The sequence below is a fragment of the Botrytis byssoidea genome (assembly GCF_014898295.1).
Source record: "Botrytis byssoidea strain MUCL 94 chromosome Unknown BBYS_016, whole genome shotgun sequence".
Classification (NCBI taxonomy): Eukaryota; Fungi; Ascomycota; class Leotiomycetes; order Helotiales; family Sclerotiniaceae; genus Botrytis; species Botrytis byssoidea.
In genome coordinates this window covers 554005-688446 of record NW_024065857.1, presented here as the reverse complement: position 1 = coordinate 688446, position 134442 = coordinate 554005, and the positions used below count along the sequence as shown (strand labels likewise).

Here is a 134442-nt window from a genome sequence, read left to right as displayed (position 1 = left end):
TAGAATAAAATAAATAGGGGTTGTATATAAATTATATTATATTTAGTTTATCCCTATAATAATTATAGTAGATTCCAAATCAATAATTTCCTGCCTTAGGAATATTATATAAGGATTTAATAATGTATAGAATATATTTATTTTCGAATCTAATTTCTTTTAATATTTTTATATAAATTGATCTATTTAATATTATAATTAATTAAATATATGTTTATATAATATTTTGTAAATAGATTTGAATATACTTATTTGATATTTGCAAAATAATAGTAAGTATAAGAATAATATACTAGTTGATATATTGAATAATTAATGATTATATCAAAATAATGATTTTACCCTTATCTTAATATATTTGAACCACTAATTGTGATTTAGTATATACTTTATTAATATCTTTATTCTTTATTTTATTAATAAATTATAATTTAAATAATCTCATTTTAAATGGAATATTGATTTTTAAAATAATTCTAAAAACTCCACTTTTTATTAATTTGTTAACTTCCTTACATTATAATTTTATATATCTTGTAAATATATCTTCTTATAAGAATATAATTAATTGTGATAAATTGATATCACTATTAATTATATTAATTATATTAATCAAATTACTTTTTATATAACAATATAATTATATATCTAATTATATTATTAATAATAGCATTTAAGATTATAATATCTCCATTCGTAATATATCGATTATTATAATATTATTATCATTATTATCCATATTTTCATTATTTTATTTAATTTCTTCCAATTTTATATAAAAGAATTATATAAATATAGAATGGAATTTAATTAATTTATTAGAAAGCTCTATCTTATATATTTTTTTATCTATCCCAATTAAAGAATATAATTCAATTCATTTATTCAATATATTACCTCCTTTGCCCTCTCTTCACATTAAAACTGTTGGTTCGAGAAGGATACGGAAGATATAGCACCTACGTATTCGTAGATCCTGTATATCTAATTGTATTCTATCTAAAGAGCTAGTTATATAGGAAAGTAATAGGTCTTATATAAGCATTATTAAAAGAACTAGTCTTTTTCGTATTCGCTTATTTCTCTTTGATATAATAGTTATTATATTGAAATTATTCTTTTAGAATGAATACTTTTGTTCATATATTTGGAACTCTTTTTTATAACTTTGAATATAATAATTTAAAAGAAATTCATTAAATTATTAAAATCCTTTATCTATTGATTTAAAGTCCCTAATCTTTTGCTAATAGAATCAATTTTCTTTTAATTTTTTTCCATCTATTTCATTATTTTAATATCAATCTTGTTTATATAAATTAGATTAATAAAAGCTTGGCATAGCTTTCCCTTTATTATTATATCAACCAGATTAATTAATTTATTGATTCAAATCATCTTAATAATCTCTTTCTACTTATAGGATTAATATAATATCATAATATTGATTATTAGTTTCTTTTTATTAATCATTCCCAATTTTATAAATAGATTGTATAATAATTTAGAATTAATATATAAAATTAATAAAATCTTCTTATCGAGAATAATATTAATTATAGAAATGATTATTATATCAATATCAAATCCTTAAACTAATTTATATAACTTTGAAATTAAAATATTATATATAACTTTTTTATATTTGATAAATAATTAATAAACAATATTAGTATTATTATATTTATTCATTATAATAATCATATAGCCTATTTGAAAGAAATAGTTTTTATTATTTATAAAAAAGATATTAGTAAAGATAATAATCTTAAGTGAATCTAAATTAAATAATATATAATTAAATTCTTTAACAAAGTTTTCTTTTTACTATTTGATATATTTATTTAATATTATAATATTATTCTTATTAGATTAGATTATTTATATTATTATAAATAAATCAAAAAATGTTTTGGGTTAATATATAATTGTAATATATACTTTATAGATTTATTATATAATATATTACTTATATATAAAAGTATATTTTCGAATCTTATTATATATATTATATATATTCATAGATCCTATTAAAATAAGCTATAGATTATTACATTACTTTTATTGATCAAGATAAATGTTATCTCCTTTAAATATAAGAATAATACTATTAAACTTCAATAAATAATCAGGAATTAGTTCTTTTCAATTCTTAGTTATAAAGCCAATTTATTTGAATTGCTTATCCTTAATCTATATAAATGTATTATCCCTAATGATAAGTATATCGTTTATTTAAAACTTTATAATATTAAGTCTAGTTTTTTTATTTTTAATATATAAAAGATAAGGGTTATATATAAATTATTATATTCTAAGCTTTTTATAATAATAAGTATAATATATTTTGAATTAATAATTTTCAGTTTCCAGAATATCATATAATAATTTAACAATAAGTAGTATTATATTAACTAATAGATTTATTTTTTCTAGAATATATATATAAAAAAATATAATATAGATTTGAGATAGATTAAATATATACTTAAGTAATATCTTAAATATATACACCTATATTATTCTTCCAAATATTTATAATTAATAAAATCAAAATATATTAATATAATTATTAAATTATTAGTGATTATATTAAAACAATTATTTTATTGATATTATTATATATTTGAATAACTAATCTTAACTTATAGAATTCAGTATTTATACCTTCATTCTTAACCTTATTAACAAATCATAATTTAAAAATACATATTTCTAAAGGTGTATTTAATAATAAAACAATCTTGAATATATTCTTAATTATTAATTTATTAATCTTCTTTTTTTTGAATTCTTTATATATAATTGAATCCTTAAGATTAATAATAAAGCAATCAAAATATTAATCTTATATATAAACTTAAATCTAAAATATAACTATTTATAAAAAAGATATTGATATAAATATTTAACTATTTTTAAATAAATTCAAAAGGGATTCCTCAGAATTTATAGTATATATAATAGATGTATTAAAAACAAATAATCTAACTCTATTAGATTTTAGTAAAATTATCTCATATCCATCAGGATATCCTAGAATTTGATTAATTTAATTAATTTGGTTAATTTAATAATAAAGTTTTATTAATATAAATCTGAATTTTATAGATCTATGAGGTAAGTCGAATGTATATATCTTATTATTTATATCAAATAATAAAAATAATTCTTTTCATTTGTCAAAAACTATTTTATTACCCTCTCTCCAAATCAAAACAATATTATTCAATAGTAAATCATAAAGTGTAATTGTAGAAAGGCTATTGTATATATTTAGAGCTTTTTATACTTATATAGAACTATAGAGTTTATGAATTTTTATTATAATTTTAAAGATTATAGTAATTTATTGTTAAATAATAGATATTAGAAAACTATCCTTAATAATATAAGGGAATATACTAAAAATAAGTAAAATGAGTATTAAACTATTAGGTCCAATAATATTATTAATAGTTTTTATAATTATTTGGAATATAACTATTTTACTAATATTTAATTTATAAATCTTATTATAAATAATTTTATAAGATTTATATAATAGTATATAAAATCTCTCAATAATATTTATAGAATAATATACTTTTATAGGAACTATTTTTATTTGAATTAATATTGATATAATATACTATTAGAATTCTTTTTTAACAAAGTTAATATTAATATTATAAATGATACATTTTAATGGATTAATATATATATCAATTCAGTACTCCCAAAATTTGTTTTATATATACTTTATAAATATATTACTTAGTCATCGAATAGCTTAAAAGTGTATAACTTTGTTAATAAATATACAAAATAGAATCATTATTGATATAAAATATATTAATAAATATCATATAATTAAATTCAAAATCCTTATTAAATGAAGAGAATTTAAATTTGTTAGATAATTTGTTGTATATTTGATAATAATAATAAAACTTAATAAACTATTTGATTATTTCAAAATTCTTATTGTATTCAAAGCATTTGAGTATTTTATAAAATTTATAAATAGATGGATAATCAAAATAGTGGTGAATTCATTATAATTCAATTTTAATAAAATAGCATTCCCCATTATTAATAAAATGATTAATTAAATTCTAAATATTAACATTTTATAATAAAAATATATAGCTAAATTATTAATATACTAAATAAATATTTTTAAGAGTGATAATAACATTATTAAAATTATTATACTTGAATTTGAACCTATCCATATTTATTAAATAAAATAAAAATAAAATATCAGCTTTTATTATATTTTATTTTATATTTTTGAATAAAAGCTTTATATAAAACAAACCAATTGAGATAATTATTTCAATACCAAACTAGATTATTACTTAGTTAGTAATAGTTTTGTTATATTCAATATCCTCAATTTTCTTTTATGCTAGATATTGATTATATTTAATGATTGATTTTTGAGCTGTATTTATATTGATTATAATACCAAAGAATTTATTATTATTATATTACTTGTTGCTTGCAATATATGTTTCAGCTATCAACATATAAATACTTACAATATTATTGAGATTAATTATTATTAATAATTCATTACAAGTATTTATTAATATAAAAAATATCCTAGAAATTTTTTTAGAATTGTTTGTATTGATAAAGTATTGATTAATAAAATGATTATTATTATTACTATCATCTTCTTAATTATCTTCTTATCTGATATCAATTAGAAACTAATTATATTGTTTTATAAAGCTTTTGTTATCAAGATTATTATACTTAATATAATAATTCATTTTAAATAAATCTTTTTTTTTTAGATATACTTATAGTATTTATAACTCTTTTTCTTATAATTAGGAAAATAATAGTTATTCTTACCCTTATTGAATAATATAAAAAAAGATTATCTATCAGCATCTTTATTATAAAATTTCCGAAAAGATGAATTCAAAGATCTATTATTATAGAAATATTGATCTATAAGAAATATTTTAATAAATATATTTTATTTTGAAAATACTTTTCAATAAAATTAATAATTTGCTTAATCTAGTTAATAAAATCTGAAACAATTGTATAAGAATTGTATATTACAAAATAGCATTCCGAAATACCATTACATACAAACAAAATCTTAATATAATATAATTAAGAATTATATATAGTTGGAGGAATAATATATTAAAGAAAGCATAAATCCTTAATCATTATATTAAATATTTCTTAAAGATTTATATCAGGATTATTTTTGATATAGGTTTTGAAAGAGATATTGTTTTATTTGAGGAGCATATTCCATTGATATTTAGATCCTTCGAAATTATTGATTATCATCTTACATAATCCTTAATATATATTAAAGAAATTACTCAGATTAGCTTAATAGTAATCTCTAATTACATTTGAGAATATTATTAGAAAGACTATTATAATCATTTTGAATAATATAAATATCTGATGGTAATATTCCTTAAATATAGAGATTTTTAAGTCAAAAGAATTATCAATATCTGTATATTTATTATTATCTCTATAAATTTTTAAAAAATCAATAAGATAGCAACTCTGATTATATTAATTATTATATTAATCAGAATGATTATAATTCCTATCATTTTTACTACCTTTATTACTATCTCGATTACTTTTATAATTATCATTAGAATTATTTGAGTTATTATTATTATTATTAAATAATCCTATAGGAATATTTATTAAAAAAAATAAATAGTAATTATATATCCCCAAAATTATATAATAAGAGTAGTTCTTTATGTATATCAAAAGGAGTAATTAATTTACTTGTAATTTTGCTGGATTTTAGCAAAATTAAGTGATTAGCTAATTCATTATTCAAGGATTTGATAGGAAAATCGGCAAATAATTTGATTTATGGATTTCTATTAAATTCGATAAAAAGATTGATTTATTTAATAAATATAAATAATTCCATTTTATTAGTCTAATATTTTATAAATTATTCTATAATCCAATTATAATATTTCTTATATAAGAATATATTTATAAAAATATTCTTAATATTTTTATTAATATTAATATATACTTTATAATATTATAAAATTCTATAAAAATCATAAAATATTAATTTATTGGTATTTCTTATAAAAAAATATCGAATATCCTTGAAATTATATATAATTACATTCTAAAGGAATGTATTAATAACTTTGGTCTTTGAATATACAATACTTTTGAATTGAAAGTAATTATTAATATAATATTCAATTATATATTGGAATGTGAATTCTTTATAGAATTATTTAGCTATAAAAAAGTCTTTTAGGAAAGAATAATTCTAAGATTCCTTTTTATATTTTATATCAAATGAACTCTTTTTTATATCTCTTTAATTCTTCTTTTCCTTATTCTGAAAAGTTTTTGTAAATATATTCTTATTAAGAAGAAGGTGATAGGGAATATTAATTATATTTTTATAAAGGATGTAAACATTGCTATACAATAAATCAATACTCTTAGTATTATTATAGGCTTCTATGATTTTAAATATAGATTTATCAGATTACTTGCTAACTTAATTAAAGCTAATGCTAAATATAGTGGAAATAATAAGGGTAAAAAGGGGTTTCAAATAATTAAGTAATTTGTAATATTATTAATTAATATTAATTTGAGAAGAATATGGAAGATATAATATCTATATATTTATAAGTTCTATATATCTAATTATATTCTATCTAAAAAGCTAGCTATATAGAAAAATAGTAGATCTTATATAGACACTATTGAAAAAGCTAATCTCTTTCGCATTTGCTTATTTCCCTTTGATATAATAGCCATTGTATTGAAGTTATTCCCTTGGAGTGAATACCCTTGTTCACATAAAAACCTCTAAATTCAAAAGTAAAATAAAAACTAATATTATAAATAATCTATTCCTTAATCTTAATATTTCTGTAATTTATTTCTTAATACAAATATAATATATTTCTGCTATAACTTTCTTTGTAGCTTTTGTATATTAAATAATTATTATAGTTAATAGATTAATATCACTCAATCTAGGATATATTCCATAAACTAAAAATATAGGGATAAGTCTATTTAATTTTATTATATTGTTTATAGCCTTTACTATTATTTATAAAACTATTATTTTAATCAGATTATCATTCTTAAGTTCCTTAATCAAAATCTTATATATATAGTATAAAAAATAATAATATCTCTCTATAATATTTATAGAATTATATACCTCAATTAATATATTCTTAATAATAATTAATATAGACTTAATATTTTAAATAAATTCTTTATTTATAAAATTCTTTTTTGTATTGTGAATAATATAATTTAATAATTTAATATATATATTAATTCAGCATTCCCTAAATATATTAAATATATACTTAATAGATATATTATTAAAAAACCAAATTGCTTGATAGTATGTTATTTTATCAATAATATATAGAATTGATTCACCTGCAATATATATAATATCAATATATATAGTATAATTAAATTCAATATCCTTTGATAAAATAAATCTGAAATATCCGGGTGATTTGCTATATATTTAATAGTATTTGCAGTACTTAATGAAATATTTAATAGCGTTATTATTCTTATTATATCTACTCGTTATAATATTAATAAAAATATTATATTAATAAATGGCCAATTATTAATAAAATATTATAATTCAATAATAATTAAATAATTATTCTAGTAGATTAATTTTTAAATGAATTAATTCATATTCATTTTTATATTAAAAATGTATACCCATATCTTCTAATAATAAAATATTAATCATTTGAAAATAAATTAATTAGTAATATTATTATAAAACGTTTTAAGATAATTCATATCCTTAAGGCTCAATAAGAATAGAATATTAGTATTTATAATATGAAAATCGATATCTTCAAATAATATAATAATAAAATAATTCTATTGATATTACAATTCCCTTTTTAAAGTATATATTTATAATATTTATTATTTATAAATCATATATAATTAGGCAAATTTGCTTTTATATATAATATTATCTAATCCCAATTATAGACTTTTCTATATATATTATATCAATATATATACTAAAGAATTTTTTGTTTATATAGTTTATATAAAAGATATTTATTATATTCTCTACTAATAGAATAATCTTAATAAAATCTCTAATCATTATATATAATAATATATTAATTAATAATTAGTTAAATATTTTTTGATTATTAATAGATTTAAAGTTTATAAAAAATATTTTGTTTATATCATTTTCGATATTAAGATCTACAAAAAATAGACTCATTTTAATTTCTAAATTAAATTCTATATTAATAACTTTTCCCTTATATTCAATTATCTATTAGTTATAATATTTATTAAATATATTATTATTATTACTCTTAATCTTCTCCCTATATTCACATCTCTATTTGTTTTGTTTCTTTTTAGAATACTTTATAAATTGGTATTTTTCTTTCTTGCATATTCAGTATTGATTATATTGATTTAAGGAATTGAAATATTATAATTTATTATAAGAATTGTTTCTGAAATTGTTATTTCTAAAATTATTATTTCTGGAATTCCTAGAATTATTCTGATTATTGCTATTATTACTATAAAATCTTTTATTAATAAATAATATTATATCTTTCTTATTTTTATATAATCTCTTTTATATATTAATAGATTATCATAATTGATTAATTAAATTAAATATTTCTTTCTTGGGGTTAAAATAAGCTAGGTTATATGTCTCTATATTTTTATATATAAGTATAAGCTTATTATATAGATAGGATATCTGTCATATAATAGGATCAAATCGATATTGTAGTATATATAGTTACTTAATTATAATAATAAAACACTCACTGAATAATTTGTTTTTGTTTTTTTTCTTAGTTAATTTGAAAATAATATTATTCTATTTAAATAATATATTATATTAATATTTATTTCCCTCAAAATTATTTTGTATATATATCACGGAGGGATAGCTATGTCGATTGGTCATTCTGATCATATAATAGGTATGTATAGTGATAATAAACTAGATTGACTTGGGGTATGATCATAAGGATCATGCCTACCTTATATACCCTGATCGAGCGACGAAGTCGCCTAATTAGATATTAGGGTTCACATATGAAATGAATAGAAGACTATGTGGTGATCATAGGAATAAGCACTTCGTAGGAGTGCCATGCTCAATCACGTGTTGTTGCACAAGACGGTGAATTCCGTGACAATATAAATATATAATTCTTTAAAAATAAATGATAGCGATTTATAATTAATATAAAAAAATTCAAATATATTGTTTTTAAATATAATAAGAAACGCCTTGTATTATATATCCATTAATATTTCTATATATTATATGATTCAATAGAATATTAAGAGTTTGAAATCGAAATTGTTATTATCTCCACTATATTTTTTTTTATTAATATAGAATTTTGATAAACTAATAAAAGATTATATATTAAAATATTTTAATAATCTTTTATTCTATAATAATCTATTATCTTTATAATTAATATTATTATTATTATCTCCATTATTATTAGAATCCCCTTTTTTATTATATAGATTACTATCTTTATTATCTTCTTTTTTATAATTAAAGTTGTTTTTAATGAAATTACAAATAATTCCGAATTTAAATTTGGGTTTTTTAATATTAATGTTTTTTAGTACTTCTTGAACTTATTTTTTTATTTATATATCAATAATAAATTTATAGAATTATTTATATAATATTATAAATATCTTAATATATATCTTTGGAATATATACTCCTTATATATATAATATCTAATACAACTTTTATATATCAATCTAATAGATTTTCGAAAAATATATAATATTGAATATCTTGAAATCATTATAAAAGATCTCTATTAGATTATTATTATTAATATTCTTATAATCATACTATTTATACTTAAATCTAATATATTTAATAAATATTTTAATATTAAGTACAATAGATTTATTAATATTTTACTATTCTTTAACTAAATTTAATTATTCTTTATATTCTTCTTTTTCTTTCTCTATATATATATTCTTATTAATAATATTCTTGATAATAATTATAATATTGTTATTGTTTGATATAATAGAATATATATATAGGGGGATCTCGAAATTATTATAGATATAATTATATATAAAAGAATATTTTATAAATATATAATAATAAAGGTTATTATTTTATTTAATATAACATGCAATATAAAGATGAATATATAATAAATATAAAATCGATTTATTGTACTTAATAAAAACAATCTTTTTGAATATGTTTTTCTGATATAATTATCCGAAGCATACTTTTTAACATTATAATAATAAATAATACACTATATTAGATATAATAATATCTTCTTTATAATCTCTTCAAAATTTCTACCAATCCTAAATATTATATAAAATATCTAATACTTTATAGTAAAATTTAAGATTCTAATTTGTAATATTATTAATTAATATTAATATCAATTTGGTTGATATAAATGTAAAGTATTTTAGTCTATTATGATTGTATTTGTTTTTGATCATTATTATCTATGGGAAGCTAGTATTTAATATAGGGTAGCACTAGCGTGACGCTAGCTAATACAGTGCCCTCTTTGATCACATGATCGATATCCCGACAGGTTGTTAGAGAATTCGAGAGCCCAGCTCTATTCCTAAAGATTCGCCAGCCAACAGAGAGGATGGTACTTCTAGGTAAATAGACTATGGGTAGTGAGAGGTCAGCGGGATAGATTGCATTCTTTATGTCGTGCGTTATAAATGTAAACAATCACTGCCCTGTATTACCATTCTTTCCATTCCCACGCAGAACACAATATCCCGAGTCAACATCTTAACTCATATATGATGAATACTACTTTACTTAATCATGGCGTGATCATACAAGTGAATATGTCTGTCATGAGTCCAAAATGTTATGACAGGAGTCAATGCAGACATTTTCAGTCATAGAGGATACTCATAACACTGAATATTGACGTTTCGAATCACATATCATTTTAAACATAGTAATTATCGTAGTTCCCATATTCGTGGGCGTGATTATTCATAGTCACCATATGCATTTCGAGTCGAAATCTAGTCATGAATCAACACGTTCATTTCCAGTCATCCATCTGCCAAATCCCACTCATGGAGGTCATTTTCCCCAATCATCATGCTTATCCGCAGTCGAAAAAGTCGAACAATATACGTCATGTCATTCATTTCAGCCACTCATGAGCCTATTCACACCCACGAAGGATATTTTTCACAGTCACTCTGTTGATATTGGGTGGGGAAATCGCCGTTGGGAGTCAAGATATCTATTTCTCGTCATCAAATAAGGAGACTTCCAGTTATGATGAAATATTTCTCAAGCTATTATGCGTATTTGGAGTCAAACGTTCAAACCCCCGCGTCATATTATCTAGTTCCAGTCACTTGTGGCCTCTTACCATCAACGAATCTCATTTTCCGTAGTCAAAACATCTCTTTGGAAGTTAAATTGACCATTTCTAATCACAAGATGAGGGTATTTCAATTATAATCTCTTTCTCAAACCTAACTAAAGTGAGGACAAATGGGTTCAAATAGATTCAAAGCGACCTCCCTTTTATCCATTTTCAAAACCAGCTCGAACATCAACATTTAGAACAAAATAACCGAATACAAAAAATTTCGCTCTCCACATTACTTCCATATCGTAACTTCATATTATCTGTCCATATCAAACCATTTACCAGATCCGGCCATCACCACTCCGTCTCGGCCATATAGCTCGGAATCAGGCACCGGCTCAAAGCTCAAGCCATAAATTACTACGTCAAGGCCCAACATACATCACTAACGACCCCGGAATAGCTGAATCGTCTACTTGGCCTTTTCTCGGCTTCGATTTCAGAACCCACGGATCAAAACCATGCCGACCCCGGAAGAACTGAGAAAGCGGAGCGATAAGAGAAACAAATACCAACAGAAATACAGAGCAGCAAGGAAAATAGGTCCCGATGAAGCCAAAAGGAGAAGAGATAATGACCTTGCATCTCGGCGGAAAAAACGTGCTGCAAAGAAGGCCAAAGAAACCCCCGAAGAAACGAGAGTGAGGAAAGAGGGGACAAGCAGAAAAGCACGGGAACGAAGAGCAGCAAAGGATGTACTTGATCCCGATAAAGCCAAAAAAAGAAGAGATAGAGAGTATACATCTCAGCGGGATAAACGTGAAAAAATGGCCGAAGAAACACCCGAAGAAATGGAAGCGAAGAGGAAGGAGACATACAGAAAAGCAAAGGAATTAATTGCATCAGAGCGTATAAATAACCCCTAGAAAGCAAAAATGAAGAGAGACAGAAGCAACGAACTTGCGCGGGATAGAAATAAAAAGAATGCCGAAGGAAACCCTGAAGGAACGAGAGCGAGGAAGGACAAGATAAATAGAAAAGCACAGAAAAGAGCATGGAGAAAAAAGGCAGCATTGCAGAGAAGTGACGCCAAGGGAGCGAAAGAACAAGCAGCAGTATCCGAAAGAAACAACAGCTTCACGTCCCCTACAAGCGACAATCGTTCTGTGGGCCCTGAAAGCCCAAAAGACCCTGAATATTACAGCACCTCAAGTCCAGATCATAATGCTGCGTTTACTATGACTGGTATGAGAACCTCATTACCTCACAGTAATCCTGGACAAACAGCACACAGCAGATTTGACTTTATGCCTACAAGCGATTCTTATCATCCATCGTCTATGAACAATATTGGATACTCAGCACCTCCCAATACTCATACTCATATACAAACAGCAAACAGCAGACCTGACCCGCCCCCTACAATCTATTATGATTCTGGACCACATACGAACAGCAACAATTCCTTATCACTTGCAGGAGGCTATGGTCCTGCAAGACCTGAAATACCTGTCGGGTATGAATCTGCAGGATTCGCAACATCGTTCGCACAGCCCACAAGCGGTGATTACCATCCGTCGTCTAGGACCAGTTATGAATCCCCAATACCTTCCAGTATTACTGCACCAACAGCGGACAGCATGTATCATTATTAGGAGGAGGAGGAGGAGGTTAATCGATGGTGGAATGCGACGATGTCACAAGATAATGAAGGGGGAAACTTCTATTAATAAAGAGCACCAATATGAAGATCAAGACAATCCAAAGCCTCTCTATCTGGCTGACCACGTTGCACTACATTGGTGGAGAAAAATCAAGCTCTGGAGTTGTGTAAAGCCTCACAGATTCTTCATTTTTCTTTGTCATCGGGATGTCAAGATAATGATGCAAAAGCTATCTTCACATCTAGGGCTCTCCTCACAATTTCGTGCACCCGCTAATTTATTAGTGATATTGCCTATTTTCAGTCACTTATGGCCTTTAAGACTCATAATGATCGCTATCTACAATCATAATGTTGATATCGAGTCAGAACCGTCATTTCAGCATCCAAATTGACAAAATCTAGTCACAAAATGAGAATATTCTCAGTCATAATCTCTCCCTCAAATCTCGCCCAAGTGAGGTCAAATGTGCTTAAATAGGTTCGAAGTATCCCCTCTCTATCCATTTCCAAAATCAACTCGAAGTCAAATATCCAAAGCAAACAACCAAACACAAAACATATCAAGCCATCTACCACCACCATTTAGTATCTCAAACTTCTTTCAATACTACACTCGTCCAAAGCTACTTCACTTTACTCCTGTCCAACCCCTTACGATATCAATATCTACCATAACATCGAATTCAGCTAAGTGCGCTGTTGCATTGCCTATTGCCTCCAATTCAACACCACCAACATTGAACACGATTGCAACTCCGCACCGTCACTCAGTCCTTCATCAGCCGAGCATCTAAACGTAGTGATGACTTCAGCCGGTTTCAACGGAAAATCTGATTGGGAAAAGCTAGCGCGTGGAAAAGTATATTTGTGGACCAAGGATGAGGACAATTTTTTGTGGAATGAATGTAAGCAGTTTGCAGTAGATGGCATACCCGGGCAGGTGAAGGAAGAAGAATTTGAAGGAGTGGTTGCTGCTTTCAGGCTAGAACAGAGAAAACATCGAGAGAATGACAGCTGGCCACCTAGATCGTTAGCGACTGTATCGATGTTGCAAAGAAGATACTATAAATTAAGCGCAGTGGCAAGAGCACATGGAGGGGACCCTTTCTGGGAAGGCAATAACGGTTACAAGCCAACGCGCATACCTATCATACCGGGCACAGAAAGAGGAGCATCGAGGGATATTAATGAAGGGGATAACCAATATGACAACAGCTTCGAGGAGAGTATGGACTCAAGCAATTACCCTATGTCCCCCCCTGTGGATGCACCATTCGCCAATACTTATTCCGAAGAACAATATCGACAAGGTGATAGGTAGAGGAACAGCCTGCACATACCGGGTCCACAGAAACTGCTCCTGCGCGACGAACATTACTGCAACAATCGAGGGGACCGTAGGACATTCAGTAACCATGTGTAACAACATTTTCTTTCTGTCGTTTCTTTTTCTCTGTCCAGGTTACCAGCGTCTGGTGTTAGAATTCAATTAGGAGTTCTAGAGGAGCTTGAATACCCTTCTTGTTGGATTTCTCGTTACTTTTCATTAGATTTCACCAATGGAGTTTTCGCTTGCCGAAGAATGCCTTGTGTGTTTGTTCCCCTTTTGGATCCCCAAAACTGGGAGTATCAGAGTTTCTTTAAAAGAACCATCTGGCCCAAAAGCTCAGGGTGGTTATTGTTTCTCCCAGATATGCTCTCACTCATTCGAGATATCTGGCATTGTCATGGACTTAAGGAAAAAAAAGGTCTACTCAGCACTTGTTGTTAAATAGACTAGAATTGCAGACAAATTGCAGCCACTTGGCAGAAGAGTTATATTGCACATGAATGTGATGTCTTTGTGCTTATGATGTTCAACAGGAAGCAAATCGACTTTTTACTTAGGGAACTTTCATTGCATGCTCGACTGACATCAATGGGTTTGCAATTCGGTGATTATAAACAGTTTTCAGACTTCTCACTTCACTCGTTCATACATTATCAGCCTGTCACGACCAGAAGTTCATGAGCTATAACCCAATACTGTAAAAACGAACTTCGTAGAATTATATCATGTATAGCATCGTATTATATATCCAACGACCCTTATTTGTCAATCGATATCAGGAAGTGGGGAAAAAAATTGGTCGATATTAACCTCTGAAGTGGAACGGGTTCTTGCTCGATTCGGTGCCGACCGAGGGGTGGGATAGGTCGTGGCCGAACTAGCAATGCAAGGCCAATCGCCAGATTCTTACCAGGCTCATGCCATGATCGTCGCTGAGTAACGTAAATGCTCCGGCAGTCTCCACGAAGTCTCCACGAAGTCCCCATTATTCTTTGCAAAACGACACGGGGTTTAAAGTATAGGATGTGAACGAACCAATCCAGCGGCATTTCAGGGCTAGTGGTAGAAACTGGTATATAATCAATCACATATCTTGAGAAGCTGTAATGGGAACAACTCGATTCTCAGTTGCACTGCTTGAAATTACGACTTGATATGAAAATCTTGATCTTCTCGGTGTGATTTTGGACCGTTCGATAGGGCTGGAGCACTGTAGTACGAAAATCCATTGTAAATACTTCCACTAGTAGATTATTACTATTTGCCTTGCAAATCTATTAGGTGATGATCATACAATGTGGATAGGTAGATCAATTCTTTAAAGTAAATCCAGACCCAAAAGCTGGATCTTATGGGCTGAGAAATGATGAACAGAAGAACATGAGGATGTGTAGGTCCAATTCTATATAATTAAAAAAAAAGTTGCGCTGCAAGTCTGACATTCTGACATCACACCAAGGAACTTGCCATGGGAGAAGGACACATGGCACAATTAAAGGATTCGTGGTGGAGTTAAAAGTATTCTAGTGCTTTGCCCGTGGAGCCGCCACAATCACCATGTTGATGTGAGGATTCAGTCCAGCACCGTAAAGGTGGTACTTACGAGTCCAATTAGAAGTGGATTTTGACCGATTTTGATGTATTCGTATCGTACTCGTATTTAAACTTCAAAGACCTTAGAACTGAGCTTTTTTGCATACCGTAAAAGCAGAATGATGATATGTTATATTGTGTGAGTATGAGGATGCGAGGATAAGATGGGGAGCACGAAAACGCTGTTGATAAAGAACCATTTCACCTAAAGTTGTGTGACACCGCTTTCAGTCCTCAACTACCTAATCAGGTCATTTTGCCATGGATGCATTTAGCCTAAATGAATAGTAAGAGACCAGATAAATTCGAGAATTCCCTTCACATCGCTCCCACAGTCTCATCCACCTATCAAATACCGCAATTATGCCTAATTATCGGTTTTTGGATTTGTGTACATGTAAGATGGCTGGGGAACACTTCAACGATTGTCATTTTGTATCACCATCGCCCACCTGTGTGTGGTTCGTTACTTGAGTAGTACGGGGGTTATCAAACATAGCCATACTCCGTACGCAAAATGATCTACAAATTCTTTCACGGAGCAATATACAAGTCTTCCGGAGCCCTGTTCGTCGCCTTCCTCTTTCATACAATGCAGATCAACCTCGGCGTTGCGTGAAGCTAGAGCAGCAACAGTATACCAGCATACTTCATACTACATGGTCGAGCAGGTGGAAAGTAGACATTTTCAAAGCATTAACATCAATAGCAAGCATATACGTCCGCATTTGAATACAGCATTACGAGACGAGGTGCTTGATGATCTCAGATCAAGGTTTGATAATCAAAACTAATGCCGCTTTCTATTTCCCATACATTAAGTCATTGATCTAAATTCCAGCTCGGTATGCACATACGAAGGAATGAAGTCCCATCACCTTGGTTCGGGCATGATCGATTGTCGGCCCGTCCTTACCTGGTCGACTTCCTGCCACCAATTTACTGCTTTGGGAACACTCCGGCATTAGACAGCTTTTCCCAATTCCGAGACCAATAGAATCTTATCATGGCGATTGTTCTCCGACGATGGAATTACATACTAGCTGAAATGTACAGGCACCATTGGCAGGTTGCAAAATCCCTATCGATGTTGGTCAACACGCTTGAGAAATGCACCGTGAGGTAAAACGCGACCTTTTATGTGGCTAAAAAACGTTGATGATGAGCTAAATGCATCGAATTACTGTCACCACTACCGGCACGGCACAGGCTTGTCCCGATCGTTGCTGTCTGTTGCACAACTGCTAATCACATCGTCCGACTCCAAGCTGGACGCTATAAATTAAGTTCAATATTGATACCACCCTATTTGGAACATTACCCCGGCTCTCATTGAAGGTCTTTATGCACTCACTGAGCTGAGCCTGATGTCCCGGCCCTTCATCATGTCTTTACCAAGTCCTAGGTTTTCTATATTCCGATCGATGTGTTAAGATTTTGAACTGGGATTCTGGGATTCTTGGATTCTGGAATATTGGAATTCTGGGATTCGGGAATTCTATATTAGATCTTGATCCTTCGTGACTGTTGACCTAATGATATCTGTTTCCGGACAAGTAGAAGCCATGACCTACCAATCTTCGCCATGGTAACTGCTGCTAGGACGCCTGATAGTGCTGTGTGGAGCTTGAGTACTACGAGGGGGCCCTTCCATTGATTTGGCTCTGGATACTACTATGCATGCTTGGTTCATGCATCTAGGATTCTAGGTGGTGGAATGGAAGCTGCTCTCCATTCTCTTAGTGCACGTCATGAAAACCTTAAAAACACTCAACTCGGTGATTTCAAAGCTGCACGATTGAGGCATTCAAAAAAACAAACATCTGGTATTTTGGACCCAAATATCTGTTGTTCTTCTTGACTGGCCTGACCCCCTGGACCTTCCAAGGCTGTCACTAGAACTTGCACAGACAGAAATTGTGGCGCTCCTTAAAATCATCTCCACATTGTACTGCAGCTCACCCACAATCCAAAACTCTCCTGTTCCTTATATTCAAATCCACAAAAGAATTACTACAGTACTTTCCTATGCACAGAAATTCTCATTTTGACCAACCCCGCCCTAGATTGCAGCTCCCAGAATTTGGGTCTACGACGTATTATATATTCCCTCGAGATTAATGAGGCAGATGGGTCACCTGGTCCTAGTCATTACAACAGTAATCAAATCTCGAGATTACAACTCTCTCTGGACTCTGATAACCTATTTCCTCCTGTCAGGACTTACACGTATGCGACCTCCGGCAGATGGAATCCCCCTTTCTCTCATCATATTAACATTGGATATACTCCAGATCCTGACATCAGATCATATTATTCGTTGGACAACTAAAACCCCCCTCGCCTTGCTGCATCTCAATTCCAATGCAGCTAGCTAGGTTTGCATTTTCCAGAAACCCTTCGATAGCTCTATGGATTAAGTTTTGTGTCATTTCATCTTATTTAAACTTTAATATCCACACCACATGACAAAAGAGCTGTACACCGCAACCAGTTCCAAATCTATATCGCCAGACATCACCACGGGAGGGCACTGTGCATAAGCTGGGTACTTCCAGAACGGTCGAAACTTCAGCTATCCGTGTGCTCCATAAATGTATATGCTGATCCATTCATACATCATCAACTACTGTACTTGAAGATTATACCCTTTACAGTCCCCACCAAGGTTGGAGTATCTCCGACAACTGCTCCAAATTCCACAACAGAGAAAATAGTTTGATGTAGAAGGTGCTTGGGAAACTACAACTTAACTTAAATTCCGATCTATTTGAATTTTGTACGAAAGGTGCTGCTCGTAGCTCACCACGTCTCGTTATCATCATGGCTGGTACAGGTCGCCTAGACCTGTCTAAGCAATCAATACCGGGCCAGCATCTTCTTACACTCGAACGCGACCCTCAGGCACAGCATTCTCAACAGTTTCTAAGTTCGGCCCGGTCCTATGCGGATCTGAACTATCTTTTTGGGGCCCAGGACATAGCGATGATTGGGCCCATCCCGAAAACAAATCGACGAAAATCAAGCCAGGGAATTGAGCATGTGAAGCATCGTCGGACAAGATCTGGTTGTTATACTTGTCGTAGTAGACGAGTGAAGGTACTCACTTGGCAATTGCATTTTTTCAAAAAACGTGGGCTAACTTTCTAGTGTGACGAACACCGCCCAAAATGTGATAGTGAGATTATGAGCTTATATTCTGTAACATGCTGCTAACCTCAACATATAGGATGCACAAAAGGCAATCGAGAATGTGTATACCCAGATGTGCAGAAACCGGCAAAGGGTGCGGGACACACCTCATCTAAAGTTGGGCAGTCAAAGCCATCAGAAAGCCCTGGTTCATCAGAAGATGAATACGAGGACCGAGACGTTGAGCGTCTGGAGGTCATCCGAGATGAAGATGAGTTCGAAAGCCAATCCAAGTATTTGAAAAATAGTTCGAACCTCAATGTCAGCGCACAAAGTTCGAATTCTTCCACTCGCATTAAAAGTGGCACAAGGCAAAGCTCAGAGACTCCTTCCTTGATACAAGAAACAGGCTCTTCTCCGACACCCTCAACTGAAGGCTCTATTGGTTATTCTTCATTTGAGCAATTTGGCGGTAGTCCTCAATTCTACGACCAGACATTCGCAAATGACTTGGGATCCGACAACTCGAGGAGCAGCTGGTCCCATTTACCGCCCGATCTACAGTTTTACCTAACATATTATTGCCAAAATATCACCTTCATGCACTATAGCTTGAGGTCCAACAATGAGGGCTTCATTCACAAATTGTTATTGGATGTCGCCATCCGCCATGAACCACTTCTTTACGCAGTGGTAGGGTTTTCAGCTTTCCAATATGCAGTAGAGAAACAAGAAGGCAAAATCCAAGACTTTCTACAATACTACAACAAAGCAGTATCGTTACTTTTAGTCTCACTAAAAAATGGTTCTCGGCATACTACAGGCACAATTTTAGCTATCTTACAATTGGCAACGATTGAAGTATGTACCGCGAATAAAAACTCCAGGATGACGTGCTGATTACTTACAGGAGTATCTTGGGGATTGGGCAAATCTTTTAGGCCATCAAAAGGCCGCATACGAAATATTGGTAGATCTATATTCCCCACAAACAATCTTCGAGACAGGTATAGGCCGCGCCATTTTCGGCTGGTATACACGTTTCGATGTCATGGCTGGGATTATGGGTGGTTTTGATGCCTCCATTTCAAGAGAATGGTTTTCATATGCACAGGAATATTACAAGAATCGAATCGCGCAAGAACCAGATAACCTAGTATGGAAATTGGAGCATCAGTCTTCAGTAATGCGTCTTGTAGGCAAAGACATGTCAACGTTATTTGCGAAGCAAGGAAAAGGAGAAATTACTCATGAACAATTTATCTTTGAAAATGCAAAGATGACACAGCGTATGAGGGATTGGAAAGACAATATGGACCCAGCGCTGCTGGATAGTCGATATTTAGTCAAGGATTTCCCCCCAGCACAACCCGGGAGTCTATTTGATCCATGCATGCCAGGTGTACTTTATCGTGGGCCACTTTGGGCGATCAACATAGATTCGATGGATCGGTATGCTGTAGCCTTGATGCATGGACTGCATACAGCTCAGGCGATGCAGATGCCACCAGATTTTGAAGTTATGAACAGGTTATCCGAAGATCTATGTCAGATGTATGAGGCAATTTTGCATCATCCAGAGACACCAAAAGGAGCAGCCGTTGGTCTCCAAGGAGGTCTTGGTATTGCTGTGTTTTTTCTATCTAAGGATGAAGCATATAATATGTGGATGCGCCGAAAGTTGGCAATGATAGAGTCTCAGGGGTAATATGCACTACTGTTCACAGATGTTCTACTGCTAATACAATCACCAGTTTCATTCAAACTTTCGCGTTCAGGAGCAAAATGGCAGAACTATTTCGAGACAATTCTTGCATGCATTGGTGGTTACCAAACGACGAACTATATCATCCAATAATTCGATCAATACGAAAATTTGTCGAGGATCGAACCTCCTTGCCAAAGAACGCCGAGAGCAAAGATGTGCAGGACATGAAGGCGGTTTTCTCTGCTATGGATATTAGTGACCAGAGTGATAGCTCACCTCAAATGAGCAATAAGGGAAAGTCAGTGTCCACAGACGTTGACGTGGCTAGCAGCTCGGGGTGGTCTCCTGCTCAGACAAGTAATGATTACAGTCAAAATGAATATGGAGGCGACTCTAGGAGCGAGCAGTCTCCCTGGAACAATCAAACTGGGGGCTATTGATGAATAAGACGATTTTTCGAAAATCAAACGTACCGTAGGGACTACCATAGATTGGAATAGCTGCGTGGTGTTCGTTCAAACGCCCGTCGTGATGCCACTTCAAAGTCAATTCAATAATCCGACTCGAGGACATCGTCTTGAAACCGTTCCCTGAGGAAATTCAAGAGAAGAAGGAATAGAACAATTAATTTACTAAGCTTTAGTACAGAGTAGCGATGTCGTAGTGATCGCGTGGTTATAGTCCTCAAAGAGAGGGTACAGGAGCGGGGTTCCATCTTCCCTAGGGTGAAGCAATGGTCATCAGATGCTGCAGAGAAAGCATTGCCGTCACGGAGTATGCGATCGTATATCAATGCGTGGTATAATCTGACAACCCAATAATGTCAAATCGAACACCAAAGTTCTAATGAATCAATGAGCAGCCATAGATCTTGACGTTATGCGAAGTGAACAATAAAATAAACATCTGAATAAATATCTCAATATTTAGGTACCTTTTATATAAGTGTGAGCACAAGGTTGTCTAGATTCCAGTTTCAAGAAGCACTACCTAGGCAATTATTGGATGGTAGCGTAAATACTAATGGAATCTTGAGTTGAACTTGTATGAAAAGTTCTATATTTTTTTTATACATATTGTTAATCTTCCAATACTCCACGTCCGATGCATTGATGATCTCTAGACGATGTGATGTATTCTTGTAGTTGGTTCCTTGTAAGTAGTAACCGACCTTATCCAGAAGTAGACTACGGGGAGGCATGTGCCCATGCGCGCAATAAGGTTCCCCAAGCTTCATGAAATTCAATGGTTAATTGAACCAACGACTCTACTATCACAGCACATTCAGAAGCGCACAAGTTATCGTCCTAAGTCGGAAAATAATACGAAATAATTGATATAGGGAATCACAACATCGACCATGAATCGACCAGGTATGAGGCTCTCCAACTCCCTTTTCCACCCCACAACTGCCCCGCTGCACGGCTGCCAGAGAGAAGGGGGACAGCTTGCATTGGATGGTATTTCAAATGCAAGAGAATACCGGATGTCATAAGGATACGAGATACAGCGGACCGCCAGCAGTGTATAGGCGCCCTATGGCGTGGAATATGGATGGACCGCCGGGATATTACACAAGCTCTGCATGAAGTTGGATTTTATAACCTAGATGGGATCGGATGAGAGAGCTTCCACGGAGGGGTAGTTGCTGGGTCTGCTGGCGTAGTTTGAAGGGGTGAAATCGAGATCTGAGATTCGAGGTGGAGGGAGTGTGTGTGTAGCTAGAAAGTGTTTGGGCGCATTAACCTGCAGCTACCATGGGGTTTTCATTGAACTTTCTGTACCGGAGGGACTAGTGACGGAAACATGCTGACTTTGTTTTCTCAGGTGTAGGACCGCAGGCCATGCGTGGCATACCCAATGGATTCCCAAATCAACAGCAGATGCAGAACAGGAACGTATCAAATAGGATACCACCCAGTGGGAAAATGGGTACGATTCACACCCCTCATATTTGAAACAATAGGAGGAGACTTCATGTATACTGATGTTTGTCTATGACTTCTAGCAAACAATGGAGCGACATGGGCATTTGGAGGTGTACCGATGGGAGGAGCAGGTCTAGGAAATCCACGCCCAAACAACGGACCTATGGCAAGCTTTGCACAAACAATAGGAGGATCTTCACAACCAGCAACACCACTAGATTTGTCGTAAGTTGTTACCTACTTTTGATTTTTGTACTTCCCAGGTTTTTTCAAGAGTATTTCTTCTTGTCGCAACCTTCCCCTCCTTCCCACAACAACTACTCAAATATGGGAAAAGCACGTTCAACAAGACATAGTATCCCCCCACGTCCATATTCTTCTGGAAGGTATAAAAATTCAAACAACTTTCAAGTGTGCGCAGTCAGGTTCTATACGTTAGAGATACGATCCATAGCTCTGTCACATTCACTACAGATTATACTGTCTGCTTAAGCCTGTCTGAGCTTTGTTATTTTCTTTCTCAGCACTACAAATCTTGACAGTTGACTTTGCTCACATTATTTAGTGAGTTCCCCTCACTATCAGGAAACCAACCTCAGCACAATCAGTCAACATGGGGAGCGGCAGGAGCACGTAATATTGGCCCAGCAAATATACGGTTACAGCAATCAGCTGGATTATCCGCACAACATGCTGCGCAACAACAGCAGCAAGACGAGCTCTTCAACTCATCAACTCAATTATCGAACAATTCGGGTGGTTTCAGATTTGGGGCTCAAAATGCAGTTGGTCAGTCTTCACAACCGAGAAGCGCAGATGAATTTCCACCTCTGGGAAATTCGAATGGAGAGATCGGCCAAGATCGAAGCTCTGGCCTATTACAAAACGTGGGGTTTGGAGCCGGTGGGGGATTGGGATTTGGTTCTAATAACCCACCACAGCAACAGCAAGCCAGGAGTAATGGCCTTTTAAGTGCATTATCTACTGGTGGTCGAGTGGCACCAGGTAATAGAATTGATTCACCAGCAAGTTTATCAGGTGAGTAAATTGGCAATGTTGATTGGGTGATATATTTTTGTCCTGTTCGGCTAATCTTATTCTTTATTCAGGCCCATCCACGAATAGATCCCCAATAGACTCCAGCCGGCAAGGTTTACCACGCCTTGGAGAGAATGAAGTCGGGGTATGATAAAGTATCTTCCTAATGTATTGAGCTTCTGCTGATCAATTTGTCTAGGGCTTTCAAGACACTAATTTTGGCTCGTCAAATCCAATACCACCCAGAGAAGACGACAATCAACAATTCAACATGCCTACAGCAACCAGCTCTCGACCAGATGGCCCATCGACCCTGACCCAAGCACAAGAGCTCGACCCTAGTTCTTTATCAAGAAGTGCTGATAACGCGGACTCTAAAGCACAAGATCCATTAGCTCACATGAGTGACGCCGACAGATTTGGACTCAAGGGATTTTCCTATATGATGAACAATTTTCCCGACTATGCTGCTCTTGTCACTGGAACCGATATCAGCCATTTGGGTCTCGATCTAAATTCTGAGCAGTGAGTATTGGCTGGATAGCTCTCTGCTGTTCAATCTCATTATTTTAGCCATGCTAACAATTCACAAGACCTATCTCAAGCCAAATCTACTCTTTATGGGACAACGAGCCCCCACGACCAGATGTTGCTCGTTTCAACCTACCCGAATGCTATCGCGTTCTTAATGTTGCTCCCCTCGAAAGCAAGATGCCCAATTTCAACGAAGAGGCCTTATTATTTATGTTCTACAGTAATCCGGGTGACAAGCAGCAGCTTATGGCAGCAAGGGAGCTGTAAGTAAAGTACCCGTTCCATCGCATATCACTTACTAATGCACTCGTTACTTGATAGTGGCAATAGGAATTGGCGTTATCATAAAAAGATGCAAGTTTGGCTTACCAAGGATGATTTGATGGTTCCTCGTCAACTTACCCAACAGATGGAGCAAGGCTACTACATCTTTTTCGATGTAAAGACTTGGTCAAGACAACGAGTGAGTATCGAGATATTCTATCCCCAGTCGGTTTCACTAACTTTATTGTAGCGGGAATTCACATTATCTTACGATGATTTGGAAAGAGTCGAAGATCGGTTTTAATTTACCCAACACAACCCATGGTCGAATTCGGTCTCTTTTTCTCGACTGGCGGAGTCATGCATTTTCATGAATACCGCACCTATCGATCAAAATAACATGAATAATTTCACACGGCTGAATACATAGTATCCTCGTTTCTCTAATTAATGGCACAAGACTTGTATTTGCTACGGGGCATATATTGGGCTTGGCTTTCTTTTTTAGCGGAGTACATAGGAAGGAATAACTTGCTCTGGCTGCTGGACTCTTTTATGACTGGCTGGCGTTTCGATTGTGGAGCTGTGCAAAAACTCGCTGGATGGGGGACGGTTGCGGGTATGATGGGCAGAGAGAGGGATCTGACGTAGCAATTAAATGGATTGTGCGTTGCCTCATCTTATACTACTTTGTGATGTAATGCTGAGTGAAGTGAATGCTTCTTGATGTCGATGCGCGGTGACTATGGTGCGGCGAAAATAACCAGATTCTTAGTATCTACTTTAAACATTCTCGTCAGAATTGATGACGATTGAATCAGTTCTGCAGGTTTTTTGCTCGAAACCTGGTACGTCCCCAAAGAACTCACAATCAAACCATATGCAATATACTAGAAAATCTCAAAGTCTCTTCATTGTGATCATTACATACAAAGTCCAATAATCAAGCTACATACAATACAATAAAATACAGTTCGAAGAAGAAGAAGAAGAAGAAGAAGAAGAAGACATTATATACACGAAAACATCAGCCAAAGACCTCCGAGACTACTTTTGACCTTCAAGACTTTAAAACCTCAAGTCGAGCCTCCAGGGCCTATCCATTATCCATTAACACGTCAAATCATATCCTCCCCCCAATACATTCCTCCTCCACCTCTACCGTCCTCACCACATCAATATGTATATCCCAACCCCCTTCCTTTTCCTTCCGCCCCGACTCCTCCGAGAGAGACATATAGAGATCATCATTTTCTCTCTCCTGATTCCTCTCCTGATTCCTCGACCTCGATCGATTTCGCGAGCGATCGCCGCCGCGCGATAATTTGTCCCGTCGCACGGAGCCCAGGATATTGCGTCCGAGGCTCGCGATATTATGGGTGCTGCTGGATACGGGATTGCTGTTTAGTGGGGATATCACGGATGCGGTTCCGATGTGCATTTCCTCGTCTGAGATGATTGGGGACTTGCTGCTTGCTTTGCTCGATTTACTAGAGCGGTTTGTGTAGGTGCCGAGTTCGAAAATGCTCGTTCCGACGGTTTGGTCGAGGTCGGTGTCATTATCGTATTGAGTATCTTCTTCTCGTCCGTTCAGAGGAACTTGGGAGCTTTGACTGCTGAGGACCTTTGAATTGGAGTTTGAACGTGATTTTGATTTGGGGAGAGAGTTTGTGGATTTGGAGGTCGATGTGATACCGAAGCCGGAAGGTGGGACTGGGATAGTCTTGAAAATATTTGGGGCACTGAAAGAAGATTGGGAGGGGCGAGAGGGGTGGGAGTTAAAGATTTTGGGAATGTAGGTTGCGAAGAATACTTTTGTGGCGGGGATGGAGGTGCATATCTAGTTGGAAAGTGTTAGGGTCCGACGTTTTAGGAAGTAGGGGAAGGGGGAGCATCAAGTGACTTACAATTCCAACATATAATTCTACAGCTGCTGAAACCCATACGGGGAAAGAAGCCCATACTTGATCATATGTTTGTGTTACTTGGTACATGTAGTATGTACGAATGACACCTGCAAAACATGATAGGAAACCGAGAGTGAAGAGGAAAGAGACGATGAGGGTTTGACGACGTGGGAGATTTGTCGAGTACTATTTTGTTACAGTTAGAATTTGATTTGTGGATGAGAGGGATAAGATGACTAACCACTGTGCGGATGGGAAGGATGACCACGAGGAAGTCTGTAAGAGTATTGACGATTCCGGCAAGAAGGAGTGTTGAAGATTGATCTATGCAATTCGGTTGGGGCTCGTCTGTTATTTTCCAGTAATCCTGCGGGGGTCTATGACGTGTTAGTATGTAAATCATTGCACATCACAACACTTGCCCCCCCTGTTGGCATATCAAACATAAGGAAAAAGCAATAATTTTAACTAACCTACATTGAAACACCAACACGATACAAAATAAAGCTCCTTGTAGCCCAACTATGCAAATAGCAGCCAGAGTCACCCGTCTCCAGAATATCGTGGCACTGGTTAACATGCGACGAACAAGCATTAACATGGATAATTTGGTAAAGGTGCATGCTGATGCAAACATGATCTCTATCAAGAGGACCATCTTCAGTCCGAATTCTACATGTGAGCTTGGGATGTCGTACTAGATTGTTGTCAGTGATGATTACAGAGAAAGGTTTGTGTGGCGAGAGGAATACATACTTGATGTCTGGTCCACATGAATTTCAGATCTGCCAGCAGACTCAGAACAAAGAACCCGGTTGTGGGAATCTACATCATCATGAAATTAGCATCTCTAATCGTAAAACATCGCATCCGTCGTCTTTGCATGCGAGGACTCTGGTTTGGATAGTAGGTAAAACCAACCATAGCAAACAAGATCATCATATCATCCGCCCCAAACGAAGCCCTCAGTCTTGTCCTCGTCCATATCCTCAGTGAAATAAAGCAACATAGGACTACGTATAATACGATATTCAGAATAACATTCCCCCATCCGTGTGTTTCTGGATCGACGTAATTGGGCTCAGGCCAAGCGGCTATTACCCAGGCGGGAGGTTTTTGCATGTTGCAAGTGGTCTCTGCGACTTCAGACGTAAAAAAAACTCGTTGGAGATCGAAAGGAAAGGAAGATATAATGTAGATCCAAAAAAAGATTGCGAAAGATTGTGGAGTGAATGAGACACTACTAGCTTCCTAGCATTCAATAAATAACGGGAAGGGTTCAAAAGAAAGTAAGATGCATCTCATATCAATACGTCAAGCAAAGACAAAGATGTATGTGCAAATAGGACCAGTATTAACCAGTAAGAGAAATTAGAGACAGCAATCAGCCAAAGTAAGAACGAGAAGAGAACGAGAGAGAAAGTAAACTTTTCAAAGAGGGTACTACAGCGATTAAAACCGAACGGTATGCGGTTAAGCATTCTCGCTGTGACCAGCCTCAAATCCATGAAAAGTGCATCTCATTCTTTTCCACTTAGACCAGTCCTGCAATTCCTCTTCTTACTAAGTTACCACATCTACGGACTACGACCTTGCCGTGCCGCTGATATGGAACTATCATTGGCCACTTGGAGGCCATGAGGAAGAACATGCGGAGAATCCTTACAATCTTATCTTTCGTCCAATCCAGATGCAGAAAGAGAACTCTCAAACGATGGATCATGGGAGTAGATATCTTGGATATCTCCGATGGATGGGATAATTTATAATAAAGACTCCGTGCAGAATCCGGGTGGATGTCGCGCAGGCACATGCGCATGCATCAGTGGCGATGCAAATAGCAATTACACAGACACAGATATATAACAGACCCTGCTTCCCCCGCTGGCTTTGTATGCCTCTGACTCTAGACTCTAGAGCATCAAGGCCTCGGTGTTGATACCACATGGGATGGGAGAATGGTTCGATTTTGATCATAAGCTTCACACTATTGAGAATATTTTTCGGTCAGAGGCTTAGAAAGTATTTGAGACTTAAGATGAAAGGTAGATTGTGATAGGCAGTGATTTAAGCGACGCCTAGTCCATCTCGGAAAAAAAGGTTGAAAGAGAACATTAAAATGTTTAAGTGTTATGTCTGTGTGTCTGCGCTATTGAAGGCTCTCGGACTAAAACTCTCAATAATGACTCGAGAGAAAAACGTGGTGTCGTACATGTGGATTTGATTCAAATCGTGGCTTTACAATGCGGCGCTGATTACCCTAGTGTTTTACATCTTCACTTGTAGCCTTGGGCTACATTTCAATATTCAGGTACGAGGAAGGTATTTTGGTTCAAAAGTATCTCGCGTGATTGATTTTTTCATACTTGCGGTCAGAACAGTTCTGATAGTGAAGAAAAGTTCATAACATCCATAAGCCATGACCAATAAAGGCGAGGAAACAATGATATCCCATTACACATAACCACCCTTTCATAAATGCCGATATATCTATGAAGCTTTCTTTGCGAACTCGACTCGTAAAATCAAATGCTTGAAACCATAACCATCCATTTTTTCGCAAGCCTTTGCAGCGTCTGATCTTTCCTGGAAACTAATAAATGCAAAGCCCTTTGCCAAACCAGTTTCTCGGTCCTTCGCCAAAAAGACTCTTGTGACTCTGCCGAAACGTTCGAACATATCCCGAAGTTCTTGTTCCTCGGCCATTTCTGAGACCTATTCTGTGGATTAGCAAAGCAGATTAGATTGATGGAACATAGAAAACTTACGTTAGTGACACGTAGAGTAGCCAAATCATCTCTCTCGAACTTGCCACCGCCCATTCTCTCACCACCAGCGGTACCGCCGTTTCTGAGATGAGGTGGTACGTATGAAGATTTGCCAGCACCAAGACCACCTGGACCCTCTGGAGTATCTGCGTGACCAGCTGCAACATCGACTGCTCCTTCCTCGCCCAAAGGTGCCATCGTGCCTTTGAAAGGACACTTGGCTGTGAAATGCTCTCCGCTACAAATACGACATTTCACTTGCTTGTCCTTCAACTTGTTCTTCATAGCTCCGGCGTCCGAAACCTCCTCCTTGGCGTCCTTTCTCCAGTTTGTGCTTGGTCTGAATATAATGTTCTCTCCTACACTGGTTGTATCCGAAGCAGGCTGGAATTATGAATAAATCAGTCAACATTTTCCCCTTATATTGAAACCCGTTTAGACTCACCCCTGCAGCATCCTTCTGGGATAATCCGAATTTGCTCCAGGACTTTCTCTCAGCAACTCTTGGGTTCACGATTTCTTTGACTTTTGTGAATCTGATGCGGCGAGTTGTCTTGACCTTCTTTCCATCATCGTTGAACCTCCAGGTTACAATTGTTTGTGTGCCATCTTTATTGGTGGTTGTTGTCGACTGTGGGAGCTCGTTAGAATCCTCGAGATCCTCATCATCGGCCCAATCGCGATTACTATAGTATTTGTTAGAGTTTGCTGAGGGTTGATTAAAAATGCCGAATTTTCTCACTTTGCGACTCTAGACATTTTTTTGATAGGTGTGCTTTTTGCCTTTGCAGGGTGATATAATGCGCTTATTACGGCCCTAAGATACGAGCCTTTTGCTTTATCAAGCTCCCTTAATTATCTCTGCTAAAATTCGATGGCAGAGTGGTTGATCGTGACTTCGATTGTGGGGTGGTTCGATGTTCAACGTGAAGTTCTTATTTAAAATATCGCTTTGAGTGGGTGGGCAAATTTGCTAGGGCGAGCTTTCGTTATCCAATAATCGATCTAACCGCTTCAGGCACTAGCGGGTAACATACAGCCTTGTCTTGCTCTCGTCACACCCTTTCAAGGCTTCAATGCTTTCAAAGCATTCGACCAGCTGTTTATTGACTCATCTGAAAAGACTCGATTTAACCTGATGAACAACGGTCTTGTGAAATTCGTACGATCATTGAGGTAGTATTGTAGCGAGTTTCATTGATACCCTTCACTTCAGTTTGAAGGAACTCAACTTCATTGGGTAGGCAATTTAAATAGTTCAGTGAGTCAGTCAGTCGCGAGGAGGGATCGTATGCTACCTATTGCCAAGTTGTGAATCATCTCAGGGTTGTCAAAAGAAGTGCGAATCTATTCTCAAGTTTAGAAGCTTGAGTAATTCATAATAGCATTCATGTACTACATTGTTTCATATTTCTGACATACTCGAGAGGGATCTGGGCATGAACTTTTGGCAAAGTCAAATATCAGTTTGAAGTACATTACAAAAAAGCCATTAAATGTCACATGTGATTAGACGTTGGAATTGTTGAGTTGAGTCATGAGAGGGGATGTCATATTATTCGTCGTCTTATCCTAATTTTTATACACAGCTAGAGTAATGCCATTTTCCGTAATTTTGCCTCATAACACATTCCCTGAACGCTTAAATCTAGCGAACAGTATTGGTTGCTCCAACGCCTTTTGTCCCAAAGCTATGAAGAGTAAAAAAAAAAGAGTATTTATGACAAGGGAAATTGTTGCCTATATGCAACATATGAGTACAAAAATACAATGAACAGTAGTTCTATGTGTGCCCCTGGATATCGCTAAAAAGAGTTGAGATGAAATATGCCTATATTAATGTTTTCAAGGCTTCTTCTCGCCATCCTTAGCCTCGCCTTCTGATGCGCCGCCCTCGGCACCTTCTGGCTTGGCCTCACCGGACTCAGCGCGGGCCTTGTGCATCTTATCGAAGAGGTTCAAGCTAGCCATTTGGAGCTCGTCGGTCTTCTCCTTCAACTCAGCGGCAGTGGCAGTACCTTCTCCGGACTGGCTCTTGCTGACGAACTCACGGAGTGCGGTAATCTTCTCACGAATACCATCAGCCTCGGTCTTGTCAAGTCTGTCGGCGAATTCGTTCAAAGCCTTCTCGGTATCGTTGAGAACACTGTCAGATCGGTTGGCAGCCTCGATAGCAGCCTTGCGTTCCTTATCAGACTCAGCGTATCTCTCAGAGTCATCAACCATGTTTTGAATCTCAGCATCGGAAAGACCAGAGCCGGAGGCAATGGTGATGGAGTGATCCTTGTTGGTTGACTTGTCCTTGGCGTGGACGTGGACGATAGCGTCGGCATCAATGTCAAAAGTGACCTCAATTTGAGGAACACCTCTGTGAGCAGGTGGGATACCAACAAGTTGGAAGTTTCCGAGCATCTTGTTGTCGCGGACAAGCTCACGCTCACCTTGGTAAACCTTGATTTCGACAGCAGTTTGGAAATCGGCGGCGGTAGAGAAGATTTGAGACTTCTTGGTAGGGATAGTAGTGTTTCGGTTAATCAATCTGGTGAATACACCTCCGAGGGTCTCAATACCAAGAGACAATGGGGTAACATCCAAGAGAAGGACGTCGGTGACGTTACCAGCGAGAACACCACCTTGAATAGCGGCACCCATGGCAACAGCCTCATCTGGGTTAACAGACTTGGCGGGGTCACGACCAAAGATAGACTTGACTGACTCGCTGACCTTTGGCATACGGGTCATTCCACCAACTAGGATAACTTCTTGGATATCCTTTGCGGCGAGGTTGGCATCCTTCAAAGCCTTTCTTACTGGCTCGATGGTGCGGGTGATCAATGGATCGACGAGCTTCTCGAGTTGAGATCTGGAAAGCTTTTGGTTGATGTGCTTTGGTCCAGAAGAGTCGGCAGTGATGAAAGGAAGGTTGATATCAGTTTGCATGGAGGAAGACAACTCGATCTTAGCCTTCTCAGCAGCTTCACGGATACGTTGAATGGCCATACGATCACCGGAGAGATCGATACCAGAATCCTTCTTGAATTGCTGAACCAAGTGGCGAACCAAGTGGATATCGAAATCTTCACCTCCCAAGTGAGTATCACCGTTGGTAGACTTGACTTCGAAAACACCCTTTTGAATCTCGAGGACGGAGATATCGAAAGTACCCCCACCCAAATCGTAGACAGCGATGATCTTGTCCTCATCCTTCTCTAATCCGTAGGCAAGAGCGGCAGCAGTTGGCTCGTTGACAACTCTGAGAACGTTCAAACCAGCAATTTGACCAGCATCCTTGGTGGCTTGACGTTGGGAATCGTTAAAGTAGGCTGGAACGGTAACAACGGCATTTTGAACAGGCTTAGTAAGGTAGGCCTCAGCGGTTTCCTTCATCTTTTGCAAGACGAATCCACCAATTTGCGATGGAGAGTATTTCTCGCCACGAGCAGAAACCCAGGCATCACCGTTTGTGTGTTGAACAATCTTGTATGGAACCTCCTTGATATCACGTTGAACCTCAGCGTCAGTGAACTTTCGTCCGATCAAACGCTTTGTTGCGAACAAAGTGTTCTCTGGGTTAACAACAGCTTGACGCTTTGCAGATACACCGACCAATCTCTCACCATCTTGTGCGAAAGCTACTACGGATGGAGTTGTGCGGGCACCTAGGAATCGAGTTAGTGCGGGGTCAACAACAGTGCAATTGGAAGTTAGTAAGTAATTACCTTCTGAGTTCTCGATAATTTTAGCAGTTTGTCCTTCCATCACAGCAACAGCTGAGTTAGTGGTACCTGTTGAGAGATTAGTATGTGATTCGAAAAAGCTTGCTTGCCACTGCGTGGAATAAACATACCCAAATCGATACCAATGACTGGTCCCTTGACCTTCTTATCCGCATCATCTGAATTCCATCGTCTGGTAAACGATGATCCTAATGGTGTGCGGAGAGGTGCTGTGCGTGTGACGGATGAAGTTGCTCTTGGAAGCTATTGAGCAAGAAAAGTTAGCTATTGTGTTGATAATGACATAGTAGTTAGTCTACTTGAATTGGAAAACCTACAGCTCTAGAAATTCTGGAAGCAAACATCTTTATTTGTATTGCTTCTATAATAAAGGAAACTCAATTGTAGAAGTAATATGAATTAAGTATGAGAAGAAGGAATGGGTAGAAAAAAGGTATAAGTAAATGATTTACAAGATTGAGGCGATGGAGGGAGAAAATATAAATCAACGGCGGGCCACAAGGAAAAAAATGTCATTTTTAGTTTTAGCGTCTTTTTCTTGGTCAATTGGTAGAACATCATCGAAACCACGAGCACGTGATCGAAGACACGGACGCTCGGGCATATACGATGTGGCAAGGATTATGAGGTTATCAGGCTATCGAATGTGTGCTTATGTCATTATCCACTCAGAATGCGGGATACGATTAGTTGCCGAAACTAGTGAAGTTGACGTCGTGAAATGAATGTTGAAACTTCGAGCTTGACATTTATCATTCACAACATCTGTTTCTGTATCTCCTCAACACACTTTACAGTTTGGAAAGCTTCAAATTATTCCTTTCATCAAAAGAATAGGAGTCTTTTGAAAGACCACATATGGGTGCATAAATAATATTCAATATCTTCACAATTTAATCGCAGCCTGATACTTACTTTGTTCATCTCCTGTTGTGCATGGTTGCAATATCTTGAATGCATGACAGTATGGCTGTCAAAGAAGAAAGCTCGTGAGTCTGTACAACGTAATGCTTGATATAACTATTCAGTTATGATTTACATTCTGATCACTTGTACCTTGATAGATATCATCCTACCGACGACTTAATTCGATCGTCGCCACGGAAATACTATCGAGCCTCCATTAGCCCAAGGTGCGGAAAATACCCTATTGTGCGCATTCATGTTCGAAACAGATCCAAAGATGTAGAACTGTATTCGTTGCTGCACAATTCTTGATGGCTTCTATCGACTGCTGTTTCTTGTGAAAAATCAGTCGCAATTACGCTGCCTTCCATAGCAGTTACTGGTGTCTGCCGAATAGAATGACGCGGTTTCTAACTTCTAATAGTCATTGGCAATTGCACGATTTGCTGAGCTCTCCGAAACAGTATGTTATTTACTATCCAAGTTCGCACGACATAATTTGTCTTAATACGAAATCTCGCGAGCGCGAGCTTCTCGCAACTTTAAAATACGAGCCGCGATGTTTGACGGCTGCAAAGGATTGGGTATGCGCTGGAGGAGATAGAGGACAATTCACAAGCTTCTATGTGGGAGAAGGAGAGAGACCTGGCAAGACTGATTCGCTCTTGGATTTGAGTGCTGATGCCGATGCTCGATTGCCTCTCATCCTACAACCGTCAGCAAGATCAACTCAAAGAGAAGCTATCGATAATTCCCGAAGATCTAGTCCTAATGCTACTACTCTGCGTGTGTCCAAGAAGATAGGATCTGACGTAGTGAACTGTATAACACTTTGGTTCCCTTCAGAATCATCGTTGCCCATGGGATACAAGGAACCTGTTGCTGTTACAGCGCTCAACGACAGCTCTGTTACTATACTCAACTTACATGACTCCGAGATGGCGGATACTCTCAATTATCCTGATTATGTGAACCGCGCTGTGATATCACCGAAAGGAAACATCCTCATTGCAATGTATGCTCCTCGAGTTCACTCGACGTTGACACTTTATTAATATGAAATAGTTGCGATGACCCTTTCCTCTACATTCACGAAAGGCAGCTTAAACAGGTCTCAAAAAGTAATTTTACGCCGCATCTGAAAGAGGAGTATGAGTGGGTATTTTCTGGCAGGATTCAGCTAGAAGGACAACGACCATCGGACAAAAGTGCCATGAGAGGTTCATTTGCAGCATGCTTTTCTAACTCGGGCAAATATCTTGCTGTTGCCACTCAGTATGGGGTCATATCGATATTCTTGACCGAAGAACTAACCAAAGACGATGCCGATCCATTGGAAGTTAGTTTTACTACGTCACGACCCAATGTTGAATCTGGGGCTGTTAGAGCCATGGAATTCTCACCAAATAATTTCGATCTACTTGCTTGGACTGAAGCTAGTGGACGTGTTGGAGTGGCAGATGTACGGGATCTGTTCACTTCCAGGCAAGTAATTGATATAAATGCTCGAGGGGAAGGTGTTGAACGAGTCTGGGTTATCGAGCGCTCAAATAATCCTACGTCAATAGAGGCTAGGTTAGATGCAAGGCTTCGTGCTTCGCATACAGAGTCCCCTTCCGAGGCTTCTGCCAGCGCAATACCAGACTATCTAGGCTTGGATTTTGACCAACAACAGCTAAGTAGCCTTGCTCGCAATTTGACTGACAGACACCAAATTCCGCCAACTTCTGATGAGATGGAAATATTACAGGCGCATCGAACAGCTCGTCGACAAAGAGATGCAATCCGTGAGGCACGAGAAATGGGAACCACCTCTAGATGGGGTATTTTGGAAGGAGGTAGAATGGCAGACATGTTTGCTGAAACAGAACGCCGCGTATCTACAGCTGGTCTCCCAAGTGCTTTACGAGAATTTGTTAATTCAGACCGCACACCGGCTTCCTTTCGAGCCTTCATCGATAGACAGAATCAGGACCGTGAAAGACGTGTAGTAGAGAACGAAATAAGGAATGTGATCAGGCGACAACAAGCATCTTCAATATTAGACAATAGCACCGTAGATGTCGAGTCTGACAGAACTGTACGGACAAGTGCAGATACCTTTTCTGGGTTAGAGCGTTTGTCACTCGCTCATCATCTTCCAACCGTTGGCTATGAAGCAGCCCCTACTGCTTGGGCTGAACTTGAAGAAGTGTATCGAACACGGTACTCTCGAGATCAACCTGACGAGGAAGAGGAAGAAAATCAGGCATCTACCCAAAGATCAAGACAGCCATGGCGTCCCTTGGATGCGCTCACTAGACTTAGTCTTGACGTGATGAATGATAATAATGTATTGAGACGAGAGCGAGAGGGAAGGAGTGAGCCAGTGGACACCATGGGGCTCGCTTGGAGCGAAGATAGTAGGCTACTGTATGTGCTTTTGCATATTTTTATTTTTATTCGCGATACTGACCGTTCACAGATATGTTGGTGCTGGAGATGGAATTCATGAATATCAGGTGAATGTGACGGGACGAAAGATATTTCCTCATCGTGTATTACAATAGTTGTTTGTATATTGAAAGGTCGTTTTGGGAAGTGGGAGGGGATCGGAGTCTGGAAATTTATTGGCATGGCGCATACCAGAATGTCCATGAAATGATTTGCTTATGAAGCACAAAATCTGATTGTTAAAAGTGTTCTATCGAATTAATAATAATGTATTTACCAAATCTCAGTTTATTTGTTAATCATCTCAATCAGTTATGGAAGTGGAAGCACAACCCACCAAAGAAGACAAGCATCCCGAACATGCTTGATTCAAAGGTCATGTGACGGCACTGCCTAAACTAAACTGATTTGAGCTTGACATGCCTAGCTCCAGCTACCCTTGACGCCTTGAATTGTGTTCCAAATTTAGAAAATGCATACCTGTTGCCTATGATATTAACAAATTGACTGATGCATGTCTTCTTTCTAGGTATAGGTATACTAGGTAGGTATATGTACAAGTATAAAAGCTTCATCTCAACCCAATTCTATATCGCTGAATTGCCAAATTTATCTTCACTTCCAACTTTTGCCCCTACATAAATTATTAAACGAGAACGACACCGTCAATCATGAAAATGAATACCCTTCAAGTTAAACAACCAGAATTACTGCTCGGGAGTCAGGAGGTCACTGTATATTCTGCGATCCAAAGCTATTTACATACGCTCGAAGTACTAAGCCAGCCAAGCTTCTGGAAAATAGAAAATGAGGCTAATCATAAAGCGTAGAATCGATTCCAAGATGAACCACAAATTTATGAACGATTCATAGAAACTATTCAGAATTTTCATGAAGACGAGGAAGTGTTACGCGAGGATCTTGAAGCGACAGTTGGAGAGATATTGCAAGGACATGATGATCTGATTCAAGAGTATCAGCGAATCCGAATGCTTTTCGATGAACGAGAAGATTTTGAGCTGGCTAGGACACATGTTGAGGAGGCGAAGAAAGAAGCGCTGCGGAAAATCGCAAGTGCGGAAAGACAAGCTGCGCATATACGAGCGTGCGAGGCGCAGAGTAAATCGACGTTGCTGTGTCTCCCGAGGGAAATCAGAGATGCGATTTGGAATGATGTCGTGCAGGGGAATATAGTGCATATTTCCCGGATTGACGTTGAAGATGCTTCTTCGTCTTCGTCGACACCTTTCAAGTATCATTCGTGCGTGGCGACCACTGGACTCAAAAGCTCGGCCTGTCCGGCGAGAGAAGGAGATCATGCGCTGTGTGCGAGAACTGGTCGCTCGGATTTTCCTTCCTATCGTTTGGTGTGCAAACAGATGAATTTGGAACTCCCGGAAGCGAGAGCAGCTTTCTTTGCGAATAATGCGCTGCATTTTGATAACGCGGAGGATGCGGAGGAGTTTATTTTCGGGTTGAAGGAGAGGGATCGAGCGGCTATCACGCATCTCAGATTTCCGGTTCCGTATTCATTGGCGATGGTAGATTACAACGAGGGAATGAATTTCAGAGCATGGGAAGCAATTATGAATTACTTTAGTTGTCCTTGGGCTCGAGCAACGGTTTGTCGTTTTCTCCTTTTCTTCGATTGTTGGGGGTTGTGTGTATTGTTGGAGTTGTGAATACTGATTTACTTCCTCCTATTAGCTTCATCTAGATGAAGACGATTCGGAATTCTTGAAAAGTCCGTGGTACTTTTACTATTCCTCCTGTTACTATCACCAAAACAGGGACCGCATGTACAAGAAATGGCAAGTCGGCTTCGGTGACACGAGTTGGGATATTGATATTGCATCTCTCCGCTACAAAGCCGAACCAAGAATAGATATCGGGATGAGCTATCCGGAATCCGGTGAGTCAATTTCTTCATCTCGTCTTCTTCATCTACATCTTTCTCTACTTTTCCATTACTTAATCATCCCAAACCCCGCATCCCCTTTAACAACTAACCATCTAACACTCCCCTCCCCTCCAGTAAAAACCACCCTCTTCCGTCTCTGTGCCCGCAACCACGCCCCTTTCTCAACAGAATTCGATAATCCCCCACCATGGCTCCGCTCCCTCCTTCAATTCCGCCAATACTCCGGCTTGAATTTTCATTTCTGGGCCCCCAGTCCTACTTCTGAAGAGTATGGAATTTTGCGCGTTCCTCGGCACGAAGCGTTCGTAGAAGCCTTGCATGAAGAAGTATCGCGCTCGGAAATTGGACCTTGGAAAGTCGTAGAGTTTAGACGGAAGCCGTTTGGAAATCCGGATAGTGCTTCGTTGAGGAACTTGTAAGAGTTGGGGATGGAGCATGTAGGGAGAGTAGCTATGATGTGATATCACTTGCATTTATAGTTAGAGAATTGAACGGCTATGGATTGCGTGGAAAGCTGTGCATGGCTGTTTTTCTGTCGAAAAAAAAAACATTCAACATTCAAATGGGTATTAATTTCCTCAGCAACCTCCATTCCATTTCTCGCTTGATTTCTCATCCTCACTTCACCGTGGGATTTTGATATTTCCTCCGAATTTCCTCCGCATTTCCATCATTATCCATTAATTCCCCCCCCCCCCCCCCCAAAAATTTGAACATTCACTCTCCCATTCTCTATAAATTCATAACCCCAACTCCACCTCCAACCATCAATACACCCCAGATCACCCACGCTCCCCCGATTCTCATTCTCTCAGCACCACCCTCACTAATCGTACTCGGTGTACTCGTTCCTATCGCTGTTCCCGTCACCGTCTTCGAACTACTCGTCCTCGACACCGTCGACGCTGTAGTACTACCCCCACCACCACCACCACCACCACCACTACTACTAACACCGTTCACCCCCATAAACGACGACAAACTCCCCGTCGCACTTCCACTCCCTATCGTCCCATTACCCGCACTTCCTGACCCAGAAGAAGCCGTAGACGTAGTCCACACAGTCGTCGTTCCCGTCGGGGTTGGCGTTACCGTTTTCGTCGTGCTGGTTATCAATTCATCCGTGTTCGTATTCGTATTTGTTCCCGTTTGCGATGTCATCTGAGGTATTGGAGTAGGTTTCACTGTCGATTTCGAGGGCAAAGCGGAAGCGGAAAAAGAAACAGTATCTGGGCTTAGAGTTCCGCAATTCTGTTCTTCGGTGACTCTACATGCTTTCTGAGCAGTGGGATCGTCTTCTCCGGCTGCGATACAATCTGAGTATGTTTGTTCGCAGACAAAGAATGGGATTGTGGAGGTGTATAGCTGGAGAGCGGGAGATGAGGAGTTGGAAGTGCAGGTGCATGAGTAGCAGAGGGATGTCTATAGGATGTGTTAGGGATGGGAGAGAGATGTGTGTTGAGGGAGAGTGATTTGGGATGCGAGAGATGAGAGAAAATTGGATACGTACTATATCACATGTATTTTCATCTGTGACACCACCACAGAGGGTTCCGCATGTGTTGATTTGAACTGTACACCATTGAGCTGGGTTTACGATTAGTTACTCAGATTCTCGTAGAACATTCTAACGAAATACAATATGACGAGAAGTAAAAGTGAATGACTTACAGCGAGTAGCAGCATCGATATTTCTTGGATCCACCTGCGTTTGACAAATCGAAGCCGTCCCTCCCACCACCGTCGCAAGTTGTGCGACTAGACTTAAAATTTGCACAACTCTCATGATGAAGAAGATCTGTGGACTTCCACTTGGATAAATCAGAAGAATGGTGAAGAAAAAACAATGAGCAATTAAATCATGAATCTCCCCAAAAAACAATGAGAACGAGCGCGATAACTTGCGAAATGCGAGAAAGTAATACGGAGCCGCCCGTTATATGTAAAAAAGAATCCCCCGTAAAACGAATGTCAAACAAAAACTGCAGCGAGTAATTATATCTCTGTACGTAGGTATGTATATATCTGTAGGTAAAAAAAATATCAAAGCGAGCGCAGTTTGATGGATTCCCACGTCAGTTTTATATGCATCCCTCGCACCTCTCACAGTAAAAGAAAGTTCAAATCGAATCGAATCCGACCGAACCAATTTTTTTTTTAACAAAAGGAACCCGGTGGGAAGATCTGACATTCATATATTTCTCATTTAAGAGTGGACTTGATGGGACTGCCTTGCACATCCATACACACACGATACGAGATACACAGGAATTTATGTAATGGAACCGTTAGATACACCGGTGTACCTTTCGTACCTCTGAAGATTTGTGTGCGTGGCTTGCTTATGTTTTTGATCACTTCTTTACTGACTTCCTTATTTGTGATGCTTCCTTCGTAGGGACTGGGGGCCCTCCATCTGCAATGCTGACATGCCTGACACTTGTTTGAGCACGCGAACCAAAAAATTCGGTACCGACCTAGATACACCTGCATCGGTGAAAAAACTCCAAAAAAATTTCCTCTCAAAAGAAAACTGTTCATGGGGTTGAACTTTCTTTGAATTCAAAGTGACAGTGTGGATGACAAAACAAAGAAGAGCATGATCTGAATACGAAGCGTACCCCTCCCCCTCTGTCCCAAACATCCACACAAAAATCTCCACATCTCTAGGATCCACGAATCACGAGAAGAAGTGCGCACCATGGACGGACACATATCCATTTCAGGAGACATTCCCGATGCACATGGGATTTCTGGGTTCGAGGTGTGCCTGCAGATCCGACGTGCGCAGTCGGTCGGGTCGGGTCGATTGGGGATGTTGTCCGAAGGGTACCGGGTCGGAATGGGATGGGTGCGCTGTTGTGTTGTATTGGGTTGCGTTGTGAGAGTCAGTACAGAACAGATAGTATGCTAGTGTGGAGATGCAGGCGCAGGTACGAGATTGGTTGGGTTTGGGGGGAGGGTTTCGATGTTGTGGGAATGAACGAAGGAAGGAGGTGGTTAGGACTGTGTAACCATCCATACCCACCTACCTTTGTACTATTCACTACTATTTCATAGATAGCTCGAGTTGAACTAATGCATCGAAATATGTATATTTAATCAATGCCCACAGGGACTACCTATCAAAGACTTTAATCTTGATCCATTACACTTCTCATCATCATGGATTGCGGCTCATCTCGTGACATAAATTTAATTTTACAATTATACGAAATATAAATTTTATTTTATTTTTAATTATTTAGTATTATAACATTTTTGTTTTATTTATTAGATCTTAGATGTATGAGAAATTAATTTATCTTAGATTTCTTTTTATAAAGACTTGAGAATAAATCTATAAACAACTAGATATTAGTGATTTACACCCTGTTTTCAGCGGTTTACTCCTACTGTTCAATACAACTATTCTACTCGCTTAACCACTCATTTCGAGTGCAGATTTCAAAGTCTTGGGGTTTCAGTGATGAAATTTTCAGAATCTTAAAAATCTTGCTTGCCTAAGTATTTACGAAAGGTGTCCAAAAAGATGATGTCCAAAGTTGCAGACCTCGCACATTTATTCATAGCGAGGTACTACTTTCCAGCTGGCTGGCCTTTGTCTCCATCGAATAGAAACACTTCTTGGATGTGCCATTTGCAGAAGTAACTCCACGTTACTATCTTTGACGGTGTCCAAAGTCCGCTTCCTAGCTGCGTCGAGGGATTCGCCTTTGTTGGGTACGGGCTCGGCAGCATGGCTTCTGAAGAGTGCGGTCAAGGTAGCCACAAATTCCACTTGCGCAAACCTCTTGCCGGGGCAGTTCCTAATGCCTTCGGACCATGGAAAGTAAGTGCCCTTGGGTGGATGAAATAGACTTTCTTTCTCAAGATGGCCAGAGTTTTCAATCCATCTTTCTGGGCGCCATGTCAGGGAGTCATCACCCCAATGACGGGGGTGTGTATGTAAAGCTTGCAAATGAGGAACCACCAAGTAGTTGGCGGGAATGTGATAGATCTGGTCATCGACTACTAGGTCGGTAGACTTGGAGCCGGTATATTTCGGTATACCGGGAAGAGGATTATAGAGACGTAGTGTTTCAAGCTAAGGCAAGGAATTAGCTGGCCATCTAGGTATTTTTCCCGAGAAATTGTTCTTACCAAAATCGCAAGAGATCGCTTGAGCTTCGGAAACAGCTCACTATATGCTAGTGTTTTCGGATCTCGATCCCCAACATAATACTTGATTTCTTCGTGAACCCAATCCTGAGTCTGTGGATTCGCCACTAAAAGTAGCATGGCGTAGGAAAGCGATATAGCAGTGGTATCATGTCCAGCAAAATTGAACACGAAGATGTTACCCAGGATCTCGGCGTTTGTTAAAGGCTTGAGTTTATTGTCTGCGCCGGGATCGAGGCTAGTAGAATGGCTTTCGTTCGAGGCTCGGACCAAGTTACCGACCAGGTTCCCAGTACCAGACTCGCCATTCTGTATTAATCTCCTCTCCGCTGCTACTTGGGAAGCCATATAGTTGCGGAAGAAATTGATTGCCCACCCAACTTGCCGAGAGCTGCGTGGCAAGAATGGCAGATTGAATAGCTTCTCGGGAAGAACCATTATGAGCAGGGCATTCTCCAGGATGATCGAGATAGAATCCCGATAAGTCAGAGAGTCTTGGTCCTGAATTTTATGGTGAGAAATGCTACCGAATGGGTATGACTTTTGAAAAGCAACATATGCAAGCACGTGTAACGCTAAAGTTCTAGTATCGTCCGGCGTTGCATTTGTCCCATCCCTACTTTGAGTACACCATGACCGCAACATATCCTCAGCTTGGCGAAAAGATTCGTCCCACACCTGAGGGCTTTTTTGTTCATTGAATGGAGTGGCAGTCAGTTTTCTTTGTCTCTGCCAATCGTGTCCTTCTGCCTAAAATTTGTGAGCTCGTGGCAGTGATGTTGAGTTGAAGATATCTTACAGTCGAGATATTTGGTCCAAAGACATTGAGGGCTTCTACTTCATATAAGCACGTTCTCAGCAACAAAATTATGGGAGAATTTACCCAGCATCCATATGGGGCGTACAAAGTCCCGACCACGAGAAAAGATATCAGTAACCGTGGCAGCGTTTGCTACAAAAATCCAGTTTCTTGCGGGCGTTACCAGAACCCAAGCGTCTCCAAGACGTACGTGAGTATGGAACCTATCGTGGAATTCCCATCCCAGACGGGTGTGTCTCGTGAATGAAACTGCACCGAAGGGGAATTGCCGTACAACAGTCTTGAATATCGTTTGGAGCGCAATCCATAAAGGGTTATCAGGAGTGATAGGGCTGATTACGCGGGGCAAGCCCAATGCCGATGCATCTTTGTAATTCACATACAGCGAGTACACGTTGTAGAGAAGAAACGATATAAGAAAGAGTGCTGGGTAAAAGAAAACCATTTTGTAGAATAGAAGGTTTATTTCCTTGTTCTGAGGGTTCTATTGTGGTGACCAAGCAATTCAAGAGAGATGCTCGCAAGACTCTATGTGGAAAATTCCAATTTAATAAAGACTTAACGGCGCGGAAAGCCTAGACGAACGGCACAGCACGAGAAGGCTGGTTTCCATGCAAATTTAAGCGGCACCTCATATCATTCTCTCAACCACAAAGCAAAAGTTCGATTTGATATTGAACATACGTCATATCATCATATTAAATTTCATATTCATGATATCTTAATCCCAGTAGCTTAAGGTTAGCTTAGTTCAGGTATTCCTAGTACTTCCCAATAGATAGTTTTTCACCCCCTCATACGCTATATCCAAATTGCCAGCCCTCAAACTCCATTTCCAGATCCCACCGCTATCAATAATTTTGACAAAAACGTAAACACGCACATATTCCAACCGATTATCTAAGCTCTCTCCCATCAATTATTTTCCTTCCCTCCCTAACCCCACCTCCCCCGCCTTCCCCATCTCAAAACTTCCACTCCCACTCCCGTGTTCCCCCAGCGTTCCCATCTCTCTCCCCTCCAACGCCCTCTCCTCCGCCTCTCTTTCCCCCAAGTCCCCCGCTAAACTCTCCACCTCCTCATCTTCATCCTCCTCCGGCAACCCCAGATTCAACGCCACGGCCACAAACGCCGTCACCGCGAATCCCGTCTCCATCACCAAAACAATCGCATCAAAGAATCCCGCTTTCGCCCTATTATCCCCAGTATATGTAAAAACATACGAAAACCACGTTGGCACGAGCGTCGCTCCATAACCCAGCGCCAAACTAGCCGTCAAGATGAATCTCGTTCTCCTCGTAAACGGCACCGTGGAGATAATTCTCAGACCCGAGACCGCCACACTCGCGAAGAGGAAAGTGGTCATGCCGCCTAGGACCGCATCTGGAATCGATGTAATAGCCGCGGCGAATTTAGCAAAGACACCCATGACGACGAGGAAAAAGCATGCGGCGAAACCGGCTTTGCGGTTGGCGCAACGTGTTAAGGCAATGACACCGTTGTTTTGAGCAAAGGTTGACATGGGTGTGATGGTGCAGAGTCCGGCTAACATGCCATTAAGACCATCTGCGAGGACACCTCCTTGAATACGCGAATCGAAGAGGATACCGTCGACTTGGAGACGAGATACATCGCAGGTGGCGGTTATGTCACCAATAGCTTCCATCATTAGGATAAGGTAGATCGCTAGAAGAGGTAGTATGAAAGGACCGTAGACACTCAGTGGGAAAGTTTTGACCCAGATGAAAGATGCGACCGGAGCTGCGGTGATCCCACTGCTGTCGAAATAGCCACATGCAGCCGCGATGATACAACCAACTAAAAGACCGAGAACAACAGCGAGAGATTTCATAATTGGCGATCCGAAACGTTCGCAAATGATAATAGTGATGAATACCGAGAAGCCAAGACCGATAAACTCAGCGGATCCCCATGGAAGTGGATGCGGTGCGGCGTTAGAAGGGCAAAACATATAATCCCCCGTAGTAGGTCTGGACATACAAGTTCCACTTCCTCCGGCCCAGCCTTCCAATCCCGTCAGGATAAGCGAAACCCCAATCAGCATAACCGTCGGGCCTGTAACAATCGGTGGGAAAAGTTTCTTCAAAAGTTTAGGCGTCATAAACGAGAGTCCTATTTCGAGAAGTGCACATAGCGATGCTGTTCCAAGTAAAGCACCATATCCTTCCGGACAAGGTAATGGCGTTCCATCTTCCGCCGTTTTACACATACCATTTGCGTACATTTGTGAGAATCCCTTTGAAGCAAGAGGTATGATAGCAAATGAAGTACCCACGACCGAGATCAAACCGGTACCGATATAATAAGGTGTTTTCATAATCTTAAATCGGGTGATTTGAACCGCAGATAGAATACCCGACACAATCAGAGAAGTAGAAACGAGATATTGAGTAGTTTCCGCGTCGAAATATGCGGATCCGGCTATGAGAATGGGAGGGGTAATAATACCAGCCAACATAGATAGAGAATGTTGAAACCCGAGAAGAAGACCTAGTAAAACTGGCATACGATCTTGGAGGCCGAAGAAAGGAGCTCGTTTTTTGGATTTCTTCATAAATGGAAGATTGGGTTTGAAGAGGAAGGCTATGATTATTTAGCATTGGAATCTTTCGTGGATATGAAATTTGGAGCTTCCTCAATTATGAGAGAATGGAAGCAAAAGGAACAAGATAAAACATCCCATCCACAATTCAGATTTCAAACCTACCATAATCATAATTCCCCACCAACCCCTCCTTCGTCGTAAAAGCCCTCACAGTCCCCCGCAGCCTCTCTCCCATCGTCCTCTCCCTCGAATTCTCAGACACAATTCTATCCGGTCCATCCTGCGGTCCACTATCAATCGTGACCGCCATTATATATCTTCCCACGACACAATTGTCGAGTATCGACCAACTAATTTCGAAGTTGCGTTGCGGTTAAGTAAGATTATTACTCGCGTAGATAGCTTCTTTGACGACGATCTCAAAGTCAAAACCAAAATCCCAAGCTAGGTGAATACTAGATCGATCTCGAGTCCAGAGAATCAAAGGCAAGGGAAGACAATTGAATCAATGCAATAAAATACAATGCAAATAACACAACAGAACAAAACCGAATGAAAGCCAAGAAGAAAAAAGAGGATCGTCAACTCTATATATCCTCTCCACCCAGCCCCAACCACAGCTCTCGACGATAAGTATGCGTATAGATATAAATTAACCCCCGAGGAAAAAATCGGAGACGTCCACTTCCACGCCAGACGGAAATCCCGAGAAAACAAAATCAATCTGTAGTTTGCAGATTCCGAGCACCAATATCATATCACAGGAAGAAAGTAGCTCTCGCTCACCACACAATAAGAGGTCAATCCAGTATCGTACACACTAGGCAACCTAACCCACCCATCAAATTTCATTCATTCTCCACGCCTAGATACGACACCAGCACCAGCACCCACACCCCATCTCTCTCCCCCAAACCCAGTCACAATTTCTCAAAACTCCTCGATCTGGATTTCCGATTCCCACATGCACGAGAAAAAAATGGAGTCCGCCCCTTGCCGTAGCTCGTTGCTCACGCAGCTTGACCACATCTGCAATCGTGGCGATAAGGAAACCCAACACTGACATTTGTCGAGGCGTAAGAGAAAAAGTTTAACGATACAAAAAGCTATTCTAATCGAGTAATACAATTGGATAGATAAGCTCTTATCGCATTGGTTATCATTTCCCCCAATCCGTCGGAACACGCTGGGGTCAGAAAATCCAATAGGAATCCAATGATCTTCATGCTAGCTATGTTAGCTTATTGGGCGGAGCCCTCCGTAGCCGATCACGGACCCGAAGGGTTTGTAGACATTTTGGAGGAAAGAAATATAGATATAGATATCGACATTGATGTTGCGGAAGGCGGCTACAATAACCATGTTAAGAAGAAAAACGAAAGTGTTTCAGATTGAATAGTGACCTCACTGTCCATCAAATCAGTCGAGTCTAGCTCATTTCAATCCCTTTCATATTCCTGATATCGTACATTTCCGAAACAGAATACCTACTCCCATCCATCACCCAAAAGCTTTTGATCCCAGAATAACACATGCAATCCGTTCGAAAGGAAAAATTTCATTATACCAGCTGCTGAAATAGATTTGTCCAAAGCACATTTGCCTCCCGAGGTCTCAGTCCATCCTTATGCTAACTATGCAACCGCCATCTTTTCCTCCGACGTCATAAATAAAACACCATTCCCATCATTATCTATCGTTAAATCATCATCATCTAAATTGACCGCTCCAAAAAGTGTTCCCATATGTGCACTATCAACACCTGTTCCAATGTGTGCTAAATCCCCCGCAAATGCCATTGATAAATTATTTGTCGCTACTGTGTTTCGCGGTTCTGTCGTTGAATCGGTTTGAATGTCTGTTTTATCATTTTCTGAATATGAAGGACGATCGGAATGTTGCTCCTGTCGAGTTTCTAGGGTGGAATTTTCTATGGTCGAAGTATTTTGGTAATTGTAATGTTGCTCGATTGGATCATGCGTATTATCAGATCCGGAAGTGGATGAGGGCAATTGGATTTGTGATGGCCTGATATCCTGTGTATTCAAGTATGTAATCGCCGCATCTGGTGATCTGGGTGAGATGAATGGTGGTGAATAAGGTTTAGATCGTGATCGACCCCTTTCCGGTACATCGTAGTCATGTATATCAGAGATGCTATCTCGCCTATCGTTGTTATCATGAACGGTGACCAACAGTTCCCCTTCATCAGCATGCCTGACATCAATCACAATTGGAGTTGGTAATTGATCATCATATACACTATGATACTCATCAATATGTGGGAAATAGTCTAGCAAAGCAGCAGCTTGTGATCGATTTCGTGGATCATCGCTAAGACAACGACCGCAAACTTCCAGGAAATAGTCCGGCACATCAGGAGGAAAATCTGATAATTTCAACGGTCTCTGAGTTTCCGGTTCATCGTGTTGAGTGGCCAAGGCGTAGAGAACCATTCCAAGTTGATATAAATCGGATTTGACGCCTATATACATCGAAATTCTCTGGTTGCTTTCTATCAACGCCGCGACTTCCGGAGGCTCCCATCCAACTGGGCAACCTCTGCGGTTGATATCGATTATCTTTGCATTATCATCCCCATCTATGACAATATTCGACAGTGTGAAATCTCCTTGAACAAAACCCGCCTCGTGAATCTCGGAAAGTCCATGAACAATTTGTTTAGCCCAACGTTCCCGTCGTGCCCAAGGAATCCCATTGTCACCATCATAAATAACATCAATCAATGCGCCCTGTTCAGCGAAGCTAATAAGAAGTCCTTTCACGCATTTTGCTTCATTATCAAGTACCACGCCACCAAATTGAATCACACTATGAGATCCAGAAAGTTGATGAAGGGCATTAATCTCATACAAAAATTCATCCACTTGATCCGGTCCTGGAATTTCCTTTTTGATAAACACTTGGCCAGCCACTGTAACCTTGTAGACGAAACCAGATAGATGAGAATCAAATTCAAGCTCCGCTTCTAGAAATCTGCGACATGGAAGGTGATTGAGTGCCTTTGTAGGAGGAAAATTAATAACCTCGGAGAGATCTTCCACAACGTGAACATGAAGTCGTTCATCCTGTGTTTCTAACTTGAGATTTGTCACAGTATCGTAAAATTGTATGTCCTGGAGTGATTCCCGGATAGCCTCATATATGCGCGCACTTTTGTCTCTTTGGAACCTTGTCCTTTGTAGTTCTTCCTCCAATGAACTACTCGGCGCATTTCTATAATCCAAGGAAATCGTAACTCTCCGCCAGTGTGTTGGTGATTCTGCGTAAGTGACAAAGAATTTTTCTCTTTTAGATTTATCGCGAAAATGCATACTCAGATTCAGAATCCATTTCTTTTCCAGCTCCTCAAGTATTGTTTCATCGAACGTATCTGTAGATATTGATTGCTCTTCGATATGTGAGCCTTGTTTCTCCTCCTTTGAAACATCTACATACTCTTGAGACTCGTTCTCATGTTCATTTGTAGTTGCCGTAGGTGGTCGCACGGATACATTGTCAAACGTCTTATCGATCGTTTCCACTCTTTCTAGAAACTCAGGCGCGCTCGTTCTTGGTCCATGATTTATAGCAGCTGATGAGGAACGATGCGAGTTATTAAGTCGTCGATCGACTGAAGCTGTCCGCCGTTCATCAGCATTCGGCTTGACTGGTTCTAATCTATCTCTCAGCTCCGATTGTTGTCTTTTAAAGGTACCTGCCCTTGGGAGTCCAGGGACAACCCTTCTCGAAAGTCGACGACCCAATCCCGGCGGTTGAGCTTCGTTCGGTGGAGAACTCGGCGGTGTATGATTTTCATCCTTCTTGGGAAATATGAGCTTTCGAAACCAGGATATTCTATGGTTGTTCGATTCCGGCGAATCTGGCTCCGTTTGTGCCATCATCCTTCTCGTAAATTTGAGCCAGTATTTTCCCATAAACTGGGATACACGTCAGTACACTCAAATTGAAGTGTTGTGCAAAGAGAATCGATTCCTACATCTGCGGAAAAGGAATAACACCCTAGAAGGATAGCAGTATAAAGTTTTCAACAAGGTCACATCAATGGTTCGGCAGGCTTGTAAGATGACTGTACGGAGTAGAATTGATTGTGTAGTGTAGCAAGCAGTTATTCGGGAAAAAGAAGAAAAGAAGACAGGCGATGCTTTCTCAATGTATTGAGAAGAAAGGGTATCATTAAATTCAAAGAAGCATACAAGCAAAGAATGAGAGGCGAAGAAAAGTATTCTATTCGGAGATATCGACGTCGATATTTATTGAAATTTTCTCGAGGAGGTCGTGAATAAGGTCAACCTGTTGAATTATTCCCCTGCCTTGTTCGTATCACAATACGCCCAAAAGAATTGTAGAGATGGATCGGGATGTATATGTTAAGAATAGAAAAAGGGATGAAAAGATGCGATGCGATGCGATGCAATGCAAAGAGAGAAAAAAGAAGGCTGTACACTTTTTTTTTTCCTTCTTCTCTCAATTCAAATTAAAGGAACGTGGAAGAACAAGAAGATAAAATACCGTATCATTATTTGCTGTAAGTATGATGCACATGCATCAATGTAGTGAGTGAGTGGGTGGATGTGTGGATGTAGATGTGGATATGGATGCGGTTGAGTTTGAGTGTATTTTCCCCCAGAAATATATATGAGGTGGCATAAGTAAAAGATGAATTAATCAAGTAGGTATTGAGTAGGTGGATGACAACACCCGGAATTTCAGGAACATTATGGAGAGATTTGTTTTAGAATGACGAACTGGTATCCTCTTCTCCGTTATCAACTTATCCTCTTTCCCCACTGGTTGCCTCTTATTATTTTGTCTTTCCTTTCTTTTCTCTTCAATTGCCTCACTTTGATATTGAACGCGCCGATCTGACACAACGGAATACAATGATGATAATGACAAGAACATGTATATCGTCAGATATTTCATACACTTTCTACCGAGGTACATACGCATATAAAGTAACTATCTAGTACTCATCATATTCATCGTCATAGATATATCTACAATACCGATCCCCATACTCCCTTCAAATCTCAAGTCCACCAGGTCTCAACACGAAACACAAGTTCACTTTGTGACCACGGGAATTCATTCTAATCTGTGTTACAACTCACCAAATACCAAATATAGTATTGTACGATTACCCAGCTAGGAGACAGGTAGTAGGTGTACTTCTCAACACAGATCCATATAGCGTTCTGTTCTGTTCTATACCTATACCTACTTTCTACGTATCTATTGATACACCCACCCATCCATTCCCATTCCTCAAAACAACAACACCACAGACAGTATCACTGATCTTATGCCCTCGGTCGTAATCATATCATAAAACCGCCCATCTAATTCTCAATGACCATCTCGTTGGGCATGAACCTAAAAAAAAACAAGCCACTCTTTGGGTCGCCATGAGGCTTCTTGTTTTCAATTGCCCACGTAGCAATCATGTGCTTGCTTCTCACATTCCCTAGTCTTTGAGTGAGGCGGTAACCTTGAAATATCCGATTCATACCTTGAGAGTCGCATACGAGCATGCTGAATGAAGGAATCATAAACTTCCGTTTCACCAGTTGTTAGTCGTGAAGTTTGGCTTACTGCATCTATCCATCTATCCATTCATTCATCCATTCATCCATCGGATGCAAAATGATATTTATAAACCGACTACGAATGTACTATGTATGAAGAACATCGTAACCGACCTAATATCTACAGCACGAGCCCGAATAAACGAACCGAAACAAACGAACTACTATGTACAGTATCACCTTACTCGAGTAGGTAGTAGGGTTCAGTAAATCAATCAATCAATCAATCATTCAATCAATTGCCTCAATCTTCTCCAATCCCCTCAAACTACAACGGTCGCCCCGCCCGCCGTTAAAATAACCTGTAGGTCCCCGCACTCCTTACATGAATACATCTACTCAGCCCCACTCCCTTCCTCCCTCCCAACCAGTCCAGTGCAGTCCAACCCCCAACACCGTACCGAGTATTCCCAGCACCACACACACACACACACCGGAACCCTCAACCCCTTCCGAGCGAACAAGGGGAACGCGCAAGAGCATACGATCATCATGACATATGTAACGAGGCAATATAATATCATATCATACCATCCGCTTCAGCTCGAGGGAATCATGCAGACCGCGCGCAAGTGTGCAAGCTAACGATCTGGTACGACATACTTTTCATAGGTACTTTTCATACCATACATACCATACCATACCGTTTCTTACTCCGTAAGATTCATGCAGAAAACACGAGCGAATCATCTCGTGCAATTGATTTCATGATCGGGATCTGAGGGCATCTCACGATCGTGTATAGTTGAAGTTACATTGAAAGGAGCAACAGCTCCTAGATTCGAGGCCGATCTTCTGCTATTCTAATCTTCTGTTATTCTAAAGATATCAATTGGATTCTCAATCGTCTGTATTGTTCCTGATTAGGATGTTCTGTGTACATACATAGGTACAATTACGAAATTAGACGTCAGATAATTAGCAAATAGTATCTAGACAATCTAAATAGAGTCGTAAGAATTCACAATTACGGAATATCAATATCAATATCAATAAATAACCTAGAATCTTTAACAATTCACCCATATGAACAAATCATTCTTTATATAGAAATCGAATTCTCTACATCTCTCTACATCTATCTTTATCTTCATCTATACACCTACACACCTATACACCTATCTAGATATCTATCTATTTCATCCATCTCATATCAAAAAGCTACAAAATACAAAACTAATATCAATATACCTCCTACCCTCCTACCCCCCTACCTCCCTATTCATCTACCTATCCATTGAATTACTTGATTTATCGATCTATTTACTAATATATCTATCTACCTCACCCCAAATCCAACTATCCACCAGTACATAAACAATACCTATATAAATTCCATTTTATTCCTCAACTACCTATTGAATCCCAGATACAAAATCCAAATTCACAGTCACAGTCACAGTCACACTCCCCAAACATCATACCCCCCAAACATCCCATCCCCCCAAAATCCTCCCATCAACCCACCAAATATCAAACCATCAAATCAAACCAAATCTATCATCCCATCCCACCCCACATCATACATACATACATACATACATACATACATACATACATACATACATACATACATACATACATAAATTCACCAGACTCGAGAATGCGCACTCCGCAAAGACTCGTTATGATTTGATATAATGTGGTTTATTATCGAGTAGCCTATATCATTGAGTAGCCCACTTTCATTTCAATTTACACCTATTTTTTTCAATATACATTTTATCAACAATCTATAATAAATTTGAATAATCAAAAAGCTTATATATTCTTTATTATTAAAATTATTTATAAAAATAAAAAATTAAATATTCAAAAAATTATTATACTTTATAATATTTCTTATATAATTTTTTAATATAAAATAAAAGATTTATTTTTTTATATAGAAATTTAAATGAATTATTATGAAATTATAGAATTAAAAAAAAAGTAATTATTTAATATATATTTGATATGAATTTAAGAGAATTTTCATTTAAATTAAAGAATATAGAAAATATAATAAATAATATTTTCAATTAAAGAATATAAAATATATTAAAAAGTTTTGAGTATATTGATTTATAAAATAATTAAATCAAATTAAGATATATTTTAGTTATATTTATAACTTTCAAAAAGTTTTCTATAAGAATTCTAAATTTTTTGAAAAATAGTTTCAATTAATTACAAATATATATGCGAAATATAATATTTTAAATAGAAATTTCTATAATTTTGATAAAATAAGCTTTATATAAGGATTATATATATAGCAATAATAATAACTAATATTAAACAAAATAATAGAAATAAAATAATATAATTAAATAATTGAAAATAGATTATAGTAATAATATATAGAAATAAAAAGAATGAAATTATTCCCTTATTTCTAATAATTTAAGAATAAATTCATTTCTCTAATTAATATATTAAAAACAAATCTTCCTATAAAATAAATTATTAAAACCTATATCTATAAATAACAAATAATAAAATAAATTTAGAATAATTGAAACATTTTGATAAATATATTAAAAATCGAAAAAAAAAGCAAATATCGAATATTAATATTAAATAAATATGAAAATTATAAATCAATAGCTTTTCAAATATATTATAAAAAAAACAATATTATATATTTATATTTATTATTACATTTAAATCATTTAATTTAATTATTTGATATTAATTATTTTAATAATCTAAAATATTTATATAATAATTAAATTAATAGATTTATTAAGATATATATTAATTATATTTCAATGATTGAATTCTTTATAACTTTTAAAATTATATACAAAAAATCAATCACTTTTCAAAATATAAAATCAGAATTTCAAAAAATAGATTTAATTCTATTTAATTCTGAAACTATATTTTCGAAATTAAATATTCAAATTTGTATATCTACTTTTCTCGTTTTCAATTTAAATTAATAAATTTCTTAAATCTTTTATAATTCAATTAAAGCTCTTTTTTAATCAATATTAATTAAATCTCGAATAACTTATTATCAAATAAGCTTTTTTATACCTATATTCAAAATTATATTAATTCTAATTAAGAATATAAAGAGATTAGCTTATAAAAATACACTTTTAAATATAAAGATTTATATACTTTGAGTAGCAAATAAAGCATTAAACAAATATTGATATACAAAAAAAAACCTAATTATATTAAAAAGAAATATTCATTAAATAAAAGGCTTTTGATATATTATTTCAATAAAAGGTTAATATTCATATTCAATATAATAAATATCAAAAAAAAAGAAATTCTAATAAAAAGTATTTTTTAATTGATATTATAATAAATATAGAAAAATAGAATATAATATAAGAATTTATTGAAATAATATAATAGATTCTAGATTATTAGATTACTAATAATTTCAATTAATTAATTTAATTATTATTGAATAATATGGATTTGAAAGTATAAATTAAAATGAAAGTGGGCCACTTGATGAAATGGGCTACTCGATGATAAACCACGTTAGTATTACATCATGACAGTATAATACTATAATGTCATAATTTTATTGTATCATAGTACCAAATAACGTAGTTTATCAGTGGGTCGGCTATATCAGTGGATCAGTCACTTTTACCTCGAATTATTATTCTATATTCAATATGCGTTTTCTTTATAATTAATTATAAAAATTCATTCTAAAGAAATATATATAATCTTAACTATTCAAGTTATTGAATTAAATAAAACATTATTAATTCGAAAAGTAGTTTAGTTTTGTTGTATATCTCGAATTATATTAGATAATAGAATTCAAAGTAAATCTAATATAACTAAAAGTTAATTAAAAAGTTATAATTTGATTGAATTAGAAGAGAAAATATTTATTCAATATATTCTTAATATAGATTTGAAAGGTTTTTTATTTAAATTTAAGAATATGAAAGATATAGCAAATTATAGTCTTGAATTAAAGAATACGAAATATATCGAAAAGCTTTAGATATATTGATTTGTAAAATATTGAATCGAATTAAAAATATATTTTAATTATATTTATAACTTTTAAAAAGTTTTCTATAAAGATTCTAAGTTTATTAAAGAATAGTTTTGATTAATTACAAATATATAAATGAAATATAACATTTTGAATAAAGATTTCTATAATTTCGATAAAACAGGCTTTATAATAGGAATTATATATATAGCAATAATTATTATTAATATTAAAAGATATAGCAAAAGTAAATCTATATAATTAGATAATCGAGAATGAATTATAATAATAATATATGGAAATAGAGAAAACAAAACTATTCTCTTATTTCTAGTGATTTAGGAATATATCTATTTTTTCAATTGATATATTGAAATCAATCTTTTTGTAAAATAAATTATTAAATCTACATCTAATAAATGAATAAATAATAAAATAGATTTAGAATAATTAAAATACTTTAATAAATATATTAAAAATCAAAAAAAAAATTGAATATTAATATTAAATAGATATGAAAATCATAAATTAATAGTTTTTTAAGTATATTATAAAGAGAATAATATTATATATTTATGTTTATTATTATATTCAAGTTATTTAATTCAATCATTTGATATTAATTGTTTTAGTAATTTAAAACATTTATATAATAATCAAATTAATGGATTTATTAAGATATATATCAATTATATTTTGAAAATTGAATTCTTTATAGCTTTTAAAACTATATATAAGAAATTAATTATTTTTCAAAATATAAAATCAGAATTCTAAAAAACAAGTTTAATTCCATTTAATTCTGAAATTATATTCTCAAAATTAGATATTCGAATTTGTATATCTATCCCCCTCTTTTTCAATCTAAATCAACAAATTTCTCAAACCTTTTATAATCCAATAAAAGTTCTTTCTCAATTAATATTAATTAAATCTCGAATAACTTATTATAAATCAAGCTTTTTTATATTTATATTTGAAACTATATTAATTCTAATTAATAATATAGAAAAATTAATTTACAAAAAATATACTTTTAAATATAAAGAATTATATACTTCGAATAACAAATAAAATATTAAATAAATATTAATATATATAAAAAACCTAATTATATTAAAGAGAAATACTTATTAAATAAAAAACTCTTAATATATTATTTTAATAAAAGATTAATATTCAAATTCAATATAATAAATATCAAAAAAAAAGAAATTCTAATAAAGAAATATCTTTTAATTAATATTATAATAAATATGGAAAAACAAATTATAATACAAAAACCTATCAAAATAATATAATAAATCCTAGATTATTAGATTTTTAATAGTTTTAATTAATTGATTTAATTGTTGAATAATATAGTTTTGGAATAACAATTCGAGGTAAAAGTGGCCGATCCACTGATATAGCCGACCCACTGATAAACTACGTTAGCTATTATAGAATTCTCGATTCTTGATTCGCTTCACTTCATCTTCATCTTCATCTTCTTTCAACACACACACACACAAACCTACACAGAAAATCGCACAAAATAAAATAAAAATACAATTATATCACACCTAAACTATCTACCTCCCTCATTCCCCTCCCCCCTCTTTTCCATATCCATTCCATATCCATTTCCGTTTCCACTTCCCCTCCCCATCTTTTCCCCCACAGTTACCAAAAGGTATCAATGAACAAATCGATCATATATATCCCGACAATACACAATGCACAATCCATATCTACCTTCGCCCCCTCTCCTCCCCTCTCCTCCCTTTCTCTCCATTGCCTTTCAATCCCCTCTCCCAAATCCCATTCACCCACCCGTCCATGCTTCAATCCCCTCAAAGTCCATTTGTAAATCCATTTTTTTATTCTTAGAGTAGAGATCCATCCATCCGTTAATCCATCCGTTCATCCATCCATCCATCATCAAAACACACAAAACTCCCAACCAACGCCATAAAATGCCCACCCATCCATCCATCCACCTCTGCTCAACACTCAAGCATGCACACACCAGCACCAACATCAGTAGTGCCACAATACCACAAAGGTAATTTTCACCAGATTCTTCTTCTACTATTTACACTGTATCTCCATTTCTATTTTCATTTTTCAATCCAATAGAGTAAATGAATTCCTCACTCATCATCTCCGTCCTTCTCCCCCTTCTTCTTCACCAATCTATCTTTCCAAAGTCCATTCGCTGCCTCTTTATCCAGATTTGGGAAGACGAGATCAAACACATCTGAATACCATTTTGCGGGTTTACCTTCAATTCCATGTTTGATGTTCTATTTTTCTCAAATTAGCATTTTCCCTTTTCCTACTATCAGATACACAAAGAAAGAAAGACTTACAGCTGGAAGTTCCAACCAATCACTCATGTTGTCATCTGGGAAGATAATCATTTTACTTCCCGCCCTTCTTGCAGCTACAGTCTTTTCTCTCAATCCTCCAATTCTGAGTACCTTACCCGTAACAGTAAGTTCACCCGTCATAGCAATGGTTGGATCAAGTGGTCTATCCAATGCTAGCGAAAGCAACGAAGTGGCCATCGTGATACCCGCACTCGGTCCGTCTTTTGGAACCGCTCCCTCAGGACAGTGAAGATGCAATTTCGCCTTGTCGAAGAAATGATTGTCGGGGAAGTTTTTGGCCATGACTGATTTAGCAAAGGAATACGCGATTGTGGTGGATTCCTTCATGACAGCTTGGAGATTACCGGTGGTAGCGAGACCAGGGGTGGAGGAGGGGGATAAGGCACTCTCGAGAATGGATTCAACGTATAATGCAGCACCGCCCATTTGTGTCCAGGCTAAACCCATTGCGACACCAGGAGGTGTCACATCGTACAGACGATCCGATGTGAATACTGGTGGACCCACGTAGTCCTTAAGGTTATCCTTTCCAATGGTGACATGTACATCATCAGGAACCTTAAGACTAACTCGAGGTACCTCGGTAGTCTCCTTTTCAATCGTTTCAGGCGTTTCTTTAACATCAGTCTGATCTTTCTTGGACTCCTCTAGAGCTGCCTTGCCTTCTTCAGTCAAGGCTTCTTCTTCAGGAAGAACACTCTCTCCAAGGTCCTGGACAATTTTCAAAGCAGATTTACGGTAAACTTTTTCAATCTGTTTCTTGAGATTTCTAACACCAGACTCTCTGCAGTAAGACTTGATGAGTTCCTCAATGGCTTCTTTACTGAGGTTAACATCAACCTCCTTCAAACCAGCCAACTCCTTGGCTGCGGGTCCAAGATATCGCTCCGCAATGGCCATCTTTTCATCCGCGACGTATCCAGACAATTCAATCATCTCCATACGATCAAGTAAAGGACGAGGAATGGTATCGGTCATGTTGGCTGTGCAGACAAAGAGAACTTTAGAAAGATCCACAGGAACATCAAGATAATGGTCGAGGAACGAGGTGTTTTGTTCAGGGTCCAGTAATTCCAAAAGTGCAGATGCTGGATCACCTTGATGACCTCTACCAATCTTATCAATCTCATCAATCAGAATCAATGGATTTTCAGTTTGACATTTCTTCAGCGCCTGGATGATTCTTCCAGGAAGTGCTCCAACATATGTTCTTCTGTGACCCTTGATTTCCGCGACATCTGTGAGACCTCCCACACTAAATCTGTAGTATTGACGGTTGAGAGCTCTGGCAATACTCTTACCAATACTTGTCTTACCGACACCGGGAGGACCAACGAAACATAAAATTTTACCCTCTACGGTACCTCTCAGTTTGCCAACTGCGATGAATTCCAAGATGCGATCTTTCACATCCTTCAAACCGTGATGATCTTCGTCAAGTACGGTCATAGCATTGTTGATTCCAAAGTTTTCTGCACTGCGTTGACCCCATGGGATCTGCGTCAACCAATCCAAGTAATTTCTTGTAACATTAAACTCAGACGCAGCTGGTTCAAGATGTGCTAATTTGTTGATTTCCTCGTCAAAGACTTTCCTGACTACTTCCGGCATCGCAAGCTTGGCTGCCTTCTCCTTGAACTTCTCAACTAGCTTATCTTTACCATCAGACTCAATACCAAGCTCTCTACGAATACCCTTCAATTGTTCCATCAAGTAGTATTCGCGTTGACGCTTTTGAATCTTGTTTTCAACATCTTTTGAAATTTTAGATTGTAACTGAGCATTCATCAACTCCTTCTTCAAGACAGTCAAACCCTTTTGTAATCTCTCCTCAATATTGAGAGTTTCAAGCACATCTTGGAGCTCGGAAACTTCACCAGCAGAAACAGCCGCAGCGAAATCCGCAAGTTTTCCAGGCTCCGACATGACATTGCCTGATGACTGACTCATCGAAAATGTGGAGATTTGATCTCGGAAGAGACTGTTGAGAGTTGCCACTTCCTTGAACACATTTACAATTTCATTTGTAACAGCACGGATTATGGGGCTTTTAGGATCATATGACTCTTCGGTCAGATTCTCCACGTTTGCCAGGCTGACTGGGTATTTGCGCAAGAACGATATTGGCTCGTATGGCAATACAGGTCGGTCTGAAGTTTTCTGCGTCACCGTTCCCTCTTCGAAACTAGCTACAACATCACCCTTCTTCTCAGAAGGTTCCTCCTTTGCAGCCTTTGGAGGTATGATCTCGGGAACAGGTGGCTCAGCTTGCGTGCCTTCAGTCTTATTTGCATCAGTGTTCTCACGCTCAGGACTGATGAGAGCGGACATCTTAATTCGACGATGTGGATAAAGTACCGCAGTCAAAGCAGAATCATCTCCGTGAACAGGAAAAGCGCTAGTGATTTGTGCGAAAACTCCAACATCATGTACGTCATCAATATTCTCAATGACATCTTTATCCATATTGTCGTCCTTGAATAAGAAAGCTCCGATGTATGGCTGACCTCTCTTCATCATATCCTGAATAGCAGCTACAACATTGGGATCTCGCACAGTGACAGCCTTGTAGAATCCAGGGAATAGAGGTCTCTTGGTGATGGGAATTGCCATCACTTGTGGATATACCTCTGGAACCATAGCTTTTTGTAAAGCCTTTTCCGAAGCTCCTTTGCGACCTTTCTTTCCGCCATCATTATTGCCAGAATCTCCTGCACCACCGGCGCTGCTTCCCTTCCCGTCAGCCGCACTTCCAGAAGAAGTGTTACTACCAGAAGATGTTGCTTCGCCAGTCTTGCTCTTGGTTTCTATTTCTTTCTCGCCACTGACTTCCTCAACTGACTCAGTCTTAGCCTTTGCCTTTTTCTCCTTCTTCTCTTCCGCGGATGTTATGTCTGCTTGATTGAACAAGTCTTTCGGGACATCCTTTTGTATAGCGGGAGATGTTGAAAACCTCGCGACGCCACCGAGACCTGAATGAATGGGACGAGATCGTAAAGAGACCGACGATTGTGCGGTTCTGCCATGATACTGTCTGATTGTCCTCCTCAAAATCGTACTTGAAACTTCTGTATTTTGTTTAATGGTTACATTTCGAAGCGCAATCCGCCACGGTAGGTTTTGGCCGTAAAGCATAGCTTTTGATTATGGAGTGAATGGATAATTAAGAAATAGAATACAGAAGACAAAAGAATCTTTAAATTGTATACTAGAAAAGAATAAAAACCGCTGATTTAGAACGTGAAAAAATGGTTGATGTGGATGGCAATGGTAAATCATAGACGGTGACAATTATTCTATGAGCTTCCCTACCACCACTATCTGCTCGTCATGACATTCGAAGCTGCTTTCTAAGCCCCATCGGCAATATCGGTGACCCGAACTTCGGATAAACGTGATCCGGCGGGCCTGAATTACCCCCCCCTCGAGACCCCCTCAAAATTTGTACTACCGTATTAATTAATTAGGTTCATAGTATAATTAATACCTTATAGCCAAAAAATCTGATTTTTGATAAGATTGAACGTGTTTTTATATAACACATAATATCTTATATTCCACATTTATTATATATATCATTATTTTTCAAAGTTTTTCAATTTTTTCTTTTAAAATGCCTTTTTATATCACAATATATTGTGTTTTTGAAAAAAAGAATTCAAAAAATTCAGAGTATTTTGATTTAGATAATGAGATAATAATATATATATTACTAAAGATATATAAATTTATATTAATCTTTTAATTGAAATAAATTCAAGGATAATAATAATAATAATAATAATAATAATAATAATATAAATCTATAGCTTTAATTTTAATTTAATAGTTTTGAAACTTTCAAAAAGGGTTGCAAATAAGAGATAAGTATTTTCTATAATTTTTATTATCATTATATTATGATTCAAAAAAAATCTTTTCTTAACCTAGCACATGGTCTACTAATCCAGTATGACTAACAACTAAATATCATACTATGAACCAATTAATACGGTAGTTAAATTAAAAATAAATTCAATCAACACTTTCATACTTCATCTATCAAATTATGAGGAAGATGATTACATATTTCTTTTATCAACTTAAATGTTCAAACTGTTCATGTGTTCCTATCTCATGGGGCTCTAAATAATTGCAGTCTTAACCATATCGGCCACGTTTGACAAGATTGACTACAAGCGTACTCTGCGTATGCATTTGCAAAATTGCTTACGTGATGACTATTAGACTATCAAGTAGACCAGTCGGTTCTGAGATTCAATGGATATAAATACATTTTCTGCCTTCCTCCGTGTCATTGCCGCAATGAATTGGTATCACACTCTTCATTTACTCATTCCTTCCTCCTCGGCGCCATATCCCCCATGAGCCAAGGTGTAATTCCCTGAGTGATCCGCTCACCCTGTGACTAAAAACGCCCCGATAGACTCTACATTCCTCACTTCCATGCATTAAGCCCAGCCCAAGGATCGTTCGTACTTTGCTGTGATTGACCACGTTGATGAGAAGTAGCGCTGTTTCCATATCCATAATCATTTTGAGCTGTCATAGAGCCACTAGGTTGATGATATGTTTGTTGAGGGCCAAGGGGTGGCGGTCCAGGTGGTGGAGGTGGAGGTACATAGCCAGCTGGTACATATTGCCCTTGTTGTTGCGGTGCCATTGTCGCGTATGGATGTTGATTCTGTTGAAATTGAGTTTGCTGTGGTGGGGGCGAGCGTGGGAATTGGCTCTGGTTTGGTGGAGGTGAGAGGGGCTGGGACGGATTACGCGAGTGTGTGCTTGGATTGTATTGTCCATATGGCGAGGATCTTCCAGGGGCTGAGCTGTATGGGTCGGCTCTCTGAGGTTGTTGAGGGTAAAATCCTCCATTGGTAGAGGCCGGTATAGAGCCACGTGCGGGAGGTGCAGTCGTAGTTTGTGGAGGTGGCGATGTTGGTACTTGGTACTGTCCCGCAAAGTTTGTACTTGGGTACCTTGTTGATGGAGATGTATTACTATACGCATTAGATCCCCTACGAGGAGGTTTGCTTGATGTTGGCGAGGTCGAGGGGTCCATAGACATGCGTTCCATCAATCCCCTAAGACGTTCACGCTCCCTATCTGCATGCCCATTCGCGTTGCTAGCCCGATCTTGCTCGATTTGATTTAAAAGCTGAGCGCCCTCTGACCTACGATTATTGACAAACGTTTCGACATTCTTATCAAGGCTATTAACAGTATCCTTCATTTCGGAATACCACTGTTTAGCACCTTCGAGACCTGCTTGTAGATCTAGATATTCTTGATGGATTCGCTTATACTTCGACATTACTGATGATCGTTGACGGGTTATGGTCTCATACTTGCTTTGCTCAGATCGGACTCTCTTGTCTTGCAGAAGATCATTAAATGTAAGTGTGAGTTCCTTCATTAGTGACGACTGTTTGTGGTTCGCAGACAATAAACGACTCTGATGGGGTCGATACTTCTCAAGCTCTGCTTGGAAAAGCTGGTTCTCATAATTCGAGATGCCTTTTTTGTTAAGGATGAGAACGTGAGATATGTCATCGTTATGCGCCTATCAAATGATTAGCGAAAACAAATCTAAATGTGAAGCTTCCAACAAACCTTTTCTTTAAGATCTTTCAAAACTTGCGACCTTTCCCGTTTGACTAGATTCAGTTTCTTGAGTATATCCTCAACTTTGGCTATCTGGTCTGCGACACTATTCTTCCCATCGTCGAAATCATCATCTAATAGATTTCCTTCACGTGTGCCGGGACTTCCGGCAGCGTTCCTCGACTTTCCACCGACCTGGATCAACGCTCTTTGAAAAAGCACATCAGACTCGCCGAGTTCACCAGCAGAGCGCATTTCGTCAAAGTCAACTTCATGCTGGCATATTTTTGAGTAAAGCTGATTGTCACTGCGAGCAGCCTCCTCAAGAGCTTCTCGATAGTTTCGTATGTCGTTTCGAAGTGTAGATGTGAGCCGAGAACTCGGTTGTTGAGTCCACTCTCCTTCGTACTTTGATCGCATTTTCTCACAGACACTCTCCTCCATATCCAGCTGTTTGCTGCTCTTTTCCAATATTGACACAATAGCTTCTTTGCTAGATTTCAAAGAATCAAAAGTTGACATTGGGGAAACATGTCCAGCTAAGTCATCGCACCAGTTCCTGAAATCTTCGCCTCCGCTTAGCTCTTGATCAAATCCGCCCTTGAGAACTTGTAACGCTCCGGGTAATCTGAGATAATCAAGACTTGCGGCCATCTCACTGTTGGCAGTTTCTACACGTTCCGTCTCTGCCCGTACCAGTTTAGCCTTTTCTTCATCGTACAAGCTAGCAGATTCCGTCACAGACATGGGCACTATCTTTTGGAAGATATCAGGTCCCGTGATACGTTGGATATCTTGACCAGCATAGAGTTCGCTAACTGGTATCGCTTTAGCAGCAGGAAGTTTTGGGATCACAGTGAGAGCCGCTTCGGCTGGTACAGTCTGGTGATAGATATAGTCATTATCCTTGATAAGCTCAGCAAGTTTTTCCTGGACATTGGTAAGATGACGCCTGTTAATTTCTATCAAGGTTGTGCCTGTCTCTGATGTGAAGTTTGAATTGACGGGCACATTTCCAGGGAAACTGTTTGCAAGTTTACTGGCATCCTTAGATGATATTTCTGCTGCCTGTAATCGTGCAATAGCTACACCGTGTGAATTTGCATCATCATCCGCAAGAGCCTGATAATACTGAGCTAGAGATGACATGTAATTTGCTTTGATCTGTTTGTGTTAGTACGAGCTTGCTCTTGGATCACCACTATGGCCTAAGTGTGCCCTATAAAATTGGGAAAGATTGAAAGCACCTACTTGTACCACCAGAAGCCAGACTTTTTCAAATATGGCTTTATTCACGTTGTCCTGGGTTCCTTCAAGCGCTTGAGAATACAAATAGCCTGCTTGGCTAGCAAGTTTTGCTAATAGTCCAACCTTCTTACCATCAGCAATTTGCTTTTCAAGAAACACTTCCTGGCCTTGAGCAAGCATGATCTGAATCAGAGTCTTAACCGTATCTCGACTTAAGTCCGTAGATGGTGCATGGAGAAAGTTCTCATTAATATAAGTGAACATGCCGGCAGACGCTTGGAAAGAATGATATGCTGTTTTCAAACCAGAATCCTCCGATCGATTTTGATGCGCTGCATGACATGAAAGTACGGCAGAAATGTTAAATATGATCGAAGCTTTTTCGTACGCCAAAGAGTATTGTGCAGTGGCTTTGTGTGTAAATGCATCGAACCTGGCCATATTGTTAGCTGGAATCTGATGCCCCTCATTTGATTGAAACCTTACCAAGTAAAGGAGATTTTGATGTGGTTCTCATCGACCGGGAATCGCAGGTCTAATAGTTCCAGCTGTCCATAATATCTGTAGAGTAGGTCCCTTCCGGCAGCACTGTCCTTCCCTGCTCCTCGCATATCCTGTCGCAAGCGGTTCAAGGTAGCACATTCCTCCGCATATCGTTCCGGGTCGTCACCATATGTCTGTCTGATATAATTCTTCAACGGCTGTATCCAGTCGATTTCGTTGGTTGCCTTAAGAGGCGCTGATATCATCGGCGCTTGCATCTCGAAGATTGACAGGATGATGCTCGACACCCTGATTATCGATACCCGGGCAAAATTTGTGAAGGAGATGTATCACTTCAAAGGGTATTCAAAAGATTTGACTGTAGGTATCAAACTGATATAATGGACAATATCGTGTACACCGATATTCGTCGAATGTGGATGGGAAAGCGGTGGGGAGGAGGGGTTGGTGTCGTCAGTGGTAAGACTTGTTAATTTGTTAATTTATTTGGATGCGCAGTATCTTGAAAGAATGGTCCGATCCTTGCGCAAAATTTCACTCATGTATGTCATGGCTGTGTCATACCTAGGAAGCTGTAAAAGTGCAATATTGATTTATTATTATGTAGTTTGATATGTTGAAGGAGAAATAGCAAATATTTGTGACTATCTAGGAATTGGAAGTGAAATCAATCGATGTAAAGCAGGTGCCCAAAGCTATCATTACTTTGTGCTATGGAGTGTGTGGGACTACAGGGCACTAGCTGGTGCTACAATACAGGGAATCTGCACTGCTTTTTCTTTTTCTTTCTGCGGCCCTTCAAGAGGCCCAGATTTACTCAGATAAGCGCCAGAGAACATTTTGTGAGACCATACATGATCGTGGAGAGTATATATAAATTATTGTTATACATCCAACATTCCGAATGTGTGTTTCCGTTTCGTACTATCTCCATATATGGACGTTATTCTCATCATCATCATCATCATCATCGTCACTATCATCAATCAATCAAGACATGGATGCAATTGAAACAATATCAATCACATATAGCAATCACAAAACGAGAAGACGGGCATGAAGAAACATCAACCCAACAGTTTGTTCTCTCTTCAACCACAATTAAGTGATGACCCACCACTTACCTGACTATGAAAGAGTGTTTTTCAAACTATAGGGTGTCAGCATATGTAATAAGCGCCCTGTTTAGATAAGGAGGCAGCCTCGACTCAGTACAATATCCATCAAAAGATACGCCATGTTCAATAGACATCATCTACTAATCGGAGTACTCATATGGACAGATCGTCTGGTATTGGGCTAGTTAGGCTCTATCTCTGCACACAAATGAAGGTAGCATACAAGATCAGTACTAGGTTGCTAGTATGTTCTCTGCAAACGGTAGTCGTCACGGCAGCCATGTGTATTACATTTTGATTGGTAGGAAAGCCTCGTATTATCAAGGTTCATCACATCCAGTCGTCGACGTGCATGTAGGCTGAGATGAAATACTCTCGGTAGTGGGATGAACGGGGTATCAAGCGAAGCTGACCCTAGAGGATAATATTCATTGAAAAATTCCATATATTAGTCAGGTCACTACTGTGAGTTGAGATATCATTTCATTTTATACTAATAAGTATGGGCCATGGACAGATTCTAAACGGCATTCTAGAAGATATGCATTCGTAGATTGACAGTCATTCATTATTCCTACCATCAGGAGACTCAATGCTCCTTCATTTTGCCCCTTTATCCTTTATACAGAGTGGCATTTCTAGACCTTTTGCCATTTATTATACAGCGAGCTTCATCATTTCATCATTTCTTCTTAGGGTCGTCTTCTTTATCGCCTTCATTTGGCGAATTAGCACCGTCTGTGAACTTGTGCCAGACGGATTTAAGGAACCCTTCTTGCTTGTTGTTCTCTTCGGTATTTGATGGGGAAGATGGCCTGTCTCCGTCAGTGTCTGGATTGAAAACAATGACACTGAACTTACGAAGAGCTTGAGGAACGGCCAACATTCATAATTCGCTTGGCCGTCTTATCGTCCATCTCATCAGCGAGCATTTCCACAATTGTTCGCTGGTTAGCACTTAGGTATTTGGGCATATTGACCTTGAATTCAACTTTCAGGTCGCCATTACCTCCCCTGCGTCCCTCTAGCTTTTTCATTCCCATGCCGCCTAGGGTAATCTTGTCTCCAGTGCCGGTTCCAGTTGCCACTTTAACACTGACATCTCCATCCAATGTCGGTATCTTTACCTCACCTCCAAGTAATGCAGTTGTAAAAGGAATTGTTGCGGTGTATAAGATGTTGGACCCAGAGCGACTGAATTTTGGATCTGTGGCTACTCGAACGAGTACATAAAGATCACCAGGTTGAGATGGGCTATTGGGGTTTGCAGCCTGACCAGTAGCTGGAGCATCACCTTCCCTGTCTAACCTCAATCGCATGCCATCCTCAATACCTCCAGGTATATCAACGTTGATAGTTTTCCTCTCACGCACGACACCATTTCCAGAACATGTCCTACATTCTCCTCCAGGCGGAATCGACATTCCTTGCCCACCACAGGCACTACATGTTGAAGCCATTTGAAAACCACCCATAGAATGCACGCGAGTACCGGTTCCTCCACAGGACTTACACGCCGATCGCTTCGTCCCAGATTTCATACCGTTTCCAGTACATGTTTTGCAAGTAGATAATGGAGATATGTTGATGGTTTTGCTGGTCCCTTTTGCTGCTTCCATGAAGGAGATATTCGTTTGAACCTCGATACTGTCTCCCACAAGTATTTCTTCTTGAAATGGATTGCGACCACCACCTCTACCCCTTTTGCCTCCAGTAAAGCCTTTAAACAAATCTTCGAAATTGAAATCTGCTCCAAATCCTCCACCTGGGAAACCACCAGATCCACCCCCAAAGCCTCCAAAACCCCCCGCACCGCCGAATGGATCAGCACCAGGTCCGGGTCCTGCTCCTTGGTCGAATGCTGCAGATCCATACTGATCCCAAGCTGCCTTTTTTTGTGGATCGGTTAAAAGCTCATAGGCAGATTGCGCTTCCGCAAATTTATCTTTAGCATTTGGGTCCTTATTGGTGTCTGGATGAAATTTTTTAGCAAGACCATAATATGCTTTCTTGATGGCTGAAGCAGAGGCGCCCTTGTCAACTCCGAGGACATCATAAGGATTCTTCGTGGCTTGATTTCTTGATGTCGCATGAAAAGACTAGGGAGACTTTATGTCAGTACTTTGTTATGTGACTTTGGGCACCTTGACAGGATAGAGACTCACTCGTCGCTGTATTGGATTCAGTGTCAGGTCGTTCTGAGAAGATCTGCACCTTCCCCTTGATGCGCGGATTGTTGAAAGACTTCGTGTTTGAGGTGGCTTGTGGTCATCTCGTTTCAATGTACAATGACGACTTGCTGGTGTGGAATATAAAATTCGAGATGGGTTGGCCGCCTTTGAAAGAAGGCCTGTTGTTCTTGTCTTCATTATGATAGATTGACGTTCACCATGTACGCAAGAAATATATCAAGATGTGTAGAGCAACAATCATAGGAACAAATAAAAACTATTTCAGGTGAATGTATGTTGGAGTTAAGCTAAAACTATCATGAATATCAACGATCATTCTGGAAAGCTCCAATATTTTTTTCTTTGCCGGCAAGGCAATTGAGATGAATCAACTATGATTGGATGAGCGTAATCAACCCCAGTAATTTATTACAAATCGCAACAAGGCTGAGAGTTATCCAAAAGTTTTGAAATGCAGAACGAAAAACTCTCCATTAATAAGGGAATTGATTAGATAGTTTGAAGTACTAATTCCGTTCTATTGTCCATTGGTCATGACAGTCATTATTTTGAATAACTAAACTCCACGGCGAAAGCTCGTAAACCCCAACTCCGTGAAATGAAAAGGCTCTCCTTAAAGTGCTCTGTACAAAGTATTATACAAGTCTACCCGATTATCCTCATAACACCGGCCATTCTTTCCCCTCCGTCATATGCTCGTTGTATTATTAAATTAGGATGATAGTCGCTGAATACCGATCGAATTGAAGCCAAGTTGCTCACAGATTGCTGTATTTACCTGACTAGGCGGGTCGTTCAGGCTGAGATCGCTCCATAGGTCGCGCCTGTGGCATAAATCTCATGCGGAATTTCTTGTCTATGAACGATTAGCTGAGGCCATTACCAACTATGAATAGCACCATATTGACTCACCCTGATATCGAACTTTATATAATGTCTTCGCTACACATTCATTTTCGTTGACCGACTGACTGTTGAAGTGCTTGCGTACAGCGTTGGCCAATTGTTCTTTGCTCTGCCTCTTATTCTTACGAACCATGCTTGGTGACATGCGGCCAATACTCGATTGAGAAAGAACAGTTTGATTGTATGCACTGTTGAAGGCAGCAGGTGTATTTAACCCGTATTCGTATCGATACCTGTGCAAGAAAGATGCGTCGAACTCCGACCATTGTATCTGTGGATGAAGGTATTGTTAGCTTGTGTGCTTGATTCCTCAAAGGTGATGATGGTGGATCATAATACTTTAGAATTTCCGTCAATATTGGTACCTCCCGTAGCTCCTGCCATAACACTAGACGCAGTGGGAGTGCTATTCGCGCCCGACACATTTGCATTAACTGCACTGCTTGCCACCCGTTTGCCTTTCCCGTTCGTAGCTGGCGTTAAAATTGGATTTCCTTTCTCTTTCGTACTTGAGGCTTCTGAATCATCAGGCTGTTGCGGACGCGGTCCTTTACGCATCTTGAAGGAAGTCGAGAGATGGTCCTAGGAGCTTGAAAAATTGTATTTCGGATCGTCGATGGATAAATTCAATCTTCGAATTTTTGGATTACATTGGTAGCAAAATGGTTCGATTTTTTGGGTGTTGAAAGATGATTCAGTGGAAAGTTGAAAGATCGTCATAAGGACCTGCCTGGTGAATAAAAAAAGATCCGACACACCAACAGGAAAGTTTACTGGGGCTAAGAAATTGGATACTGCTAGGTAAAGTTTACGTACCCCGGATTTATTAGTAGCGGATCAAGACATCCAGAGCCACTTTGCGGGTGATGCTAATGCACATTAGGGATTTAGCATTCCAAAGTTTAGCAGTCTAATTTCTTCGTTCGATAAGCCATTGATAGCTACAGCAGCTACGGTAGCTACCTATTTGTAGAACGGGTATAGTTGTTGGATTCAATACTAGGTACTCCCTCATTCCACGGAGATGTACAAGTATGAGCACGAACACCAAGATGAATCGCCAGAGAAGAACGTTATGTTTTCAAATCAACATTGACATTGGGCCATCATGCCTTGAGACGATAAGGATCAGGGAGTCAAGCGAGCCCCATCGGAAGACGGCGATATTGATCGTAACTTTCCTCATATTGGTATTTCAGAGAAAGATGTTATCACACGGAGCAAAAGCAAATCAATTTCTATTAATTCTTGTCCTGATTTTGGTCTCGCTGTGGCTCCGGTCCGGCAAGCAAGATTCAAACATACCCCTCATTTCTTCCTTGTAAATTTTTCTATTTGGCGTACATCGTTCTCTAAGCTTAAGGAAGGATGGAAAGCAGATCTCATTCAAGCACTTATACTCAATTTAGACCCAGACAGCTGTTGAACAAGGTAGAGAAGAGCCAATCTTTTTCCTCGGGTGGTATATCTTCAAGTCGAAGTCGGAGTGCTGATTCAGATGAGTTGTACACTATAAAGTATCTACCTACCAGGTATTTCATCGAATACTCCGACTTCAAGCCACACAATACACATGACTTTCATGAGAACTTATGACGGGTGTAACTAGAATTCCCCGCGAGGAGGTGTAATGTATATTTGACGTCTAGCAAGATGGAAATTTAGACGACTGTGGACCTTCCCCAAGCAATCAAAAAGCACAAGGTCAGTAGATGAACAGAATTGCTACTTTAAGACACTCACACGGCACATAAACGAACAAGTATATGCAGCTGATAAAATGAAATTTCAAGGTTGAGGTATTATCCAACCACTCCAAATCCTTCACATCGCCTGTTCCGTCAGATTGGCACTGCAAGCCTGCCTAAGCCTGGTAAGCTTAAAGCACAGGTCGATCCTCAATCTGTAAGCAGAGAAGGTATTTTCCCAGTCTTAACTACTCTCGATGTCTTGGAAAAGCCTTCAATCCTACATAACCCCAACCAGTTCCTAACCTTACCCAACCCATCGGAATAATATTCCACGAACACAAATGAACGTGGTGGTCGATTAATAAGGAAGGACTTTAGCCCTCAACAGAGTTCAGCAAAGAAGTTACCAGAGGAACGCGGCTTTCACATTAATATTCCAACAATTGATTCTCAAAAGATATAAGATTGGGGAGCATCACCCCCGTCCGCTCCTCTCTCTCAATCGATTGTTCAGGCAGCTTATATGCGAAAGGATTACATCGTACATCGTACATCGTACATCGATATCCAATACGAATTCCAATCAGTACGACCAACATTCATTCCCGGACCGATAGAAGGCGAGCATAATAAGGACGAAAGAAAAAGAAAAAGTGGTCAAACAACCTGATGAAGCCAAGTTTATTGTCCCCACAAGATCCACAGCAGCTTTAACTGATCCGCTAAAAAGAAAAGCTTCCGGCCCCAGACTCTTGAAAATCTACGGTTACGGTTCAACAAGCACAAACTCAAAATTTAGCACGAGATATATCGCCTTTTCCCCTCCATTTCTTCTTTTGTGATCGACAACACAAACTTTGGAAGCATGAGTGAGTATTCGAAAGACACTTCTTATAGCTATATACCATGTTAATCTTTAATTTCCATTTCCATTTCCATCTTCTTTTCTAATCTCATATAAGCGCCCTATGCGCGTTCGTCAGCTTCGGTCCACCGCGTGTGTTCTTGCATGACCTAGCCACATCTCACGTTGCGACTCCATCATCTGTCCGACATAGAGTACTCTCGTGTTGACCAGGGAGCTTACAGCACATTTCCCCGCGTTCCTTGATGCGCATGAGAGTCTTGGATTATACTGCTGCATTTTGCATCATGCCTAGCTAACCATTCATCTTCACTCATTTATATTGCTTTATCCTGTCTCGTTTTCTTCATATATAAAATGTTTAATCCAGTCTGACCTCGGACGATAGTAGAGTGATTTCGCCACCCTATGCGCCAATTTCAACCCCCTAAAGCTTTCAAAGACCCCCGACAGAGTGTTGGCAACCCAAGATACCGTACATATTGCGACACTTACTGCAAGATATTATGAGATTATGACTTCGATATTGACTGCATATCCTCTTAATTTGCCAGCAAATAATATCATGGCTCAAATCGATCCGCCTGCTATGTCTCAAATGGCCGACCCCATACTACAACACAGGCCTAGTGGAGAAATTGACGATAAGAATCGCGGTAGACGTCGAAGCCGTATATCAATGAAACCCACGGAAGACGAGGGCGAGCTTTCGCATGGAGAACTTGCAGAGGGCCACACTTCTGGTGATGATGGTCCCTCGCGAAAACGAAGGCGAAGTCGCAAAGGTCTAGACAAGAAGTTTGAATGTTCTACATCAGGCTGTGGAAAGAGCTATTCTAGAGCTGAGCACCTGTAAGGTCTACACAGTCACAATAATCTGAGATTTTGTTGCTGACAGCTTGCCCATTTAGCTACCGCCATCAATTAAACCATACCCCGAAACAGATATACAACTGCGACTTTGAGGGATGCTCGAGAACATTTGTCAGACAAGATTTATGCAATAGGCATCGTGACCGGCATACTGCAAAAGGTTCACAGCTACACAGAAAAGATTCAATGTTGAGTCAAGGGTCACCAGTATCGCAGATTTCAAAACCACAGTTACCTCAAGGGTCCGCGTCCCCCGAGGTAAGAAGACCGAGTCTAATGGGGTCTAAGATACGGACAACGCAAATACCATACCAGTCTCCACAAGATCGACCTACTTCATATTCGCCAGTGACCACATCGGCGCCCGGAACTTATTCTGGTGCTGGCGCAGTTAACGGCGCAGATGGATATCCATCTGCCAATTACAAGCGCTCCGATTCTGATATGATCCAAAGGGGTCAAAACTCATCATCTGCAGGCTCTAATAGTAGAGGTCAACGACATCAAAGCTTTGGAACTTCTGATACGAGGTCGTCAGATTTCTCCAGACCATTACAAGCAAATGTTGGTCATTACCCGATGCTACCGAATACCCCGAACAACCAAAACTACCATGGCAATCAACCGCATAGTCCGCAGGCATACATAAGCCAACAGAACTTTCCCCCCTTTAGCTTACCACCACCAGGTTTTGCGAATGTGGTTGCAACTACGATGCCCTCACGTGAGCCTGAATCACAATTTCAAACTCCTGTTTCTACAGAGTATCCAAATGAGATCAGTCAAGCTCAGCATTCGGGTCCAGACATGGTGCTTCTAGATCAAATGGCTACGTCAAACACAATGCCGGTATTCGGTGGCGAAGGATGCTACAATCGATCTCCATTCGCCATACCCGAAGATTTTGTAGCATACCTTTTTAGCAGCCAGCAAAATGAAATGGGTCAGATGAGTCAACAGCCTTACGCAAAGTGAGTATCCTAATATAACTACCCAGTTTGATAAGTATCTGATTTGCATTTCTAGCAGCTACCCCGACCCTACAGCGCAGTACTATGCGCCCTATTTTACTAACGAGATTGGTCTTGGAGGGTTTTATCCTCCTACTTCTCATCAACCCCATCATCCTATGGCTGTAACGAGTCTGCTTGACACTAGCTTGCCGGAGACAGTTTTGTCAGAAGAGAAGAGCCAAGCCATTATTGACTTGATCAAGGAAAGATTCAATGAGACTGGAAACGCACCCCTTGTTAAGCAGAAAAAAGATGCACTTTTTGATGGGGACCGTAGCAATGACAGTCATATGATGAGTAGGAAAATGATGCAGACCTACATTGGTAGTTACTGGTATCATTTTAGCGATCAAATGCCAATTTGTAGGGGTTTTCGTGTTTCGTTGTTGAAGTCAGATAGTAGAGCTTGCTAATTTTGTTTTAGTGCACAAACCAACGTTTTCGCCAGATAATACTCCGAACCTCCTTCTGATTGCAATGATGGCTATAGGTGCCTCTCTTCTTGATAACACGTACGCTGAAGATGTGACGCAGGCTGGTGCGGAACTATCGAATTTCTTGGCATGGCACCTTAGATGGGAGATATTCAGTGACCAACAATTCCGCCCTCCAGCAAAACTATGGGTGTTCCAGGCTCTTTTACTACTAGAAGTATATGAAAAAATGTACTCTACCAGAGCGCTCCACGAAAGAGCCCACATCCATCACGCAACCACAATCACCTTGATGCGTCGGGGTAGCTCTTTGATAGGCCGTTCTGCTTTGGATTCGCCTCCGAGTGCTAGAGAACAAGGGCATAATAATTCACGTCAATCGTCAACCTCAGGAGCGAACACGCCTGATGAGTGGTGGAATCATTGGATTACGAATGAAGCGACAAGACGAGCCGCGTTTGCGGCATTTGTTATCGACTCTACGCACGCAACGATGTTCGGACACTCTACAGTCATGGTTGCTCACGAGATGCGTCTTCCTTTGCCATGTGATGAAGCCATGTGGAATGCCACAAGTAGTGCCGAGGTTGGTAGACTGGAGTCAACCCTCCAAGCCAATGGAGTAAAGCCTATATCATTTTTGGAAGGTCTGAAACGAACTCTTAATGCTCAAACGGTGCGAACAAACTCTTTTGGTCGTACGATATTGATGGCAGGGCTCTTGAGCGTTAGCTGGCATATGCATCAGCGTGATCTACAGGTCAACTCTTTGGGAGTATCGCAGGCGTTGGGCGGCCGGGACAAATGGAGAGGATCCCTGACTCGGGCATTTGACCTTTGGAAACGAGATTTCGACATGTCTTTACTACAACAATCTGAAACGATGACAGGACCATATGCCTATACTGGTAAGGAAAACAACGTTGTCTATCAGTCCAGGACAGTGCTTCATCACCTCGCACATATGGCAATGCACGTTGATGTTGTTGACTGTCAGATATTTGCAAGAGCAAAACGCCTTCTTGGTCGTACGATTGGATCACAGGACTTGAACAGTGCCCAGAAAAGAATGAAAGACGCTTGGGCACCGACTGCTAGAGCTAGGGATGCGACGTTTTATGCAATCAAATTTCTCTGTACAGTACTTCTTCCCAAAGAACATACCTCAGTCTCCCGCGGCTATGATCATCCACAACCGGATCCACCATTCGATTATTCGGCTCGTGACGATATTCTTCTGAATCGACCATGGGTCATGTATTTCGCTGCTTTGATTGTATGGTGCTACGGGTATGCACTCGAAGGACCGACTAACGCCCCAGTCCCTTCTCCAAACTCAATGGACGACCAGGTTCGGGATATGCGAGCCTATTTGCGACGATTCGGCTCTGTGGATAACCCTGAGGAACTGAAAAAGTTGACAGGTCTCAATGGATGTTCTGGGATGCTGATGGTTTTGAAAAGCGTTTTTGAAAAAACGAGATGGCAATTACTGCATGAAGCTGCTTTATTGTTGACCAATTGTATTAATCTTTTGGATGGACCTACACCAGCACCTTCCCGTGAATTGTGAGGATGGAAATGGCGGGGTGACAGGAGCGAGCAATGTGCCCTGGGTGGAGGTAGTTAGCCTTATGATTGTATAGTATTCTTAACGAGTTTTGGGAAGGGGGAGGTATTATTGATATGGTTTGGAACAGATACACTTTGGAAACGATATGGGAGGATTTTTTTAGTTTTTATGGAATTTTAGGGGGACTTGAAAGCATTGGTAATCTGTGGATACCCAAGACGTGGAAATATGGATATGGATAGGTTGTGATTTGTTAGGTTGCATGGTTGAGTAGTTGGGTTAGGGAGGTGATATAGGTACCAATATCATTATGACATATTGACACTGGGATGTCGGATTTGTTTCTTTTGCGATTGAAGATAAGGTCCCTGTCGATTGATACTTTTAGTTATTCATCATTAATCTATTGACAAGGAGAGCTTATATTTGCCAAGGGTCTTTCGCCCGAGGTGGGCTGAAAGTGTAACAAGAAGCTACCTAGCATGTATTCCCTCTTCTCTTCTGCACATGATCTCGAGAAAATGACCTCCGTGTCATATTAAGTGAAGTGAACAGTAACCTTGCTGCTATCATGTCCTGCATCATCTTCCACATGTTTTCCCCGTGGTATTGGTGACATCTAAGTAACCGCAATGTTTGGACCATTTCTGAATCAAGCAATTTACGTGTTTTGATCTAGATCCGTTACTTTCATTGGTTGACGTGAGGGTTTTCGTCCGAATCCCGAAAGCTTAATCGAGATGAATCTTTCGCACGGTGCTCCAAAAACAACCTTTGGGGATCTCGTCCGTGCAGGGACGTAGATCTTCTCAGACCAATTGTTATATTACGGGGTCTTGGGTTAAATCATTCTTAGTAGACTTCTCTTCTCAAAGGTTCCAAACATCTTCAAAACTATCACAACAAACTTTCGCTCATGTGGACCTTTCCTTTCCACCTTCCCTTCTTCGATCCTCTATATAATCACTATCTAGGCTTTAGGATTTCATGTAATTTCAATATCAAGCCGGCGAACTATTCGTGGCGCTGCTCTACTGATAGGTACTAGGTAGACAAAATATCATTGCTATTAATATGAGATTGTTCCACGCACAAGGACTAATGGTTATTCCTTTTTGCTACCCTCATTCTTTGACATCAAACTATTGTTTCAGCACTGATAGTTCCTATCTCATCTCTACTAACACATTTTTCCTATAACTATTCACGATCTTTCATTTCTTCAATGTTTCAAAAGACAACAAAAGATCACAACCTCACTTTTCAAGAGAATACTGATCAATAGCCAAAAAAAAATGTCGAAAACTGTTCTAATTCTCGGCGCTTCTTATGTCGGTCTAACGATCGCGCATAAGTCAGTATACTTAACTATATGCTGCGATGAAGCGAGTAACTAATGCTATGCAGGCTTTTGAAAACGACTCTATCGGCGGTTCCTGAACTCAAGATAGTTTTAGTCTCGCCAACTACACATCTATATTGGAATATGGCTTCAGTCCGAGGTTTGTGGCAAAATGTCTATTCGTACTTTTGATCTTATTCTCACAGACGGCAACAGCAATTGTCCCAGGGCAATTTGGCGATGAAAAGGTACGCGAAAGCACGATGTTAGATATTTTCCAATTTATGCCTGCGTAATTGACACCATTTTCAGATGTTCGCAGAGATTGCACCTGGCTTTTCCAAATATCCAAGCGAATCCTTCGAGTTCCTCTTAGGCACGGCTACGAGTATGGATCCAGTCGCTAAAACAGTCACAATAAGGACTACTGCGGGTCCGGATTCGGTTCAATCATACGATTCGTTGGTTATTGCTACCGGTAGTCACACCATAGGCGAAGTACCGTGGAAAGGAGCGCCTTCTGGATATGAACAGACTAAAGAACTACTTCACAAATTTCGCGAGAAGGTGGCCAACGCAAAAACTATTGTAGTGGGAGGTGCAGGACCTACGGGTGTGGAGACTGTCGGAGAGTTAGGATTCGCATTTGGAACAACCAAGGACATCATATTAGTACGTACTGTCGCGGATAGTTTTAGTTCCCAAATCAATGATATACTAACCGAAAAATAGATAACATCAAGCGATGAAATTCTCAAAGGCGCGGTCACCAGCCCCATAGCCTCAGGAGCACAGAAAGAACTAGAAAAAATGAACGTCAACGTGAGGCTCCGAACGAGGATCAACTCGACGAAAGTCCTCCCCACGAGTCAAACCGAACTCTCCCTATCCAATGGCGAGAAACTCATTTGTGATCTGTACCTCCCCACGCTGGGCACAATCCCCAACAGCGAATACATCCCTAAGGACCTCCTCGACGGACAAAACTTCGTCAAAGTAGATCAACATCTTCGTGTCCACGGCGCAGAAGATGTCTGGGCCGCAGGCGACATTATCGATGCCCAACCAAGTCAATTCGTCTACGCCGATAAACAAGCCCACGCCCTCGCCAAAAATCTCGATCTCGTGCTGAGATCGAAGAATCCGGTCGTGTATAAAACTGATGGCGCCCCCATGATTGCCGTTGCGCTCGGTCGAAGCAAAGCTACGGGCCGCTCGGGAAATTTCAAATTGCCGAGTTTGATTGTGTGGTTTGTTAGTAAGTATTACTGTCCCTCTTTTCACTCTTCCTCTTCCTCTTCCTCTTGAAAAGGATAAAAGAAGAATGAATGAATGAATGAATGAAAGAGAAGAATCCCCTAGTTATTATTAATATCATTACTCCCCACTAACCACCTTCATCAACAGAGGGACGCACGCTAGGCACGCAAAATCTCCTCCCATATGTGAACGGCACCAAGTTTTGAACGGCCAAACAAATAAACTAATCAACGAACGAAAGAAAGAACGAGCAAACGAACGAACGAACGCACGAACGAATGCACGATGGAGGATTAATGTAAAATGTAATGAGATGGCCATGTATGTAATCACGAGCATAATCTTGGGAATCGGTCGCGTGTGGAGGTTATTGTATATACCCAGGCCGCTTTTGGGAGGGGGGAGGGGGGGAGATACAGCAAGCAAAGGTGATGGGATATTTTGGGTGTATATAATTTTGGTGATTATTTATATTTTTTGGATGGTATGTATGTATTGGCTGTTGGCTGGGAGTATCTCCGCGATGCTATGCTATGCATTGCTGTGCATACATTTTTATTTTAGTCTGTCTAAGTTTCTGGATCTATGTAGATCTCATGTATACGTCTGCTGATGGGTGGAGGCGTATTGTAGTTTTACAAGTAAGAATATAAGAACGAAAGAAGAAAAAGGAAAAGAAAACCCTGCTCGCTCTGTCCGCCATTCTCCATGTAAATCTAGAGTAATCAGACCCCAAAACTCCAATACCACACACAATCCTGTATTTCTTGTTCCTCTACAAAATTAAAGCTCAACCAGCAAAAGATACCTAATGTAAAACCGCACCGTGTCCCCTCCCAAGCCCATCCAAAGATCCACTTCCTCTATGAGCTACACATACTACGATCTCTCCTCAACCTGCACCCCAAGCTTCTCCAACACACTTTTCATCTTGCGATTATCTACAGTCGTCTCCTTCATTTCACCTCTCATGAATTCATTGAATTCTTCCCATCCATCTAGATACAAATGATGGCCTGCTTTTTGGATAATGACGACTTTTGCGCTACCATTTTCTAGTTCTTTTTCCTCTTTCGATGCTGTAGCGAGAGTCTTTTCGCGCTCTTCTTTGCAGGCTTGTTCGGCAGCGTAGCCACCGGCTACATCCATCCAGTCGTTGTCGCCGTACATTAAGAGGATGGGGTAGCCGTGTTCTTTTTGGGCAAGAGGTAAGGAGGAAGAGGAAATGGAAGCAATGGGCTGACGGCCTACGCCGTGGATGCGGCGGATTAAAGGAGAGCGGGCAAAGGCCCCGGGGGCGAGGATATAAGGGAGTGCGTATTCACCGGATCCGCGTTGTCGGAAAAGGGAGTAGGCGTACATGTGTAGTGCTTCGTTTTCGTTACTGGGGAGATGGGAAAAGCGACGGGATGTCCAGCCTGAGACGAGACGGGGTCCCAAGGGGCCAGCCCAGCGAACGAGAGAAAAGGGGGATACGTTTGCGTCCCAGAGGTAGGTGAGCCAGAAGGGAAAGGGTCTCTTGGCGGGTTCGGATTTGGATTTGCTGTTTTCACGTTTGTCGCGCATGTTTCCAAAATTGTTGTTGTCGCCAGTGGTGCGTCTGCTTGGATTGGAGGAGGATGAAGAAACAATATCTGCTTCTTGATCTTGTGTAAATTCGCTTGCAAGAGTAGATTCTTCGGGTTCGGGCATGGCCGCTGAAGTAGCGTAGGGATCTTCAGGAATTCCCACTGGTGAGGCAAGTATCAATTTGTTGAGATGCCCAGGATACTTAAGTGCGTATGCCACAGCCATGTAGCCGCCCATACTGTGGCCTAAAAGTGTAAATTTGTCGAGTTTCTTTAGAATGCGCCATTCTTCCAGCGCATCAATAAACCAACTTTCTGTCTCTGCAATTTTGCCAGCTTGATCCTTTGCACTTATTTTGAAGGGTGGCCGAGTGCTTCGTCCCATCCCTAACATATCTAGAGCGTATATTTTCCAACCTGGCACTCGACTTAACCCCTCAAAGTTTCTGTAGAAGAATCCGAGACCTGCGCCGTAGCCGTGAAGCATTACTAATGTATCCTCGACTTTTTCTCCCACTCTTTCCACGGAAAACTCGTTCAACGCCCTGTTCTTTCCACTCAATTTCACAAGATTCGAATGCCATTGTCTTGGACCATGAGGATCGTTTATAGAATTCGTTCGTACTGGTGCGGATACAGCATTCGGGTCATCATTTACTGATACTGTTGATGTGCCAGCTGAGACTGGGGCAGAGCCAGTTTGAGTATGCGTAGGTGGCTTTTGTAGATATGGAACGAAGGACAATACAGTATGTTCTGCGACAGCCGGTGAAACGTTTGCCCACCACTGACTGAATGCTGGCTTATAACCTAGAGGAAAGAAGCCTCTTCCGGGGACATTTTCCTTGGAGTTCTCACGACGAGAAGCGAGTGGAGATTGTTGGCTTCGAGGAGCCTCAGTATCAGAGGTAGCCATTGTAGTATAGGTGGTAGGATTGGAGAGTCGTTTCAGATATGGGAGAGCAGACTTTCGTCCACCGAACGTGTCTGATGGTCCTAATCGCAATAATAGCGATACGAGGTTTGTTTGATACAACTTGAATGATTGAGAGGCAACCCGTGCACCTCTCAATTACTTATAAAGAAAGTAATGTTACTTTCACTGCCGGCGGAGTTAAGGACTTTGGAACAGGTACAGCCGTGAACGCCACTTTAAATGTTCAGCCGACTGATGATTCGTAGGGGGTAAGGAATTAGATAGAACAAAAGATACTGTGAGAATTAATAATAAGTATACTGTACTCTAGGAAGAAGGTAGCAAGCAGTAGAAACCATTCAATCATTTGAAGGGGTATTTAAGGGTTTATTTATCAATGTACAAGAGTCAGACTGATTTATTGACAGGTCGTCATCGTAGTAGCGAATGCGAATGCGATCAACCAAACTCGGTGATCGGAGCACTCACAATCCGAAGTTCCATAAGAAAAAGTCCATGGAATGGATAATATTCCCTCTATTCGCATTCGCTTCATTCCGATTGGACCTGATTATCAAATATACGTATATTCCATGGATTGGCATAGAATATATGATATTGTGCGTATACCTCGTAGTTGTAGAAATCTGGTGGTGATGGTAGTGGATATTCTGTCGAGTAAGAAAACATCCTCCACTCACCGATGACGGTGTCAGCTGCTTGCATGAAAGTATCCAAAAGAGAGACACACCCACACCCACACACCCAAAAAGTTATCATTGCCGAGCTTCTAGAATATTGAACCTCAACCCAACGAGTCAACATCAATACCTATCGGTGAACTATGCCACCCCATATTGCTCCACAACTCCAAATTTATTCTATTGGTAGCTGATATTGGAGTTTGTTTACCAAACAGCGCATTCCATTTTTTTCGACCTTCAATATAACTTCGCATTTCCCAACATTTTCCTTCCATTGCGCACAAGCCTCCAATTCCACAGTTCCACAATAGCTACGAGGAGAGCATGATGATAGTGCCATAGCTTCAAATACTATAGACGTTCATCCATTGCGATGTCTAATCTCGACCAGATAGTTAAAGGCGCTCCGCAGCCAGGTGCCCATATTCCTCCTATCCCAACTACTGGTGTCACACCGTCCGAACCTTCCATTACCGATCCTCTCGCATCCCTTCCCTCTTCTCCCCCGCAGATCTATCTCAATCTTCTAATCCTCGAAGCTTCACTTCGCGCGCAGTGGCTACAACTTCGCACACGAAGGCGGCAACATGCGTTCTTTTTGAGTTTGTTAGGACTATGGATCATATGGTTTGGATATGCCTTATTCCTGGCGCCGAGAGAAGATGGTAGTGGTGTAGGCGGATCTGTATACTGGGTTGTGGAGATGACAGAGAAAATGTGTTTCATGGGCGGTATAGTGACAGCACTATTAATCTGGGGAACTGGACAGTGGGAGCGAGGTATTCGATGGCCGCGAAGATTTGTGGGTATCACAAACAGAGGGCTTAGAGGATTTAATTGTAAGCTAGTGGTTATCAAACAATCTTGGTGGAAGGAATTGTTGTCAGCATTATCATTTCTATTCTCATACGGCTTGTTCTCGGGCAGCAGCGGTGGGAGCTCATATCGATTTGTGGATCAATCGTTATTGAAAGAATCGGAGAAGGCTACGAAGAACGGAGGGCATCATGCGCTACGGAATATACACGAAGATGATGATACGAAACGTTATGAAGAGGATTTGGCACCTGGTGGAGATTACGTGAAGCTTTTATTGCTTCCCAAACCTTTCTCTCCTAATTTTAGAGAAAACTGGGATATATATCGTACAGAATACTGGGAAAAGGAAAACGAGCGACGGAAAATATTACGACAGAAATTGAAAGACCGGGAAAAGAAACTAGCAAAGGAACAAGGTGGATGGTTATGGTGGACCGGGTACCGCGGATGGAGTTCAGGAAATGCAACGGATGTTGAGAAGATTCATCATCGACCTCATCGACAAAGTACAGCATCGAAGCGTGATAGGAGTGCAAGCGTACGATCACATTCTCATTCTCGCAATTCATCTCGAAGCGCAACACCCACTGCGGAAGCTGATGAAAGACCCGGCAGTAGTCACATAAGGAAAGCCAGCAGCGCATCTACTGCCTCTGAACGTAGGAGAAAGAAGACTCTTCCTGTTCCGACCACTGGACAGAAACTCGCACCTCCATCTCCCAGAGTGGGAGCCGGGGGTTCCAGATCGTCTACTCCTGATGTTCCATCACCATTAGTTAGGGAAAGTAGCTTCACTAGTCTCTCTTCTCTAGATAGTGAGAGGCCGGTTACACCACTCTCAGGCGATGCTGATTCCGCAAGTACTAGATCATTAAGATCTTCTACAAAAGGGATATCGGGTAGTTTGAGAGCCTCGAGAATCGATGCTTTGGCAGCTGAAAGTGATGAGAAATAGAAATAGATATCCTTAATGCTATGAATGTCTTGCCTTTACCCCGCTTCTGTTTGTTGTTTGCTAGTGATTCTGCAAGTAGATTGTCATGTTGTGGTTGGCGGCTATTGTTTTCATGACAATTAGCTATGCTTCAAATGAAAGTAGTACTGTTGTTCTTTTAAAAGTTGGTTAATTTCAGGACTTTGGAGGAGGATGAATACAGACATCTAGAAGACTGAATAGGGGTTCCCTAAGCATTAAAAGTACGAATTCCCTGAGTCAAGTGACTTAAGGGGATAACTTGCTTCCTGCCACTGCTATAGTCATGTCAGTTTCCGGAAGTCCTCACGCTCATCTTCTATGTTAGGATTGTCTTAATTCATAAATCATATTTTCTACCGAGAGATACGTACATGGACAATTTGTTATCTTCCGGATCGTATTTACAATACTTACTTCCTGTTTAGAGTGAAATATCTGTTTTCAGATTCGGTATATATACCATACGATATCTGTAAGATGCAAAAGCTACCAGCTCGATACTTGAGGGATATTCACAGTTTGTACGAGAGCCTGTTGATAGTCTGTGGAATCTGGTGGGATTAATTGAATTCCTTTATTTTCTTGCTCGATGTGGAGGTACAGACTTTGAAGAGTCATTAGTACACATCTCTAGGTAGTCATGAAGAGATTGGACTGTGCGAGCTTCGAGACTAGCAGTGATGGTCGTCTTGATAGCGGGAAGAGAGATTTTTTCATTCATTGAGCGATGGTGGTGGGGTGGTGGTGAAGTTACAATATTGTTTGGTAACAGATAATGTGCTACTACCACAACGACGGCACTTCATTATAATATATCCTTCAAAAGAACCACAAATGAATCTAAGTTCATTTACCTGTAGAAAGATTGACTTGTACCACTTCACACAATTGACGCCTCTAGAAACCATCAATGCAGAGTAGCATGTGTGCATCATACGCGATAAATGACTCAGGATACCTTCCAATCTTCAAAACCCAAGATGAAGTAGGGTGTCGATTTGAGATTATGCACTCTAGTTCGGTGACACCAGTTAGTATTGACCAAGGTTGGATAATACAGCAGCAGAGAGATAGATTCCAAGAGGGGGGGTAATATATACATTGTGACAGCTACATAGTGATTTGAATCAAATTATTCCCTTGTGTTATCTGATGTGAATGCACATCAAACTTTCTCAGAAATTCCCGCATAATCGAGTACCTAACAATTGTAACAATCAAACTTCTATCATGTATGTATACACGATTCACAAAGAAGAAAAATCAATACAGGGCATGATACTCCCCTCCCGAATAACATACAATCCCGAGGTCTCATCCTCATCCTTTGCACTTACCCCATTCCTTGCTACCTACCATCCCCATCGCATTCCAAATACAAAGTTACAAACGCCACATCTATAAATCCCGACTCGAAAGAAAAACATGTGCCGATAATCTACGCCTCCTCCTCCTCTTCCTCTTCCGCACTACTACCTCGCTACTAAACTTTCGTATATGCACCTTTTGGGCACGGCAATTTAAGCTTGAAGTTTGATTCTGCGTCTTATGTGGTATTGGAGTTTGAGGTTTGGGTTTGGAGTTATATTTGGGGTACGAGGGATGCATGCGTGCATGCTGTGGTGGTATTTTGGGGTTTAGGTTTGGATTTTTGTTTGTTGAAGGTGAATCCTGGGGTGCGACTTTGATTTTGGATTTTAGATTTTGGATATTGGATTTTGGATAGTGCATATTGGATCTGGAGTTGTGCGGGAATGGAGATGGGGATGCTCGTTTGGAGGACCCTGAGATAGAGGAATACTAGGTACTGGGTAGGTAGGTAATGAATAGATGGTAGGGTAGTATGGGATGTGGGGATGGGATGGGATGGGATGGGATGGTATGTTTAGTTATGTTATGTATGCTATTTCGGATGAAGTTGTTAGTGTGAAAAAAATGAATGGATGAATAGTATTTAAAAAGGAAGATGGATGAATGGATGGATGGGTGAATTCGATCTTTTAGATACATGTCTAGTTACCTAGCTAGTATTTGATTCCTTCCAATGGATGAATAAGTAATTCGAAAGATAATGAGTGCAGATATAGCCCCCAACCCAAATCTAGCACCGACGGATAGATTCCTTCTTTCCTCGCTTTCGTATTTCCTCACGAAAGCAACATACATGCACGTAACATTCATTCAATACATCCAAAATTCCAGAATCCCACCCCTCGCAAATAAGTTAGATTCCCTTCATCCCAAATAAAGAATTTAGATCATTACACCACAGAAACAATACCCGAACATCGGGATCTCACACCCTGCATGCATTATATGCATCCCATGTATCTCCCTACAGCATGCTCAAAAAGGAAGGACCTAATCTTGCTCGCGTAAATGTGGATGTGGATTTGCACTTGCATCTGCATTTGGTTGTGGATGAAACGTCAAAGTCCGAGGAGTTCTAGAAGGCGATTTTCTCATATCCGATCCTGGGACTAGGCTAGGACTGTTTCGTTTCGTTTCGTCTGACGTGAGTACCTATCCTTAACCGCGGCTGTAACGTTGAGGGTAATATGGAATTTGGGAGGGAGATGGAAAATTGAAAGTGGAAAATATGTTGTATGATTGGGAAGGAGATAGAGGGGTATGTTTAGAAAGTATTCGGGTGGAAAGAAGAAGTGTCAAATGTCTTTGAACAATGCGATGCAATTTACTCGAGTAATGTACAAAATATATTTCTAGATAATTTACAAAATTCCAAGGCCGCGAAGCATAAGTTCTCGCAGTCTCTATCTATCCATTGTAGAACTTTTGAACCTCAGGTCCAAATCCATGTGTAGTACCATCATTAAATCCAACGCCTTTCCATGCCATCCCATAATATACCATTCCAAAAGCACTTCATTTCATACAAAAAGATCGTCTTTCTATTCCTCAGTTCACCTCACCTCTCAGCCGGCAACCTACTAACCACAATCTTCGTGCTTTTGTAGATACCCCCTCCGTTGTGTCCCTCAGTCTCTGGCGGCGTCACCCCCCTCAACCTCTCCTCGCTATCATTTCCCCCGTATATCGTATCACCTCCCTCAATATTATTGACCAAATCTCTTCCATACTTCCCCTCATAAGTATCTTTCCACATCTTCTTCTTCGGGCCTCCATTCTCCAACTCATATTCATTATTTTGTTTAACATAATTTTTTCTCAAGTCTGGCCCCGAATGGCCATTGTGATTTGAAGCGCCAGCAGATCGACCCATTAGTGAGGGGAAGAATCGATCGAAGAGGGGTTTGAAGTGTGGGAGCGAGGCGCACACTACACCTATGTTGCATTCGATGGAGGACCAGACGGCACCACCTACATTGTCATCTAGATGGCTGTTAGACAACAAACCTCCGGAAAGAATTGCTGCTATCAATAGAGAAAGTACTCACAAGAAGGATCCTGCGATGCTTGAGCACCTTGCAAGTAATAAAGTCTAATCATGCCCGTGACAACCACAAATCCTCCTACCGCAAAAACAATCATTAGCGCATATTTCTGTCTCCTCGGTATCTGAATCGAATACAACATCTTCATTGGCAAAACGTATATCACCAAATCCTGAAAGATATCCAAACCAGCATTGGCATAGAACAAAGCATTGACTTGGATACAGTGTCCCTTGTCCGTAACAGGATGTTCCCAAGCCTTGGAAATCGGCGTACATTGGAAAATAGTTGCAATAACGAAGGATAGAGATGTAAGGGCCACGAAGGCCATTACACCCCAGATAAGGGTTCGAAGGACTTTGGAAGTGGCTAGACGAAGATAGAGAATGAGGATAGCTATTTTTGTGACAGCCACACAGGTGAAGTAGATGATTTCGCCGAAATAATAGAGCTTAGATTTCTGTTAATATGATAGGAGATTCATAGCTGAGTTTGTTGGATTCACCTCGAGAGATGCACTGAAATTTGTACTTTCAGGCAAATCATATATGTGTTGACCCAATCCAAATTTTACTTCTGTTAAACAGGTCAGTCACATTCATAAGTTTGACATTTGCTTCACCCCAAGGGCGATGGCATGACTCCGACAGCAAACAGAATATCATTCTATATCCTTTTAGAAAGAACTCACGATTAATTGGATCAAGATCAAAAGCTATAGCCAAAACCCAAGCAACAATGATACACCAGTCATCGGATCCAAGTCCACCTTTAGCAAGCTTCAATCGGGTCCAAATTCTTGCTGCTACCACTATTGTAGTAATGACCAACATAGCAGAACATACTCCCAAAATCTGATCCACCTTGGAATCATGCGGTATATTGGGGTCCGTGGCTGACATTGCGATTTAACTGGTTTAGAAAATGAAATAAAGAGTCGGACAATAAACAAACAGTTGGTTGCTATTCCGAGGAGATATATGCAGCTTTGGTGCAGAAATAAAAAGTGAGCAGACCCAATACTTAACGTCAGGGGCTGCGCGGCAGTGGCACAGTAAATATGATAAAGAAGGATGAAGAACTATCGTTCTCGAAACAAGTTATACATGCCGGTAATCCTACCTATGTGAATCCCTAACAGGGTTGTAATCTTGCCCGTTGAGGTGATGAAAAACATAATGAGATTTGAATGCAGGATACCTTATCATACGTAAGGCCATACTCCCGGAATCCTTGAATAAAACGAGTTTAGAAGATGATACTGTACAGGACGGGAATAGCATTTTATGTAGGGGTCAGCTCAAGGGCTTGTGTTACAATAGGATCGTGGCACGCAGTGCTTGACAAATTGGCAATGCCTGTAAGACCATCGGCCAAGAGGCATGTCAGCAATGGCCTGTCAGAATATCAGCCATGATATGATAAACCCTGTCACCAACATCCTTCCAACGAACTCGGGTATATGCATATAACCGATCACGCCGATTTGACTGTTCCGCACTTTACATCAGCCCTAGTCTTATTTTGGATTACTACCCCTCATAAAGTTCGAATTAATTTTTGTATTTCAACAACTCTCAATTCTGATTTCCTACAAATAATTTGCAAACAGACAAACAAACATAGAGTTTCACATACTTTTCTTCTGAAAACTTTCTGACAGCATTTTTCACAAAAAAAATCCGTTCAAAAAACTTTACAACATGCCTATTGACTTTCAACTCTCTGCATCTGAGGATGGCATCCGAAAACATGCAGCTGCATTCGCTGCTGGCCCTCTAAAAGATATCAAGAAAGTTTACTCCGCGGAGAAAGACGAGCAACAATTTCAATCATTGAAGCCTTTCTACGCTGATGCAACAGCTGGGGGCATGATCAAAGGCCTGATAGGACCTCATATTGGAGGAGCAGGTGGAAGTTTAACTGAAGCAACTATCTTAGTTGAAGAAATGTATGCTGTCGATCCTTCCGCATCTTTGACAATATTTGCAACTGGATTGGGTTTGACACCATTGAATTTGGTTGGAAAAGAAGAGCACAAAGAATTCTTAGAACCATTTTTGAATGGTAAAGGGGCACCATTAGCAAGTTTAGTATTCTCCGAACCAGGAGGAGTTGCAAACTTTTTAGAGAAGGGTGCTCCGGGGCTCAACACAACGGCCACACTTGAAGGTGATGAATGGGTACTTAATGGAGAAAAGGTAAGAAGAACTTGAAGAAAATCAAACCAAAATCTGGAACTGAAACTAATCTGAAAAACAGATGTGGGCTACCAATTGTGCAGGCTGGGACTTTGAAGGTGCAGACCTTCAATGTGTAGTCTGCCGTGATTCTAGTGTTACTTCAGATGACCCCGCCGACGCAATCATGATACTGCTCGTAAGCAGAGCTGATATTGAACGTAATGAAAAGGGAGCATTCAAAACACTCAAACATGTACCAACCGCCGGCCACCCTGCTTGCTCTGGCCCACATATCAAATATACCAACTTAAGAGTACCTACCAAGAACGTTCTATGTCCACCAGGTCAAGGTGTTCCTGTGGTATCTGGAGCATTCGATTGTTCAGCTGTTTTGGTCGGTGCCATGAGTGTAAGTGTTATGAGAGCCGCTTTCGAGGCAGCTCTAGCATTTGCCAAAGCCGATAATCGTAGAGGAGCAGAATCTTTGTTGTCAAGACAAGCTTTCGCAGATATCCTAAGCGGTATCAAAATGAAGGCAGAAGCCTCCAGAGCTTTGACATGGAAGGCAGCTCATACCCTTGAGAATGGACCAGGTGATTATGCTGCCAGACGTGAATTGGCATTGGCTGCGAAGATTTATTGCTCAGAAGAGAGCGTCAAAGCAGTTACAGAAGCCATTAATGCTGTTGGAATGTAAGTTCCCCTTCACACAGTTCTTCACAAGGTATCAAAGTCACTAATTATCCATCACAGAACTGCATATAGTACCGAGCAGCCCTTCGGAGCCCTATTGAACACAGCCATTGTCTTACCAATTTTTGACGGTGGCAACGTAGGCATTCGTAGACGACATATGCAAGAACTGATGGCATCAGACTCGTATGATCCTTGGGCTTCTTCCTTTGGCCCATCAGAAGCCTAGAATGAGGAAATTCGAGTTGGATCTGCTGGTTACTTCTTGAGGGAAATGCAATTGCATGCATACCGAATTTTTCAATCTATATGCCGATGTAAAAATACCATAATTTAGATAGACGTCCAAAATAAGCAACAAATGTCTTTTCATTGTCATACAGGACTTCGTGATGCCCAGAGTGCATAATTGCCAAAATCATACCGTGGAGAGAAAACTGTGATTGCGTGCCTTAGGATATCTTTCTTCTATCCAACAAAATTCCCAATTGGCACCAAGGCAGTCATTTCCCGAAATGGTCAGTTGTGGAGAAGCTTAAATGCTTACATAAGACAATACAGCAATACAGTAATACAGTAATACCGCAAAATGATTCCACTACCAACTGCAATACCACCTTTACCAGCTCGATATGTATTTGATTGCGGAATTATCTGCGCTCATCACCGTCGCTGACTTATATTTTAGTCGTTATTGATCTTACCCTTGGACAGCCCTTCTTCATAATGCTAGACTATATGCTTATTTCGGGTATATGAACAATCCAACGTCGCCATTCTACAATCCTCCAGCTTGACAAGCACTTGCCACAATAGTATCAGAATTGATCCAACTACCTAGGTACTTTGTGCTTTTGGACAGGAGACTGGCTATTTTAGGGGAACCTAAACACACGCTTTGTCTCTTATCGTATTAATTGCAACACCGGCGATAAATACCTTTCATCAGATCACGACATGGATTACGACAGATCTGACAATGGTAACACAACACCATAGGATCATATAGCACATACCTCATTCACCCCTTACCTTTGCATCAAAAGCAGTCAGAATCCAACTCCGTGACTCCATGGCTACTTCGCGGTATATGCTTAATTCATCAAGGACAAGGATATATGAATCTCACCATCACATCGTGGCAACTAGGTCCTGTCGAGTACTACTAAGATACCTGTACGTCTATCGTTGTAATGATACCCCAATCCTAGAACTACGGAGCGCTTGCAATTCTTGGCTGTAAGTGACCATAGAGTGAATCCTTACATTAATAAGGTCTAGTGCATCCACGGCCGTCCCGTAGTGGGGCCTACAGTTTTGATTAAAATATATGTATATGGTAATGTACCTTCTCACAAGCAAAACCTCCACATAAGCGTACGGCACAGTATACCTATTTCTACCACTTTCAAATCGACTTCCTCCAGTTATCCTCACAAACACATACATTCTTCAAATCAACAAGAAACACCATCATGTCTTCCCCAGGACCTCTTTTCATTGTCGGTACCGGCCCCATGATCGGATCTCACATCCCCCGCCTTTTCGCGACCCACACTTTCACACACATTGCACTCTTTGCACGTTCTGAATCCACTCTCTCTGCATCCCGCGACTTCATTTCCGCCGCAGCTCCATCAGCTAAAATCCACACCTACACAGCTGATGTGATCGATACCCCCGGTCTGACATCCGCTCTTCAGACCGCCGTTAAAGAAGTCGGGTCCCCAGAAGTAGTAGTCTACAATGCGGCCCGTGTCAGCTACGGAAATTTCGGCGAGTACAGCGAGGCAGACATTGTCGAAGATTTCAAAATTCCAAACTTGGGATTGTACACAACTGCAAAAGTGTTGCTTCCAGGTTTACAAGCATTAGCAAAGGAGAAGCCGGAGTCTCATCCTTCGCTTTTTGTCACCAGTTCGCCTATTATTTATCAACCTTTTGCACCTGTGTTTTCACTCAGTATGGCAAAGGCTGCACAAGCAAACTTGGTTAAGTTGTTGATTGAGCAGACGAAGGATGAGGTGCACGTTGCTCTCGTGACGATTGGGGGTCCAGTCAGCGAACAGGAGCCCGTTAACAACCCAAAACATATCGCTACTAAGTTTTGGGAGTTATGGGAGCAGAAGAAGGGAAGCAGAGATGTTGAGTTGTTGGTACAGTGAGGAACAGAACGGCGATTCTGCGTAGATGGACCACTGCAAGGCTTTGAAAATAGACTGCATTGAGCTAGATATCATCAGCTTTATGAGACCAATTCATGATAATGTTAGCTTTCGAAGCCATTCTCTCAACCATGTTCTACGTGCTTTCCTCGATTATATGTACGACTAGGCTAGGATTAGATTTGGTGAAAGTCCCCTGAATCTACAGCTTCACGAATCTCCATTAATTGCAATATTTCATTCACCAATTCCCATAAATTTCGTCATTTTCCTTTTGCAACATCTCTTTATCAAAGCTGTAAAAACTACTCAAAATTCTTATACCTTCCATTGTTTTCTGGAAAAGACCACGACCCCGCACAGGTTGGGGATCTCATCTCCCAAGAACAGAAGTTTTGCCAGGGTCTAGCATGCTCTGAAGGCGAATGTTCTGAAAGGTACGTCCTTTCGTACCAAATACTCATTAAAAAATCCTAGTATCACCTACCACACGTGATCACGTCAGATTCTCCCCATTATCGCTAATATTTCATGCACTCTTCGTTTATCTACTATCTTACCAAATGTTTTCCATTCTTACAGCAGTCATTCATATATCTAGCATTTCAAAGGTAGTGAGAACATAAGAGATTGCCGAAATCTTACTATTTTTTCACTCCTCATAATTTACCAACCTCTTTTCCTGCCAAATTTCTCTCATTATCTCTTACTATGACACAGCTGAGTTTTCCCGTGTCTCTTGGCTCAAGGAAGTAAGTTTATTCGCGTATTCAGTATTTTCAGTTGTATATTAGTTCCAAATTGGGAGAATAGAAAAACAAGGAGAATGAACCGGGTTTTCGAGTACATTTTGTTGGCTCATTCTCAACGCAATTTGCAATTGCCATTCTCTTAATTTCTTTCAGATTGGACGTTAGAGCTCATGCATCAACCTATAAACAACGTACATAAATCTTCACTCAAGCACAAGAACCACTTCAAATAGAGTATTTGATTCGTATTGGCTGCTTTGTTGACATGGGGGTCAGCGCCCTCAGTCTGCCAACACTACCATGGAGGGCGAAGTTGAGGGCGAGTATGCAGTACCAACACACCATTTTCCGCAGCGCAATGAAAAATTATATAGTTCGCACTGTTCCCCCACCCAGTTTTGAGCTTTTTTTCGCACTCATCACTACTTTTTTGCCCATTCATTGGAAAGCCTCGACAGCCTTACCTTTATTTTACAGTTACACTCGGTTAATCAACGCCCTTAGCGCATCGCCCTCATGCAAGCTGCACGCCACGAGACAATTTCTTGGGAAGAGATGGCTTTAGAGCTAATTGATCATCATCAACAAACCAATTTCTCAGATATTGGCCTGTCACCTTACCCTGTCATGGGGTTTGGAAACGGGGCTGATTGGGTGAGCTTTTTTTTTCTTTCCTACTGATATTATCAGGCCCGTTCTTTGTGCGCCCAACCCACACCAGTATCCAGTGGGTATCTCGGAACCACGGGATCGGAGATATCATTCGGTTTCCTGAACAGTGCGGCTACAATATACCCCAATGTCGAATTCTACAACCTTTCGGTCCCAGACTTCTCAATCGAAGAATTCGTTGAAAATGGAGATTCTACAGGCACGAACATGAATGCTGTCGAACTGAATTTCTTCAATGAATTACCAAGCATTGAATATACTGATATCATCAACCCCAATCGCCTGACCCCCAACTATCCGGCCTCCATGCTTGGCCCTGCTCCATACCCACCGGCCTTCATTAACCCAGACAGTGCTTTCTACTTGCTTGCCCAAGTACCTGTTCAACAGCCCGTTCTTCAATCCAGACAACAAGCCCCCCCCACGCACTACCTGTACGCGTTGTCCATGTACCTTCTCTCGTCGCACGGATCTTCCACGCCACATGGCATCCGTTCACGGAGTAGGACGTCGCACTCATCAGTGCCCCAGACCCGGCTGTGGAAGGACTTACAGTAGAAGTGACAAGGTTTTGGAGCATCGAAGAAAGGCAGGGCATTAGTTGGTGAAGGATGCTGGATAGTTTGGCTTGACGTGAACATTTTGATATATGATAGATGGATAGGATGTGCAGAGAAGATATTCTTTAGTTTGCTTACTGTCGCGCTTTTTTATGAAAATCACTTCTCTGCGTATGATGTCCCAAGTGTGAAGACTAAGTTCTGTGATGTTTGTTTGAGTGCTTCGGCGAAGTAATGATCCCGTGATCGTCTGCCACCCCCCAAGCTGCATTATGGTATGTAGATTAAAGGGTTTAGTACCAAGCCTAGACTTCGTATAAGTTCCCTAAATTGATGGTCCATCACTTTGAATTAGCACATAGGGGCTGAAAACACCCATTTACTAGGTTATTGGGTCTAGAAAATCTCGCTTCAAATTTGTTAACTACGAAATCAGCCTTCTTCTTCTGCAAATATGAACTTGACTGGACTGCAATAAACTAACACATTTATAATTTCTGTTAATTATTTTCTACACCATGAACATTCATGTCACCCAACGCGCGCGATTTCCTTAAATGTTTGGGAACCTTGGAAATACTGTGTTGACTTTTAGAGTGGGCTATCCATCCAAAATGGAAAGAGGTTCTTGCCTCATGTACCCGAGCCTTCATGGCACTTTCCATATGAGAACCTTGTAACGTCGAAACTTTCTACTCATTTTTCTTGTCGGTTTCTTAATTTACAGGAGCCATAAGATCGAATATAACCAGTTTTGCAAATCCTCATCGCAAGTCCAAGTTTTGGAACAAGAAGTTCTTATAAATACAAACAATATCTGTTTCATATTTGTATTATCCGAACCTTGAAGTGGCCTGGTAGAGAACTTCCACGGCAGATGACCTTTCCAAGTTATTCGTCATCTCAACCTCGCTTCCCTGGAACTGTACAGATAGGAAATCATTCCTCATTAAAGAAAAATTCTTGACCTCTGAGCTACATATGGTTTGTAACTTCGAAACCACGAAATTCGGTCAAGATAAGAGTTTTTCACTCAGTTTCGACCTCACTCATCGGTTTCCACATTCTAGAAATTGAGGAGTGGCACCTAATTCTACCTTTCTGCCTCACTATGGAATTGATAGACCCACAAAGTACCAATTCTATTGAATCTCCAATTGCATGTGTATAGCACTAAGTTTCTAACAGGTCTATTTCCGCTTTTTCTCCGCAAGTCATCCATCGATCCTCTACCTTTTTTCCCATATCATAGCTCGGCGCACCAGTTGTTCCCACCACCAGAAAAAGATATTCCTACTTTCCCTAAATTCAAGCTTTTGCCTCCCGAGCTACGGACGTTGGTCTTAGATGGCTGTTCCTGATCGTAATTCAAAAGTTACTGATTTCTACTTCAAAGTACATATGGACTCCAGCAAATTTTTGCTTTCAATCGATGATGAAATATCACCTGCCAGCCATTTACTGCCGCTTTTGAATGCCTGCAAGCTCTCACGAGAAGTGGTTTATGACCAGTTGAAACACATTGGATTATCGACACCAGATCCGCACGGTGTTATGCGAGGTTATCATGAGGAACCACCAATTCATCATTTCTGGGTGAATGATAGACGTCTCGTACAAACCTACATAGATCCTGTGAGGGACATCCTGATGCTCAATATGCCAGATCTTGTATTGCTGAATCATTACGGGAGAAGCATAAATCTCTCCAAAGTTGAGCGCGTTGCAATTACCACATTTCCGACCTACGTCAATCGACTCGTCCGGCGTCGAATGAGAAAGTATGACGTTCTTCTGGCCAGTCTTCCCAAAAGATGTCCTGATATTAAAGTTCTTCAGATTGTTTCAAGATTTTCAGTCAACGATTTTGCAGCTAATTACCGTTTATGCAAAAGGAGGGGGTATCATATGATCGATATAGACACAGAAATGTGGTATGACGACTATTGGGACGATTCTGGCTGCTTGGTTGAAAGATGCCACATGAATCGTATAAAGGTTGTGCTTGAACATGTCAAGATAGAGAGAACTGACTATCAGCGTTATCTCAAAGATTTGCAAGCGATGAAAAATAGAAAGAAGTTTGAGTTTTGGAATAAAGTAAAGGTTACAATTGCGTCGCTTTGCGAGCTTGATGTCGATTCAAATTGGGAAACTTTGGGCAAAAAGGCGCCTGAGCCTAGGCTTTACTGTTTCTCTTTTGAGGCGTGGATTCCAGCTCATGAAGATGGATCGCTCTTGAATAAATACAAGGGGCTTGCACAGATCTTTGAAGGAGCTCCATGGTAGACGGTGGTCGGCCAGTATCTGTTACATCTAGTACAGGATATCTCTTGAGAAAAGAACTGGCCTTCAAGAATCAAGAGAGCGAGGGGATACCGAAGACCTCAAGAGATTTTAGCTCAATCATCACAGAAAATATGGCTTTGTTGAATAGGTTTTAAGTTCTAGTATTGATATGTCTCTTTTTTTAACAGAGAAAAATGCTGCACACATAGGATACGAAACGGTCAAGATGTGCGTTCCATTCCTTGATGAAAATTCAGAGAAACAGCATGAATAGGCTCAATCAGAGTTTAGAATCTGGGGCTATGAGGGCATGATTTTACAGAAAGGTAGATGCCAATGAAATCAATGGTTCAAACCCCCTTGTTTTGACGAAACATCCAAGTGATCAACCCCCTAATGTGCTTGTGTTTATGAGCAGCTAAGATGTTGAACCTATTCAAAATTCCAGTATCTCTGCATTAACTGTCTTTAAAAAGACACTCTATTGGTGTATCTAATCATATCCGTTCCTTCCCTTCACTGTACTGAACGCTTCTCCTCCTTTTTCAAAAATAGCTCTCAAATCTCGCACCAACAGATCCGGTTTCTCATGAGAATAGAAATGTCTAATAAGATTCATTAGCAGGAGTTCAGTCTTGTTCGGAACATGAAATTCACCCTCCACTATCATTCTCAACTTCAAACACCACATTTCCAAGCGTCCTTCCCCAACGCTTTGGAACATTTTCCAAATCCTTTGGATTGTATGCCAAACCCAACTTCACATCTGCGGTCCATTGCTGTAGCTTCTCAACCGTGCATTCTTTATCTTCTGAAGTATGCATAGTTTCGTAGTAGATTCTTTGCGGAGCTCCTGGTCCTGCGGTGCTAAAGTAGTATATACTCACCCAGGTCAGAATCTCGTCATCTGTCCATGGATACTCATCAGACCAATCGTGTAGTTTCTCGTGTATCCAGCCTAGAAGCGCGATTGGTGAATCGGCTAGTCCATATGCTAGGGTCTGGGGCTTGGTGGATTGGAGTACATTGTAGCCTGTTTATGTCAGCTTTTGATTAATATATTAGATGACACTGTCAAGAAATGAGATTCCGTACCTCTACTCTCAGCCTGAAACCATTTTCGCCTATCAACAGTCCTCTTTTCCAGCTCGCTGTAGGGCATAAACATATCTCCAATCTTCTCAATTGGATTACTAAATAGCGTGGGAGGTTGCGCATATACCATATTGAGATGACTCGCTTTGCAGTGTTTCGGACACAATTTTCCTATCGATCTCGTAATCCAAAAACCCCAGTCTCCCGCCTGGGTGACATATTCATCGTACCCAAGTTTTATCATAAGGTTATTGAGAGTTTCCGCATACTGAGCCATTGCGAATCCTCTCCTTTTAACACCGGAGCTAAATCCGAAATTTGGGAGAGATGGGGCTACGATGTGGAAACTGGGGTGTGGGGAAGTTGTGGAGGCGGGGTTTTGCAAGTGGGGAAGAATCTTGAGGACCTCGAGAAAGGAACCCGGCCCTGATGATTGTCTGTAAGTATGGGTTCCAAGATGAGGAGTTTGGGAGTCATCTCACACCCGTGAACAAATAACAATGGAATGGCATTTTTGACAGGACTTTCCTGATAGAGGAAATGTATGTTCAGTTCTCCGAAACCTTCTACGTCGACTTTGGTTGTAAATTGCGGATACTTGTTAAATGAGTTTTCTACACTTCGCCAATCCCAAGTCTTCCATTTCTCAGTCAATCTTGGATTTCGGACAACGGAGGTCCTTGATCCCATTCTGAGGTCGGCTTGGAGGGTAGCTCGTCAGGAAAGGTGGCTAATGAAAGTTTTGCTTGAAGGGTGTTAATCTTATCTTGAGGGATTGAGAGATTAAATGGATGAATATCAGTCATTTTCTTATTCGAATAGAATAGCTTTTAATTTGAGAACTGTAACGCAATATCCAAGCTCTATAAACGTGACGGAGTTACTTGTTGTTATAACTTCTCCGCCACATATAAGCACCGCCACATCCTTCTGTCTCACGCCTTTTATGACGTCAAAATGTGATTCCTGATAATTATTGACGGATTAATGCCCTGCTGAATGTTTGAGAGTATTTACCTGTTATCACATGCACTCGTGTTGTAGACTTCGTGGAGATATAAATGGTTGAAACAGCTGATACTTATATTCATATATTTTGATACAACCAACTTAATCGCTGCTGCTAATTACTAGAATTATTTCTACTAATCGCTGAAACAGTATGAGCCTGGATATAAAAGATTGTGATCACAGTCCTACTCCCTGTCTTGTTGTATTGACGCCCTTTGCTTTGCTGCCTGTTTCTTTTCTGCTTCTTCCTTCGCTGCCGCTTCTTTCGCCGCTTCTTTCGCTGCTTCTTTCATCTCAAAATCTTCTAATTTCGTTGCTGTCTGCCCCCCAAAATCATCAAACATCTTAAACTCATCCCAAGTGGTTTCAAATCGGACTTGATATGCAGCTCGAACTACCTTTCTTATCTCCCATATAAAATCATCTTGGTTAGACAAGACGGTCTTCACAAACCTTAATGCCAATTCTTGCTTCCCTTTTGGAACTTCGGAGACGGGGGGAAAGTCGCCCAATATCATCAAATACACAAATTTGAACGCAGCAGTGCCAGCTCTTGCCCTGTGGAGTATTCTGACATCTTGGGAAGTGTTTGGATCCCCATAAAATGCAATTGAAGTCCATAGTCCCTGTAGAGACTCGAGGTTTGATGTCAAATTTTCGGCTGATATAGCATCAAGTGCTTGGCAGAGTCTATAGTAATGTGAAAGCTTGGGAGGAAGCATATTGAAGCAGAAATAATATCCATTTATGATTCCCTGGGCAGCTATGAATAAGTAGGGAACGGACTGGCCTGGCTCGTATTCGCTCTCATAGCCAGGCTGAGTATAACTTGCATTGTCTCTTGGCACCAAATCGATATACGCTCCCAACCAAGGCACCTTGGATAATTCGACAACAAAGTGGTGACATCCAAATGATATGTTATATTTTTCCGGAGGACCTGACGCATCGATAGGAGTGACTGTTGCTTCTGGTGGAGGTGTAATCTATGCCTCCTTGTATCAAACTCTATGGAAACAGTGACTTGTGGAGCTCCTCACCTTATTTGTAGCCATACTGATTTAGGAATTGCTATATAATATATAGATATGTGTTGTTTATTTGATATATTTGTGGAAGACCTTTTGATACCAGAGCACATACCTTTATTTGAGATTAACTGAAGTATTGTGGTGGCTCCTTCCCAGTACCAGTTCTGTATAAAAAGAAGAGATTGGGAATGTGTGACTGAGTTCTGCATCAACAAAGGGTATCCTGTTGTACCGAAGTTGTTGGTTGAAATCAATGTACCAAATTTCACAGCTAGAATACACATCGAAGTTTAGTGTAAGAAGGGTTCTTGAGAATGATCTGATAACCTAACCCAGAAACAGAAAACAAAACAGTACATATTATCAGTCCCTGGATCCCTACTTTTTGATTCTTTCACTACATCTTCTGTGCTTCATGCGATCCATCTCCATGAATCTTTGCATACAAATGAAAGAACCTTGTATTAGTGTCATAATTGCGATTCCCGTAAAAGTCATTGAAAATTACGAATCCCAAACAGTTAATTATGATAGGAATAAGAGTGATCAATACATGACTGGGTCTTGCTTGGAAATAGAGATTTTGATTATTCCTCATTCTCGTTGAGGGAGAAAGAATTGCCAGGCTTACTCAAGTGGAATTCAATAGAACCAAGTATTACTGCTAGATGTATACAGATCATGCCATTTTCCCTCTCAATTGAAACGATGCTGCGTTGAGTCATCGATGTAGAAAGCTCTTTCGAATTAGGAAGGTAGGTAAGTGATTGCCTCCAAGAGTGCATGCATATCATATCAAAACTCACCCCTCTGTGATTCGGCGGATTTTGACATGTTTCCAAATGCCGCAAACCACTGCAGGAAGCTATTAGCTCACTCCAATAAAACTGCGCCTGTTGCATACTATGACAATTATTAGGATTGATGACCAAAATTCGACAGTCCAGTGAGGTAATTCCTTTACATCTCAGGGTTTAGATCAATCAATCAGATAACAGCGATAGCGACGTTGACGCATCTTAAACAGGGGAGTTCCTGGGCACGGAGCTACTAAGAATTACCCCTCACTTAGCGCGTGATTTTCGGACTACTTATTCTCTACATGATCCCCAACACAATCTTCTTCTCTTCAACATCTTCCAGGAAGCTCGTCATTTGCGTATCAAAAACAAACAAACGTTCGTGTCAGTCATCTTGCACTCAGTTAGAGGGAAACACTGACATCGTGCACTTATCCTAGCAAACGACAACTCGTACCAAGTACAACTCACTTCCAACAGTTGGAAGCCATGTAATCCTTAGCATGGACATTATCCGCTTTGCGGATCAAGGTATCACATCAATTGTATAAGTCACTCTCGCATGAACCGGTGTTCGATCCTGTAAATCGTCAGCCTGCCTCTCATTCACCACCTTACTCAGTAAGATGATATGAGAGTGCCGTTGATGAGGGGTCGTTCTGAGATTATACGGTTATATGAACTTGATCTGGATAATACCAGCGAAAGGATCATGCTCTTCCATTCCGTCCTCATGGACGTCACTAATTTCTCGCAGGTAATAACTTGAAAAATTATCGAAAATGGCACCACCATCAGCATTGTTCGCCGAGGAAACATCTCCCATCGATGGAGTTCAATTGAAATCAGCATTCGACGTTAAAGTCGAATCTTCGCAGGCAGCCACTCAAGGCAAGACACTTGCTGACCTTGCTGAGAAGTGGGACCAGGGATTTACATTTGCTCCTATTCGTGAATCTCAAGTCTCGCGTGCAATGACCCGCCGCTACTTCAATGATCTCGATACATATGCTGAGTCTGATATCGTCATCGTTGGTGCTGGCTCCTGTGGTCTCAGTACCGCCTATATGCTAGGCAAGGCTCGCCCTGATCTCAAGATTGCCATCATTGAGGCTTCTGTTTCTCCAGGTGGAGGAGCATGGTTGGGTGGACAACTCTTCAGTGCTATGGTTATGCGAAAGCCCGCTGATGCCTTCTTGACCGACCTTGGTGTTCCGTATGAAGATGAGGGAGACTTTGTTGTGGTCAAGCATGCTGTATGTTTAAAAACTTTCGTTATCCATGCCCTTCTGGATGTTATTCGTTTGACATATACTATGGTGCTAACGATAGCTGTCAACAGGCTTTATTCACATCAACTCTCCTGTCCAAAGTTCTTACATTCCCTAACATCAAACTGTTCAATGCGACCGCCGTTGAGGATCTCATTACACGTCAAACCACTGACGGCAACATTAGAGTCGCAGGAGTGGTGACAAATTGGACACTTGTCACAATGCATCATGATGACCAGAGTTGCATGGATCCAAACACAATCAATGCTCCTGTCGTCATCTCTACCACTGGGCATGATGGTCCGTTTGGCGCGTTCTGTGTCAAGCGTTTGGTTTCAATGAATCAAATCAAGGAACTCGGTGGTATGAGAGGACTTGATATGAATGTAAGGCATTAAAGCTTTCTCATTGATGGAAATACACTGACTTCAACGTTCCAGGTCGCTGAAGATGCTATCGTCAAAAGAACTAGGGAAATTGTTCCAGGCTTGATTGTCGGAGGCATGGAATTGTCAGAGGTCGATGGTGCAAACCGCATGGTAAGAGCCTAATCTTCTCCCAAACCAATATGACAAAGTCTGACCAGCTTGTTACTAAAGGGTCCCACGTTTGGTGCCATGGCACTTTCTGGGGTGAAAGCCGCTGAGGAAGCTTTGAGAATCTTCGATGAACGCAAGGCACAAAATGCGTACTAGGCGTAAGCATTATGCATGTTAAGGAGCAGCACGTAACTCGGTCGATACACGGAGACTATCAAGGTGCATAATATGAAAGCAATAGCAATAAGAAAATGATAGTTGCTTTGAATTCTTCGAATTACATTTCAAAAGTGTGTCTGCGATAAGATTTTCTACGTTCAGGTTTCGAGGTCTCAAGGTTATTTATCGGATATTTTTTATGTCCCGAATAAGGTTAACCTCCGAACCAACGTCAGATTCTAGATGATGCCATTTTTCTTCCTCGCTGTCCACGCAGTAGAAGTCTTTATCATCACCTTCCAGGGTTTTCAACAATTACATGTAATCTTGACGATCAAATGAGCCTAGAGATCTTTGTTACTACAGATCCCACTCGACCAAATTTCTGCAGTAAACTTTCGGTCCCGAGAAATATGCTTGTTTTAAGTTTAGTCCACTAATTCCCCCAGCCACATACTAGGGTTTTAATCCATTTCCCCCCTTACTCGTCGAATTATAAGATTGTTTGGAATTTTGCACGGATATTGACATCCTTATCCAGGATCAAAAGGGCAAATACCGATGTGACAACCCCGCAATCGAGTAATTGAGGGTGTCGTTGCGACGGTAGTTTCTTGGCACTACCGGACGGAATCAAGACATGCTTCGGCCAACGGTGAAGAATTCTGATTTAGGTAGCTGAGGACGAATATCCTTGATGTTTGAGAGTTGCGTGCGTGTTCTACACACGGGCGATGCTGGATGGTTCGGGTGAAAATTAAATGACTGGGACGAAGATCTACAGGTACAAATGAGATGATCTTTTCCTGGTGTCAATTCCTTGTTTATGTCTTTGATATTGCTTTGAATTCGATTCATCTTTAATTTCTCTCAAAATCTGATTTGCCTTTCAGTAAATCACGAAAATCATCATGTATTTCTCTCCTCGAAATCTTTTAGTTTCAACCTCTCTCCTCTCCTCCGCCTTCTCAGCCACCATCCGCCATGCTCCCCGCTCAGATCTCCCTTCTCGCGTGATCCACCAGTTTCCAAATCCTACCTGGCTCGAAAACATTGTGATAACTTCCAGTGATAAAATACTCGTCACTGATATCACAAATCCCTATCTCTACTACATCGACCCTACTATTTCCTCATCCGCACCAGATTTGAACAACACTGCCACACTCGTTCATTCTTTCACACCTGAATTATCTCTCCTGGGTATCACCGAAGTCGCACCCTCCCATTTCTACCTCATTACAAGAAACTTCACCCTCTCCTCAGTCGCCAGTACTCTCACAGGTGTCAACACTATCTACTCTATCTACTCTATTGATCTCACATCGTACGTTCCCTCCACCAACAGCGGTGCCTCTGTCTCAAAAGTGGCAATTATATCCGGCGCCGGATCTCTCAATGGACTTACCACGCTTTCCGAGTCCCAAAATTTGATCATCGCAGCTGATCCCATCCTCGGAGTTATCTGGTCCATCAACGTTCTCACTTCCGAATACTCTGTTCTTCTCGACCTTGCAGAGTTGAAACCACCGGTTTCCACTTCTTTGGCATTCGGCGTCAATGGTCTTAAAGTTCTGACTCCTACCACTGGTGACACTGATCAAGTGTATATCTACTACACAAACACGGGTCTCACAACCTTTGGACGAATTCCGTTCTCGCTTAGCGCTTTGAACGTTACAGGACCAGTAGAGATCCTTACCGATGCTTATGGAGCTGATGATCTCGCGCTGGATCCTAAGCAGGGAGTTGCTTATTTGGCTTATGGAACTGGAGCTAGTGTGTTGAAGATTGGTCTTGAAGGGGGTGATGTGAGCGTGGTTATTGGTGGAGTTAATGATACGTTGGCTGGAAGTGCAAATGAGACTGTTTTGTCTGGTCCAAGGAGTGTTCAGTTGGGCAGAGCTGGTGATGGTCTCGGATGGGCGTATGTTAGTCAGAGTGGAAAGAATGAGGGGATTCATACCGAGGGAGGAAAGGTTCTTGCGATTGACATCACTGGCTCTTCTTCGGTTTTGGGATTGGTTGTTGTGAGACTTCGAGATAGATGTGAATTGTGTGATTATGAGAATGAGAAATAGAAATGAATAATTTATTGTAGCTTATCATCCTGCAAGTGCATATGTTTTTTTGAGAGGGAAGAACCTTTCCCCGCTGCATTTGTTATCAGTGCAAGTGAGCTGATCAAAAGCGGTCAAGGCTATCACAGTGAATGGAGACTAGTGGTAGACTCTTCATGAGATGAGAGTCCCTTTCTTTCGTCTTGATATGATTCGAACATGTGAACATTTTGTTAAGTGAATTCGCGGCTTAAAGTACCCCGCACAAACAAAATTTTGCACAGGAGTGCTTCAAAAAGGCAAGACTTGAACAACATTTCTCCCAGTTGCCATACTTCTTTTATTCAACATCTCGTATTCAACAACAACCTTCCGCGCGCACATTTTACCAACGTAACTGTGTTCAATTAACCTACTTGTTGCTGTCTCTTTGGCAGACAAGTACATACACCACGATGTTCTCCGCCGCAAATACACTATCCTTTCCTCAGTTTCGTCGACTCCCGAAAGAAATCCGTCTTTCCATCTGGTAACGCGCAATTCCTGAATCGCGCATCGTTCACATCGTTCAGGATGCAGCTACACGAGCGATGAAATCATACACTTCGATCCCTGCAATCCTCCGCGTCAATTCTGAATCGCTCTTTGTCGCTTCGAAACATTATCGCCGCGCATTTCGTTGCTGCCAGCCTGGACAGGATCAACCAGACAAGGATACATCATATGTATGGTTCGACTTTGAACGAGACTTCTTACTTATCGATTACAATATGACTGGTGAGCTTTGGGCATCGCCAGAGGATCGATTGGCTAATAGTGCGAATCCTCTTCTTTATACTACCGTGAGGTGGATTCCGGATGACGACGTGAAGCGCATCAGAAACCTAGCTTGGTACAGAAATCCATCTCAATCGACCGATTTTGACTTTATCTGGAGACTTTTTACCGGATTAAAAAAATGGTTCTTGGTCCAAGAACTAATGGGTTCTGGAAATATTTTACAGCTACGCCATGTCGAGAACTCGGAAGCTTCTATTCGTAGAGCTACCAAATACAATCTTGTGCGATCATACGACTTGTCATTTTGTGATGTGAAGGGAGCGGATCATGTTGATGTACAAGAATGCATTAGGTTATTCGATACAGCGAAAATGTCCTATGGACCTTTATTAGGACCTCTAGAACTTCCTAGTCTTCCAGGGGATTTCAAAGATGTCACATATCTGGCAAAGCTATCTGACTTTGGGGTACTTCTCCTTCTCCGTTGCCTTCATTCCTACAATAAAAAAGTTCTTTTCTGACTAACGTACAACAAACAGCGAATTCTTCCCACTAGGAACCTCAGAAAATTTGAAATCGATGGCAAGCATATGGTCAACCTCAGGTTGAAAGCCAAGTTTGAGGAGGAAAGGAAACTCTATGAGGCATATATCCGGCAAAACCTCAAGAACCACAATGAACATAGATCTGAGGATTGCAATTGTAAGGTAACAGAACTACGATGGCTCAGGGGACTCGAACTTGTGAATCGATACTTTATTAAGCATCCACCGAGGGTGTGAGGCAATCCGGGAACTCAAAATTGAGCAAACATCTCGTTTTTTTATAGAACTTGGAAGTGCTACATGGCCACACATAATTTAAAAGCGGGTCTCGAAGAGAATATTGGCCAGAATCACAGCTCGTTCTTTTCAAAAAGTTGTGCTATCGAAGTTGTATCTATGTTGGCTATCTGCGTGTGGAAGGAAGAGGCATATTTTGGGTGTTTACCCGAATTGATCAACAGATTTGAAGACGATGACATGAGACTCTTAGAGACAATTAGTGACAAAATTTGAGATTCACTACATAATGTGATATTTTTGTCATGAGGTTCGATACCGGAATATGGTACATCTATCAAGTACTACATTTTTGCTGGTTTTTCGTTTGATCAAACAGCGTTTTCCGGGCACTAATCTCGAATTTTTGATTCGCGTAGGTTTTGACTTGATTGATATTCCTTGAATGTTCTTGTGTGCTCGTAAAACAACCTTTCCATCTATGTGTCTACTATATTTGGTCAACATAAATACGCAGCAGCAGTGCTGTGTAAAATTCGCGCATGTGTGACCAAAAGACGTCGGAGCATCGCGTAACTTGCTGTGACTAGTTTCATTTTTACAGTTATGTCTTCTAGGATATTCTAGCTTGACTATTCTTCCTGCCAGCTTGTCATAAATCTTGATACGCACTCACATTTGTGTTGAGAAACTGAAGGCGGCTCGTGACTTTATTTTCCTGCGCCTGGCCCACAATATCAATTCACTTTTCGGCAAACATATTCGATGGATGTAATATTAAATAGACTCGCACAGAGTATCGAACACCCACAGGCTGCTGGCTCAATGGTAGAGTAGACGCTTTGCATTTTCAACAAATGTTTTAGCAACGGCTGGTGTGGTGGGTAATACTTGAACATCTTGGGAACCGAAATCACCCCCTGGGGAGCCTGAAAACACCCAATTTACTAGAGGATGCGTTACCCGGTTGAAGAGGCAGTCTTCATCGATCATTATCACCATATGTTGATGCGATGTATCTCCGGGGTTCTTCTGTACCAGAAGATCACTGGACGGTTGATGAAAGTTAGGTGTTGTGGGTTCTCCCGCCTATCATTCAAACGATGCCGCCGTCGGACATAGATAATAGACACCTTGGGAACAATGAGTCGTACCACGCTTTAAGCAGATTCACCTTCGGTAAAAAGAGCCTATGGGTCTATATTATCTTTCCTGATAGACTGTTGTGGTCGATTCAGGCTCTGAGCCCTCACCCCTTAAGTGCGGCACTGGGTGTTCGCTGGTTCGATTCCAGCGGAGCGAAGTATCGGATAACTAGCCCACAGATGGCGCTATCCCCTCAGATGAACTAGTGACCCTTTTGCTCCCCACAAAGATTTTTTGTCATTGCTCTCTTTGTCATTGCTCTCTTTGTCATTGCTCTCTTTGTCATTGCTCTCCACATACCTAGGTGATGGAAGTTCTCTTGCGCCATCATCAATCACTTTGTAATCAATTATTTTTCAAAATAGACATGGAAATAGGTTTTTTTAATAATCTCATACTTGATTAAGTAAGTAAGATTATAAAATAACATTGTGACCTACATTTAGATCATTTAACATTCCTTTATCTTTAAAAATTGAAGAGGCTTAACATTTTGCTTGGTGATACGACTCGTAGCATGCGAGTTCAATTCTTATACTCTTATACTCATTCTTGATACTCTTAGTTGTATGATATTATCCTTTTTATCATTCTATTGTCCCGATAGACTGTCGCTTCTTTATGTTAGTAGGAATAAGGTGAAAAAGTACATCTATATGTCGGTGCATTATAGAGAGCCCATGCCCACCATCCACTCAGAGTACTCCAACATATAAGTTCTCATCTCTTCACATATGATCATATCACAAGTCGGGCACGTCAGGTGGATCTGTTTTCTTCCTGTCTTAGGCCTTAGATAATAATGTTTATTTATGACAAAAATCCATCCATGAAACTTTAGCCCGCCACTGCCAGACTTCATTCGTTCCGCATGAACCACATTATCTGATTCGGACCCTTGAATTATTTATCCTGACTTTCTATAAGTACCTGGAGTCTATCCATCATTTTACAAAGTAGTATATCCTAAGACATCAGATTGAGCAGCGCACTATGGTTAGGGTTTGGATATCCGGGCTTGATTCGATGATCAAGTGGCTCGTTTCACATCTATAGTGAGAGCATAATGTTTCTTTCATTATCGCTGAAAATGTATCTAATTCAAGACTCCACAGTATCATTTTCTTTGTTTCTATTGAAACACGCGACTAATCATTCAATAATATGATAGTCCTATGAAACCTATTAAAGTTCGAAGCTTGAGAAAATCGTGTAATTATTTTCTAGTACATGACCAACTGAGTATAGATTATATTGACTGAAACTTTCCTACTTTGTACTTAATAAAACGATCCACAGGTACTATGGGTATTGATGAGTATTAACTTTATTATAAGGAACAATCTAAATATAAATGATAGTCTGAACCTGGGGGTGGTTAGAAGAATCACCTAACTGTCTGCGAACTTGGATGCTCCATAAACCAAAGCTTATTCATTTTCGAACAATATATTTTGCAAATTTCCATCTTATACTGATACAAGAGTAACAGTAGGTGGCGGAATTATAATTTAAACACAGAAGGAGAAGCTTTAGCGAAAGAAACTCGTATTTGTATATGTCATTTATTACTATAAGTGAAAATACAGATGACATTTTTTTTTGCCTCGGTTCTATATCGGGCCCTGCTTCTTTTGATAGATTTCTGTATTTTTCAAGTATGAGATTGTTCACTCGATTTTCTTCAACATCCTATACTAACTGCAGAGCTCAAACGGAGGTTCTCATAGTATTGAAGAACAATACAAAGACGTGTTGCGGGGTTTTTTATCTGCTGTCAGCAGATTTTTGGAAATACACTTTTTATTTTGACATGAGAGCTAGAAAGCTAGCAGTACTACATTCGAATGCTTACATGTTGAATTATGGCTTTGTTGATACAATGAACGAATATATTATAAAGAGTGGAGGATGAAAGTAACTATCCTCCGAATCTACCGGACAGTATTTGCTTCGATTGTCAAACACCACTTTGACTCGCCCATTTTCTAGCAATCGCTGATTCGGTATCAAATTCTGAACCATCTGGTAGAGTGCCAAATAATAGCTAATGTTCGTCTTTATTTACGGTGCAAGCTGCTGACGCTAGACTTCTTGGAATGATTACTAAGCGACATGCGTATGGTCTTGGATTCAAACCCACTATGCTACAGTTTTTGAAGATGCGTCGAATCTGACGTCTCTTAGATATTGCTGCAGATGAAGATACTCATTGAGATCTCTGGTACAGCTAATGAGCTGAGTGAATTTTGATAGTATTCGAAGGCTATAATACTATACTACTTACTTAATTATGCTTATTGTTCCGTAGAACCTAAAATCTCCGAAAATAAACGAACATACAATAGATTATATTCATATAACTAAAATTGACTTCATCGTAATCTCATACTAATTGGAATTTATTTTAATTTAAACAGACTGGTATTTGTAATAGAACTTAGATTTAGATTTATAAAACCTATTTTATTATTTAGGCTTCTTTAGATGGTGGTTTTACATTATTGGATATCATATGAAGCGTAGAACTGAAACTTATCTATGAGATTAAAACTAAAAGTAAAATTAGATTATATTCTTTAATTATCGATTCTACTCTCTTATTCTGAATTATAGTCTTTGTGTTGATTCGAGAAGGATACGGAAGACGTAGCACCCACGTGTTTGTAGGTCCTAAACGTCTAATTGTATTCTATCTAAAGAGCTAGCTATGTACAGAAAGTAGTAGGCCTTATATAGGCACTACTGAAAGAGCTAGTCTCTTTCGCATTCGCCTAAAGCTCAATACAATGGCCATTGAATTGAAGTCATATACCTACGTTCATACACTTTGTTCATGAGCTTATATTCCGGATTCTATTCTAACTATAAAGTTCTCAGTTATTATAGAATCTAAAGTACTTCAAGAGTAAATCCGAGTTGAGTTTACTATTTCAAGATTAAGTAAATCTACTCCCACCTGTTGAAGAGTAATATACTAGCAAATACGATAGTCAGAAATATAAAAGTTAGAATATTTATTCAAATTACCATAGCCTATTGAAGCACTCAAGACTATCATCTTAATTTAAGATAAAACTCATTATATAAATATTCAAATCTAGCTTATACACTTGTATTGTAACAGACAGACGGAAAGTATTCTATATATTTAAACTTAATATTTTGGAAATTCTTAGAACAATCTCATAGTATTGTCTTACGTTCGAATGAATTCATTCTCTAATTATCTAAGTTTATTTTGTAGATTTACAAATTGTTATTCAAAATAATTACTTGAATGAGTGAAAGCTTTAAGGTCTTATATGAAGAAGTAATTATTTCATTCAAAGACTTATAATATAGTAGATGTTTCAAGCTTTTCGAATATAAGAAATAAGAAGAGTAAAATAAAAGTAAAGTAATCAAAATCTTTTCTTGGAATACTTAAGCCTAAAGGAATAATATAATACTATCATCTGAAATATTAATTTTGAAAGATCTAAATCTTCAAATTAGATTCGTTCATTATTTAGCGAGGTATAGCAATGGTCACGTGAAGAATAGTATCTTTGAAACATTCATTGACTTTTATTTAAGAAACGTCATTTTCATGAAGATGATCATCTACGAAAATGTTCATGCTATGTACAAATGAATATCAATTATTCAAAGCATCTTTCCCTTTCCCTTATTCGCAGCCTTACCCCTAGCCTCCTTTCCAGCCTCGTCCTCAACGTTCTCCATTTGCTGCAACTTAGATGGCAAGACCATCTTCAAAAGATCCGCTTTGTTCCGGAGGGGCTTATTTGGGAACTGCTTGCCTCGCTTCTTTGGTCGACCGATGGGATGCTGAACTGCCTCCTCAGCCTCGCGGGCAGGAGGGTCGTTTCCTTGAGCACTGCTGACAAGCTTGTTCTCATTCACAAGGTATTCTCTGAAGCCCAAATTGTGAGAGAAATCATAGGTAACGCCTTCACCAAGCCGGATGTATTTTCTCATTGCCTCGATTATCTCATTGACCTCAGATAATGAGAGGACGACATTGTTTGAACGCTGGCCATTGTTCAACATGTTGCCAGACATTTGCGAGCCATGACAACTTTGAAGAAACGCGATAGCTTTGCCAATTTCCAAGAGCGGGATGGGAGACTCAAGGACTGTTGGTGGGAGCTTTGATTCGACCTCTTCACGCCAAATCAGGTCAAAGTCTTCCGCTGTGACCAATCGCCTCTCATTTCTATGAATATCATCCAATCGCGCCACGATAACTCCTTTGAAATCTTCTTCCAATGTGGTTCGCGAAGTCTCCAAATTGTATAGTTCTCTGAAGTCATCCAGTTGAGCGCCGGTGATGCTCAGATATGCGACTAGGTCTTTGAATGATATCTTCTTGGTGACTTCTTGAAATAGCATGAATTTCGCAGCGCTAGAAAGGGAATCGTAAGAAGGAGGTGCCATCAATCCCTAGAAGAACAACATGATTAGCTATATCAAAAGAGTGAGAGTATGATTAAACTCACAGGTGGAAACCATCTTCCTTGGGAATGGTCATCAATATCAATTCCCAGATCATCCCACTCTGGTGTATGGGTCAATCCAAAGCAAGGCGAATAGACATCATATTCGTCTTCAGGCTTGGGAGGTGGCATTCCATCTTGAGGCATGGGAACCGGCGCGAAAGAACCCTGAACTGCTGCGAGCGAAGCTCTAGATTCTTGACTGAGCTCTGCGGATAAGTGTTCTACTTCAGCTCTTGAAGGCAAGGTAGCTCTAACCGTCTTTCTCCACTCTCTACCTCCGGTTCTGACGAGAGGAGTTGGAGTTGATGGAGCAGAAGATGATGAACCAGAAGAAGCATAATTGGGAGTGGTTGGTGGAGGTGTGCTAGATGCATCTGCGAAATTCTGGCTGTGGGTGGAGGTTTCGATTTGAACGGATGGAGAATTGAGCCTTTCAGGCATCTTACGATCGCGAGAAGGACGTTTGTCTGAAGGCATGATGAAAGATGGGTGATATTCGAAAGGTCTAGAGACAAAGGTTGGGGGTGGAGGTGGTGGAAATTGTTGTACGGGGAAAGAAATAAAATCGTGGGAGAGGAAGGGTTGATCTCTTAAATAGCGAGCCGTTGGATTTCGATTTTCACTTACCCCGCACGCGCAATTTTTGATGTCCGCCGTATCTTCAGTAAATGTCACTTTTCATGCGATCTCGACGTCCGTGGATGGATTCACTGTCTTCCATATCTGAGTAGATGACCTTGGAACTTGCCATCTCGCTGAAAGTTTGCTTTGGCTTAACCGAATTGTGCGTACATGGACTTGTCTAATTGGCCCAAGTGGGATATGAAGAAGTTGTGAATTGGTTCACTTTGTTGAAGATATTAGTGAATAACCTCGATGGTCGTACGTCTGTTGAGAGAAAACGGCAGACCAGCCGTGCTGGGAAGAAATGAGCTCGTCTAATTAGCGCAGATGGGGCGGTGCATGAGCAGAATTATCACGAAATTCACTTCTCGAAAAAAATGATAAGTGGTTAGTTGAGAACTGAGTGCGAGACTTACATAGTCATTAACACAAAGTTTTATTACTGAGTATAGTCAATTAGTTGTCTCGACCGAGAGCTAGCTGCAAGGAAGGTAGCTCTCATATACACGAAAGAGCAACCTACCGTACATTATAATAGGAACTAATCAAATACTTATGAGAGCCGACGATTAGAGTAAATTGCATCACCTCGTACATCTAAACACTTATAAGCGCATTGCACAGTTGGCGTGATATTAGCTACGGATAGAATAACTCAATTGAGAAGCCGCCCATAATACCGCACCATAGTCTTTGCAGTGTGGACACATTAACATACTATCTTAAATGATAGCATAGTACCATCAATTGAAGTGCTTAGCACATAACATCTCTAGGCTGTCGTCTAATTCAAGTTAGATTCTCACGTGACCATCTTCAATCAGCCAGACTGTCGTCTAATGTTCAACCCAATGTCCAAATCTCTCTGAATGGCTTGGTCTCAATGATCACTCATATATAGTGTTTTTATCACCTCCATCTCATCACACTCATATATCATTTTCTTTATATGGTAATTAATTTCATCTTAATCAATCTAGCTGGAGGTATTTATTCGCCAAGCCCTTACCGAAACAAGCACTCATCTAAGCGAAACTACCCACCTCCCCAAGCTACACCCATCCAGGCTCCATCACCCAGCCCCAAATATTCGTCCTCACACACTCTCCCGACTGAATATGTTCCTCGATAATCTCCATCAGCGTTCTCCCCCCCTCCGCCCTCAACCTCGCTATCTCATCTCTTTTCACCTCGAGCATCCAGCGCTCGACGTATTTTCTGAGAGAGATGGCGGTATAGATTCTTGCGTGCCAAGGATCGGTATCGAAGTGCTCTCCACCGGGGTAGTGGAGAAGAGCTTCGATTTCGACGGCGAAGATGATTTGCGGCCAGGTGTTGCGGCTAGTGCGGTGGTTAAGCCGGATGTTGTGGAGGGTGCTGAGAGAGAGGATGAAGACTTTTTCGGTGGGGGGGAAGGGTATGGGGGAGGTACGCATGATTAGTTCTACTAGGGGGGGGTTTAGGAATTGTGTTTGGTGGGTATACTTACTTTTTTCTTTGGGATGGTTCGGAAGGAAATATCTGAGGAGTAAAGTAGGTATAGGTAATGGATGGAAAATAGAACATCGAAATATGCTTCAAGTTTTTGCTATATTTATATGGCGATATATGTTTTGTTTGGATGCTATTTATTTTGGCTTGGTGGATAGTCAGTCTTGATCGCTTACTTCAGGAGGGCACTTCCACACACCACTAATGCTCAGACTAATCAGTGAACATTTCCGTATCAATGATTGAACAATGCTCACACCCGTAACAAAAGTACAATGTCCTATTGTTAATATCGAAACATTCTTTGTGTAAGAATGCTTTGTCTAAGAAGTTCTGAAAGAAAAGAAAATTGGATCAAAAAGATATTTGCCCAAGAAAAGTTACTGAACAATCCACGTGCTCACACATAAAATGGAGAGAAAACATCATTTTAAATTATTCCAGCATTCCAAACTATCTACTCAATCACACACTTCTTAGTATAACCAACCAACCTAGTTAGAAAACCCGAGTATTTATACCCAGCCTTCAACACTCCAAGCCCACCATGTATCATCCTGTATGGACCGCCGCCGAGCTCGAGGTTCTCGAGTCACTCTACAAAAAACCGTCTACTCGATATTTAACCGGTACCCAGATTCATAGACTTTTTAAGACCGAACAAGCACGTCATCTACCCGGTGGTGAGCTTCATTCTTCGGAACCCTGGCTCCCAAGACCTATGACACTTATGAGCTTTTATAGACAGTATCACAACTGCTGTGCAAAAGTAGATAGAACGGCTGCGCTACCGCCGATTCGAGATGCGCCAGTCCAAGCTCCTCAGGTACAGCAAGTGCCAGTACAAGTCCCAGAAAGACAACAGCGAGTGCTATTGCAAGCTCCACCAAGACTACAGCAAGTGCCGCTTGGAACTCCGCAAATGCCACAGCAACTGCCAGTGGAAGTCTCACAGATACAACAACAGGCGCCCGTCCAAGCTCCACAGGGACTTCAGCAAGTACCAATTCAAGTCCCACAAAGTCACCAGCAAGGGCCCGTCCTAGCTCCAATGCAAACACCTGTCCACCAAACCCCAAGACTCTCACTCCCTCCAGGCACTACTTGTCTCCCAGCAGGCGCCGTCCGCATTCCCGGTAGCACCAACCGTTTTGCGCACCACACTTACCTCCTCCCCGACAAGCGCATCCTCCTGCCCAACGGGCTGATCCTAACCAAAGTCTCCACCGGTACTCGACGCAACATCCAGCCTCCCAGTCCTGAAGCCCTACAACGCGCCGCCGCCCTCGCTCTCGCTCGCGCTCATCTCCTAGCTCCGCTAAGACACACCAACATGCACCTTCCCCTTCCGCGCATCCGGCAAGTTGTCGGAAGAGAGTTGCAGGGAAGAGCTCATTTGAATGCTACCGCGATCGCTCGTGCTTCTGCCGCGCGATCTCTCCAGTATAGACAGCGATCTCCAGCCCCCGGATCCCGCGAACAACCCATCCTCCTCGACGACGATGAGGATTCTGCATCCACTGCAGACAACAGTTCTGTCTCCGCCTCGGCTTCTCGAGATCAAACTCCACTCTTTGCTCGCGCGTTTCGAACCCTCACAGTCGAGGATGAAAATTCCTCTCCCACTTCAGTCGTTCGACTCTCGAATGGGAGACATCCTCTTCCTTCTTCTCTTATTGCACCAGCTGGTCCGATGACTTTGGAGAGGATCTTGAATTGAGATTTCGTTTGTGCTGGTGGTGAGTTTTCGATTTGTTGATCAGGCTGGTCCTGATCTCGTCTTGCGATTTCTTTATTTCCTTTGTTCTGCAGTTTTGTAATTTACATAAATTGATAATTTTCTTTTTCAAAAAATGTGTACTATTTGTGATATTTGTGAATGTAGGTAAGATTGATTTTAGTAAGTGAGATGAAATTATTACTGATAATAGGATTGATGAAGTGACGTGATGCGATCAGCTACTGCTGTAGATGTACTCAAGTCTTTGTAGGCCTTGAGATAACGTGGTACTCATTGGTTCTTCAAAGACAGACAAAGAATTAATATCGATATCTAGAGCTCAGTCTTTGTTTCCATGTGTTGTTATTTCTTTTCCGATTGTTCTTCTCTTGTTGTTCTTGCAGACAATAGCATTGTTTGCAAAACCTACAGATGCGATTCAATCTTCATCCATAGCGAACGATGAGTAGGTGGGTAACAAGTGGGTATACTCAGGATAAACCCAGGTATTCGATGAGGAGATAATGTAAAATGCATGCTCGAAATGACTTATACTCTCAGATAGGGGACGAGTAATCATTACTATATCAACTTAAGAGTGAATTGCTAAGGTTATGAGAAGTTACTGGCACAACTCAATATTTGTGAACCAATGAATATAGAAATCAATGATTCACTTCCATTTCTATACAACCGGTGCCGAGAATGAGTCATTCAGATTCAACAGCAGGACTCAATCACTCAGATGAGTCAAGCAGACACATCCCATCAATAACATATGAGCATAACAAGCAGACGGCCACTATAACGAAGTCCAAGAATCGGAGTATATATCTCAAGAAAGGTTCTCCTAACAACACATAATCCCCCATCTCAAAACCTAAAAACCACAACGACCCACCCACCTAAACACAGTACCTTGAATCTCAAGTATCCCGCATCCTCAACCCACGTTTGAGATGAATCTGTCCCTTCACCATCGTCGACAGCTTCAATACCTGTCCTCTTGCTACTTGTACGCTCCTCCGAAATTATCCAAGCATGTGTCGTCGTACGGCATGATCTGATGGAAAGGACGATTGCATAGAAGATTGGTGTAAGTGTCAACGTGTGAAAATTACGTGTGAGGATGCGTTGATGGGGATGTGTAGTGGGGGGATCATAAGATGCATGAAAGCGATCGGGATTGGAGTGATAGGGTGGTTTTGTGGGGGTTGAGGGAGGCACATAGGAGGGGGGTTTCATGGGGGAGGTTTGGTGAAGGAGGCTAGGTTGAGGTTGTTTGAGAGGAGGTGTAGGGGAGGAAAGGAAGTCTCCGGGGAATGCGTTTCAGCATTAGGGGGGTTGAATAGGAGGGTTGGGTTGGTGATGTGTGGGAAGAAGATTATGGGTAGTAGGAGATCGAGTTCATTTGGGTGCAAGATATAGGAAACTTCTGGGGGTATCTGCATTGTCTTGATTCTGGATGGATTCAATAAAAGAAAGAGCATTTCTGCAAATATACAGCAAACTCTCCAAAAAATTAAAACACACTATTCTCAGACAGGCTTCATACACGAAGAAAGTAAACCACCCAGTAAACCACTTAACCCAACGTATTCGACCAAATACCAAAACTTGCAACAATCAAGAGTAGCCATTCTTCCTATTCCAAAATAAACATTTTAAACTTAAGTGAATTAGACCAAACTCACGTGGGAAAGTTCGGCACACGTCAATGTCATTGATAGGGGTCCGAACTCTAATATGCAGCCAATAACTGCCAAGTAATGGGCATTAATAATTCTTTGAGCTGAATCTCGATCTCAACCTCAAGCTTCCTTTCGTAGATGCGCAGAACTACTTGGTTCTCAGCAAATTTGTTCAGGATACTGTCCCGACGACACTATGACCTTGGATACGCAGTTGATATGATCAAATGTCGAGACTGGTTTGGATGCATACTTCGGTTCTACCGTCGCATTGCTATGATACAGTAGTAACATAAGAGAAGTAACTAATTTTACAGTCTTCAGATATCCCCAATCATGAGATATAGGTAGGTATTTAAACACGTATATGCAGCCAACAAACCCAGAGAACGTATCAAGAAAATGTAAGAACCGAAACGACTCACTCGATGAATGAATGATATATAATTTCTTGACCCACGCCACGCCACGCCACGCCACGCACGACACGACACGACACGACACGATTCTCATCATAACATACTGGTATTTCGTGAGATTATTATGCATCCATCAAATGAAATGATGAATATTCCCATGCATGCATTCATTCATTCATTCAGAAAGCACTCTACACGTTTGATCAGTAGGTAGGTAGGTAGGTAGGTAGGTAGGTAGGTAGGTAGGTATCCGTGTCCAGCACGATAAAATGAAAAAAAAGACGAGAGGTTGGGGAACGCGCCACGGCTTCGGACCATGCCATGCCAATACCATCTTATCCCATGTTCACCTCTCTCATCCCATCCCATGTCATCCCATCCCATCCCACTCCACCCTCGAAGTTTTTGGTTCCTGGATTAGAGCATTTTCTCGATTGGGCTTTAATCGTAAAATTATAAGGATGGAATGGTATTTTATGAGATGTGATAGGTTCTTTCATATCACTATCAAGGGAATTATATTGGGGCCATGGATTTATTTATCACCTAATCCAGCCTGAAGAAAAGTCCCACGGGTTATTTTCGTATGGATTTCTTATTTCTGATTTTATTTCTTTGCTTTCGTTTCCTTTCCCAGCCACATGTTTGTTTAAGCTGGAATTGAATTACTTATTTGTTCAAGGAGGGAAGCTTTTATCATTTGATTGTGGCATACATTTTGATATACTCTCTCTCACTCACGCAATTCTGAATTGAATTGAATTGAATTGAATTGTAATTAAAAGATCATCGAGTTGTTCTTTCACATTCAGCTCTATCTATCTATCTATCCATCCATCTATCCATCCATCTATCCATCCATCTATCCCTCCAAACATATTTTGTTTTTCCATTTCCCTCTTCTCTTTCAAAAGCACACTACACTACACTTCAACCTCTCTCTTCCCTTCCCGCATCTGCATCTACCGCCCTTCTCCCATCTCTGCCTATCACTTTTTCTCTCCGATATCAAAATCAATCAATTGTGTTTCACAAACGCATACCATAACATCCCTAGGACTAGGAGATTAATTCTTTTGATTCGAAGGAACAAAAACTGAAACTCATCTCTTGTACATCCATTTCTGTACTATTGGTTTACTTATTGGGAAAATCTTCCGATAACAATGGCATCCCCTCCATCCCCACCATAGTAAGTTCTATCTATTCCATTCATTCAATCTTTCAATTTCAAATCATACACACACCCATACACATACACATCATATCAAATCACATCACATCATACCAAACCACCGTATGCATTGGCACATATTCAAAATGCCACGCAACAAATACACGCCGACCAACTCCATCCCTCCTACCCAAACCCAAGCTTCCCCACGCGAACCCATTCTCCCCTCCAAACCTCAAACTCTAACACATTCTTCTCCTTCCAGCGATAATACCGAGGATCCCTTGGCCAGTCAGAAAATGATGCATGGCAATTCCATTCCGGAACCGAGTGAATCCCCCAAATCCCAATTGCATGATGCGATTGAGAGAATTCAGTCGTTGCATAAGAGGAGAGCCCAGATCAAGACGATCTATGAAAATGAGAGACAGTATTTGGATCAGAGGAGTCAGAAGACGAAGAGTAGTTTTGAGGGCTTGATTGTTAGTACGGAGGAACAAATTCAGAGTATTAATGAGGTGAGCTTTTTATTTTTCTACTTGAACTATGGATTGAATATGAGGGTGGGAATAGCTTGATTTGGGATAGCTAGATGTGGGGATAGCTTGAGATGAAGTGAAGGTTCCCAATCCAGATTTACAGCTTCTAACCTTTCAAAAAAAAAATAGTTTCCAGCTTTCGACAGTCATCCAGATTACACAGAGGTTAACGGAAAATTACATTCCGTCGCATTAGACACCAAAGCTCTCTTTCAAAATGTCAATGCTTTGAGCGAGTCAATCATCATGGCATTAGACGCTTGGTATCAGAAAGAAGTCGACAAGTGCGCATATGAAATCAAGCTCGCAGAAAAAGATTACAAGGTATGTCATATACACACTCTCCTCAGCCCACCTTATCCCAGCTCACCAAATCCCCAAATTCAATAACTAACCCCCTCCAGCGCTCCTTCGATACCTGGCAAGACCTCATCAAATCAGGCGATCTCTTTGGCGCATCCGAACCCTTCAAATCATCCGCTCCTCCAAACCCCGGTCCTAGCTCCTCTCGTTCCTCACACCAATTGCAAGATGGTCCCGATCCCCATATGTACGCGACTGCTCCGGTTTCCAATCCTAACATTCCCATTCCGCATAAATCCGATACAATCACTTCGCAGCACAATAATGCCAGACCGCAGAGTAGCAGAAATGCGAGTATAGATATGGGCGCGAATATGAGTGGTGCGATGATGGGCGGGAGTATGAATGGAAGAGGAAATGGAAATGGAAATGGAAATGCGAATGCGAATATGAATGGAGATATGAATTATCCGCCGAATTCGAGTGAGAAGCGATCTGGGGGAAAGAAGAAAACTTTTAGTTGGTTGAGTGGAGGGAGTGGGAATGGAAAATATATTGAGTGAGTGAGTGATGAGGTGGTGGTAATGAATGAGAAAGGGAATCGAATTATGAGGATGAAGGGATGCGGATAAAATGGCTTGGATGGTTGGATGGAGGGGATATCTTTGTACATGAATGGCGTGGCGTTTGGGAATACCGTTTACCCATGTGATGTTAAGGCATACATGGAATCGCGAGAAGATGGTACATATAGTGAAAGATGAAGGATGGATGGGGCTTCATTTACATGTGTTTTCTTGTTTTTTTGTTGTTTTTTTGCTTGTTTTTTTGTTTCGCTGCAGAAATGGTAATGATGATGAATTGAATGATTGCATATGATGGATGTGGAGATTATGTATTTAATTAATGAGGTTATGATTTTTATGTGTATTTATATATATGTGTGTGTGTATGTATGTTCAAGTGAATGAAAGGGAGTTTGAGGTTGGTTGTGTGGATGGGTGGATATATGTTTTGAAGCGTAGCAGAAGAAACTTGTGCATCAGATTTTACGGAATTTTTGTATAGCATATATATAATCAGTTTTTTAAAACCCAGAAATCTATTTGGGTACCTATGGTTATGTGATGCTGTATCTTCTCTAAGCTCGATTATATAGAATTGAAAAGTAAGGAAAGAAAGGAAGAAAGAAAGAAAGAAAGAGAAGAAAAAGCTGTATCTTCTGCCCCTTGGTGTTAAAGGGGCTTTGAAATATTGGTGAGTTTATTTGGGGTTTAATGGATGGATGGATGGGTGGATTGGGTATAGGAGAGGAATGGGGGAGAGTAGAGTTTATATTCCATTGTGCTTGGTTGTAGGTAGTTGTAGGTGGTGGCGAAGAGAGATTGTATGTGTGAGAAGGAGAATAGAGAAAGAGAGTGAGATAGGGAAGGAATAAAGAAAGGGAATGAGATAGAAGATGGGGAAGGATAGAGAGGTAAATAGGCGAGAAGTGGAGAAAGAGAAAAAAGAGGAAAGGAGGAGAAGGAAGATTAGAGGGAAGAGAAGAGAAAAGGAGAAGTAAGGGAGATATAAATATAAATGTTAAAAACAGAAAAGAAAGAGAGAGAGGATATATATAAGGGGATATATATAAGAGAATAGGAAGGAGAGAATAGGAATGATATAATATATTTTGATTTAACTTTATTTGGAGGAGAAATTAAATTATATAATATGATATAAAGAAAGAAAGAAAAAATGAGATTTGAGAAAGGAAATTTGATGATAGGGTGGAATGAGATGGGATGGGATGGGATGGGATGGGATGATGAGATGATGAGATGTAATGTATTAGAATATTAGGAAGAGATGGTGAGGGAGTAGATGGTATATAGAAATATGTAGAAGGATATTAGAAAGAGGAAGAGGAGGAAGAGGAGGATGAGTAGGATAAGCAGGATGAGGAGAAGAAGAAAGTGAAAAAAGATAAAGAGAAGAATAAGGAGAAGAAAAATGAAGAAAAAATATATATAAAAGAACTTAGATAAAGAGTTATATAGAAAGTTAGGTAGATAACTATGATTAAAAAAAGCTAGATAGTTATAGAAAGAGTTAGATAGTTATAATTATATAGCAAAGCTAGATATTTATGATTATAAGAGGAGTATTTAAGGTGGATAGAATAAGATGATATAGAATTAAATAAAGTCAAAAATTTCAATATATATTGTATATTTGAGATTTGGGAATCCTAGAATTGGGAACTGAAATCTGAGATTGTATGAGGTTAAATGAAAAAGAGAGGAGAGACGAGGAGAGGAGAGGGAGAAAAGGGGCGGAAAGGGGAAAGAAGAGATGTAAAAGAGAAAAGTGTTGAATATTGGATTTTGAGTTTTATAGATGCTGATGGGAGGGTAAGTAGATGATATAAGTCAACTACCCCACTTTCCGACCACCCCCTCTTTTCGACCACCTCGAAAACCACACCGCTTTGAGTAATTATAAAATTTACACTTTAAATAACTCAACAATGCTTTAATCAATTAATTTGAAATTTTGATATTATCATAATTGTGATATAAAGAATAGATATATCAAAGAAGATATCGCAGAGGTTTTTAAAGCAATTACAAATAGAGTAAGTATACAAAAAGCTAGCTTGGATTATGGTGTTCTACATACCACATTTTATAATCGAATATATAATAGAGTTTCACATCAAAAAGGTGTCCAAATACTTCAAAAGTTATCTCCAATTCAAGAGAATCAATTAGTAGAATGGATATTAGTATAGGAAGCTCTTAATACTAGCCCTATACATCATCAAATCAGAGAGATGGCAGAGCACCTCCTTATTGTATAAAAAGAGGATTCCTTATTTGGAAAGAAATAAATATATAGCTTTTTTCAAAAGCATCCTAATATTGGAACTAAAAAGCAATATCAAATCGATTCTACACGAGTTTCAGGTACTATATCTGATATTATTAAGAAGTGATTCTGGAACCTCACAATCCCTGAAATCAAGGTTATTAAGCTGGCCAATAGATGGAATATGAATAAAGCAGGTATAATAAAGGGTTAGGGTTTTAATGAACTAATAATAGAAAGCACTAATCAAAGATTTATTCAAAAAAAGCAATCTGGATCTCGAATTTGGACCTCTTTTATAGAATACATTTCAGCCAATGGAAAAAGCATTACTCCCCTTATAATATATAAGGGAAAATCAGTTCAACAATAATAATTTCCAACCGATTTGATTCTATTTAAGAGTTGGAACTTTACCGCTACAAAAAATGAATAGACTACAGATACTACAGCTTTAGAATGGCTGAAAAAGATCTATATCCCTCAAACTACCCCTATTCAGCCAGAAAATTCAAGACTCCTCATTTTAGATGGATACGGAAGCTATGAAACTACAGTATTTATATTAGAATGCTTCAATAACAACATATATCTCTTATTTCTCCCATTATATATATTACACGTATTACAATCACTCGATTTATCTATATTCTTACCCCTAAAAAGTGCATATCGAATTGAATTTAATAAATTAAGTCTATTATCCGATTTCTCATCAATTGGAAAGCGCAATTTCCTTTCTTGCTATCAGAAGACTAGAATAAAAGATTTAACTATTCAAAATATCAAGTCTGAATGGTAAGCTAATAGTCTTTGGCCCAAAAATATAACTAAACCTCTTATAAATCGACTTTTGCTTGAAAATAGCAATAAAGAGGTTTTATTACTTAATCCTGAATCTAATAATAATCCTATTTTTCAATAGAATATACATTTATTATTTATTCAATGAAAAACCCCTCAAAAAGGAGCTGATATCAGAAAATATAGAGATATAATGATTCAAGAGAAGGAGATCGATTTGCTAACACAAAGATTACTATTTCGCAAGATTATAAAAGGATTCGATACTAAGGATTATAAACTCTTAGAGGTAGAGAATAAGATTAGAAAGCTAGAATATCAATTAGATGAAGCATTACCTAGAAAAAGGCGAAAGGTTGTGGTATCTCCAAATTCGAAGTTCGCAGGGATTAGAGCTATAAGGTGTACACAAATTGAAGCGGGAGATTGTGAAATTGAGGGAGATGATAGCTCTAGTGCTATAGAAAGTGATTCTACAGGCGATTTTATTGAAGTTCAATAGTTATTGAGTTATTAAAGTTTTAAGTGTAGATAATATGATTTTTTTAGGTGGTCGGAAACAGGGGGTGGTCGGAAAGTGGGGTAGTTGACTTAGAGATGGAGATAGAGTTGGAGCTGGGGGTGGAGATTGTGTTTTGGTGATTGTAATGTTTGATTGGAGATGGAAGAGGAAGAAGGGAAGAGAATGTTGGAAAGGGGAGAAGGTATAGGGATGAGGTTTGAGGTTTAATTCGGTATAAAAAATTGAGAATAAATAATTGAAAATTTGAAGTTGGAAGAGGGGAGAGGGGAGGGATAGGTATAAGTATAAGAATAAGAATAAAGAATGAAGAATAGAGGAGGTAAATGTAAAGATGTGAATATATAAGAAGATTCTGGGGAGGGGGTAGTCTGCTTATAATTAGGATTGGATTTAGGTTTGGGTTTGTAGTATCTGAATGGAGAGAATGAGAAAGGGGGAGAGGATGAGAATAGAGTATTCGGAGAAGAGGGAGTGGAAATAGAGGATAGAGGGTTTGAAATAAGATAAATAGGGTATGAAAATATAAGGATATAAGTTTAAAATTCAAAAATCAATAGAAGAAGAAGAGGAAAGAGAGAAAAGTATTAGTTCGAGAAGGATACAGAAGACGTAGCACCCACGTATTATAGATTCTGTATGTCTAATTATATTCTATCTAAAGAGCTAGCTATGTAGGAAAGTAGTAGGCCTTATATAGACACTACTGAAAGAGCTAGTCTCTTTCGCATTTGCTTAATCCTTTTAATATAATAGTCATTGTATTGAAGTTATTCCTTTGAAGTGAATACTCTTGTTCACATAGAAAGAGAGGAAAGAGAGAAAGAGAAAGAGGAGAGAATATCTAAATATCTCAAAATCTCAAAATCTAATAAAAAAGAGAAGAAGAAATAAAGGTATATAATAATTCAATTAGAAGAAAAAAGTGTAATAAATTTTTATCTATATAAAAGAGAGTATATGAGTATATGTATAAAAGAGAGAATTGAAGTATTTGGGTCAGTTTTATATTTTATTTTACAGTTGTAGTTATAGATGAAGATGGAGATGGAGATGAAAATGAAGATAGAAATAGAAATAGAAATAGAAATAGAAATAGAAATAGAAATAGAAATAGAAATAGAAATAGAAATAGAAATAGAAATAGAAATAGAAATAGAAATAGAAATAGAAATAGAAATAGAAATAGAAATAGAAATAGATATTACACATATCATATACATACTCTATTACGGCGCTAACTATATAATCTGTAGTTGTCTTCGTGTCTTAGGTATAGACTACTAGCTTGTTCTATTTTCTATAAGTAGAGCCTTACTCTTTTATAGCTCTTCTATTCTTATAGTATAATATAAGTCTTTACTCGTACCTTGATATACTCATACACTCATAAACATATATATAAACACATGTTATCAAATAATCATAAACATATATATACTCATAAACATATATACAAACACATATCATCAAATAATCATAAACATATACATATATATATTGATAAATATCCCTAAACAAATACCCCTTAACATATATACATCCTCAAACATAGAAACATATACACATTACAAACCCCCTAGATATAAAGATTTTAGATACTATATCAATTACCTAACTAACTGATTAACTGATTAACTGATTTACTAGATAGAATAGTAGATAAGTAAGTAGTCAAGTAAGTAGATATATATTCAACTACCTAGGTACCTATTGTCTACCTACGACTTAAGAATAGTATATCTAATATAGTATAGTATAGTATAATATAATCTAGTATAGTATAATATAATATGAATAGTACGCACAGTACAGCCCACAGGTATCTAAATCAAATCTAACCAAACCAAACCAGTTAGACCAAGCGAACCAAACCAAACCAAAGCAAAAAGCACAATCCATCCATTCATTCATTCAATTCATTGAATTTGATTCATATACCATGCCACGCCATGTCATATCATACCATGCCCTATCATACCCTATCATATCCTATCATATGCTATCATATCATATCATATCATATCATATCATATCATATCATACCATATCTAGTATGTATGTATGTATGTATATGATTCATAAACCCCTCATTTTATCTCATCTCATCTCATCTATTTAACTACATACAAGGGAGGAATCTCTGCCCATATCTCTGCCCATATCCACACCCCATTACTCATAATCCATAACCCATAATCCATAACCCATTACCTATCACCCATTACCCATCACCCATTGCCCATCTGTCTATTGATTGATATGACATGATACAATGAACATCAACGATTTACATCAAAGACAGAAAGACAGACCCAGTCGTTACTAATGCATAACATCCATAGCAAAAACCACTCTAGAGAAAAGAGTTCCGAATGGGAAGGAAGAAAAAGTTTTCTCTTGGGGTGGGATGAGTGATGAGAAGGAAAAGGAAAAGGAAAAGGGAAAGGAGAAAAATCTGCTCTCTGGATTCAATTCTGATAGTTCTTTTCGTTTTCGAGAGAGAGAGAGAGCGTGAGAAGAGAAGAAGAAAAGAGAAGAGATGTACCCAACCAATTTATTAACTGACTTGACTGACAAGTCAAAAATTAGCTTTGATTGAACATTACATTTCTCCGAGGTTGGACCATCTCACGATGATTATGAAGAAAAAAGTTTAGGAATGAAGTATTTTTGTCTTTGTTTGGCTATCCATGCATCCATGCATCCATCCTCATGTCAAGCCCTCCTATCCATCTCCATCTACCACCTGCACAAGAGCCAGAAATGATATCCCAAAGCAAAATTAACGAAAGCCAACCAGCGCGTTAAATTGATGTCGAATCTCGAATCTCAAATCGAAAAGTATAAGACGCCACCGAAAAAAAGCTTCTAAACATTATCGGAACGAGAAATGGGTCCATGAGTATTCAATTCATGACCACCACCCAACTTCTCCTCATGACCTTCCGGAACCACATCTGCGAGTGTTTCATCGGTACCTTGTAAATCTTCTTCGACGGTAACGGTGTCCTTGATTCTCAAAAAGATGACAGGAGCAGCGATGACGCAAGAGACGGAGAGGATAACCCAATTGCTGATGAATTCATCATGGTAGGAAAGTTTCTTCGCATCCAATGCCCACATGACAGCACCGCCAGCTGATTGAATACCCTTGTAAAAACCGACATAATTGGCAGATTTACGACCAGAGTTAGAAAGGGCACCCATGAACCAGTAAACCGATCCTTGCCATGCGGAGTCGAAGAATCCATAGAAGATGTAGAGGAACATAGGACCAATGTATTTTTTACCACCATCAGTCCAGTCGATTGGAACATAGTCTCCGGTAGCTGAGTTGGTGCTCTCACGGGTATAGGTTTTTTCGAAAGCATATCCACCACCCCAAGTAATCATGGTGATGGAGAAAAGGAGAGCGAGAGCGGACTTGGCACGAACCGAACGACGGAAGTTACCGGCATCGAGGCCGAAACCGAAGATGATGGCACCGAAAATTTGTGCAGTCCAGTACAAAACGTTGTTGAGAGCACGAGTACGGGTGTTGAAAACAGCGGCGTTGATTCCATTTTGTTGATAAGTGTAAAACCAATTGGAAGCCCAGAACATGGGGAAGAGGAGGATGATGAATGGTTCTTGAACAATGGTGTCATAAAGACCGATGAATTCGGATTTCCAGGATGGATGTTTCATGAGAACAACTTTGGTACCATCAGGTCGAACAATGTCATCGGCGTTACATAAAAAGAGAGCTAGAACAGCACCGGCGAACATGAGAATGATGAACGCGATGTAAGTTCCATCAGTGACAGTACTGTTGGTCTTGACATTGATATTTTGACCAAGTGGGATCTAAAAGAGTGTTAGTGTGTGATCTTCTGGGATTTATTTGAAGTGGCTGAGTGAGGTCTCCCCCGCCCTGAAACTTCAACAAGGTCAGAGAAGTCGGGGAAAGCAAATCAAGTTATAGCTAAACAGGTTTGCATAGAAAGTGAACGAAAGTGTATCAAAACTTACCAAAGCACCAAGAACAGCACCAAAGTTAAAAACTGCCCAGAAAACACCAAAGTATTTTCCCTTGTCACCTTCATATGGATATGAAACCATGATGGTTCCTTGCGCAGTCCACAATAGACCAGCACAAACACCAAGAAGTGCACCGGCGAAGATGTTAAAGCCACCCACATTTGCGTGAACCGAGGCGAGGAGAGAAATTGCATAAATACAATATCCGATACCACCAAAGGCCAAACAAGTCTTGATACCCAATTTGTTGACGAATGTTCCACCGAAGAAAGCGAAGACTGCAAAGGTGGAGTAGAGAGCGGTGTTCTAAAAAATCTCATGTTAGTAAGAAATTCGTGACTTTGGAAATGTCTTAATTTTATATCGGGAAATTCCATCATCATAAATGTCAAGATAGACAATCAAATTCGAGGAAGTATTAATGTAAAGGATAAATCACTCACCATATGATCTGCAAGAGTTGGATCTGCTTTTCCACCACCACCAAGACCACCAAGCGCATTAAACATACCAGGACAGAGGAAGCAGACGAATGCAACCATGGTAAGTTGAACTCGAGGAGATGCATACCAAAAGGTCATGCCAAGGAATCGACGATGCTTATACTTCCATCCATGCTGATCGACGGCGGTCGTAGGAGTATTGGTGCGGAAATCGACATTATCTTGAACGGAGGCAACCTCTGGGGAATGCGCATGCGCAGCTTCTTTCTCCATATTGAATGGACGAAATGTGGATTATTGTTTGGGGATATTAGGTGTGATTGATATTATTGAGAAAGAGTGTAACGTAAGTTGCGGAATCGATCAGGATGGAAAAGACGGTGGATGGGTGAAGAAGTTATTTGTGGTGGGAGAGATTTTGAGAAGTTGTGGGAAGAAACTCTTATGCAAATTACTTGCTGTGGTAGAGATTTGTTCGAAGGCTTCGTGAAGAAAAGATTCACTCTTAGTGCGTCTTCCAATCCTCGATACGATATGATATGATACGATACGATACGATCCAATCCAATCCAATCACCTTGTTGACCTGTACACAAATAAAAGTGATACAAAAGGTATCAACCCGTTCCAAACCGTAAATCCGTTATTCTGATGAGATTGAACAAATCTACGGTGAATCTTAAGATTTGTCTCGTCTTTTCACAGCCTTGGAAAGTGAATCGGAAATGACAATATATATATTTGGGTCGTTTCAATAAAGTGAGGTCAAAATGAAGTGACGTTGAGGTGAAGTGAAGTGAAGTGAGGTAAGGCAAGGTGAGGTAAGGCGAGGTCAAAGTGATATTATACTTCTCGACCTATGAAGCACTAGCAACAACTACATCGTATATCAACCACGATGCAGTTCTTAAACTACTTATATATGCTGCAGCTGCATCTTCATTCTCAATCCCTACCTGTCCCTGCACTGTGCATCCACAGTTATATTCCCCCATGTTTTTACTCGTACCGGTAGCTATTCGAGATTGGAATAAAATCACCCACCAAGCTGTTCTTGATTTGGTAATAAGTTTGATGTAGTATGTGTGAGTAGGTAAGTGATAATCATTGATTGATACGTTATCTATCTTTGCCCGCCAATTCTTTTTTTTTCTCTCTTCTCTCTAAAAGGAGTAATCTCATGCACGACTTATCAAAGCCCCGGCGGTGTAATTGGAGCTTGGGCTTGTCTGGTCAGTGAGAAATGATTCAAATTAGTAACTTTCTCCGCACAACAATTGACATGGGGAAGGGAAGGAAAGCGATTTGACTGGTGAGAAATGTAATAAGTGTAGGGAAGTTGTGTAGGGGAGTGAAGAGACGTAAGAAAGAATCTTGAATCATGGGATTTGTTGAATGGAATGGATTGAATGGATTGAATGGATTGAATGCTCTGAATGCTCTGAATGCTCTGAATAGATTGATACATAAGCTTACAATCAATCTATTCCACTTAATCCCCATCTGGTGAATACTTTCTTCATTTGGAATTCTACAGGAAGTTTCCAAGTTCAAAGTCCAAGGTCCACGCACAATCAATCCACAGTCCAATATCCAATATCCAATATCCAACATCCAATATCCAAAAGTCTTTTGAGAATACTGGTAACAGTAACCACCATCGACCGTATGGATGAAAATGCGGGGCAAGTGTTCCAGTGGATCCATGGAATTCGACCTTTGAATTGAATCTTGGCTGCATGAAAAAATCTCTGGGTTTAACCCTCAACGGATGGTTGCATGGCATACTACATTGAATGGGGGTTGGATAGTTCATCTTACCACCCATTTGAAGATGCTGATCATTCTATGTAACGTATGATATTAATATTGAGAGGGAGGAAGGAAGGAAGGAAGGAAGGAAGAAGAAGGAGAAGGAGAAGGAGAAGAACTGGTAGTATATCTTTCCACTCGTTGTCATGGATGGGATCATTTGGGATGAGTTTCAGATAGGAGGACCAGATGGATGTTCATTTGATCTTTGGTATCGTGTCAGGATTGGTATTGGTCGTGATATCAATACCTAGGTAGTATCAATATCGACATCGGTATCAGTATCAGTATTTCTCGAGTCTCAACACCATCCATGAGGAAACAAAATAGTGGAGAACGTAGTCATCCATATCACGATACCAAAACCCAACTGATTGGAAATAAAGTCTAGTCTGGTCTGGTATCACCTATCTAGTATCTAGTATCTAGTATCTAGTATCTAGTATCTAGTATCTAGTAGCTAGTATCGAATATCGAGTAATTATCTATAAATTCCAGATAGATCAACTAATAGAAACGTCTCATCATCGTTCTCTCCTATCCACTCCATCTAACAACAACCCATTGATCTTTGATGTATCTACCTATGTATCTTACCCATCTAGATTCCCAGAGATAAATAATAATAATGATAACAATAACAACAACAATAATAATAATAATAATAATAATAATAATAATAATAATACAACTCGTTCTTGTCTCATCGTTTCATCGTTTTATCAGTCAATCGTTTATCGTTTATCGTCTCATCACCGCTCCATCCAATCCCATCCCCATATCTACACTACACATCACACCGATGATTCTCGCCCGGATTCCTGGTACCACATCAAATATCATAATCCATCCGGCCCTATTTTCCACCCTTCCCTTGTGTGTTTGTGATGATGGTTATGATTGTTGCAGCCGATGAATTATTTTCCCCTCCGTCCCTACTCACCTCATGATTGCCATCTGGCAATTCTGTATCTATCCGAAGAATGACCAGGTGATTTTTCTTTCTCTTTTCTCTGCACTCCGTTTACATCATTCGTATAAATAAGAATGAAGCTTTGGTGACTATGAATTGAATGGTCGAAAAATCCCTGATGTGCTGGATATTAGCTATCAATCCAATAGCTACTAGATACTCTACACTTATTAGTCCGCGCCCAAACCCAATTTAAGCATTTCGTTGGTCTGCTCGGTATTTCGATTTCTCTTTTTCGAGACTTTTGCCGTACTCCGCAGCATCCTCGGAATTGGCTGGCTTTCTTTACATCAGTCACAGAATAGGTATAGCTTCTAGGTAGATGTACCATAATCCCATAGCGACGAGACCGTCGTTCTCTGATAGGAAATGAACAGAGAGGACTCGTATCTAAAGTTCTGACTGCAGCACGCACCAGATCACGGAAGGTCCACCGGTTCTTACCACTGTCCCGAACTTTTCATCCTTCCATTCGATTTTCCATGGTCCAACCCATTAAAGGATTCAGAAATATGTACTGTACCTAGTCACTTACCAGCATTAATCCCGATAATCATAAGCAGGCATCGCAAGTATCGCCATCAGAACGCGCACAAGACATCAACCAGGATACTAAGTAGATAATCGCACAGGAAGCGATGACTGTAAATCTTCCATTCATTGGTTCTCTGGTCATCATAGTGTCTCACGCACAAATTTGAGTCCTCCGCTATGCCCATCCAAATCATTTCGATGCAAAGTCCACATACGAGCCACATTCATGATGTATCGCTGATCCCGAGCCTGATAGACGTCTATCATCATGTATGTATGTATGTATGTATGTATGTATGTGCACTCTCTCCATAAATGATAAGGCTCAACTCTTGAATCGCTGGGAATTTCACGGTAACAGGATCAATTCAATTCAATACAATTCAAATACAATACATACCCAGGCAATTCTAATAATCCGTTCCGATTTGCTATCCACTATCTTCGTACACCAGTATTCTATCAATCAATCCCTCCCATCCTCACCCATCCCAAGACAAAACTAGACTCCCAATGTTACAATCAACAAGTGGATCCCTCTCCAATGAGTCTCCATACATAAAACCTCACGTTCCCATCTCCAAAGCGATGTTACACCAACCCATACCATCTCATCCCATCCCATGATTCCCATCCCATCCCATACCATCCTCCTCAAATTCCCATTCCATAGATTTGGTGGTTCGTTTTGTTTGTACGTATGTATGTATGCATGATACTAAGCAGATAGTGGTAGTGATAGTTCACCGCTGTCCCTTCATTTCATATCCTGTCCTTGTATTTGTATCTACTTTACATCATTTGTATGTACGAGGTATGTATGTGTATATCCAATACAAATCAAATTCCAAATCACAAATGCAAAATACACACCCAGGACAAGACAGGATGGAAAAACAATAGCAAAAGCCCTAAGAGCGGAATTACATGACATAAATATGAATATGAAGATGAATAGGTATAAATGATGGTTGATACTTGATTGGGGAGTTTGGTATTGTATTATAAGGTTACTTACTGCCCAACACCATATATAGTACTAGTCAACTGCTATCAGCCGAAATCTATTTTCACATCAAAAATCGATATTTTGCTATATTTTTAAATTCAAAAATCTTTATAAATGATGATTTAAGTCTATTGGAACTTTGTTTTTATAAAATTTATATAATAAAAATTGATATTCTCAATATTTTAAAACCTAAGAGATTTTTAATATCAAAATTTATAAAATTGAATTAAAATATTAAAAAAGTTACTTGATTTTTGTTTATGTTACTAGTAAATGTTAGAGTTGGTACAAGGTAACAACTAATATAGGTATAGGCATAGGCCTAGAATAAGACTTTTCATTAATTCCTTTAAAAACTCTTTTTAAAACTATATATAACGTAATTTATTACCAAGTGGGCTATATCACCAAGTGGGCTACTTTCACCCCAATTCACATATTCAAATATATATAATTCAATAACAATTGAATTAATTAATTGAAATTATTAGAAATCTAATAATCTAGGATCTATTATATTATTTTAACAAATTCTTAAATTATAGCCTGATCTTCCACACTTACTATAACATTTATTAAAAAATACTTCCCTATTAGAATTTCCCCTATTTTAACACTTATCATATTGAATCTAAATATCAACCTTTTATTAAAATAATATATCTATTATTTTCTATTTAATAAATACTCCTTCTTGATATAATTGAATCTTTTTTACACGTTAATATTTGCTTAATACTTCATTTGCTTTTCGAAATAAACAATTTTCTATACTCAAAAGTGTATTCTTATAAACTAATCTCTCTATACCTTTAACTAGAACCAATAAAATTTCGAATATAGATATAAAAGAGCTTAAATAATATCAATCTATTCGAGATTTTATTAAAGTTGATTAAAAAAGGATTTTAATTGAATTATAAGAGGTTTGAAAAATCCAAAGATTTGAATCGAAAAAAAAAGGAAATAGATATATAAATTCGAATATCTATTTTTGAAAATATAATTTCGGAATTAAATAATATTAATCTAATTCCTTAAAACCTAGCTTTTATATTCTGAAAAGTAATTGATTATTAATATACAATTTTGAAAACTATAAAGAATTTGATTTTAGAGATATAATTAATATATACTTTAATAAATCCATTAATTTGATTATTATATAAATATTTTAAGATATTAAATTATTCAATATCAAATATTTGAATTAAATAATTAAAATATACTAATAGCTTTATACATATTATATCATTTACTTTATAATATAATTAAAAAGATATTGATTTATAGCTTTTATATTCATTTAGTATTAATATTCAATATTTACTCTTTTTTTAATAAATAATATATTTATTAAAATACTTTAATTATTCTAATTTTATCTTATTATTCATTTATTTATTAAAAATAGATTTAATAGTTTAATCTATAGGAAAATCGATTTCGATATATCAATTAAAAAAATAAACTTATCCTTAAATTATTAGAAATAAAAATATAATTTTCCCTTTTTTATTTTTATATATAATTATTATAATTTATTCTCAATTATTTAATTATATTACTTTATTTTTATTATATTATTCTATATTAATCATAATTATTATAATATTTATAATCCCTATTATAAAGTCTATTTCATTGAAATTATAAAAATTATAATTAAGAATATTATATTTTATTTGCATTTCTATTATTATTCAAAATCACTTTTTCAAAAACTCAAAATCTTTATAAAAAGTTCTTTGAAAATCATAAATATAATTAAAATATATCTATTGGTATCACCATGGGGATGGTAAAGACAATATAGTACTATGATTTACACTGTTGTAATATTGCTTAAGGTTCTAAAAGCTAAAGCTATGATACATTTATACTATAATATTAAGACATTAATATAAATACTAATACAATTATATAATCCCTATCCCAATATTAGTAACTCTCTAAAATTATTGGATTATATTCTTCTAACTAATACTTTTTTGTTCATATAATCACCCATTCTTTTAATTTCTTTTAACCTACTCTGTAACCTTAATTTTTATAATATTATTATTAATTAAATTCTTTAAAACTTAATATAACTTAGATTTAATTATTACGTCAATTAGATTAGATTCTCCATTAATTTATTTGATTTTTATAATCTCTCGTTTTTCATATATCTTCTGAATAATTATTACATTAATTATTAATCCTTTTTTAATAATTATACCAAATTTTATAAAACAAT

At 39.3% G+C, this 134442-nt stretch overlaps 36 protein-coding genes across 36 annotated transcripts; 18 read left to right on the top strand and 18 right to left on the bottom strand.

The window, feature by feature from the left end:
• Positions 1-11914: 11914 nt before the first annotated feature.
• On the top strand, positions 11915-13048 carry EAE97_007978 (uncharacterized protein; the record flags this gene model as incomplete). The annotated part of the gene is made up of 2 exons (XM_038878492.1): positions 11915-12302; positions 12399-13048. 2 exons carry the CDS (start codon positions 11915-11917, stop codon positions 13046-13048), a joined length of 1038 nt encoding a protein of 345 aa, XP_038730742.1.
• An 813-nt stretch (positions 13049-13861) lies between these two features.
• On the top strand, positions 13862-14380 carry EAE97_007977 (uncharacterized protein; the record flags this gene model as incomplete). The annotated part of the gene is made up of 1 exon (XM_038878491.1): positions 13862-14380. The coding sequence occupies one exon, from the start codon at positions 13862-13864 to the stop codon at positions 14378-14380; it is 519 nt and encodes a 172-aa protein (XP_038730741.1).
• A 3096-nt stretch (positions 14381-17476) lies between these two features.
• EAE97_007976 (uncharacterized protein) lies at positions 17477-21808 on the top strand. Its single transcript, XM_038878490.1, has 6 exons — positions 17477-18211; positions 18277-19081; positions 19133-19160; positions 19212-19975; positions 20025-20818; positions 20869-21808. Exons 2-6 carry the CDS (start codon positions 18806-18808, stop codon positions 21260-21262), a joined length of 2256 nt encoding a protein of 751 aa, XP_038730740.1. The 5' UTR covers positions 17477-18211; positions 18277-18805; the 3' UTR covers positions 21263-21808.
• Positions 21809-22094: 286 nt separating this feature from the next.
• EAE97_007975 (uncharacterized protein) lies at positions 22095-25340 on the top strand. The gene is made up of 9 exons (XM_038878489.1): positions 22095-22195; positions 22650-22754; positions 22831-22975; positions 23316-23788; positions 23860-23933; positions 23988-24313; positions 24382-24585; positions 24644-24785; positions 24837-25340. Exons 1-9 carry the CDS (start codon positions 22183-22185, stop codon positions 24888-24890), a joined length of 1536 nt encoding a protein of 511 aa, XP_038730739.1. The 5' UTR covers positions 22095-22182; the 3' UTR covers positions 24891-25340.
• Positions 25341-25709: 369 nt separating this feature from the next.
• Positions 25710-27615, bottom strand: EAE97_007974 (uncharacterized protein; the record flags this gene model as incomplete). Its single annotated transcript, XM_038878488.1, has 6 exons — positions 25710-26426; positions 26494-26679; positions 26735-26870; positions 26967-27190; positions 27250-27318; positions 27415-27615. 6 exons carry the CDS (start codon positions 27613-27615, stop codon positions 25710-25712), a joined length of 1533 nt encoding a protein of 510 aa, XP_038730738.1.
• Positions 27616-28983: 1368 nt separating this feature from the next.
• Positions 28984-30020, bottom strand: EAE97_007973 (uncharacterized protein; the record flags this gene model as incomplete). The annotated part of the gene is made up of 4 exons (XM_038878487.1): positions 28984-29208; positions 29262-29645; positions 29707-29947; positions 30004-30020. 4 exons carry the CDS (start codon positions 30018-30020, stop codon positions 28984-28986), a joined length of 867 nt encoding a protein of 288 aa, XP_038730737.1.
• A 1086-nt stretch (positions 30021-31106) lies between these two features.
• On the bottom strand, positions 31107-33342 carry EAE97_007972 (uncharacterized protein; the record flags this gene model as incomplete). The annotated part of the gene is made up of 4 exons (XM_038878486.1): positions 31107-32920; positions 32981-33046; positions 33109-33241; positions 33316-33342. The coding sequence occupies 4 exons, from the start codon at positions 33340-33342 to the stop codon at positions 31107-31109; spliced, it is 2040 nt and encodes a 679-aa protein (XP_038730736.1).
• A 622-nt stretch (positions 33343-33964) lies between these two features.
• On the top strand, positions 33965-36453 carry EAE97_007971 (uncharacterized protein; the record flags this gene model as incomplete). The annotated part of the gene is made up of 5 exons (XM_038878485.1): positions 33965-33987; positions 34063-34131; positions 34329-34919; positions 34970-36316; positions 36369-36453. The coding sequence occupies 5 exons, from the start codon at positions 33965-33967 to the stop codon at positions 36451-36453; spliced, it is 2115 nt and encodes a 704-aa protein (XP_038730735.1).
• A 555-nt stretch (positions 36454-37008) lies between these two features.
• On the top strand, positions 37009-38677 carry EAE97_007970 (uncharacterized protein; the record flags this gene model as incomplete). Its single annotated transcript, XM_038878484.1, has 4 exons — positions 37009-37110; positions 37168-37959; positions 38045-38249; positions 38373-38677. 4 exons carry the CDS (start codon positions 37009-37011, stop codon positions 38675-38677), a joined length of 1404 nt encoding a protein of 467 aa, XP_038730734.1.
• Positions 38678-38990: 313 nt separating this feature from the next.
• On the bottom strand, positions 38991-40044 carry EAE97_007969 (uncharacterized protein; the record flags this gene model as incomplete). The annotated part of the gene is made up of 3 exons (XM_038878483.1): positions 38991-39680; positions 39769-39845; positions 39930-40044. 3 exons carry the CDS (start codon positions 40042-40044, stop codon positions 38991-38993), a joined length of 882 nt encoding a protein of 293 aa, XP_038730733.1.
• Positions 40045-41820: 1776 nt separating this feature from the next.
• On the bottom strand, positions 41821-43684 carry EAE97_007968 (uncharacterized protein; the record flags this gene model as incomplete). Its single annotated transcript, XM_038878482.1, has 4 exons — positions 41821-42345; positions 42402-43169; positions 43219-43253; positions 43303-43684. 4 exons carry the CDS (start codon positions 43682-43684, stop codon positions 41821-41823), a joined length of 1710 nt encoding a protein of 569 aa, XP_038730732.1.
• A 474-nt stretch (positions 43685-44158) lies between these two features.
• EAE97_007967 (uncharacterized protein) lies at positions 44159-46115 on the bottom strand (the record flags this gene model as incomplete). The annotated part of the gene is made up of 2 exons (XM_038878481.1): positions 44159-45843; positions 45968-46115. The coding sequence occupies 2 exons, from the start codon at positions 46113-46115 to the stop codon at positions 44159-44161; spliced, it is 1833 nt and encodes a 610-aa protein (XP_038730731.1).
• A 1324-nt stretch (positions 46116-47439) lies between these two features.
• On the bottom strand, positions 47440-50513 carry EAE97_007966 (uncharacterized protein; the record flags this gene model as incomplete). The annotated part of the gene is made up of 2 exons (XM_038878480.1): positions 49806-50513; positions 47440-49746 (listed from the first exon to the last, which is right to left on the bottom strand). Exon 2 carries the CDS (start codon positions 49741-49743, stop codon positions 47440-47442), a length of 2304 nt encoding a protein of 767 aa, XP_038730730.1. The 5' UTR covers positions 49744-49746; positions 49806-50513.
• Positions 50514-57159: 6646 nt separating this feature from the next.
• EAE97_007965 (uncharacterized protein) lies at positions 57160-61040 on the bottom strand. The gene is made up of 2 exons (XM_038878479.1): positions 57733-61040; positions 57160-57666 (listed from the first exon to the last, which is right to left on the bottom strand). The coding sequence occupies exons 1-2, from the start codon at positions 60886-60888 to the stop codon at positions 57514-57516; spliced, it is 3309 nt and encodes a 1102-aa protein (XP_038730729.1). The 5' UTR covers positions 60889-61040; the 3' UTR covers positions 57160-57513.
• A 1151-nt stretch (positions 61041-62191) lies between these two features.
• EAE97_007964 (uncharacterized protein) lies at positions 62192-65363 on the bottom strand (the record flags this gene model as incomplete). The annotated part of the gene is made up of 4 exons (XM_038878478.1): positions 62192-63313; positions 63364-64518; positions 64606-65035; positions 65089-65363. The coding sequence occupies 4 exons, from the start codon at positions 65361-65363 to the stop codon at positions 62192-62194; spliced, it is 2982 nt and encodes a 993-aa protein (XP_038730728.1).
• Positions 65364-66906: 1543 nt separating this feature from the next.
• Positions 66907-68593, bottom strand: EAE97_007963 (uncharacterized protein; the record flags this gene model as incomplete). Its single annotated transcript, XM_038878477.1, has 3 exons — positions 66907-67039; positions 67086-68323; positions 68390-68593. The coding sequence occupies 3 exons, from the start codon at positions 68591-68593 to the stop codon at positions 66907-66909; spliced, it is 1575 nt and encodes a 524-aa protein (XP_038730727.1).
• Positions 68594-69198: 605 nt separating this feature from the next.
• EAE97_007962 (uncharacterized protein) lies at positions 69199-69880 on the bottom strand (the record flags this gene model as incomplete). Its single annotated transcript, XM_038878476.1, has 3 exons — positions 69199-69272; positions 69329-69593; positions 69662-69880. The coding sequence occupies 3 exons, from the start codon at positions 69878-69880 to the stop codon at positions 69199-69201; spliced, it is 558 nt and encodes a 185-aa protein (XP_038730726.1).
• A 1065-nt stretch (positions 69881-70945) lies between these two features.
• EAE97_007961 (uncharacterized protein) lies at positions 70946-76279 on the top strand. The gene is made up of 5 exons (XM_038878475.1): positions 70946-71882; positions 72267-72730; positions 72790-73722; positions 73778-74127; positions 74189-76279. The coding sequence occupies exons 2-5, from the start codon at positions 72393-72395 to the stop codon at positions 75769-75771; spliced, it is 3204 nt and encodes a 1067-aa protein (XP_038730725.1). The 5' UTR covers positions 70946-71882; positions 72267-72392; the 3' UTR covers positions 75772-76279.
• Positions 76280-77066: 787 nt separating this feature from the next.
• On the top strand, positions 77067-78579 carry EAE97_007960 (uncharacterized protein; the record flags this gene model as incomplete). Its single annotated transcript, XM_038878474.1, has 6 exons — positions 77067-77125; positions 77179-77273; positions 77330-77361; positions 77426-77785; positions 77846-78371; positions 78521-78579. 6 exons carry the CDS (start codon positions 77067-77069, stop codon positions 78577-78579), a joined length of 1131 nt encoding a protein of 376 aa, XP_038730724.1.
• A 673-nt stretch (positions 78580-79252) lies between these two features.
• Positions 79253-80857, bottom strand: EAE97_007959 (uncharacterized protein; the record flags this gene model as incomplete). The annotated part of the gene is made up of 1 exon (XM_038878473.1): positions 79253-80857. The coding sequence occupies one exon, from the start codon at positions 80855-80857 to the stop codon at positions 79253-79255; it is 1605 nt and encodes a 534-aa protein (XP_038730723.1).
• A 1077-nt stretch (positions 80858-81934) lies between these two features.
• On the top strand, positions 81935-83335 carry EAE97_007958 (uncharacterized protein; the record flags this gene model as incomplete). Its single annotated transcript, XM_038878472.1, has 1 exon — positions 81935-83335. One exon carries the CDS (start codon positions 81935-81937, stop codon positions 83333-83335), a length of 1401 nt encoding a protein of 466 aa, XP_038730722.1.
• Positions 83336-86285: 2950 nt separating this feature from the next.
• EAE97_007957 (uncharacterized protein) lies at positions 86286-87674 on the bottom strand (the record flags this gene model as incomplete). Its single annotated transcript, XM_038878471.1, has 4 exons — positions 86286-86710; positions 86776-87223; positions 87278-87348; positions 87464-87674. 4 exons carry the CDS (start codon positions 87672-87674, stop codon positions 86286-86288), a joined length of 1155 nt encoding a protein of 384 aa, XP_038730721.1.
• An 801-nt stretch (positions 87675-88475) lies between these two features.
• EAE97_007956 (uncharacterized protein) lies at positions 88476-89877 on the top strand (the record flags this gene model as incomplete). Its single annotated transcript, XM_038878470.1, has 3 exons — positions 88476-88973; positions 89035-89648; positions 89709-89877. 3 exons carry the CDS (start codon positions 88476-88478, stop codon positions 89875-89877), a joined length of 1281 nt encoding a protein of 426 aa, XP_038730720.1.
• A 1246-nt stretch (positions 89878-91123) lies between these two features.
• On the top strand, positions 91124-91813 carry EAE97_007955 (uncharacterized protein; the record flags this gene model as incomplete). The annotated part of the gene is made up of 1 exon (XM_038878469.1): positions 91124-91813. The coding sequence occupies one exon, from the start codon at positions 91124-91126 to the stop codon at positions 91811-91813; it is 690 nt and encodes a 229-aa protein (XP_038730719.1).
• Positions 91814-93081: 1268 nt separating this feature from the next.
• EAE97_007954 (uncharacterized protein) lies at positions 93082-93838 on the top strand (the record flags this gene model as incomplete). The annotated part of the gene is made up of 3 exons (XM_038878468.1): positions 93082-93197; positions 93294-93671; positions 93769-93838. The coding sequence occupies 3 exons, from the start codon at positions 93082-93084 to the stop codon at positions 93836-93838; spliced, it is 564 nt and encodes a 187-aa protein (XP_038730718.1).
• Positions 93839-95144: 1306 nt separating this feature from the next.
• Positions 95145-96086, top strand: EAE97_007953 (uncharacterized protein; the record flags this gene model as incomplete). Its single annotated transcript, XM_038878467.1, has 1 exon — positions 95145-96086. The coding sequence occupies one exon, from the start codon at positions 95145-95147 to the stop codon at positions 96084-96086; it is 942 nt and encodes a 313-aa protein (XP_038730717.1).
• Positions 96087-96579: 493 nt separating this feature from the next.
• Positions 96580-97871, bottom strand: EAE97_007952 (uncharacterized protein; the record flags this gene model as incomplete). The annotated part of the gene is made up of 4 exons (XM_038878466.1): positions 96580-96691; positions 96744-97119; positions 97182-97607; positions 97664-97871. The coding sequence occupies 4 exons, from the start codon at positions 97869-97871 to the stop codon at positions 96580-96582; spliced, it is 1122 nt and encodes a 373-aa protein (XP_038730716.1).
• Positions 97872-98377: 506 nt separating this feature from the next.
• On the bottom strand, positions 98378-99247 carry EAE97_007951 (uncharacterized protein; the record flags this gene model as incomplete). The annotated part of the gene is made up of 2 exons (XM_038878465.1): positions 98378-99178; positions 99233-99247. 2 exons carry the CDS (start codon positions 99245-99247, stop codon positions 98378-98380), a joined length of 816 nt encoding a protein of 271 aa, XP_038730715.1.
• Positions 99248-100368: 1121 nt separating this feature from the next.
• Positions 100369-102179, top strand: EAE97_007950 (uncharacterized protein). The gene is made up of 6 exons (XM_038878464.1): positions 100369-100401; positions 100464-100568; positions 100781-101279; positions 101366-101683; positions 101738-101836; positions 101897-102179. Exons 3-6 carry the CDS (start codon positions 100806-100808, stop codon positions 101990-101992), a joined length of 987 nt encoding a protein of 328 aa, XP_038730714.1. The 5' UTR covers positions 100369-100401; positions 100464-100568; positions 100781-100805; the 3' UTR covers positions 101993-102179.
• A 727-nt stretch (positions 102180-102906) lies between these two features.
• Positions 102907-104076, top strand: EAE97_007949 (uncharacterized protein; the record flags this gene model as incomplete). Its single annotated transcript, XM_038878463.1, has 1 exon — positions 102907-104076. The coding sequence occupies one exon, from the start codon at positions 102907-102909 to the stop codon at positions 104074-104076; it is 1170 nt and encodes a 389-aa protein (XP_038730713.1).
• A 569-nt stretch (positions 104077-104645) lies between these two features.
• Positions 104646-105617, top strand: EAE97_007948 (uncharacterized protein; the record flags this gene model as incomplete). The annotated part of the gene is made up of 2 exons (XM_038878462.1): positions 104646-105302; positions 105375-105617. 2 exons carry the CDS (start codon positions 104646-104648, stop codon positions 105615-105617), a joined length of 900 nt encoding a protein of 299 aa, XP_038730712.1.
• A 4794-nt stretch (positions 105618-110411) lies between these two features.
• EAE97_007947 (uncharacterized protein) lies at positions 110412-111742 on the bottom strand (the record flags this gene model as incomplete). Its single annotated transcript, XM_038878461.1, has 2 exons — positions 110412-111209; positions 111266-111742. 2 exons carry the CDS (start codon positions 111740-111742, stop codon positions 110412-110414), a joined length of 1275 nt encoding a protein of 424 aa, XP_038730711.1.
• A 1199-nt stretch (positions 111743-112941) lies between these two features.
• Positions 112942-113325, bottom strand: EAE97_007946 (uncharacterized protein; the record flags this gene model as incomplete). Its single annotated transcript, XM_038878460.1, has 1 exon — positions 112942-113325. One exon carries the CDS (start codon positions 113323-113325, stop codon positions 112942-112944), a length of 384 nt encoding a protein of 127 aa, XP_038730710.1.
• Positions 113326-113927: 602 nt separating this feature from the next.
• Positions 113928-115100, top strand: EAE97_007945 (uncharacterized protein; the record flags this gene model as incomplete). The annotated part of the gene is made up of 1 exon (XM_038878459.1): positions 113928-115100. One exon carries the CDS (start codon positions 113928-113930, stop codon positions 115098-115100), a length of 1173 nt encoding a protein of 390 aa, XP_038730709.1.
• Positions 115101-118376: 3276 nt separating this feature from the next.
• On the top strand, positions 118377-119789 carry EAE97_007944 (uncharacterized protein; the record flags this gene model as incomplete). Its single annotated transcript, XM_038878458.1, has 4 exons — positions 118377-118402; positions 118650-118902; positions 119053-119247; positions 119328-119789. 4 exons carry the CDS (start codon positions 118377-118379, stop codon positions 119787-119789), a joined length of 936 nt encoding a protein of 311 aa, XP_038730708.1.
• Positions 119790-126274: 6485 nt separating this feature from the next.
• EAE97_007943 (uncharacterized protein) lies at positions 126275-128142 on the bottom strand (the record flags this gene model as incomplete). Its single annotated transcript, XM_038878457.1, has 3 exons — positions 126275-127252; positions 127418-127732; positions 127870-128142. The coding sequence occupies 3 exons, from the start codon at positions 128140-128142 to the stop codon at positions 126275-126277; spliced, it is 1566 nt and encodes a 521-aa protein (XP_038730707.1).
• Positions 128143-134442: the final 6300 nt, after the last annotated feature.

Bases quoted from the DNA above. Each gene is read 5' to 3' on its own strand.
- EAE97_007976 (XM_038878490.1), top strand. From the start codon at position 18,806: ATGGCTGGTACAGGTCGCCTAGACCTGTCTAAGCAATCAATACCGGGC. The intron at 19,161-19,211 runs GTGAGATTATGA...CTCAACATATAG, and splicing joins ACACCGCCCAAAATGTGATA to GATGCACAAAAGGCAATCGA. The intron at 20,819-20,868 runs GTAATATGCACT...TACAATCACCAG, and splicing joins GCAATGATAGAGTCTCAGGG to TTTCATTCAAACTTTCGCGT.
- EAE97_007975 (XM_038878489.1), top strand. The intron at 23,934-23,987 runs GTATGATAAAGT...CAATTTGTCTAG, and splicing joins TTGGAGAGAATGAAGTCGGG to GGCTTTCAAGACACTAATTT. The intron at 24,786-24,836 runs GTGAGTATCGAG...ACTTTATTGTAG, and splicing joins AGACTTGGTCAAGACAACGA to CGGGAATTCACATTATCTTA.
- EAE97_007965 (XM_038878479.1), bottom strand. From the start codon at position 60,888: ATGCTTTACGGCCAAAACCTACCGTGGCGGATTGCGCTTCGAAATGTA. The intron at 57,667-57,732 runs GTAAGTCTTTCT...TGAGAAAAATAG, and splicing joins ATTGGTTGGAACTTCCAGCT to AACATCAAACATGGAATTGA.
- EAE97_007961 (XM_038878475.1), top strand. From the start codon at position 72,393: ATGACTTCGATATTGACTGCATATCCTCTTAATTTGCCAGCAAATAAT. The intron at 72,731-72,789 runs GTAAGGTCTACA...TTGCCCATTTAG, and splicing joins TATTCTAGAGCTGAGCACCT to CTACCGCCATCAATTAAACC. The intron at 74,128-74,188 runs GTAGGGGTTTTC...ATTTTGTTTTAG, and splicing joins TAGCGATCAAATGCCAATTT to TGCACAAACCAACGTTTTCG.
- EAE97_007950 (XM_038878464.1), top strand. From the start codon at position 100,806: ATGGCACCACCATCAGCATTGTTCGCCGAGGAAACATCTCCCATCGAT. The intron at 101,280-101,365 runs GTATGTTTAAAA...AGCTGTCAACAG, and splicing joins TTGTTGTGGTCAAGCATGCT to GCTTTATTCACATCAACTCT. The intron at 101,837-101,896 runs GTAAGAGCCTAA...TTGTTACTAAAG, and splicing joins TCGATGGTGCAAACCGCATG to GGTCCCACGTTTGGTGCCAT.